Here is a 141,519-nt window from a genome sequence, read left to right on the forward strand (position 1 = left end):
TTATTTGGTTGCCTGTCTAGGACCAAGGTTGTGTCTTTTATTTATCTCTGGACCTACATCACCTAGCATGGTGACTTTTTTATTATTATTATTCATTTATTCAACAGAATTTGAGTAACTGCTAGGTAAGTGCCCCGGAACAGGCTCTGGAGATACATGAGTGAATAAGACATGAACCTTCCCTACTCCCAAGTTTAAATTCTATCAAGGATTGCATATAATTAAAATAAATGTGGTAGGTACAATGACGGAGGTTGTGAGCACTATGGGAGCAAAAGAGAGGGCCCATTTCAAGGAATTCCTACAAGACAGTAAGAAAATGGGAGGGCTCTGGAAAAGCCGCCTAGAATATCTGGAGACTAAATAGAAGTTAACCAGGAAAGGACAAAGGAGTGCTCCAAGAAGAATAGCAGTTTGGAGAATGCAAGAAAGAACGAAGAGGGGAGAGGAGGAAAGAAAAAGAAGGAAAGGGAGGAAGGAGGAGGTAGAAGAAGCAATGAATACCAAAAAAAAGAGAGAGAGAGAGAGAGAGAAAGAGAAGCAATGAAGAGAGGAAGCAGGGGAAACTGCATTATCTTACTTGCCTTGTAATACCTCTTGTTCCAGAAGGTGGCCTTACCAAAGAACTCTGTAACTGCTAAAGGCCACCTGCTACCCCATGTTATTTGGAGGATCTGTTTTTACCTCCAGTCATAGAATTACAGACCATTGCTGAGCTGAAAGGGGTCTCTAATACCTAGTCCTATCCCTCTTATTCTATAAATATGAACACTAAAGTTCACAGAGGTTAGTAGTAACAGTATTTTTCTTTTATTCGTCATCTTGCAAAGCATTTTCATCACTATCCAACTTGAAACAAACAGCCCTGTGGAGAAACATCATTCCTTTTTACAGATCAGGAAACTGAGGTTCAGGTGGAATTTGCAGTAGAACTGGAAGGCAGGTCTCCTGCTGTCTACTCAGAGTCCCTCCTGCCATGCCCCAGCTCTCTACCAGACACAGTTGAAGGAGCAAATCCAGTCGCAGAAGCCTCCTCATCCAAAATGCAAGAGCATTCTGACACCTCATAGGCACGGACCACTGCTAATTACTCACAGCCGTCCCAATTACCAGAACACTTGTGCTGAAAGACTCACTTGCCAATAGCCAGGGGAGAGATGGAATGATAGGGATTTACTTAATCTTGCCTTCATTTGGTGTCCAGTTGTAGATTAGCCTTGATACAAATAAAAACATTGTTAATTTTGGCTATATAAAAATGTAAAAGGTCCATAATAGTAAGCTTCTATAAACCAAGTTAAAAGATAAGCCATAGACTAAGGAAAAAATACCAACTTCGGATCAAAACCACCAAAGAAATAATATCCAAGGAATTCCTATAAATAATAAGAAAAAGACTAATAACCCAATAGAAAAATGGGCAAAGGATATGAACAGGCAACTCACAAAAAAAAACAGTAAAATTATAGTAAACATAATGACCAAAAAAGTATGTGTGAAAAATACTCTTCATAAATCAAGATGCATATTAAAGCAATAAGATAATTTTCCACCCCAATCACAGTTAACTTTTAAAGTCTAAAAATAGGGAGTGTTGATAAAGATGGGACAAGAAATAATTCCACTTTGGGAGTGAATCAGACACTATTTAAAGAAGTTAAAAAATGCTTTACAACTGTCTATGATCTAGCAATGAATTATATATCAAAACTCACACAGACATATGTACAAGGAGTTTCACTGAAATATTGTTTGCCACCAAAACCAAAACAGAGCAAATTTTGGAATGTTATATACTATGTTACCATTTCTATAAATTAAAATAATTATATAATATTGACTAATACACATATGAGAAGTGTAAAAGCATGGAGAGAACATATACAAGATTCATGATAATGGTTACCTCTAGAAACCGAGGAGAATGAAATAGGAGTTAGAAATACAGGAACTTACTTTTGCTAGGCTCTTAATTTTTCTTAAATTTTTTCAAAAATCTGAATTGAATACTTTAAAAATATTTTAGCTCTAATTCATTTCTACAATATGATTATTTTTCAAAACGTTTAAAAAGCCTGACATTTCATATGGAAGTTTCAAATATTTCCCCTTCCACCCCAGACTTAAGTCTGTCAGTTTCCTAATCTGTTAATGGAAGAAAAGGTAGATTTGATCATACCTAAGATCCCTTCCAGCCCTGATACCCTAGTCTCCTTGAAATCTCAAAGGCTTTGAAGAGCACGGAGATGGATGACCTTTCATTCGAGTAAATTCTGGGAAGGAGCTAGAAATACACTGTCAGCTGTTACAAGAGAAAGAAGCCCTGGAACCTTTTTTTAAACTGTGAATGCTACTTCTTTTCACATAGCCTCACCCCAGAGGCATTCCCCAATTAGTGTCCTATCTATTTATATTCTGGGAACCCTACCTAAATTCAGCTTCCACACGAAGTTTGTACAATGGAGGAGTCTGGACATCCTGGTACCGTTTCCCTTACCCTATTTCAAGTCAAAACCTTAACTTGAAACATCATTGTCACTAATTCTTATCGATACACTAGGCTTAGAGGTTTAGTGACCATGTATTGAACCCCAAATTACAACATGTGATCTGACACAGGTCTGATGCTGCAACAGAATATTGTCAATTGCGATTGTCTCAGCAAATCTCCAGTCTTGTGAGAAATTGAAGGAACCAGTTAACAGCTTAGATGAGAGGACTCGGATAGAACCAGGGATTTTATAGAGTCAAGTTTGCTTCCAGTGCTCACAAGCACTCCTAGGAAACCTTGCTAAGGATGCTTTCTTTAACCACAAGATAACTGAGAAAAATATGGGAAAAGGACCAAAAATGGACATTTAACATATTAATTCATAAAACTGGGAATAAAACAAAGGTTAGGAAAAGGAAGAAGAATAGTGTGTGAACAAAACAGAAACAATGCAGCTAAAATAATGGTGAGAAGAGATAAAGGGGAAAATAGAAAAAAGATTCAGAAAATGGACACCATTTTCAACTGAAAGTTTGTAGTTAGCAAAAGAGGAAGAGGGGGCTATAAATGATTTTAAAACAAGATAACTATCAGAACTAATAATAACTCTAAGTACTAATAGAAATTCTTTCAAAATAGTAAAGAAGCAGTGTATAAAATATATACTATCATTTGTAACATATAACAAAGCTGAGAAGATGTGATTTCTAAGATACAGTAAATGAAAAAGAGTAAAATGCTAAAGAGTTCACATAGTATGCTGCATTTTTGTGTTTTTAAAAAAAATAAAGACAGGAAACATAACTTGTGGCATTTTCTCTTTTTGCAAAAATAAATACAGGAAGGCCAACCAGAAAACAATGAAATTGGTCACATACAAGTGGGAATGAGGAAGATAAATGCAAGAGAAAGTGAGGCTTCTTTGAGTAAAGTTTTAACTTTTGGAAGCATGTTAATATTCTACATACACAAAAAATAAAGTTAAATCAACAAAATGGGAAGGAACCTAAAACTGAATACAAACAACAACAAATAAAACCAACTATGTTTGAAATAACTAATAGCACTCACTCTGTCTTCCATGAATGGTGCACCCTTTCTTTGCCACACCCTTCTGCCATGATGTCCTGTCTCACATTGGGCCCAGAGCAATGGAGTTGGCCCACCATGGACTGAACCTCTGAAACCATGAGCCAAAATGAACTTTCATTCCTCTAAAAAAATTAATTAAATAAAAAATAAGTAACATAACATAACATGGCCACACCAAAGGAGCAAGGTGGGGGGATAGCAGGAGTGAATAATCACTTTTCCCCACATTTTTTATTGGTACATTATACTTGTACATAATAATCACTTTTGAACACAATATTTTGACCATAATCCTCGATCATCAGTCTAGTTAGATAGGAGGTAAATGAATGCCAAACAAATCTGAACTTTTTTAGCAGTTTTGTTTTTCACAGTGGCATGAATGTTATAGTTATGAACCTATTTTGTGTTTATTGTAGAAGTGAGTCAATGAGTAAATGTGATTAGGTTTGAGGAAGCCAGGATTCTCACTGTGAAAGAAAGGAGGCACAGTGATGGAATGGAGGTAAGAAGGGAAGATCTGTGGTGCTGAATGGCATTGGAGGTCTAAGCATGAGCTCATAATTTCTACAACAAGCAATCATGTTGGTAGCAAGGAGTGTCACTGGTGCCCCGGGCTTGATTGCTTCCTAATAGAAGTGGCATCATTAAACTAGAGGGAAAGATGGTGTTGGAAAAAAACCCACTGTATGGGAAAAAAAATAATGTGAAGCCACACTTCTTACCACTAATGAAGGTAAATTTCAGGTGGATTAAATAATTGTATATGAATGGTACATTCATAAAGCAAATAAGAGGGGAAAATGAAAAACAAATATCTTGTAACTCAGTGAAGGATTTTTAAACAAGACCTATAAAGCAAAATCCATAAGGAGAAAAGTTGGTGAGATTTGATGACAAGGAAGCCAAGGATTTCTGTTCAAAAAAGCACACACTCCAATAAATGACATGGTGACATGGTGACAGATTAGGATATATTTACAACATAAAAAGCCAATAAGAAATGAATTCCTAGGATATACCAGGGCCCCTGGAAAACATATAAGAAATTTTTAAAAGACTATCCACTTTTGTTAAAGAAAAGAAATATGAACAGTTGATTTACAAAAGAGAAACGCCAAATGATCAGCACATACATGTCGCGCAAGTCAAGGTCTTTCTCTTCCTCCAACACACCAACTTTTCCCAGTCTAACCATTGTGTATGTGCCAGCCACTGCCTTAGTCCTTAATGTCTGTTCCCTAAAACTTCCTATAATTGTCTCCTTGCTATTTAGCTCTCAGTTTAAGTATAATCTCTTCAGAGATCTTTCCATCTTCCCATCTCACCCCACCTAAGTACACCCCCCCCCTTTAAATCTCATAACCATTTATCACTTCGTGACATTTCCTTTACCTGTTAATTAACTCTTCTTTCACCAGAAAGACCCAGAGTGGGAAATTTATCTGTCCTGTTCAACCTCGTATGCCTAGGGCTTGATACATTGTTGATATTTAATAAATATTTTTTGAATTAATGAATACATCAGTGTACAAAAAAGGTAACAATCCCTGTTGCTGAAGTAAGCTTTCCAGACAAGGATATTTAATCATAATCAAATAAGTAATTAATGGAATCTTGCTAAGCAGTGCCAAGCATCAGATGGAAAACAGGACAGGTTGACCATTTAATATACTCCTTCTAAAAATAATGTTTTATGAGTCAAAGGAACATAGTTTCCTTGGATACCTTTGTTTTGACCACAGTATCTACAGTTCATTATTTGAGACAAATGGAATAAACCAATTGAAACTCAACCCTCTGTAGGACTGTGCACATTCTAAACACCACCACTGAGAAGGGCCTCGTGTCATTCCATCAACAGGAGGTGGTACTGGTGCTGAATGTTCCAGCAGGCAGAAATATTCTAACCATGAATCTTGGTGACTCAAGGTTACTGACAGTTGCTTCCACTTTAAATCCTATGGAGTGACAATCACCACACAATAATAGAAAACTATTTTTTGCGAACCAGGTCCCATGTGAGAAAATGCAGTGAGTTTCTTATGATTGGCTCTCAGGAGGAACAAGATATCATGGGTACCACATCTGCCATTTCAGTTAAGGCATAGAGGCCCTGATTTAACAAATTGTTGAATTTATTTCAACAAAGTGTTTACATGCTTGGAAAATCTGTCAGACGGCTTCTCGGCATGCCTTGCAATTTCTAATGATCCATTTACGTAACCTTCACTTGCCCTGTGTAAGGTGAGCCTTGTCCCTGTGGATTTGCAGGGATGTCTGTTTAAGAGGCTTTATTTTGTTTTGCTCTAACTTAGATAAATAGTTTCATTAAGAACAATGTCCTTGTTTTTAGCACATTATCATATTCAGTCCACGAAAAGCATCTCTCTTGCTTTATCTCTTTACTTTCTCCCTTCATTACTGACCCCAAAGTCACTAACAGATACATTTTATGAAATGACATAAAATAAGCATACATCCTCATGAAACTTGTGTTGTATGTATTCTTTTAATGTAATTTCAGTCTGTTTATTACTTTAATATTTCAATACCACTTTTAAGATACATTACAACTTCTATTTCAGGTTCTATTCACTATATTTTAATTATCAATAATTTTCTGCTATTGTTATTGCTATATACAATTTATATTCTATAAATAGAATCTCATTTCTATTTTAGTTTTAAGTTTGCAATTATTGGCATAGGGAGAAATAGTGTCAACTTTTATAAGTTGAACTTGCATCCAGAAATTTTGCAAAATATTTTTATAAGTTCTAAGATATTGCCATGTTGAAGAGATTAGGTCCCCTCCCCATACTCCTTCTACTTCTTATACCTTAGCACTGGCAAGGACCTCCCCTATGATGTTACAAAGTAGTACTGAACAAGGAAATGCGCTGCAGTGAAAGACTATGAAGAATCAAATATTCATCACCAAGGGATCATTTGTATAACTATGATATAGCCTCTTATTTTGCTATGGAATGATCTCCAGGATACACTGTTGAATGAAAAACAAGGTGCAGACCAGTGTATATAGTATTCTCCCTTTTATCTAAGAAATATAGGAGATACAAATAAGAGAGAGAGAGAGAGACTGGTAGAGAGAGAGAGTTTATCTCTTCTACTCACTCAAAGATTATCAAACTGACAGTGTTTCATTTGGATCACTAATTAACTCTCTTGTTGGTTGCCTGTGACCAGGAAGACAGCTAGAGTCCTCTAAAACTTTCAACAATGAAAAAAATAATGAAATTATGGCATTTGCCAGTAAATGGATGGAAATGGAGAATATCATGCCAAGTGAAAAAAGCTAAACTCAGAAACTCAAAGGTCAAATGTTTTCTCCCATATTCAAAAGCCTGAGTAAAACAAAGGGAAGGGGGAGGGAAGGATAGGATAACATAAAGCTAAAGGGAAGATCAGTAATATGGAAGAAGGAGATCATGAGGCAGAGTGGAGGGATGCGTGAGGGGAGGCCATGCAGAATGAATTCTTAGAAAATCATGTTATGTGCACATATAAATATACCACAGAGAACCTCACCTTTATGCATAGGTAGAAAGAACCAATCCAATGTAAATAAAGAAATGAGTGAAAGGAAGTCTAGTAGAGTAGGGGAAGGAGAATGGGAGAGGAGAGGGAGAATGGGAGGAGAAAGGAGGAAGGATAAAGGGAGGGGAGCATAAACTGAAATCGAATTCCATGCATGTCTGAATTTGTCGAGATAAGCCCAACTACTATGTATAACTCTAAAGCTCTAATAACAAATACACAAAATTTGGGATATAAATATACATTTTTAAAAAGCTTTCAACATTGATCTCTCCCAAACCATCTACTCAAGCCCTCCTATTCTGTCCCGGTTTCAGACAGACATCTCCATTTTGTCCAACTAAAGCCAGTACAATCAGCTCCCAGAGCAAGTGTCACCTGGTTTTTCACAGAGCTTATGTGAGCAAAGCTGCTGCTCCTCCCCTTGCTGCTTCCCATAGGATGAACTTTTTGCCCATGACTCATTGCTATAATAGACCCAGAGGTAATGTGACATGACTGAGCTCTGATTCTGAAAATACCCTCACGTCCTAAATCAGGGTGTTTTGACAGCACTATGTGTTAGGAGCCTCTACCCTGAAGTGGTTTGAGAAATCACAGGAGTCCAAGATAAAAAATAAATAAATCATAAAATAAATGTAAAGAATAAACTCAAAATATTCTGATTTCCTCCAAGACAACTGTTTTAAAAGTAGAAATGAGCAAATTCCTTAAAAATGTTTTTTCTTATTTTTATGGGTGGATCTGGGAGGATCCTAAACACAAGTATGATGTATATATTTGATAGCCCAGAGTGGGGGCAGGTATTGTTTTTACTAAGACAATAGACAGGCTAATGGGTTTAACCAAGATTATAAGGTTAGTAGTTAAGCTGAAATTGTAGCCTTGCATCTAGCATTCTCCCCAGTAAATTATACTGCCCAAATACCAGGTTGTGTACATGATATGTGTAGGTGTTGGGATAGGGGTGGAAAGTATCTACGAAACACAAGGTGACTTGATCTGACAGGAGGATAACTGGGATTCTGAAGGTTGAGGTTGACCTGACATCTCTGTGCATCACAGTTGCTATGTGGAGTACATATTCCCCGGATCCAAGTCTCTGGGATTTGGAATCCCAGAAAGAAGCACCACCCCCAGAGTACTTTGGACCAGATAGGGAGCCATTCCTCACCCAACTGTCACAGAGCAGGGTTTCCTGTGCTGCTAGGAACATGATACAAAAATCAGACTCGGTTTTGGGGGTGGGAGGCAATAAAAGTGCCAGTCCATCTGCTAGGTCTGGTATGAGCATCAGGGAGAGCGTGTGAAAGAGACAGCAAGCAGTGTATGCCTTCCGTGGAGTGCGAATTCTCAATTTCACAGATGAATGCTGAAACAGACCCGAATATAGTCTTACAAGTCCTTGGGTCTTGGGAGCTGATGTTGCAGTCCAACCTGGAGACATATGGAGAATCAAAAGTAATACAATCTTAATCAGATAAATGTTCTTTCACCAGATACTAATTATCAGGAAGTCAACAACAGGATTCAGCTGAACAAAGTCCCAGGGTCTTCTTGTTCTTGTGTGAATTCAGGTATTTATTTTCCAAAATTTTTATTTCAACACTGCCATCTAGTGTTCAGTTCCCTAATTCACCAAACGTCAGGATATCTGTTGAAGGGAATGATATTCAATTTTAGGAAGATCAATATTCTCTTTCTTGGGAAAATGTCATGACATATTGTAGGCTACAAAAAAGCAAATTAAAAAATGGTATTTATTTTGTGGGTCTATAGATGGGGACTATTTGTGCAATTTTTTTCATATGTATTGCGTAAAGGTCTAGAAACATTCTCCAAATTATTATTGATGATTATTTCTGGTTGGTGGGATTTGGGAATTTTTAAAATTTCCTTATTCTTTTCTGTTCTTAATTTTTTAATAATGCTAATCAATAATGCATATTATCAAGGAGAAAACTTAATTTTTTAAAAAACCAAATGAGCCTCCAAGGTAAGAATCCATCCAAAAGGGATTATTTTCTAAATGTAATTACATTCAACTGATGTTTATTGAGCAACTATGTATAAGTGTATTCTTTTGATCTTCAAAGAAGTCAGACAATGTCCCTGTACCGTATTAGCTACCATTTAATGAGTGTTTGCTATATTAGACCATATGCTAATCACCATGTTCTAACCCATAAAACAATTCTAAAGATGAAACTACTGAGATGAGAATACCTTGACTCACAGAGGTTAAGTAACTTGCTCAGTCGTAAATGTTATATGACATTCGAATCCAAGTCTTTCTCCTAAACACTAAGCCACTACACAATTCTCAGCATGTCTAAAAATTTCTTGCATATTATTTATAAGCACAGTGGGAAAGGGAATAAAATTCGTTTAGTGCTAAGTGTTAGTCACTATTCCCTAATCATAACAACCGATAAAGTAGATATATCTTAGCATGCAACCACATTACAGGCAAAGTTCTCTGTATAAGTTATTCCTGAAGTCACAGAGATGGGAAACAAAATTATTGAATGTGTTGAGCACAAGTTATGAGCCAAGTCCTGTTCTAGAAACTTCATATGAATTGAACTGCTTAATCTTCCAAATAACTCCATGAGTAGCATGCACAATTATCATTCTCATTTTGCAGAGGAAGAAACAGTTCAGAAAGGTTAAGCAATTTGCTCAAGACATTAGCTAGTAAAAAAAAAAAAAATAGCTGGTATTTGAATACAGGTTTGATTAACTCCAAAGCCCAGACTATTCTCTCTCTAATGCTGCCCTGGACACAAAGAGTACTCAAAAAAACATGAATAAATGGACTAAATGAGACTATGGTTGTCCTCATTTTACAGAAGAGAGTCTGGGACTCAGAGACTTAAATGCAATAACTGTCCATGATCCCTGAGCTAGTCAGTATAATTAGAATCCAGGATGCCTGATTCTCAGGCATTCCCAGACTCCTCTTGACACCCGGACTCAGCTATAGGCAAGAGGTGCAATACATGCAAATGGCTAATATATTCATCTTCTATTCAAACTACCATAAACATGGTAGCCTCAAACAATACAAATTTATTATCTTACAGTTCTGGTGATGAGGAATCTGAAATTGTTCTCACTGGGCTAAAATCAAGCTGTAGGCAGAGCTGTGCTCTTTTGTGGCAGCTCAAGGGGAGAAGCCATTTTCTTGCCTTGCCCAGTTTCTAGAGGCTGCCCATGTTCCTTGTTTCATGACTCCTTCATCTTCAAAGTCAGCAGTAGTCAGTCGAGCCTTTTCACATCACATCTCTGACCTCTTCCATCATACATCTCCTCTATCGCCAACATTTTCTCCTCTCTTACACCTATAAGGGCTCTTGTGGTTGCATCAGGCTCACTTGCTAATCCAGGATGCCTCCCTATCTCAAGATCCTTAGCTTGATCACATCTGCAAAATTTCTTTTACCATGCAAAGCAACATGTTCATAGGTTCCAAGGATTAGGACATGGGCATTTTTACTATTCTGCCTAATAGTTACCATACTGATTTTTTAGGGATTTTTTTTTCTACTTAAGATTGCAATTTTAAAGATTCATACCTACATTAAGTTGTCTTCATTAAATCAACAGTGAGTACTTGGAAGGGAGGTTTCTATTTAGAATGTGAAGTTGTTCTTTCAGAGAGAGGAGATCCAAACTTCTTTATTTTTTGACAGTGGGTTCCTGATCCTCCTGAAATTTTGAGCTTGGAAGGTTATATCCCACGTACTTCTGAACTGTATGCTGTTTACCACCAGACCAGGGTCCACATGGAGTTAGCTATCTCTTTTACAGTTTCCTATGGTTTTCCATCTGGAGAAGTATCAAGGTTAGTCACAGGTGAAGGGGAAAAGATGGAAGCTGAGCATGTCGTATGGAACAAGGAACAATGCAAGATAAGGCAGGTTCAAAGAAAAGGAGTCTATGGGCATTAAAAAGTCATTGAACAACCATGTAACTATTATCCCAGGAAAAACCCAAGAGAGATCCCCCTTGCCTCTTTCCAATGACTTGTATACCACCCACAGCACACCATTCTGATTTCAGATTATTTGCCTGGTTTTGAACTTCACATAAATGGAATCAAACAATATGTATCCTTTTGGTTTTTTGTTCCTTTCGCTCAAAACAATGTTTTTCAGATTCAGTCACATTATCATATGTATCTGTTACACTTTCCTTTTATTGATGAGTACTATTCTGTTTTAGTCAGCATTTTTGCTTCTGTGACTAAAAGATTTGATCAGAACAATTGAACAGGAGGAAAAATTTATTTGGGGGCTCAGGGTTGCAGAGGTCCCAGTCCATAGAAGTCTGACTCTATTCCTCAAGTCTCAAAGTGAGGCAGAACATCATAACAGAAGAGTGTAGCAGAGGGAAGCAGCTCACATGATCAGGAAGCAGGAGGAGAAACTCCACTCGCCAGATACAATCTGTATTCCAAAGGCACATCCTCACCTACCTTCTCCAGTCACACCCTACCCACTTTCAGTTACCACTCAGTTAATCCCATCAGGGGATTAATTCACTGATTGGGTGAAGGCTCTCATAACCCAATCATTTCTCCTCGGGACCTTCTTGCATTGTCTCATACATAAGTTTTTGGGGGGCACTTCACATTTAAATCATAACGTATTCCATTTGTGAATTTGTTTCAGCTTGTTTATCCATTTTTTCTGTTGATGAACATTGGGTTATTTTCAATTTTTTTAACCCTTACAATTAAAGCTACATTAAGCATTCTTATTAATAGAAGACCACTGTACAGATGACCTCCATTATCCGCAAGGACCCAGGAATTGTCCCCCACCTTTAGCACAACAGTACAGTATATATGTAATAGTAGAAGATCTGGTACATATGCCACTTGGATAGTTGTACCTGAAATCTGATACTTATGAGTAAGATTTTTCAAACCAGTCCTTGACTTACCAGGATGTGGAGAAGTGATAGAAATACAGTAGAACATTCTGAGTAGAGGAATGCTGTTACTTGTTACGCATTCAGTAACGGTCATACATGCGACGGGCGATTCATTTATCTTATTGGTAAGACCTGTCATGATAGTGCAATCCTTCCCATATTCAGTGATACTTCTCATTTGTTGTCAGTCTGGAGATCACGAACATGGACTTTGGGCTCCTCCAAGAGGAGACTTCCACTATAAAACTGCTGATACTTTATCCAGAGTCATGTAACCCCCTGACTGGAAAAAAAGTGACCCAGCAACTCTCTCCTATGGACTCTCCAACATGCATTTCCTAGGTTAGAGAAGATATAATATTAAGCAGGTGATTGAAAACTTCCCAGGTTGTGGGGAAGAAATGTCAGGTTGGGGAAAATCATAAAAAACGCTGTATCATTCTACTCATCCAGCATGGGGGTTTGCTGGGCAAGATATGAATTGAAAAAAAAAAAAAAAATGAAGAGTTGAGGCAAGATGGAAGAAGTCCAAGCACTCAACCACAGACTCCAGCAGAGTAGAGAGGAGAAAAATGTTCCAGAAAGGGAAACATTAAAGTAATTATAGAGTAAGAATTCAGGAGAACTTGAAAGATAGGTGTGCTGAGTTTGAGAATATTGTACTCAAAATAGAGAATATGGGAGTTTAAGACACAAAACAGAGCAATTCTGAAGGATAACAAAATTTCAATACAATATGAGAGAAACTACTAGAGAAAATTAAATGGTCTTTGGCATTAAGGAGACAAATTGTGAGGTTCAAATGTGGGTGATCATCTACAAGAGCACAGATCCTCCACAGGATGGAGGATTATTGGGTGGGGGAACTATAAACCATATTGCAAAATCCTTATTAAAGGCTGGAGAGTGAAAAGGAGGCAAAAATGGACCACACCCAGGGGCAGAAAGTATAAAAAGAAATATGAAACATGAAGAGAATACAACAAAATGTACAGTTAATATTTCTTCAAATATATTTTTTTGCTTTGAGAAAAATCACTTATTTTTCCACTGGACAAGAATTGAAAGAATACTGTTGGCAACAAATTATATTGCTATGGCAATAAAGCACAAATAGTTATTAATTCCTATCAGAGAAAAAAAATTCCTGGTGGGTGTTATACTTTTAAAGAAAGCTATTCAGATTCTTCAATCTTGATGGTTTATTCTTAAGTGTAAATCATCCTGATAGTGTAGTGAAATCATTTTCCAGACAACAAATCTGTGGGGAATTTCTCTTTTTTTTTTTTTTTGCAAGAAAGATACCAGACAACCACCCTAGATGCACTGAGAGCATCTTCCCTTTGGAAAGGGAGAGAATAGCTTAGAGTCATTAAAAATAGCCACTACCCCAGAATTTTATGTGGAGTCATTTCAATTTCTTTCTTTCTTTCTTTTTTTCTTTTTTACTTAAAAGCAGGAAAGATTTATTTTGACTCATGGTTCCAGAGGTTTCAGTCTCTAATGACTTAACTCCATTGCTTTGGTCCTGCAGAGAATTAGAGCATCATGGCATGGAAGAGCAGGTCTTTTATATCATTTTTTTTATTGTAAACAAATGGGATACATGTTGTTTCTCTGTTTGTACATGGAGTCAAGGCGTACCATTTGTGTAATCATAAATTTACATAGGGTAATGTTGTTTCATTTCAGTTTCTTGAAGGCATCTTTCCTAAAGAAGTAAATTATTTTCAAGGCATTCAAAAAGTGAAGAGTTGCATCCCTGAGGAGGATTGGTGGTTTGATGTGTGGGGAGAGTGAAAATTATTTTGTGTTTTGAGAATTGAGCTTTTTAAAATGCTTGACAGATAAAGAAGTAGAGCCCTGAACATAAAATAATGTCAGTAGTTCTGTGATGTAGACATTAAATAAGTCCTACTTAAGTATCTGAGTCCAGGTGACACTTAAGAGATAATTATATATAAATTAAAATGCTAAATATTAAGAGCTGCGACATGCTTGGCCAAGCTTCAGCAGACTAGAATTGCTCATTCTCCATCAAAGAACCACATCAAATTTGTGTAGACCCGGATAAGCGCAGGCATTATGCCAGAAAGGAATAGCGTCCTCTGTCAGACTATGGAAGAACTATGTTGAAGTTTGGAGAACCAAAAAGTGTAATCAAATCATATGCTCAGGCTCACTAAGCAAGAGGCAGAGTCAGGATTGCACCCACTTGTACTCACAATCACCATGTGGGGCTGCTTTGTCTCTCAAGACTGGTAGGCCAGAAGAGATCTCTGGTCAACCCAGCAGACGCCAACCTATTTATCGTCTCCCATTCACCCAGGTAGTATTTTGTTTTCGTTTTTTGTTTGTTTGTTTAAGCCTTAGATAAAGAAGTCCATCTCTCTCAGGGTTGAATATAGCAGAACATTAGCTATTCTGGCTGACTTTTCCAATAGCTCCCTGAGTAGCAGATTTGTGTCTGGAAAACAGCCAAAATCTGAAGCTCAGAACTTACTTTCAGATTCCCAGGGACTAAGAACACCCTCTGGCAGGCTTAGGTACTACCAAATTACCTCTCAAATGGTTGCGTTTGGGTACTTCTAATTAAGTACAAGGAGATGTTAATGCTTAAAGCTCACAATTCTGTTAGTTACTCAGACCTCTATGTATCTAAATACTAATGAAATAGGAATGATAATTATGTAATAATAATATATAATAATATAAAATATAATATATAATGATATAAAATAATAATAATAAATTTAAAATAATACCTTGAAATTTAGTCATCATTTTTATTTTCTGCCCATATCATTGATTTTATTCTTCAATAATGATAATGCAAGTAATACTATTTTACCATGGCACTTTATCATGGTGGCTAAAAATGTAGAGCCTGGACTCAGAGGAGGGTCTAAATTTGATATTTGTTTAACTTCTTTAAGCCTTTCTACAGTCTCATGGGATACACATAAATACTCCAAGTTTCTCCCCATCCCAACACATTGCAGAATTGCATTTCTATATCCCTTTAAATTTGGACATGGCCGTATAATTTCCTTTGGCTGGATACATGCTGCTTCTGGGTAGTATTTAAGAGTCAGGAAGGAATTTTCAGGTTCCCTCTGCCTCTCTGTTATGGTGGCCCCATTGGTCTCAGTCCCAGAGTGGGGACAACTTGAGGCAAGCTCACAGTGGAACTGTAGTATGGTCAAAAATTAAATATTTGCTGTTTTAAGGCAATAAGATATTTGGCATTGTGTGTTACAGTAGCATAACCTATTCCTTCCTGATAAATCCTCAGTTTCCTAATTTGTTAAATTGGGATAGAAATATAACATCCTTAAGATGTTATAAAGTTTAAGTCAGATAACACATTTCTAAAATCTTAGAACTCTTCCAGTCACATACTACTTCTAGATCAATAAGAGATATGGAAGAAAAAAGTAGCAAAGAATCCACTTAGATCATCTAGCTTTTTAATAATAGAACAAGGTTCTTTACCCTCAAGCAGTCACCTGGAGAGTCCGTAGAATTTTAATCATTTATTCAGACATGCAGATTCTGGCTTCTAAATGTAGCCATTTTCACCAACATACATATTAACATTGTGATGACCAAATTTCCCTTCTATTTAATATGCTTGTCATTTCTCAATAACATGTTCTAATTATAGGAAATACAGTCTACTGATCTAGACTTAACTTTTTCCAAACCAGAGTAGAATTTCCTCATCAAATATCTTCTAAAATTCTTTGTTCAGCTCCATGTTAAATGATTTTAAGAATACTTCCTGGGAGAGATTAATGCAACTAATGAAATTAATAATTAATAAAGCAATTAATGGGTACCACACCTTTGGGCAAGGTCCTAAATAATAAATCACCCTCTAGTTTCTTACATTGTAGAATTATTACTACTTACCCAAACTGAAAGTAGTGTTTCACAAGTTTAGGATATGATAGAACAGAGGAAAAACATAACTAATCAACAAATGCAAACCACGTGGTGGCTGAGTCTCTGTTATAATTAAGAGTTTGTGTTTCGTGCTGTGTTGAATATTAAAAAGAGTGTTTCTGACCTTTTTCATTGCATTAACATTTTGGTATACCACAAAGTAAGACAAAGTATGTTTTAGTTTGCTCAGGCTATTATAACAAAAATATCAAGGGCTGGGTTGTTTATAAACAACACATTTATTTTTCACACTTCTGGAAGCTGGGTGGCTACTGACTGAGTGTCCAATAAGGCCTGCTGTCCGGTGTATAGATGGTCATCTTTTCACTGAATGCTCAGGTGGCAGAAGTAGAAGGGAGGTGCTCTGGTGCCTCTTTCATAAGGACACTAATCCCACTAATGAGGACTCTTCCCTCATTCCATAATCACCTGTCAAAGGCCCACCTCCAAATACCATTACATCAGGGATTAGGCTATTTTTTTTTTTTTTTTTTTTTTTTTTGGCAGTGCTGGGGATTGAACCCAGAGCCTTGTGCTTGCAAGACAAGCACTCTACCAACTGAGCTATATCCCCAGTCCACAGGGATTAGGCTTTAACATGAATTTTGCAAGGACACAAACATTCACTCTATAGCAAGGCATAATATCTATCCATAAGGATTCTATCATTTCATTAAGAGGATAATATATTCACAAAAACTGTTAAGTAAATTAGTAATGCAACACCTCATATTCAACATTTTCATAGAATCCCAAATTTCCCATACTATATAAATACCCCAAACTAACTTTTTAAAGTCCTCTTTGTGGGGCTGTCCTACTCAGTTGCTCAATAAGCTTATTTTTCAATGAATTGATGGATGATGCTGCTGCCAATCAACAATTTATTTCTAGCCTTATCCCCACTGGAGCAATTGGCATTATGTAAATGTTTGGTTATTTTACCAAAGGAATGACAATAGAAGTTCCATATGGTGAGTGTAGTTCTTAAAAATGTAATACAATAGAACAAAACTGGCAATATTTCCATTTCCAAAAGGTGGAAATAATGAAAGTGGTACATTTATAACCTCACTGAACTTTGAAGTGGGGAGGTAGAAAGCAATAAAGATTGAGTATAAAATGCTTACAAAATGCTGAATATATATCACCAAAGTATGTATCTAAACTGTGAGTTGTAACTAGACCCCTATTCTCATCCTGCACAAAACTCAAATCGAAATGGATCAAAGACTTAGAAATTAGACCAGAAAACTTACAACTGCTAGAAGAAAACACAGGATCAACACCTTGTCATATAGGTATGCTGGCACCAACCTCCTTAACAAACCCCCAAAGCACAAGAAATAAAACCAAGAATTTGATTCTTGGTTCCTGTAACTGGGATGCCATCAAACTAAAAAGCTTCTGCACAACAAAGGAAATAATCAAAAGTATGAAGTGAAAGACTAGAGTGGGAGAAAATCTTGGCCAGCTACTCCTTCGATAGGAGATTAATATCCAGAATATGCAAAGAACTCAAAAAACTTAACACCAAAAATAGATGATCTGATCAATAATGGGCAAAAGAACTAAACAGAAACTTCTCCAAAGAAGAAACACAAATAGCCAACAAATATGTGAAAAATGTTTAACATCTCTAGCAATTAGGGAAATTCAAATCAAAACTACACTCATATTTCATCTCACTCCAGTTAGAATGACAATGATCAAGAATACAAACAACAATAAGTGCTGGTGAGGTTGTGGGGAAAAAGATATACTTGCACATTGTTGGTGGGACTGCAAACTAGTACAACCACTCCCGAAAGCAGTATGGAGATTCCTCAAAAAACAAGGGATGGAACCATTATATAACCCAGCTATCCCACTCCTTGGTATTTTCCCCAAAGATCTAAAATCAGCATACAGCCACCTCAGTGTTTATAGCAGCGCAATTCACAATAACTAAATTATGGAATCAACCCAGATGCCTGTCAACAAATGAGTGGGTTAAGAAAATATGGTGGGGCTGGAGTGGTAGCTCAGTGGAAGAGCACTTGCCTAGCATGTGCGAGGCACTGGGTTCAATTCTCAGCACCTCACATAAATAAGTAAAATAAAGGTCCATTGACAACCAAAAAATTATTTAAAAAAAAAAAAAGAAATTATGGTATAGGGGCCGAGGTTATGGCTCAGTGGTAGAGCACTTGCCTAGCATGTCTGAGGCACTGGGTTACATTCTCAGCACCACATATAAATAAAGGAATAAAATAAAAGCCCATCAATATTTTTTTAAAAAAGAAATTATGATATATATTTACAATGGAGTTCTACTCAGCCATAAAAAGAATGAAATTATGACCTTTGCCAGTAAATGGATTGAAAGAGAGAATATCATACTAAGTAAAATGAATCAAACTCAGAAACTCAAAGGTCAAATGTCTTCTCTCATATGTGGAAGTTAGAGTAAAATAAAAAAAAAAGGGGGGAGGGAAAGATAGGCTAACATAAAGAACCAATGAAATATAAATTAATAGACAAGTGAAAGGAAGTCTAGTATAGCAGATAAAGAAGAATGGGAGAGGGAAAAGGGGGTAATCATGAACTGAAATCAATTTCCATGCTTGTATGATTTTGTTGAGATGAATCCAACCACTATTTATTACTACAAAGCTTTCATTAAAAAAATTAAAAGAAATGTGAGTTGTGGTTGGATATTCTGAATTTCTTGGCTATCTTGGAATGAGTCTCCTTTCCCTTGATAACATGAAAATGTATTGTTTTGACTTGCACATTTGACTTTTATTCATATTTTAAGGAATGCAGTATGATTCTGGTAGAAAAATGAGCCATGTGTATCAACTGAGTGCTACAAGAGAGTAAGCAATACTGACATTCTAAGGAGGGAGACAAGCTTGTGGTCTCTGTCATCTAGGAAGGAAGAGGAGGACTGGAGCTAAAGCTTGCAAAATGAAGTGTACATAAGATATACAAAGATGAATTGAAAGAAGAAATCATGCCTAAGAAGAATTGCCTGTGAAGTATATGAAGACAGAATGCACTAAGCATGTGAGCACAGACAAGGAAGGAAGCTTGTTGATTGAATTTGTGTGAGAAAGCAATAACAGGAGATAAGACTGGAAGGTAAGAATAGAATCACTTAGGTTCAGATTTTATTCTAAGAGTAATCAGGCGCCATTGAAGTTTTCTGGGTCAATTGAGTATGTTTTAGAAAGTTTCCTCTGTCAGAAATACATAGGGTTGAAGAATTATAGGAATGTGTAGAGAAAGAAATTATAGACAAAAACTCAAGATGTTAGAAAATGTGATTATTAATTTCATGTCAATTTGATGGCTAAGAGATGCCCAAGTAGCTGGTAAAACATTTCTGGATGTGTCTATGAAAGTGTTTCTGGAAGAGATTATCTTTTGAATCAGTAGATTAAGTAAGGTAGATTACCCTCACAAATGTGGATAGGCATCATCCAAACTCTTGAAAACCTAATTAGAGAACAAGACAGAGGAAGGTCAAATTCCTCTTCCTGTTTGAGTCATCCATCCTATTTCCAAACATCAGACCCCCAGTTCTCAGGTCTTCAGACGTGGACTGGGACTTATACCATTGATACTCCTGGTTATTAAGTTTTGGAGCTTGAATTATATCACTGGATTTCTTGGCCTCCATAATCACAGGAGTCAATTCCTCTTAATAAGTCTCTTTCCACTCTGCTTCCTAGTTGCTTGTGGTGTCCTTCTGCCATGATATTCTGCCTCGTGTTGGGCTCAGGGCTATAGAGTCAGTCATCTACAGACTGATGTGTCTGAAACCATGAGCATTCCCTCCTCTACATTGTTCTTCTGAGGTCTTTTGGTCACAGTGACAAAAAACTGACTAAAGCCAAAATTGATGCCAAGAAGTGGAGACATTGCTGTGGCTAATCTGACCATGTGATTCAGAAGCCTTTAGAGCCCGTTTGCAGGGGGAGGAATTTGAAAAAGTTTAGAGATGCAAGTTTGAAAACCTTTAGAATGTTGTAAGCAGAGCTTAATGGATGATTCTGGTGGGAATTTGGAAGATCAGAATGCCAATAGAACTGTGGCCAGTAAACGCTGGGCTCGTGACGTTTCAGAGGAGGAGAACTCTATTGGAAATTAGAACAGAAGCCATTCCTGTTATGTTGTGGCAAAGAATTTGTCTACATTTTTCCCATATGCTGGACTTTCTGTGAGGCTGAATGGGCTAATTATTTGGTAGAAGAAATTTCTAGGCATCATAACCTTCAGACAGTGGCATGGATATTGCTGGAGGCTTTTAGCCAAGTTTACTGTAATAATCAGGAACAGAGAGAAGAGCAGAAAGATTTTAAAATCTGGCAGTTCAGCTTGAAGAGTATAAGTAGAACTGTGGCTAAGGAAGGTGTAGTGGTGGTTAAAGAGATTACACCCCCTAAAGGAATGCTAAGTGTTTTATCCAGAAAAAACAAAAAAGATGGCTTGAGGGTATCTCAGGGAGTGGTAAAACTACATACATTTCAGGTTCAATGAGGTTAAAGTAAAATTTCCTTTGAGAAGAGACCATTGGGGTGTTCTGTTTGCAGAGGTGCCTAGGAAGTTGTTATCACCAGGCTCAACTGCCCAGGTACTCAGAGGCTGCTGCAATCATGTTCCCAGGAGGCATGGATGATACCCTTTGATGGTGGCAGAACTTGGCATTAACCACATGGTGCTTGTTCTGCAAGAATGCAGGATGCTGGAGTTAAGGAGTCATGGAGGCTTCCAACAATATTTCAAAGGAAGGCCTGGGAGGTCAGGCAAAGTGTAGTAGAGTCAGAGTCCCTGTGGCCTGCCCTTGACATGGTGATGCATGAAGTGAGAAGGACACCAAAACTGTAGTAGAAAGTCCCACAATTAACAGATACCAGTAATATGGGGCATCTGCTGAGGAAACCTGCAGGAATCAAGCAGAAACAAGCCAAGAGAGAGGCCATGTGGGCTGCAAAGAGCAAGACCACAGGAGGGGAGCTACACAAGCTTTTTAGAGAGAACATCATAATGCCATGTGCCCCCAGATACTGCATGTGGAACTAAAGGACTTGTTTGCCCAGCTGGATCTGTCTTGCTTTGGTTCCATCCCCTCTTCTGTGCTCCTATTCCTTCCTTGTGGAATGGAAATGTTTATTCTGCCATATCTACACATATATTGGATATGTGTAACTTGCTTTTGATTTTTACTTTCACAGCAAGGAGTTTTTCTTTAGTCTCAGATGATATTTTGGATCAGACTTTTGGGCAATGCTGGAACTGTTAAGACTATGGGGACTCCTGGTAATAGACTAAATGTATTTTACATTGTGAAATGGGTATGAGCTTTTGAAGACCAGGAGTAGAATATTATGATTTAAATATGAGGTATCCCCCAAGGGCTCATGTGTGAGACAATGCAAGAATTTTCAGAGATAAAATTTTTGGATTATAAGAGGTAAAATCCAATCAGTGGATTAACCCACTGATATGAATTAACAGGGTTATAACTATTGGCAGGTAGAGTATGGCTGGAGTATTCACTGGGGGTGTGCCTTTGGAGTTTAATATTTTGTCCCTGGTACCAGAGTTCTCTCAGCTACCTGGCTGTCCTGTCATGTCCTGAGCTGCTTTCCTCTACCATGCCTTTCTGCCATGATGTTCTGCCTCACCTTGGGCCCAGAGCTATGGAGTTGGCCATCTATGTACTGAGGCCTCCAAAACCATGAGTTCCGAATAAACTTTCCTTTCTCTATGTTATTCTTCTAGGAACTTTTGGTCACAGCAATGAAAAAACGGACTAAAACAGGAGTCCTCTCTCTCTCTCTCTCTCAGTATTTTGGCCACCTGAAGCCATTTTTTTAGTTTCTATTTTGTGTGATAACTCATAGTATAGACCATTCTAACAGCTATGGGAAATGTACGTATGGAACATGTAAGTGTGCTAGGGTTACCATAGTAAAACACCACAGACAGGATGGTATAAACCACAAAAATTTATTTCTCACATTTATGGAACTTAGAAATCTGTGATAAAAATGTTAGTAGGTTTAGTTTTTCCTAAGGTCTCTCTCCTTGTCTTCCAGACAACCTGTGTCCTCACATGATCTTTCTTCTGTCCATCTGCATCCATGGTATCTCTCTCCTTCTTAGAAGGATAGCAGTCAATTTGGATTAGGGCCCCAACCTTATGATTTCATTTAATTTTAATTACCTCCTTGCAGACTTTATCTCCAAATTTATTCACATTAATGGTAAGGTCTACAAGATATGAATTTTGGGAAGACACAGTTAAGTTCATAAAAGTGTCATAGTAGTCTGATTCACAGGGAGTCATCTCTGAGAAGAACTTTGCTCTTGAAGGTTAAAGTTCCTCAAAGTATTGATTTTTTATTTGTTCTAATTAGTTATACATGACAGCAGAATGCATTTCAACTTATTGTACACATATGAGGCACAACTTTTCATTTCTCTGTACACAATGCAGAGTCACACCATTCATGCAATCATACACGTACATAGTGTAATAATATCTATCTCATTCCACCATCTTTCCCACTCCCTAACCCCTCCTCTGCCCTCACTCCCCTCTGCCCAATCTAAAGTTCCTTCATTCTTCCTTTGCCCAACCCCATTATAGATCAGCATCCACATATCACAGAAAACATTTAGCCTTTCATTTTGGGGGATTGGCTTATTTTGCTTAGCATGATATTATCCAACTCCATCCATTTACCAGCAAATGCCATAATTTCATTCTTCTTTAAGGCTGAGTAATATTCCATTGTGTATATATACCATAATTTCTTTATTCAATCATCCACTGAAGGGCATCTAGGTTGGTTCCACAGTTTAGCTATTGTGAATTGAGCTGCTATAAACATTGAAGTGGCTGCATCACTATAGTATACTGATTTTAAATCCTTTGGGTATAAACCAAGGAGTGGGATAGCTGGGTCAAGTGGTTTTTCCCATTTGGAGATTCCCAGGAATCTCCATACTACTTTCCAGAATGGCTGCACCAATTTGCAGTTCCACCAGCAATGTATGAGTACACCTTTTTCCCCACATCCTTGCCAACACTTACTATTGCTTATATTCTTGATAATTGCCATTCTGACTGGAGTGAGATGAAATCTTAGGTAGTTTTGATTTGCATTTCTCTAATTGCTAGAGATGTTGAACATTTTTTCATTTATTTGTTGATCAATTGTATATCTTCTTCTGTAAAGTGTCTGCTCAGTTCCTTAGCTCATTTATGATTAGGTTTTTTGTTTTTTGTTTTTGTTTTTGGTGTTAAGTTTTTTGAGTTCTTTATATATCCTGGAGATTAGTGCTATATCGGAGGTGTGTGTAGTAAGGATTTTCTCCCATTCTATAGGCTCTCTCTTCATGTTATTGATTGTTTCCTTTGATGAGAAGAAACTTTTTAGTTTGACTCCACCCCATTTATTGATTCTTGATTTTATTTCTTGTGCTTTAGAAGTCTTAATAAGGAAGTCAAATCATAAGCCAACATGATGAAGATTTAGGCCTACTTTTTCTTCTATTAGGCACAGGGTCTCTGGTCTAATTCCTAGATCCTTGATCCTCTTTGAGTTGAGTTTTGAGAAGAAAGAGAGATAGGAGTTTAATTTTGCTGCATATGGATTTCCAGTTTTCCCAGCACCATTTGTTGAAGAGGCTATCCTTTTCTCTAATGTCTGTTTTTGGTAACTTTGTCTAGTATGAGGTAATTGTATTTATGTGGGTTTGTCTCTGTGTCTTCTATTCTGTACCATTGGTCTACATGTCTAAGTGCCAATACCATGTCATTTTTGTTACTATTGCTCTGTAGTATAGTTTAAGGTCTGGTATTGTGATGCCTCCTGCTTCACTCTTCTTGTTAAGAATTGCTTTGGCTATTCTGGGTCTCTTATTTTTCCAAATGAATTTCATAATTGCTTTTTCAAGTTCTAGGAAGAATGTCATTGGGATTTTAATAGGAATCACATTGAATCTGTATAACACTTTTGGTAGTACAACCATTTTGACAACATTAATTCTGCCTATCCAAGAACATGGAAAATCTTTCCATCTTCTAAGATTTTCTTTAATTTCTTTCTTTGGTGTTCTGTAATTTTCATTGTAGAAGTCTTTCACCTCTTGTTAGAGTCAAAGCATTAATTTGATACTTTAATGTGTGCAATCACATATATGCACACAGAAACAAACGCATGCATACACATGCAAAATCTAAAATGTCTGAGAATAGTAAAAGTAAAATCAATAATCAGTAAAATCAGTAATCCATAAAATGGAAATTAGAATAAATTAAAATTTGAGAAATGAGAATGATTAATAAATTTTAAATTTTATTATGAAACAAAACATGCATTATATAAGATTTTGCATATCTGGCATTTATTATTTTCTAAAAGATAAACAATGAAGTATGAGAAATAAATAAAACATTAAAAATATTTATATATATCTCTACCCTATTGGTTCTGTTTCTCTAGAGAATTGTGATTAATACAGAAGGCTATAAGATATGTAGGAACAAAGGTAATGAGAATTTGAGCTAATGAAAGAATGAAAATAACAAGAGAGACAGATGTAAGAGTTATCACCAAAGAACAGCCACCACACGTTGGTTCCTGTTGGGTGTAATGGGTGAGACTAAATCTAATATAGTTTCAAAGGTTTGCATCTGAGCAACACTAGAACAGTGTATCTAATGAAATGTGGAATTCAGAAGTGGACACTCGAAAGTGAGAACAGATGACAGAGGATGTGAAGGGGGTAGAAATCACAACATGCTTCAGTTTGATTTCCTGAACTTGAGGCAACAATGGGATAGTCAGCTAGAGTTTTTCATATTAGGATGTTTAAGAACATTCTAAAGACACATTGCTAGGTCAAATTGTTTTTGATGCCCCCAGTTGCCTCTCTTGAGTTCATCTTCATCCTAGGAGTCCAGAACTCTCACCTTCTTCAGTTTCTTCTGCCTCCCGTGTAACCCACCTTGGGAAATTATTGAAGCACCCTCCCATGCTCTAGCTAGCCTTTTCCCTAAGAGATTGGTATGTGGTCTCTGAACTCCAGGCTGTTAAGAGAGTGCCCTGCTGTCTACAGATAGAGCTCCCGACAGTGTTTCCTGACATAGCCTGGAGTCCTCCTGCTCTGTCCCCACAAGGAGATATGGGCTTCAGCCATGTTACTACATCATAACTTAAGAGTACTCACCAGTCAAATTAGTCTCTACTGAGCCTGCTCTGGCATGTCTCCCACTCTAGTTAGCAGATCAGGCGCCCAAGTCTTGGCCCTTCCACGGCCTATGTAATTCTCCAATTGACAACAGAGAACAAAAAAACTGCTGAACACCAATTGTGTCCAAGTATGGGTACCAAATACACTCAATCCAACAGAGGGACCAGGAAAATGAAGTTCTATAGGAAGTCCTTTGGATGTGTGCCAGAGGCAGGAACAGAGCCCCTGTTGAGCTGCGATCAATCTTACAGATAATAGCAATTCCTAAGAAAGTAGATCTTGGTGGGGTTTATTTTAGTGATGATGTGTGTGCTTGTGTGTGTGTGTGTGTGTGTGTGTCTCCCATCTAAAGATGGATGCACTGAACTAGTGGACTTTTCATGAAGACCAAGGTGGATAAGGTCCTATGGGGGATCATAGGCCAAAGTCATATTATGAATCTGAAAGAATGTAAAATAATCAGGCAAATGTGAAAAGGCACAGAAAAGGTGGGATTTCACAAGGAAATTGTAGCTACCAGCATTACAAGCTCTGTGTCACACCTTGTGTATAGACTCTGGCCTCCTCAGCAAGCAGGCAGTCAGTGGAAATAGCAGACTCAGTGATGAATACATGGAAACATCTAAATGCTTGTTTATGGTCAGTTATTGACAGTGACTGTTCAAAAGGCCTACTTTTTTATATCAGTATCAATTCTGCCCACCCTCCTTCAATCTAAATTTCCTTCTCCAAAAGTATCTACATTTCAGATCTAGGTTGTTAGCAGAAGGCATTATTTAAATCAAGGAATACAGTACCTGGTGAAAATTTGAGCATTGGGAGAAAAAACCTTGGGACATTAAATTCTACAGGTTCATACACAGAAGGGCACTCTGCTGTTTTGAAGAGGCTTTACTCCCCGATACACCTCTTGTATATTGTCAGTTTTCAAAACACCCTTTATATGACTACTGCAGAATTGTGTGTTCAGCATTACCTAATTTCCTCATAAATCTCTTGCCTTTTAATCAGCTAAGTGGCTATCTGCTGAATTTCCCTGATTTATTGATATCTTTTGAGGGCTGAGGATATGTCCAGATACTAAGTGATTCAATGAGGATGAAATGGCACATCACCATAATTATGATAGAAAAGAGAATCGTGACGACGCATACAGAACACCTCTTGGAGAAAAATGTAGACAGTTTTCTTTCAAGGGCAGGCTCCAGAGTTGCAGAGAAAACACTACCAAGCTAGTTTTCCACAAAAATTTTCCCAACAGCTCTTAAGAGAGTAGCATTTGCATTCACTGACTCAGCAGTTCCACAGGAACGATGACTTCTAAAATACATTGAGTGGGAACCAGATTCTGGTTAAACCAAAAGGTTAAAATCTGGATCTTGTTTACCCTTAGCCCCCCAAATCTGTGTGAGCTGCAAAAGATGTTTCAACTCTTTGGAACCACCGATTCTTCAACTGTTAAGCAAGGGCCATCCCTGCTGAGGACACTAGTTATAATAACCTCTTTTTAAAAAATGCACTAGTAGGACAGCATGGTGGTGCTATAAAATGAGACTTATTTACGTCACAATTTCTGAATTGTTACAGTTGTTAAAGCGCCACCTACTGGAAAGGCCGCTGATACATATCAATTGGATGAAAGGGGGCTATAATCAGGTTAGAAATGTTAACTGCCTGTCACCAAAGAAAACCTGATTTCAAAATACACACAGTGAAAATGACATAAGTGAAGTCCTCTCTTCTTACACTGCTACCACAGTTCAGTTTCCCAATTTATCACATCTATACAACACTAGGGAACATTCTAGCAACTCTCTCATTTACAGGGGTCTTTTTAAATCCATGAATATCTATTAAAGGGCTGGGGAGATAGCTCAGTTGGTAGAGTGCTTGCCTTGGAAGCACAAGGCCCTGGGTTCGATCCCCAGCACCGCAAAAAAAAAAAAAAAAAAAAAAAAAAAAAAAGATTATAGAATATCTATTAAAATTGTTGAAAAATCAATATTGTTCAAATAGGCAAAAAAGAGAACTCAGAGAAGATTCTCAGCTTAAGAATATGGTGTTTTAAAAGCTTGCATATGCTCTTGATTTTCAATCAAAGGAAGCAGCACATATTTAGATGATCACTTATCTTCATTAAAATATTTATTTATTTACTTATTTATAGAACTGGGAATGGAACCACCCAGGCATACTTTACCACTGACTGGGTCCCCAGCCCTTTTTTAAATTTTTTTTATTTTGAGACAAGTTCTGGCCAATTTGCCAAGGCTATCCTCAAACCTGAGATACTCCTGGCTCAGCCTCCTCAGTAACAGAAATTACAGACATGCACTACTGTACCCTGTTCAATGAATATTTTATCATAAAAATCTATTAACAGACAGGCATGGTAGTGCAAACCTATAATTCCAGCTACTCGGGACATTAAGTCAAGAGGATTCCAAGTACAAAACCAATCTGGGTAACTTAGCGAGACCCTGTCTCAACAAAAAAAACTTTAAAGGGGGCAGGCTCAGTGTAGAGCATTTGCATAGCATGCATGAACCCCTGGACTCAAACCCCTGTACAAAGAAATGAAAAGAAAAGAAAGAAAAGAAAAGAGAAAGAGGAAGGAAGGAAGAAAGGAAGGAATGAAGGGAGGGAGGGAGGGAGGGAGGAAGAAAAAGAAAAGAGAGAGCAAAAGCAGTTTTAATAGGTTGCAGAGAATGAAAGAATATTTATTCAAAAAAGTAAAAACTCCATTGTGGTCATTCAGATTCCTGCAAATGACCCGTAAGCTCAGTATGAGTTTCCCTCAATCCCACAGTAGCCCCCAAATAGGTATGTCTGCCTCATCTCACAGGAGACATGATTCTAAAAAGTTGGATATAAAGGATATTGAATACATGAAGCCATTTAATGTTCACCAGGGGATTCAGTTAACCTAAGAAAACACACAGGAACTATATTTCCATGAATTCAAAGTCTTTTAATAATATGAACATTTAGCCCCAATTACTGTATTATACTTTTACCAAAAAAAATTTTTTTACAAAGTTTTCTGAAAGTGTCATTTTGGTGGTTGATATTATACTGATGCTACATGTTAACACTTTACATTGAAAAGGAATCATAAAAATCTCATGGCATTACAAACATTTGGTAAGAAGTAGGGTAGTGTCCTCTATCAACTAATGGGGGCTTTCCAGGCTCTCGGGCATACTATTCTCCGAAAAATTATTCATTTCATGTTTTCATTTTGATGATAATCTATTTTCTTTACCAGTTATACAAATAAAGTTTTCTCCTTGCTGTGATAATTCACTGTAAGACTTAGTTTTCTGAGCTGAAACTTAATAAAATGAGATCAGTAGAGAATATTCCTGGGAATCATGAGAATTTTTGTCAAAGGATGGTATCCACATATTTACTCAGGTTTGAGAAATCTTGGCATATGGGGTAAAGCTGAAAATGTAGAAGGGATGTCCACTGTCACAGATTTTAAGATCACAGTTTGCTCTGGGACCTGGAATGAAGGAGCCACTGTGACCAGTGAGGAGCAGGGAGTGATGGAGGAGAACTATTAAAAAAGAGAGAGCACACAATTGAGAGAGGGTTCCTAGGCTAATACATCCAGTTTAATGCTTCCATGTTATTCACTCCTTTATCTCAGAACCTCTCAAATGCTGCCCCATCCATTTTCCCACCAGATGCAATCAGTGGCCAGGCTTCATCTGTGCCCAAAGGTCACAGGCCTGTGGATAATAACTGCCTCAGCAGGACAAAAACCCCAAGTTTCCAACAGAGAAAACCTGTTCCAGAACCGCCATGAACTATCCCTGCTCCTAAGCACCTTGCCCAGCCTGGACAGCCTGCTTTTCAGACCCTGCCCTGAGGCTGGTTCACTCCTGGGTGTTCTCCCATTCTGCTTTCCCACATGTACCTCTAAGATATCAGTGTGAGGCCCACACCTTGTCTCCCTCACACCACAAAGTATTGGTCCTTAACACACAGAAACATAGTCCTGGTCTTGGGTTCTGCTCTATTTTAGTATGTCTACCTTGGATACATTGTTCAGTGTTCCTTTCTAAAATCTAACCACTGAGTGCAATCCAATGCTCTAGAGTGTTCATTCTGAGCTTTGTAATTTCCCCAAGTGTCTCTCAGCAGTCGGTGGGCTCTGCTTTCTCCTGGTTGTGCACAGGTGTGTGCCATCCTCTTCAGCTACAAGACCGCAGAGTTGGTCTCCGGGAGACCACTCTCCTCAAGTTTCAGTCCGAGGTTGTCGATTCCAATGCTGGTGACTGGGGGCACGCTGCTTTCAGCTGGCTCTGCTGTGCGTGTCGGGGTAGAGCAGTACAGGATAAACCCCACCATGATGACAGTAAAGGACAGGATGTAGAGTCCTGAAAACTGGGAAAGAGAAGAACAGACAATGCACTGTGCTCCCTGATGTACACAGCTTTTTTCTACAGTTCTTTGAAGGTTACCTTCTCTTTACCTATTTCTGAAAGTTCTATAAGAAGATGCTAAATGCCCCAAACCCTCCCATGTATAGTGGTGAATGCATGAGCTATCCAAACAGCACCTGGCACATCAGCCAACTGGATCTTTGCATCTTTAAGGGAAATGAAACTTTGCCTTTCTTTGTGATGATCCAGATGCACCCCACCCTGAAATCAATCCAACAAAGTGGAGGAAATAAAAGGTCAGCATGAATACCATGAGAGAGCCCATTTCGGATCCTAAGCACAGTGTGCCATATTGTTAAAAAACAGAAGAACATAGGACCTAAGACAAAAAGTGGATTTACATCTGTCATATCTACTCAATAACTTCTCAATCTGTGTATTATAGTTTGGATCTTCTGTGTCCTTCAAAAAGCTCATGTGTTAGTCAATGCAGGAGTGATCAGAGGTGAAATGATTAGATTATGAGACTATAATTCATCAGTTGATTAATCCATGATGGTATAATCATTTGAATGGACTACTAGGTGGCAACTGTAGGCAGTGGGGCACAGCTAGAGGAGGTAGGTTACTGTGGGTGTGGCTTTGGGCTGTACTTTGTCTCTGGCTCTTTTTGGCTCATGTGTGCACGTATATAGTCCCTCCCTCTTTCTTTCTCTCTCTCTCTCCTTTTCTCTCTCTCTCTCTCTCTCTCTCTCTCTTTCTCTCTCTCTCTCTCCCACCCCCACTCCTGGCTGGAGCCAGCCAACCATGGACTGAATGTCTGAAATACCAAAATAAACCTTTACTCCTGCAAATTGTTCTTGCCAGATATTTTGGTCACAGAAACAAAAAGGTGACTAACACACCTTGCTATTCCAATAAATTTCATTTTGTTATAATAGAACAAATTATCCTGTTTCTGCAGGAAATTATTACATAATAAAATAAATGATGGACTGCATAGATTCAGACTTTTAGTGCTAAGACACCATTTTTCAGAGGAGTTTGAAGCCCAAAGAGGAGAGTGGGGTAAGGACAACCAGGAGAAGGGAGCCTGCAGGAGATATCTGCTACTCCCTCTCCTCCCAGAAGGACAACAGAACAGGAGACCATTCTGACAGTCACACCACAAGAATGAAGAGCGGTTTTGGTGACCTTCCCAAAATGCTCCTTTTTAGGAATGAAACACTACCCAGGGCAAAATGCAGTACAGACAGAAAGCTAATTCATTGGGTATATATTCCAAAAATGATACCTGACATGCCCCAAAAAGGTTAAATAAATTATATTAGGTACCTTATAAACCTACTTTTATATGAATTAAAGATCCATACAAAAGTTCCAGTAATAAATAAATTAATAAAATTAATATAAGTGGTTCCCTCTTATGCATGGTTTCACCTTCCTTAGTGTCTATTATCCAAGGCAAGAAGGATGAGAACAGCACCATAAGACATATTCACAGAACTTTTATTACACTCTATTGTTATAATTGTCATCATGAGTCATCATTAATGTTATTGTGCCTAATGTATAACCTTTATAATAAATAAATACATACACATATATAAAATAGTACATATAGGGTTCAGTGCTCTTCACAGTTTCAGGTACTGCACACATCTCTGCAGTACCTTGGAACACACTGTCCAAAGATAAGGGGAAATTACTGTATTTGCTTTTACTAGCATGATAAATAAAGTACAGAAAGAAAATAACTAAAGACTAATCACGAATGGAAAAGTAAAAATTATGGAAACTGTGTAGCATAAGTAATATGTAATTAAATGCCCTGGGCTTTTTTCTTTTTCTTGATACAAGTAAACTGAGTTCACAAATGGTCCTGCTAACCTGATTTTGAAAAGAAGAATGGGAGTAGGAGGGCATGCTATTTTATTCAGGTCAGTAGATGTATTAAATTAGTTTAGGTTTTATATTATGCCCATCAAAAAAGAATTTAAATAAGGGAATTACAAAGAAAAGCAGTAAGAAAACAGAATGGGCTAGGGAAGGGAAAGAGAAAGATTAGAGAAAGAGATGAAAAAGAAAGCAAGATACATTCCCAAAGGTTAGTTTGTGAAATGAGTATTAAGTAGACTGCTGGTCACAGCCAGCTATGACCTTCTGTGGAACACCACTGGATTTGCCATGCTAATTTCCACAGATGCTTATTACCTCTCAAATATTAATCTTTGTAAAGAACAGAATAGCCACAGTCCTCCCTAAGGCAGGACAGCCTTCACCATATTCAATGATGATATAGAGCCAGTCACAGCTCGAGCTGAGCAGTTGAGATACCTTCCTACCACAGGCTTTAATTCTTATATCTAGCATTTAGCATGGTGCCAACACATAGCTGGTGTCTAACAGATGTTTGTAGGGGGGAAATTGATTCAGAGACTATTAGGGGAAGTTAAAGCTGTTTAGAGTACCGTATTTTTTTTTAAGATGGAATCTCACTATGTTGCCCAAGTTGGTCTTGAACTCTTAGACTCAAGATATCCTCGTGCCTCAGCTCCCCAAGTAGCTGGGACTATCGGCATGCATCTCTGCACGCAGTTCATTAAAATTTTAAAGTATTATAAGAGGCGATCACACTCTCCTGTAAAGCATTCAGGGGTACCTCTGGGGAAAGCTATATAATTTGTTCAAAACATACCCTGTTTGGTTTGGTGGTTTTCAAATGTTCAGAAGAAAAACATTGTGTCACTCTTACGAAGGCCAGTGATGAAATGGAGGCACCTTTATTAGAACAGAGACTCCAAGGGAGTGTGGTAAATCTCCTGAATAGAGGCTATTACCTTTTTTCCTTTTAAAAATTCTAGCCTTTGAGTCTGGATCTATACAGGAAGTTTCTGGTGGCTACTTTATTCAGCAAGTATTTACTCAAGGTCGATTCCGGACGAGCGGAATGCTTAAGGTCTGACACAGACAAGTATAGGACTTTTAAACCTCTTTTTCAACTGTCTTCTTCAAAAGAATTAGAGCCAAAGATATTTGGGGTATACAATTTTTAAAATTGGTGATATACTGGGCTTTCAATTCTTCCTTTAAAAACTATGTCTAAAGTGCTAGCTGTCTTCATTACTCCCTGAATTTTTTCCACATCTACAATTTACTCTGAAAATCACTGCAGACCTGCTCTTTGCTCTGTAAGTCTTGAAATGGCCTTTGGACAAAAACAATAAAATCTGATCTGAGTTGAGTTAGCTACTGGACCTGCTGGGATAAAGGACCATAAAACAAAAGAACTAGAAAGGAATATATAGACTGCAAGCTCCCATTCTAAGAATAATAGTTTAAAGTCATGTGACCCAAAAATGACATAGAAAGTTTTTTCAGGGGGATTGAAGAGTAAATATTTAAGATCTTAATCTTAATTACTTATTAAATGATGCATTTATAAAGATAAAGAGTTTATAATAATGACAAGGGAACTTTCACTTAGAAGTTTTTCTTTAACAGTAGCTCCTTTTTGGAGAATATTTTATTTACCATAGGAAAGTAAAAGTTAAACTACTAAAGCTAAATCAATGTTTGATTTAATTTTTTTTTTTTTTTTTTTTTTTTTTTTTTTGCCTCTCAAGCACAAGGCCCTGGGTTCAATCCCTAGCACCACAAAAAAAAAAAAAAAAAAAAAAAAAAAAAAAAAATTTTTTTTTTTAAACAACACAGGAGAGGTCATCAATTTTACTGCTGCGCCCAAGGGCTTTCTTTGGGTACAGAAGCTACCATGGGCCTGCAATGGCAGTATGGAAACGCCATCATCCCCTAGTGGACGCCATGAGAAATGCAACCACAGCACCACGAAGCAATTCACTGCCTTAAGACTTATGTTGTAGCCCTTCACAATTCTCATAGTGGGTAAAAAATCTGGGCCTGTCAGGACCACTTCTCAGATTCACTTTGACATTTGTTACTTTTCTTATGATGCTTCCAATAAACTGTAGATACTCCTTCTGTTTTACTTCAATAATACCTTGACCAAGCCTGCAAAGATAAAATCTGGTTCCTGTCCTCCATTGCCTTGCAAGGCAAAGGTTTACAGTTCAAAGGCAATAGTGAGCTTCATGTATCAATAATTCAGATAAGCATTGCTAGTCCGTGGCTGGTTCCTGGGAAAGAGCATAAAACAGCATCAAGGATTCCTGATTGGGATACAAAGTTTCCCAGGACAAAGAAATATAGTTTCTATCCCTTACTGAAAATTATCAGGTAACAGCCAACATGGTAACTATCTGCTCCAAGACTATGGGGAAAGAGAGCAAGCAGGCCAACAAACCTCTACTTCAGGAATGCTGAAAAGGAAAAGAAAAAAAAAAAAAAAAAAAAACTTCTAAGAGAGCAGTTCTCAAAGTGTGATCCAAAGAGCTTTGGGGGAACCCTTGAGGGGAAACTGTAAGTTCAAAACTATTTTCACAATGATACTAAGATGACATCTGCTCTTTTTGCTTCCACTGTCTTACCAGTGCACAGTGGAATGTTCCTGAGGCTACATGACATGTAATCACAAAGCTGAATTAAGAAGCAGAAACAACTATTTTCTACTAAGCTGCATGTTAAAAAGATTCTTAAAAATGTAAATTAGAGGGGTTGTGGTTGTAGCTCAGTTGCAAAGCACTTGCCTAGCCCATATGAGATGCTAGGTTCTATCCTCAGCACCATAGAAAAATAAATAAATAAAATAAAGGTATTGGGTCCATCTACAACTTAAAAAAAAAAAAAAGACATTTTAATTTTTTTTAAATGTAAATGTAAATTCATTTCACTTTTTAAAATTTTAGACAATAGAATTTTTCATAAAAATGTTATTTATTCTACTATATATTACAAGTTTATTTTTTCTTAATGTGTTAATGAATGAATATATTTAAATTTCTCAGTTTTAATTTCTAATATGGTAAATAATAGGGAAAAGTAGCTGGAGCCCTCAATTTTTAAGCATTTCAAAGTATCCTGAGATCAAAGAGTATAAGAACTGCTGCCCTAGGAGTTTTCAAATTGGCTGTGAAGTCGAAAAACATTTACTTATTTGGTTCTCTCTGAAGTATGAGACAACATGATGAATTCATAAACTTGAGATTCTCATCTTAATAATGAAATGGGGGAGGGGGTAGGAAGCAGAGTGAAAAGAAAATTGGATTGCTGAAAGAGGAAGAAGATAATAAAGACTTTACCACTAACCAGCTGTTCACTAAGACTAAATCACTTAACTACACATAGTTATTCCCTGGGTCTTTGTTTCCCCATCTCTAAAATAAATAATATAATCAGTAATTCTCAAGAGAAGGTAGTCCAGATTGTGGGGATACCTTTTTTCAAATTACGTATTCATGTTCTTGCTTCACCTGAAGACACAGATAAATTTCCTCCCATCCCACCCCTCTTGATCATTAGTACTTACAGCAGGAAATATAAATGATGGGTGTGGATTATGCTTATGGGTGCCTTGATGCTCTGGAGACAAAAAAAGTCTGAAAAACCACTGGACTGAACTACCTTTAAAGGTCCCATACAGATACAAGATTACTATCAAAGAGAAACCCCCTGCAATTACACACACTTGATAAGGTACCTATCCCTCCTTCCTTTCCATCACGTAGATGTTGCAGACTGTGTATCTGGGCAAGGAAAAAGGCTCTGAGTGCCCAGTCTAGTTTGCAAGGTCAACAGCAGCTCTGGGATTGCTTGGTTATCACCTGGCAATGCGTATTAGCGTTTCCAAAAGTTAGTGTTCTTGGCTAAAGCAAAGACAAAGCATTTAACCCTTTAGAAAAACTCAGAAGGGCAATTCTTATTTGGACTGATTTTCCTATTTGGAAAGAGTAACAAAAGGAGTTAGGTTTGTCCAATGAAATCCTCGTCAAGAGGATGAGGTTTTATTTTTAAATCTAGAATTTAAAAAAACCTGTTTAAAGAAATTTGTTTTACACCAGGTTAAGTATTCTTATTTGAACATGATCTATTTTCTTACCTTATAACCAAACAGAAAAAGTCCAAAGAAAAGGCTGTAGAGATCAGCTGTCAGGATGCCCAAGTTGACAGAAGTGGCACTAGTGACTTTAATCACCAATGGCATGAAACTGTATAGGCAAAACATACAGAGAGCAAATGCCACAAACAGCAGAGCTGTGAAAAAATGAAATATCTAATATTATGGGGAGAAATCACAAGACAAAGTGGCTTAAGCTTGGCTACCACATAAAACTCCCTGATTCTTTAACACATTATCTACAAAACCTATCCTAATGGTCAGTATTGCAAATGAGACTGCAAAGTTCTCTGGAAACTAATAATAAAATAACAAGCTGTCATGTAGATGACAAACCTAAAAAATCTAATAGGGTGTTAAATGATGAAGGCCATAAAATCTTGATTGCAGTGTGACTGAGTCAACAGCTCTTATCACCCTCTGCTATCCTATCCACTCTCCCAGGGCAAAGTGATTCTGTGATAAAGGTCAATAAAAACAGAATCAATGTCATATGTCAAGAAAAATCGCTCATCTTTTGTTCCTTTTATTTGTTTGGTCAGTGGGGTATGGCTGTGTAACTGGATTCAGAATAAAGTATTTTTAGAACATCAAAGACCGATGTGAGATCTTTGTATGTTGTACATCACATTAAATTAAAGGCTCCAAGATAGCACAATGTAACTATCCTCTTTGGGGCAGTGCTAGTCATGTGGATGTTGATCACAATAGCAATGCTTCTACTTTGTATGTACTTCTTTAATCTCATGCCATGCTCAGTACAAATACCTACATTCATATTCCCCCTCTCTCTCTCTCTTTCTCTCTCTCTCTCACAATCTCTGTTATTTAATTGAACTAAGTATTAAGTTATTCAAGCATGGTACACAATCTTCAGTGACATTATGTACTATTTAATTTCTTTCCACCTATCATTAAATAAGGTTCAAATCTTTCCTCATTTTTGTTTTCTTTTGTTTTGTTTTGGCTTTATTTTTGTGCAGACACCTAGCAATGTCAGATGAGAGGAGCAAAAGGAGGTGGTGAATGATTACACAACCTTCAGATGCTTCCAGTTAATGCTTCACAAATTATATCAAGCAGATGGCAACCTTCACACGTTTGAGGACCTAAATACAGAGCTAATTGCAAGCTAGTGTGACGAAGGTCAGTCGTCAGTCTTGTTCAGAATTCCTAGTTTAAGAAGAAAAAAAAGCTATTCTTGCAGTTAAAGATTAAAAATTAACTTTTATAAGGGTTCATCTACCAATTCTCAGAAAAAAAATCAATGTAAACCCCTATCATCAGTGTGATTTTACAAAGATACATAAATATTATTAAAATGAAGTGTTCATTTTTTGGTGTGCCTTTTGTCAGTTAACAGACAGAACACTGATGACAGAATTACTAATTCACATACCAATTTTCCAGTCCCAGTGAATGCTGGCAATATCCTTATATTCCACAATCAATCTAAGATAAAAACAAGAGGTTATAGAGAGAGAGTCACATATTACTCTTTACTACTTCATAAGTAGTTTAGTTGCTATACTTCAGCTAAAAGTAAGGAATTATGTTGACTTTTGAATTTTTCTTAGGAAGTATTATCTTCAATAAAAATGACAGAGAATAAAACCAAAGGAGTTCATAAAGATATGTCAGACTCCCTTACAAGTGGTCTTCAACAGCAGTCAGGTATGGAAGGAAAACATGACATACTGCTTTCCCTTGAACAAGCTTAGAAAGTTAATGTGTTAATATTTTCCGGAAATAATTTAAAAAGAAAAGTTCTTACTGTCAATGCCTCCACAACATTGAAATCAGGAATCCCACACACATAAGAAAATAAGACATAATCTTGATGTTTTAACAATCCTCTAATAGAGCTTTATCAGATTTTTTATTTCAGAAGTGAATTTGGGCTTAAATGAGCAAATGAATATTTGTAATCAGATAGCAATCTATGATATATTTGCTTAGTTTGTTCTTAAGAAAAATCTTAGAAGCTTACAGCTGTATGCCACTGATAATGGTTCCAAATAAGCCCACCATTCCTAAAAATTCCTGTCTGCTCAGTTTCTTCACAATGTATTCTTCACACACATTAGAAACGGCATAGAGGGAAGCTCCAAGCAGAACCAAGAGGTCACCAATCAGCACGTCACTCCCTACAAACAGGCAAGACACAAAAAGGAATAGACTGTCAATAACTGAACCAGGGCTTTGTCTGACTCGTGCCACTTAAGTAAGATTTTATTTAACCCTGGCTTCTTGAAGTTCATACAATTCTCGCTGTAGCAAAGTTTTCATATTTTGACTCCTCAGGAGACTAAGAGACTGGAAGATGGTATTATATGCCATAATGTGAAGCCTCAGAAAATGATTCAATAACTTGACTAATTCATGAAATTTGTTGAAGAGAACATATTAAAAACTACAGGTCAGGAAGTGTGGAAAGCAAAGCACTTTTCTCTCTTAATCCAAGGAGACACTTGAAATTGGGTGCATTCAGACCTTATTTAGATTTTATACTTTCTTGTCTAAATCAGACACAAAGTCTAAATTTCACCAAAGTCATCTACAGTGACTTTGGATGTCACCAGTGAACACCATGTCTCCTTTTTGATAAAAACAGAAAAACAAGTCTCTACAATAGATTTTCCAGTTACTAATCCAAAATGTTCAAACCAAAAGAAGGTGATTGCAAATATGCAAAGAAATGACTCTTATGAGACAAAAACAAAGTATTTACTGTGACGGAGCAGGGAAGGACTGCGGGCCAGTGGGAACAGGAAGATCATTTTGTGGAAATGGTTACAAAACACCAAACAAGTACAGCTGAAAATAAAATGTAAATGATAGTTAACCAGGATGTGTTTACTGCCTTTGACTTGTATCTCTGCAAAACTAAAAGTGAAAACATGAGCAAGACTTTTCTGTGACTGAACTACGAAGAAGTAACACACATGGTCTTACCCGAGTTGTCTTCCCTCCCGGCTAAGATGTCTGCACCGACCATGGTTCCTACACCCAACAGACAGACAAACACAGCAATGAAGTGGATCACTCTGTATCTTGCATGAAGAACAAACCACGAGAGAGCCATCAACACAGGAATCCCAAAGCAATCCAAAAGCTTCGAGGAAAGAAAAATAGGCAGCTTCAAATGTCTCTCATAAGTTAAAAAATGGATAATTAAGTAAAAATAAGAAGCAGTATTTCTTGAGCATTAGTATTGCTAGTCCTGTTATGCTAAGCGTTTTACCTCAACTGATTTTAAAATCCTTACAACAACCCTGTGAGCTTGGAATTATAATCCCATTTTATACATGAGAAAACAACAGCACAGAAAGGAGAAAAGAGTTGGCCAAAATCATATTGTCAAAAGTGGGAGAGCTGGTTGCCAAACCTAAGAATTCTATTCAGGGTTATATGCAATTTACTTCTACATGCCCACTTGTGTTTATCCTTAAATCCAGCAGGCAAACTTTCCTTCCTGCATTTGTCTATTTGCTCAGTCAACAAATACTTAAGAAGCACTTTGCATGTGCAAGACACTGTAAGAGGAGGTAGGAATACAGAGGTGAACAAGATAGATACAAGCCCTGCCCTCAGAAGTTATACAAAATAGACAGGTATGGAATAAAAAAATCACAAAGCCAGATATGTAATTGCAAAAGAGGAAAGTGCTACAAAAAAGTAAAGGTCACATTGATAGAGCAAGCAGAAACCTCTCCCTGATGAGTATCTAATCCCATCACATGAGACAAAGGTTTGTTCATACTCTTGCTTGTTTTCATCATATGCTCCTCCATCACCTGTTGATCCTAGGTCCAGAAAACCCTCATGGACCCCTGATATGGTCGATCTCTTAGTGTCTCAGGGACACTAAGAGTGTCAAAATTATAACAAATCCAAAACTATTTGCAAGATAAAAGAAAAATAGAGATCGTACTTATTTAATTCTTAATTTCACAAAATTATGTGAATTCAAGGATAAAATATATTCAAGGTGATTCTTGATGCATTCAAGTGTGTGTGTGTGTGTGTGTGTGTGCCTTACACTAAAAAAATTCCTGAAACTGCTGGGTTTTGGGTTACCCTGTAATTTTGTGGTTTGGTTGATCTGTTTGGTTTGATTTGGTTGTTTAAGTCTTGTCCATGATTCCCTCTGAATCAGATTCTATTTGTCATAGATGAGGCAAATCTCTAAATCTCCAGCAGCCTATCTGATTCTGTCTGCTTTTCACTATAGTATCATCACTGGAATCCAACACACCAAGTGTAGAAATGGGCACCTTGCCTTGTTATTTATTCCAGCTGCAGTTCTCTAATCTCCTAAGTGCTTTATTGAGCCTGCCTGAATAACAAACCATTAAATGATACAAATGATAATAGCCTGTCCCGGAAGACAACAGCAGAACCCAGCCATCATGGCTTAACAAAATCTAAACTAGAGTTCTTAAACCAAAAAAAACGGGAGAAAAATTTCACTCACAACTATCACAGAAGACTCCCTATCCAAAAACTGTATATTAAAATCAAACTTGGGGTGTGGGGGGTGGGGCGGGTGAATAACAGAATGAGTCAAAAACTATTACCCTAGGTAAATGTATGATTACACAAATGGTATGCCTCTACTTCATGTACAAACAGAGAAACAAGATGTATCCCATTTGTTTGCAATAAAAATAAATTAAAAAAAAATAAAAATAAATAAATAAATAAAATCAAACTTGAATCTGCTCTACCTGTAGTAATTTCGGTGTTTTGTTTAACTGCGTTTTAGACAGTGAACCAATTAAAATCTTTTTATCATTACTAATCAGATATCAAAGTTTCTGAAAAGTGAAATTAGTAATTAAACTATGTATGAGATTATAAGGGTAGATATGACTAGAATATGCCATTTTCTACATAAACTCACTCCTACTTGTGATAAACTTCCTCCTTTATGTAACTCTGGTTATAATTTTGTGTGAAATTCTAGTTTCTTTGTGTGCTTCCTATGGTGTCTCTTATGGCTTGAGTATGAGGTGTCCTCCAAAAACTCATGTATGAGATGATGCAAGAACATTCAGAGGTGAAATGATTAGGTTAAGAGTGTAGCCTGATGGTTAGTCTACTGATATAACTGGTGGTGACTGTAGGCAGGGAGGGTATGGCTGGAAGTTATAGGTCTCTGAAGACATGCCTTTGGGGTATGTATTTTGACCCAGTGGAGCTCCCTCTGCTTCCTGTTGCCACAACCTGAGCTGCTTTCCTCTGCCATGCTCCTCTGTCATGAGTTCTGCCTCACCCTGGGCTCAGAGTTATGCAGTCAGTCATCTATGGACTGAGACCTCCAAAACTGTGAGCCAAAATAAACTTTTTTCCTCTTCTAACTACTCTTGTGAGGGTTTTTGGTCACCGTAACAAAAACACTGACTTAAACAATGTCTGCCTTAACAAATCATTTCCTATCTCGGAATTTTAAACTATACCAGTGAAAAAACTAAGGTTTGCTGAGCACAATGCTTAGCACAATGTTACAGAGAAAAAAAAAGTATTTAATAAAACACATTCTAGGAATAACATTCCATGTATGTTCACATAGAAAAAAATAAATTTTTAATCAATCTTTACCTTTTCCAGTGAAATGAGTTTAATGTCACTTTAATTTTTCCATAGGTCCTAAAATTTGGACATCTCATAAGAACATTTCTGTGTTATGCATAGTGAGAAAGGTGATGTATCAAGAATTATAAATTCATAGAACTGTGAAGTCTAAACATAGTACTAGAGTCAATTTCCCTTTACTCTCCGTATACAAAACATTTTGTTGCTAGTAAGTCAAGTCAGTGTTGATACATCGCATCCTCTAATATTAAGACAACTAAAATCAGTTTTCCTCAACTTTTTCTTTCAACCCTGCAAGAGTAAAACTAATAAAGAAATAGGGATGACAGTTTTACCTTTGGCTACCACCTCTCCCCAAGTTGTTTAATAGACTCCTTCCAGTAGGTTCCTTTGCTTGCAAACCTCCAACTTTTCTGTTGTACAAAGTATATCCACTTTCATGTTTGAGCAACATATAAAACAGAACTCCTGTCAACATCACAGCACCAACTGCCAACTAAATATTTATGCTTATTTTGGTAGGAATTGTTCTAATCTGCTGTAGCATTAGTGGTTTAGGAAATGATTAATGTGTATACATTTTCACTAATTCCAGACATTACTCATTACCACATATGCTCCACTGGAAAACGGATAACATCCACCTGTGTTTAGGTTTTTCTTCAAGTAAACAGATTTCAATAAAATTAGCACATATAAGCACATGTTCTCCTCTTGAAGCCACAGTGATCAGAAGGCTCCCTCTCACCTGGACGCTGGTTAGTGTGGTATATTGGTATGCTCTGACGATCAGGTAATTTGCTTCCACATCTGCCAGTCCTAGCAGAATGTACTTCCACCATTTCCTTTTCAAGATGTCTAAAAGATTATCACTGCCTAGTTGAAAGAACACTGGGTTAGTATATATTACTTGAAAATAATAAAATACACATTCATCTGAAGATCAGAGAGTCCAAGCCAGGGTATATTGTGTATTTTGAAAGTAGTTCAACCTAAGTTTCATTACCCAGAGTCCAAACTCCTGCATCAACTTAGCAAAGTCAATCAGATTTTTTCTAATATGATACTCAAGTTAATGTATCACCATAGACCAAGTACTCAATGAAAGCCCCAGAAAGAAATTGAAAGAAACATGGTTAAATTCCCTTTCCTGTTGTAAAAGAAGTACAAGATCCAGATACAAGCATGGATGTCATTATTTCTGACTAGTCACAGACTATTCTAGGAAATGAAATGTTTTCCTGTGGATTAACTGGGTATTTAACCTCCATTCATGGGATCCTTCAAAGGAAACTGCACGTGGTCTTTATTTTGAAAGAGATGAATTGTCAAGTAAAAGGAAGCCAGTGGTAAGCTTAGGAAAAGGCACAGCCATACTACTAAACAAGCACCTTTTATTTCCCCAAATCTTATTTATTCATATTAACAAAGAGTCAATACTTTGGAGAATCTAGCAACACAGGAGTTGTAGAGTTGGTATACATATGGGAAGGACCTATGAAGAAACAAAACTAGTGAGAATCATAACCAAATAAACATCATTAAAACCCAACTGGCAGGAATACCCTGAAAACAGAATAAGTTCTTCCTCGAGGTAAGATCCATGGAAGGTACCTCACTGATAAGTGGCCTCACTGACACATTTATGAATCACACTGCCTTCCTGAAGTCCAGAGCTTCAGAAAGGAGCAAGGTCCAGGTCTATTAACCATGTACTGGTTTTGCTTCCAACTCCTAAAACTCTTGCCAAATGTGGTGTTCCCCTACCCCTGAACAAGGTTTCCCCTCTCACAACTGGTTTCTATTAAAAAAAAAAAAAAAAAAAAAAAAAAAAAGTCATTAATCCTGACACATAGGAATACCAATGCACTAAGGTTCATTGTTAAAGTGGATTAACAAATGCCACACTGGCAATTTTAAATATGATGAAACCCAGTCAGATGGGTTACCCACTTTCTTCATGCTCCTGAACTGAATCTTACTTAATTGATTTGGCAATACCATGCTCTTCTTTTCTTGTGAGAAGGACTTTAGGGCTGCAAAACAAGCAGCCCCTAATGCAGAGAGGCGGTGGGAGTATGGCTTCTGGGACAGGCTGCCTAGTTGAATTCCTGGCTCCCCCAGTTACTGCCAACATGACCTAAAGCAAGTTATCTAAGCTACAGGCCTCTGCTTCCTCTTTTGTTAAATGAAGATAATAGTAACACTGACTAGAACTATGAGGCTTCCATGAGTTCATACATAACAAACAAGTTAAGCAATCAAAAAATGATGCCTGGGGCTCTGGAGGAGCTCAATGGTCACACCTGCCTAGTGTGACCAAGACCTGGATCTGATTCCCAACACCACCCACCCACCCACCCACACACACACACACACACACACACACAGCCTAATCTTTCCCATTTTTTGTGTAACTAGCTAGAAACAATAATTCAACAATTCTCTGATGGTGCTAAAGTAGCTTGGTCAGCTAGTGATAATGATGCTGAATCCTTGCCAAGTTATCATCTTTGTCACTCTCAAAACAGATTTGATCTACACGCAATCTGTGCTGTATGTGGCATTCTCCCCTTGGCTGGAAATACATATTTTGGAAAGTGAAGTTCTTGATTTTCAAGTGTTTCCAATATTGGCTCTTAATTTTATCAACCAGATAGGAAATGAAGAAAAAATGAAATCCAACATTTACACTTATTTTTTTTTTTTTACAATTTCCACCCTGTTGCAAGTAGTTGGTGCTACATACTCAATTTTAATCAACTTCAGAGAGTTACACATACATTTCTAGTCACTACTTTCGTAGACTTTAAAAGTGTCATGCTTTTCTAATAACTTTTATAACCACAGCTACAGTTTTCTGTTCTTGATTTTGCACTGTTTTATTTTTTAAGAGTCTAAAAGCAGGACATCTTTATGAACATAATTTTGTTGAAAAGGTAATTTCCACATTTGACCTACCGGACTGAAATGCCAGCATCATTGTATAAATTAGGAACAGTAAGCAATAGTTGATAAAGCTCTGAAGCATGGGGGTGTTCACTTTGTACTTTTCTGCCAAATACTGGCTGGTGATGGCTGTCCCACATATACACAAGGACAACATCTGGCCCAGAGCAATGGTTTTCAAAATATTCCTAGAAAATAAAAGAGGAAATCAGAATAACTTGCAAGTAAGTTATATCCATCACACACACACATACACACATACACACACACACACACACACAAAACTTGCAAAACATAAAGGGAAATGATAAATTATTGCAAATGGTTCCTTATTTCCTTATATTGCTTACTACATGTGCACAAAAGTAAAATTGTTGGATTTTTAAGCAACTACATTTTTATTCTTTTTTACATTTCTGACCCCCCCAAGTCTCATGAAGAAATGTTTTGTCATTTAATTGATCATCCATTCAGTGATCACTTGACTTACTTAAGCTACGTCATATGCCATTTGATGTGTGCATGTGTGTGTGTGACTTTAAAAAAAAAAAACTCAGTTTTAACTCTAGTTTTAAATTCTCTCTATTCAGTAAGCATTTGACATTTTGTCATCCTTTCACTCTCTGAATACTTTGTTTCTTCAACTGCCCTTCTAGAAGCAGTGATTATCAATGCTGCCCACACATTTGAATCATGGCGCTTGGTAGTGGACCCTAGCCCAGTTGAATCTTCAGATAAGAGTCCAGCCCTGGTCAACACCACGATGCAGACTCATGAGAGACCCTGAAGCAGAAGGCAGAGCTAAGCAGTGTCCAGATTCCTGATCCACAAAACCTGTGAGATAATAGATATGGGTTGTTTTCAGCCACGAAGTTTATGCTAATTTGTTATGTAGCAATAGATAACCGGCCCTTTTTAGTCACAAAATAAATATTTGTTAAATGAAAGAATGTAAATAAACTACTTTGGCGGCCCAAAGATTTTGTCGGTCCTTATTTTCCCAATGGGTTGGAATAGTTAGAGAAAGATAAGAAATTCTGAGAATACCATGACACAGAAGTTAGGATAGAAAAAGCATTTTAAGAAGGAAGAGATCATCAATAAATACGTAGTGTCAGAAACTGCAGAGAGAGTGACATGATGGCTAAGGAAACTCAGCAGCTGCTGGATCTTTGAAGGAAAACTTTTGTTGGTGGGAATGTCTGAAGTGGGATTTCAGTGGGTTGAGAGAACAGAAGACCTGCAAGTGAATGCACCAAACAGATAGCTGTTTTTAAAAATGATGAAAGGGAGGAGAAAAGGGACAGGTGAAGAGTTCAAAGAAGAGGCAGCAGTGTTGAGGACAGGGTTTTTATTGTCTTGCTCAGTGTTATGGTTTGGATGTGAGGTGTCCCCAAAAAGCTCACATGTGAGACCATGCAGGAAGGTTCAGAGGAGAAATGACTGGGTTGTAAGAGTCTTAACCCAATCAGTGAATTAATCCCGGATGGGATTAATTGAAGTGGTAGGGTGTGGCTGGAGGCTGGGAATTGGGGCATGGCTTTGGGGTATATAGTTTGTATCTGGAGAGTGGAGACTCTCTTCTTCCTGATGATGCGAGCTGCTTCCCTCTGCCACGCTCTTCTGACATGATGTTCAGCCTCACCTGAGCACCAAGGAACGGAGTCAGCCTTCTATGGACTAAGATCTCTGAAACCGTGAGCCCTCAAATAAATATTTCCTCCTCTATAATTGTGCTGGTCAAATCATTTAGTCACAGCAGCAAAAAAGCTGACTGAAATACTCAGGGATCAGAGAAACTTACACATGTTTGGAAGATAAACAGAAGGCAGCAAGGTTGAATGCCTAAAGAACTACAAGGAAGAAAATTAAGAGATGATAAGCACAGACAGTTCTTGGAAGGGTCAGAAACCAGGGCTGAGAACACTAAAACTTTTATCTAAAATATTCTCTATAGAAATACTTCCTTGAACGTATAAAAAAAAAAAAAAAGGTAAAAATGTGAATTCATTATTATATGAACCTCAGAGTTCATCTAGTTCACTGGTTCTCACTGGTTCTCCACCCTGGATGTATTAACAGGAGAGCTGTTTTAAAAAGTACTATTAGTTAGGGAAAGAGCCAGTGGCAGAGAACATGCTTAGCATGCAGAAGGTCCTACATTCAATCTTAAATAGCAAAAAACAAACAAACTAATAGAATAAAATACTGATTCCCAGGACCCAAACCAGACCAATTATTTGACAATCTCTATCGTGGAATCTAGGAATTGCTATGCATTTAGGGAACCAGGTTGAAACCACTGATGCAGTTCAACCTTCTCATGTCATAGCTGCCAAAGGGAAGTTCACAGAGGAGATGAGGTGCCTTAGGGATCCAATCTGATATATGAATTTCTATTAAATTACTGGATGTGTAACTTTTTTTCTTTTTGTAGTACTGGGGCTTGAACCCAGGAGTGACCGACCCAGGAGTGACCTACTACTGACCTAATTCCCAACCTATTTTTTTTTTTTTTTTTTTTTTTTTGAGACAGGATCTTGCTAAGTTGCACAGGCTGGCCTTGAATTTGCCTCAGCCTCCCAAGTAGCTGGCATGATACGGGGCCACCCCCCTGCTCCCAGTTCTAATTATTTTTCTTTTAGGTGCCTCCAGTGTTTCTTCTAGCATCAGAACTTTATACTGTCACCCTTTCTTTTTTAAAAATATTTTCTTTGTTCGTTCATTTCTTTTATTTCATTAAACATGTACTTCTTGTCCAGAGTTGCTAAGGAAAAAGAGAACACAGAATATCTAACAGTTGACAATGTATTCTTTTCTCTGTAATGTTTGTTGCAGTAATTTGCAACTAACCTCAAACAAGGACAAAAAGAAGGAAGATGAAGCTTGCTGGTAAGAGGACCCTAAGTAATCTATAGAGTACCTACCATGTGCCAGGCCATGAAGATGCAAAAATAAACAGGCACCCTCTGCCCTGAGAGGCTGGGTCTACTGAGGATGACCATCAAGAGTTCACCAGAGACAGGCTGCAGTTCAGTGGCAGAGGATTTGCATAGAATATAGAGGACCTGGGTTTGATCCCACACACACAAAAATTCACCAGACAGATTCAGTAAGGAAAGGCATTCACAGCAGAAGTACTAGATATCAAGGCACAGAGCACTAAACCTGTGGCACATTCAGGGATTTCAGGTAGATTGGTGTTGCTACAGCACAGAGTATAAGGAAAAATGGCCACAGGTGAGTGTGGAAAAGCCAGCCCAAAGCAGATCAAGAAGGGCCAAGGATGAAAAATGCTCTAATGTTGGTGTCTTATCCTGCTGGTGGTGAAAATACTGAAATCTCCTAAATAGAAAGGAGGAAAGTGATCAGCAAGACAGGAATGGAGCATTCCTGGGTCCCAAATACGTCAGAGCGCATGGCAACAAAAGTTACCCATTACAGAAACCAATTAAAGAGGCAAGTTGACAGAGACAGAAAAGTCTAGAATAAATCTGAATGCCTAGATCAGAAAACTGGTTAGAAATCAATATATTTCATCAAGATCCCAAAGGCAGGAGGAAAAGGCACATGTAGAAGATAATAACTCCATTTTGGACATACTGGATTTTGTGTAATTACTAGACAGCCAAGAAGAAATGTCCAGTAGGCAGTTGGGAGCTGGGGAAAGAACCGAGTTGGAGATATAAATGTGGGAATCATGAGCAGGAAGGTGGCAAAGTGACGTCTGAGGAGGAGAAGAGGAATCGAGACAGAGAAGAAGGGCTGACCAGGGAGGCAGGAAGACTACCCCGAAGCCAAGAGAAGAGGGTGCAGCAAGCTCTGTAGTTTGGACTGAAGCAACTTACTCTACCCGCTCTTCCTGCTGCCCTCCCACACTCCCCAAATCCAGTCTCCACACTGCGGTGGAAGTCCAGGCTGTGAATGTTAATCTGGAGGGGTCACTCCCTGTGGAAAACCTCTCAGTGGTTCCCCTCTGCCCCTCCGTGAAAGCCCAAGTTTAAGCAGCCAACAAGACAACACGCACTCTGACCGACGCCTGGCTCTCCAGCCTTATCTTGCACTACTCCTTTATGGCTTATTTAATATTTTAATTTTTTAATTTCCTAAGATATTTAAAATATAACAAAGGTATCATGGGAAATTGGTTCCAGGATCAGCCACAGCTATCAAAATCCATAAATATTCAATACTGTATATAAAATGGGGTGGTATTCAAACATAACCAAAGCACATCCTCCTGTATATTTTAAAGCACCTCTAGATTATTATACCTAATACAACCTAAGTACTTTATATGGGACTTAAGGGTATAGCTCAGTGGTAGAGCACTTGCCTAGTATGTGTGAGGTCCGGGGTTCAATTCCTAATACCACCAAAAAGAAAAAAAGTAAAATATGCGTTATAATGTATGTATTGTTTAAGGAATAATGACAAGAAAAGAAATCTGAATGTGTTCAGTACAGACACAATTTTTCCCCCAAATATTTTCACAAAATGTGGTTGGTTGACTCTATAGATATGCAACTGCAGGTATATAGACCAATTATATAATATATAATCAATATGCACCCAGGTAGCTACAGGTGGCTTAAGAAATAAAAATTAGCAATATCAACACACCTCTCACATTCTCCCCAATCTCTGAGCCCTCCTGAGAGGTAACTATTTTACAGAAGTTGATATTTATTACTCTCATGCATTTCTATTACTATGAGTATCCCTAAGCAAATATCATTGCTTTGGTTTATTTTAAATTTTATATAAATGGCATCATACTGTATATGTATACTTCTGCAACTTGCTGTTTTGATCAACATTGTTTGAGAGTATCATCCATCCTTCCTTTTCACTACCACATAGAACCCACTATACAAATAAGTCACACTTTATCTGTTCTCCCATTGACGGATTTTTAGGTTGTTTTCCAATTTGTTGTTGTTGTTGTGAACAATGCCTCTACAAACATTCTAGTATATATCTCCTGATTGACATATCTATTTTTCTAGTTTTTAACAAACCTGTGCAAATGAGTCGCAGATATGCTAAAATATAATCTCCCCAGCACTCAGGACTGCCTGATGGGGACATCTAAGGCAGCTGGAGAGATTCCAGTCAGTTGCTTTTACTTCTGGGAACTGTGACTTCAGAGTGCACTGAAAATATAATGACTTTCTATTGTGTCTTAGAGTTTAAAGCAATCATTTAATCTGGAGTGAAGTGACTGGTTTTAGGGCCTAAGCATCAACTTCACTAGTTTTGCTGTTCAAAGGGTTGCATTATTTCCTGTAGTTTTAGTCTACCCATCTCAAAAGGAAGGAACTGAAGGAACTTCCACCCTTCAAGAGGGAGAAATGATGTTAGAAACTTGCCAAATTCAAAGACATTTTACTAGGCTATTGAAAAAAAAAATTCACCAAGATGAACAAAATGTTAAGGACTTGCTCCTAGAGGGGAAGTACTTTTTCTAGGTATGCTGTAGCCACAGGCTAATGCATATAACCCAGATCCAGAGGTTGCCATCTCTTTCTCTTGTGCTCACTTCTTACTGAAGGGGCATGTTTGCCTTGATCTCAGGTTATAAGTGGGTCTATCCTAGACAAAAGAAATTCACCACTTGGTCCTGTATAGTGCACTCAGAATCTGCAGGAACAAGAGGCCAAAGCTAAAAGAAGAAAAGTTCATTCATTTCAGGTCATTCTTCCCAGGCACATATTCTCCTTGGGAATCATGAAGGAGAGGGTACCTGGCAAAGGAAAGTATTCCAAATTTCTCATTCTCCCAATATTGCATTGTTCAGTGAGTATAATCATAGCACACACTCCCAACACAATTCTCACCACAAACCTGAGAGAAGTATCATTATACTCATGCTACAGATGGACAGAACCATGCTCAGAAAGGTTCCATAACTCACCCAGTTAGCCAAAGGCAGAGAAAATCATTTTTTTAAAACTAATCAGATGGTTCAAATTCCCATAAAAGGAAAAAAAAAATTATGGAAACTTCCTCTCCTCCCTAGAAAGAAAATCTTAGAATTGTAGATGTTTGGTGCTAATACCCACCTCTTTAAGTTTAGGGGAGTGGGACCCACAGGAGAGACTCATTCTGCCTAAGGTCATACAGGGACAAATGCAATGCCCAAATCTCCTGACCATGAACTATCTGCTGTCCCTCCTACAGCACCTGGTCCTGGGATAATAGGTGAAGTCGTCCTCTCTGCATCATTTCTCCTCAATCTCCTTCCTCGTGACCCTCTCCCCATCCTCCTGCACCTCTCCATTATGATTCCATAACAGAGTCTATATCAGAAAACCTCTTCTCCAAAGCATCCTTGGCACCTCACACTGCTGTCAGGAAAGAGGAAGCCTAGCCTGATCCCTCCCTTTCCAGCAGTAAAACTGTTTCCCTATGTATAATGGGGGAGCTGGATTTTCAAACAAGAAGGCACAGAAAATTGAATCTAGTGGCTGATAACCTAATCAGACTCAGACCATTTTTCACAGCCCATAATGGACTTGAAACAATTTTAAATTTGAAATAAGTGAGAATAAGAAGAGTGGAATCACTAAGCCCTATTCACAAATTGACAAAATTTCTCCAGTAAGCTCATATTTGCATTCTAAAATAGTGCAATTAAGCAAACTATCTTCCAACTATAAAGTATACCGTCTTCTAGAAAAAAAGAAGAGTCACAAATTGAGTATGGAGATTTAAAGTTACAGGAATGCACTTCTCTTGGCTCCAAATCATAATGACCTCATCTATAATGGAAGAGCAGAAGAGAGAGAGCAAGATCAAGCGAGCAAGTGAGAGAGAGAATGAGAGGGCATATGAGTGAGTGAGCAAGAGAGAAAGGGAGAATCTGGAGGGGATGAAAATTAAAGAAAAAAGAGGAAAACACTCAGACTTGTAAAGAAAAACGCAACAGCCTCAAAACAATTTTTCTTATAACCTAACATTCATATTTACATTTCACCATGAGGTCCTAATTTGGATGAATTCTGAAGAGAGGGACACTAACTACACTAGAACAAAACCTGTTTCTGTCTGAGGGAAGCTGCCAGAATCAACATGCATCTATCTGACCATGGGATATATCCTGTCATGGTTTTTCAAACGGAACCTTCACTGAAGTGAACTTCAATGGCAGGATATGGTCCAACAGTAAGATATATTTCCCAAGGCGGCATCATGCTGTGGGAGCCAGACCACCAGAAAGCACAGCAAACAAAAGAGCTATGGATCACTGGAGGCAGCAGTGAAAGACATAGGAAATATGTGAGTAAGGCCACTTCCAACCACATTATTGTTTAAATAAGAATCTAAGAATTTACAGAATGAAAAAAAAAAAAAAATGATAAGACTGTGTGGTGCTGGAGACCCAACCCAGAGTCTTCAGATGCCAGGCAAGTGCTCTACCCCTGAGCTACATTCCCAGGCCTTACGGCACTTTATTTTCCCCTTCTTTCTTCCAAAAAACCTAAAATACAGAACCTAATATCCCTTCTACTCCAAAACATATACTCATGTATATGCTTTCCAATGAAACTATGCCTCTTTTATTCACTTACTCATTCAGTAAACTCTTCAGTCATGTATTGAATGTTACTATATGTCACATGCCAAGCCAAGAATTTAGAATTTAACAGACCCACCTATTTTCCAGTCCAGACCCTCTTCTCTTTTCCCCAGCCCAAATCAGGGTCTCACACTGCGGGCCTGACAAAATACCACATCCCTCTATCACAGCACCCAACACACTGCTCATGGCTCTTCTTCCACCAAGACTCTAAGCTCCACAAGGACAGGGATCCCACATCCTCCATGATTAACACAGTGTCTGGCACACAGGGAGGGATTTTTCTCATTGTTGAACAACTCAAGGAGTTTCTGTCTAGATGAGGAGTCAGACCTAACAATACAGCAGGACAATAAAATGGGAAAGTTAAAATAAAAGCAGTGCTTGCAGCCAAGAAGAGAATCATCAAGACCTCCTAGAGAAGGTTCAGAGAGAAGATACTTGATCAGAGACTAGAAAATTGAACAATTTCCAGGAAGATTCAAGAACAGAAGAAAGGCTATAATCTTGATTTCTGCCTAAATCAAACACTAGTTTACATAATATATACATGATACACAATGATGGAGTTCATTCATTTCTTTAGCACTTTTTCATGTGCAACTTCAAGTCAGACAAGAAGTCTTCTACTTAGACATCAAGACCCCAACTCAGACCAACTGAATCAGATTCTCGGGAGGCAGGGTCTAAATAGCACTCTCTTTTCTTTTCTTTCTTTCTTTCTTTTTTTTTTTTTTACAGACTGCATTTTGATTCATTGTATACAAATGGGGTACAACTTTTCATTTCTATGATTGTACATGATTTAGACACACAACATTCATGTAATCAAACATGTACACAGGGTAATGATGTCTGTCTCAGTTCAATATCTTTCCTTCCCCCACCCCCTCCTGCCCCATTTCCCTCTACACCATCCAAAGTTCCTTCATTCTTCTCTTGTCCCACCCCCACCATCCACCCTCGTTATGTATCATCATCCACTTATCATAGAAAACATTTGGCCTTTGGTTTTGGGGGCTTGGCTTATTTCACTTAGCATGATATTCTCCAACTCCATCCATTTGCCAACAAATGCCATAGTTTTATTCTTCTTTATGATTGAGTAGTTAAATAGCAGCCTATTTTTAAAGCCTCCTAGATGAATCTAAGATTCAATCAAAATAGCAAACCATCAAATTATTCTCTCATTTTCATGGAGGGTGGGGGGAGTTCCAAGCTGGACAGAGTGACACACACACTGTCCCAGTGACTCAGGAGTCTGAGGCAGGAGGATCACAAATTCAAGGCCAGCCTCAGCAACTTAGTGAAACTCTGTTTCAAAATAAAAAATAAAAGGTCTGGGGAGGTAACTCAGTGGTAAAGTAGCCCTGGGTTCAACCCTCCCAAAACCAAGAGGGAGTGAATGAGTTCCAAATGACTGATAAAATACATTGTTTGGAAGCAGATCACATATTTCCTTCACATTATAATAAATCTGTGCTGCTAGGTTGCACATGGTCTACTAAAGGTTGTATTTAATTTAAAACTAAAATAATTCTGTGAAGCATAGCTATTTTGGGCAATTTTTTAAATCCATCACATCTGCCACCTGTAAATATCTGGTAGAGAATAATTTCCAAAACATCTACAGAAATTCTATCACATATCTACAAAGAAATATGCATTTAGGCCGAGTTCTCATACTAGGCACATAAATTATCCAGTTGTTTTCTAGAGCATTTTAAATTATATTGGAAACAAGCTCAAAATTAATTTTAAGTAGTTTTTTCTTTACATCGTGAAAAGCAGTCTCAATGACCTGTTTTACTTCCATCTCTATGGGCTGGGGATACAACTCAGTGATAAAGCCCTCCAGCACAAAAGAGTAAATAAATAAAATGAAATAAATTTAAAAAATAAATGAGGTCTAGATTTAAATTTGAAACATGAATGAGAAGAGAAAAAGGTGTAGGCAAGTGAAAACAGTGGTTTACATCAAGACTGGTTCTATAAAAGTCTGACAGTGACTGCTGCTGAGATGTGGCCTTCAAAGGAGTATTCCTTCCGGATATACAAAAAAATCCTAGACTGCAAAACAGAAGACCTAACTCTACCCTTTATCAGAGTTATGAAGTTGAATAAGTTAATTAGTCTTCAAAATTTGGTTTCTTTTTGTTGCTGTTGTTGCTGTTGTTGTTGTTTTACATGGATGTAATACCATCCAACCATCTTAGGCACTCAATGAATTTAATTTCCTTCCTTCCTCTGCCTTGCCCAGTCTTTCAGTAACATCTACACAGAGCTGTCCAGTCCAACTTTCTTTGATGATGAAAATATTTTATATATATACTGGTATGGTTTGAATATGGTCTGAGTGTGTCTCCCAAAGTTTCATGTGCTAGAAGCTTGGTTCCCAATGTGGTGATGTTGAAAGGTAAAGGAACCTTTAAGAGGTGGAGCCTACTGGGAGGTGATTAAGTTTTTAAGAGGAATTAATGCATTTCTCATGGAAGAGCATTCTCCCAGAGAGGGTTGTTATAAATGAGCCTGGAACCTCCCCTCCCCTGAATCTCTCTGGCTTCCTGTGTCACCATGTGGCCACTCCCCTTTCTGACATAGCTAGTTCCCTTTCCCTTTCTCCACCATGTTGTGACATAGGGGAGCCTCATCAGGATGCTAGAACTATGCTGGTTGGACTTTCCAAGCACCAGAATAGTGAGTCAAATAAACCTGTTTTCTTTAAAAGTACACAGTCTCAGGGATTTTGTTATAGCAACACAAAAATATCACTAACGTGGATGAGGAACTGAATTTTTAATATTACTTAACTACAATATAAATTATAACAGTCATACACGACTAGTGCTATCAAATTAAATGAATAGCACTGTACAGAAGTTACTGTGATAATGGGAATGTTCAAGAAGTAGCTATGAGCACTTGAAATGTCTCCAGTGTGAATGAGGAACTACATTTTTCACTTTATTTCATTTTTATTAATTTTTATGTAAAGAACTACAGATGGCAAGAGGCTATAGTACTAGAAAGCACAACTCTGGCCCAGTACCTCTCAATTTTTAATGTGATATGAATCACCTAAAGTTCTTGTTACATTGCAACTTCCCATTCAATGGATTTGGAGACCATCTTGGAATTCTGCATTTCAAACAGGAGCACAGGTGATGCCTATGTTACCAGTCCCTGGACCACACTCTGAGTAGCAAGGCTTTATAGCAAATGCTTCCAATTCTGAGGTCTCTCAACCTCAGATTTCCCAGAACTCTATGAAAGAAGTGACAGCAATCTGTACACTGTTGGGGATCTTTATAAAACTTCAAAAAGCTTAAAACTACTTCTGACCATTGCAAAATGAAACAATCTCCACTTAGAGGGAAGGAGTGATAATTTGGCAACTTTAGCTATTTTATTTCTAGAAACCCATCCCAAAGATATGTCATCAAAAATACAAAAAGGTATGTAACAAAGCTATTAACTGCAACACTGTAATAGCAAGACTAAAGAAGAAACCTAAATGTTCAACAAGGGACTGGAATAGTAAACACACAGCTATAAGATAAAGGGTAAATTTAAAAAGAAAAGAAAAAGACACAAGACAAATATTTCTATACACTGCTATAAAGTGTCTGCCAGGTACACTTAAATAAAAGAAGAAAATCTGGGGTTAAATGGATACAGACTACTAATATTTATCTGATTCATTAATATTTTTGTAGTTATGTATTTATTTACTTATTTTGGCACCAGGGATTGAATTCCAGGGTGCTTAACCACTGACCCATATCATCAGCCCTTTTTATTTCAATAAGAAATAAAAGACTGGTTCTCGATAAGTTACTTAGGGCCTCACTAAGTTGCTGAGGCTGGTCTCAAACTTGTGATCCTCCTGCCTCAGACTTCAGAGTCACTGGGATTAAAGGCATGTGCCACCATGCCTGGTTTATTAATATTTGTAAATGAAAAAATTAAAAAGTGAAAGTTATTCATAGAGCCGGGCATGGTGGCACAGGTGTAATTCCAGTGGCTCGGGAGGCTGAGACAGGAAGATCTGAAGTTCAAAGCCATCTTCAACAACTTAGCAAGGCACAACTCAGTGAGACCATGTCTCTAAATAAAATACAAAAAAGGGCTGAGGATATGGCTTAGTGGTGAGTGCCCCTGAGTTTAATCCCCAGTACAAAAAAAAAAAAAGTTACTCATAGGATAGGAAGGGAACAAAGTAAAAGACAGTTGTCTAAATCTACCTTGTTTTATAGATTTATCTTTGGAGCCATGTAAAGACTGTAAAACAATATAATTATCTGAAATAAACATTTTAAGGTACATCTAACTAGAAACTTAAAGATGAATTTGATGTTTTAAGTTGATGGCAAAACCAAACAGAGGCCAGGCACAATGGCATATGACTGTATTCCCAGCAGATGGGGAGGCTGAGGTAGGAGGATCTTGAGTTCAAAGCCAGTTTCAGCAATTTAGCAAGGCCCTAAGCAACTCAGCAAGACCCTGTCTCTAGATAAAATATTTTAAAAGGGCTGAGGCTATGGCTCAGTGGTTAAGCACCCCTGGGTTCAATCCAGTACCAAAATAAAAAGGTGGGGGGAATTATTTCAAGTGACTTTAAAATATGCTAATTTAACAGTACATTCCTAATAGAATATACACCACAGGATCAAAAAGAGCTGCAAAACATCTTAAACTGTTTGGCAACAGTGTTGCTACTATTATAAGACTATGGGTGAATATTGTAGAATAAAACAAATAAATTATATTAATGTACCAATGTTAAGGAAAAAGGAGATGAAAATTTAAGGTTGAAGAGGTTGGGTTAAAACCCTATAGATGTTTCACAGATTGTTGTTTTGCACATCGATTTAATGTTCGCACTGACAATTTTTCATTGTTTCATTCAAAATATTTCCCTGTATGAGCATTTATGCAATGTATAAAGCCTAGGAATATGGGACTTATCTTTGATTGTCTTGTTTTTTAGTAAAAGAAATATATAGAAACAAAAAAAAACCTATAGTTCTGAACTTTATTTAAAGTTACAATTACTTGAGATATTCTATAATTATTCATGTATTGTTCATATTTCCCACCTCTATCCACTGAAAAACCCTGAAACAAAGACCAACCTAGTGATTTATGAACACCCATTGGACCCAGATTATGGTAACCAAGTACTACTTTCCACAAAAAACAAGTAGGGGGCTGGGGATATAGCTCAGTTGGTAGAGTGCTTGCCTCGCAAGCGCAAGACCCTGGGTTCAATTCCCAGCACTGCAAACAAACAAACAAACAAACAAACAAGTAGGGCTCCTTGAGAAAAGCTGATTTCAGACCTGGGACAGGCAATGTGGCAAAACAAGCCTGAACCATCTTGTAATACCAAAGCACAAGAATACTACCAAGGACATGACAAAAAGATATTCTGAGTATGATAAGAATAACTGCAACGGACTGAAACACCTCAAATATGTGTAAATCCACTCGTTAATAATAGCAATACTTTATAAAAACAACTCACTGGAATTTGGAGAATGCAAAAGAACAAATTCGTTATTTTAAAGGCTAGTAAATAAGCCAGGCCTGGTGGCAAAGGGTGTGGTGGCACAAGCCTGTCATCTCAGCCAGTCGGGAGGCTGAGGCAGAAGGATCACAAGTGCAAGGCCAGCTTCAGCAACTTAGCAAGGCCCTAAGCAACTAACTGAGAAAATAAAAAGGGATGAGGATGTAGTTCAGTGGTAAATTGTCCCGGGTTAAAAGTCTACAGTACCCTAAATAAATAAATACATATATATAAATGTTAGTAAATAAAGGGAAAAATGAAACGTTGATCCTTCCTTTTCCTATACATACCAAAGAGTTGATGCAGGCAAATTTGTCTCTAGAAATATTCTTATGAAATGACAGAAACAGAAAATCACTTTACAAGCCCCAATTTTTAAAAATGGGTCTGATTAATAAATGTCAATATCTGCTAACATAACAAAAACAGAGAAAAGAAAATACTGTTTTCTACTGACAGTACCTAATACCTCTGAAATGTTCTCACCAATAATATAATTACAAGTGTTTTTACCTGGAGTGTATGAGCCAGGCCCATGAAAATAGTCTGGGGAACATAAACTTTATTGGGAAAAAATTACATTCTGATTTTCAATAACATTATTTGAAAATTTAACAACCCTTTCAATTATGAATGTAGATGACTACCATGGTACTACAATACCTAGACTTTGCTGCCTAAAACATTCAGGAATTAGTCAGGCATGACACATGTGTAATTCCAGCAACTCAGTCAAGAAGACTGAGGCAGGAGGATCACAAGCCTGAGGTCAAGTTGGGAAATTCAGCAAAATAAAAAATGAAATGGGCAGGGAATATAGCTCACTGGTATATTATGGATTCGATAAATTCAATCTGGGTTGAATCAGGGGAAAATTTTTCCTATGAAAGAAGTACTATTCCAAAAACATAAATTAAAGGCAGCCCTTTTAGCAAATGATACTGGGAAAACTGGTTGTCCATAGGTAAATGAGTGAAACTAGACTCTTATCTCAGCCCACACAAAAATCAACTCGAAATGGATCAAAGACCTAGGAATTAGACCAGAAACTATACAGAAGGTCAACACTCCATCATATAGGCAAAGGCAAAGAATTACTCAATAAGACCTCCAAGGCTCAGGAAATAATGCCAAGAGTCAATAAACGGGATGGCATCAATTTAAAAAAAAGATTCTCCACAGCAAAGGAACAATTAGGAATGTGAAGAAAGACTCTATAGGATGGGAGAAAATCTTTGCTTGCTACTCTTCTGGCAGAGGATTAATATCTAAAATATATAAAGACCTCAAAAAACTTTACACCAAAAAATCAAATAACCCAATTAATAAATGGGCAAATAAATTAAACAGAGACTTCTCAAAAGAAGAAATAAAAAGGGCCAAAAAGTATGTGAAAAAGTGTCCGAATCATTAGCAATTATTGAAATGCAAATCAAAATTACATGAGATTTTATCTCATACCAGTCAGAATGGCAGTCATCAAGAATACAAACAGTAACAAATGCTGGAGAGGATGTGGAGAAAAAGAAACACTTTTACAATATTGGCAGGATTGCAAATTAGTACGATCCCTATGGAAATCAGTATGGAAGCTCCTGAAAAGAACCAGCATATGAGCCAGCTAGCTATACCACTCCTCACTATTTATCTTAAAGAATCAAAGTCATCATACTACATGTATACTCATGTTTATAGCAGCACAATTCACAATAGCTACACTATGGAACCAACATAGGTGTCCATCAACTGATGAAAGAATAAATAAAGTGTGTACATATACACAATGGAGTTTTGTTCAGTCATAAAGAAAAATGAAATTATGTCATTTGCAGGAAAATGGACAGAACTAGAGACCATTATGTTAAGCAAAATAAGCCAAACTCAAAATGTCAAGGGATGCCTGTTTTCTCTCTTATGCAGCAGCTAGAGAGGAAAAAGGAAAAGAAAGGTGGAGGCAGATCTCATGTAAATCAAAGGGAGACCAGTAGAAAAAAGGGATCAGGGGGTGAAGAGAGGAGACAGAGAGGGGAAGTGCTGGGGAGTGATACTGGCCAGATTACATTGCTATATTATGTGCATGTATGAAAATGTACAACAAATCCCATCATTATGTACAACTATAATGAACCAATAAAACAGTGGGAAAAAAAAAAGAAAGAAAGAAGTATTGTAAATCCACCAAAAAGGCACAGTCAACAAAAACCGTGACATAGAAAACTCTGTATAACAAATAAACTGTTTCTTCAAAAAAAAGCTCAGAGCAAAAAAAGCAAGGGAGGAAGCCTAGAGAGAGAAAAAATATATACATAAAACAAACCATTGCAATGTGTGCAGCTTCCTTGTATCTTGACTTAATAAAAATAAATAAATAAAAAATATGAGCCAGGGGCATGATGGAGCAGGTCTGTAATCCCAGTGACATGGAAGGCTGAGACAGGATTGTGAGCTCAAAGCCAGCCTCAGTTACTTAACAAGACCAAGACTATGTCTCCAACAAGTGGGGGGTAGGGCGGGGAGTCAGTGCTGGATGAAATCCCCAGAACCATAAAAATAAAATAAAAAGACAATTGTAATTTGAATATGAACTAGTTATTTGATATTAAGGAATTATTGTTAATTTCTAGATGAGATAGCAAGATTATGATTATGTCTTTAAGTCCTTATCTTTAAGAGATGAATACTGAAATACTTATGCATAATATTATCTGGTGCCTAGATTTACTTTAAGATCATCAAGGAAGGAGGAAGTAGAGAGGTATAAATGGCACAAGATGAGTCACTGACATTTATTGAAACTGTACGATGAGTACATCACAGGGAATAGCCTCTGCTTTTATATCAACATTCCCACAATAAAAAAATTTTAAAAGAAACATTGCACTGATAAGGTTTTTCAGACACACCAAAGCATCACATGTATTTGCTTTCAGCTATAATTATACCAACCAAGTGTGGTAACGCTCATTTTCTTTTGCTAATGAGAAGTTCTAGTTTCTGATTAGTTAAAAGACAGAGAAAAAAATGAATTCATTATTACTGAACAAATGCAATTATAGGAGCAAAGTGTTAAAATTAAAAACAGGATTCCTGACCAAAAAAAAAATGAGTGAAAGGGGTTCATGATGGACTGCTGATCCAATATAAAGTATCTCACACAATTATCCTTACCATGTGTGTTTGGCCCCCCAAGTAAGGTTGTAGGCTCCTGATGTCATATTCATCTCTGTTCATCCTGTACGTAAATTAGTATGGGCTAGTGAATTGCTACAAAGGTTAAGAAAAGGCCAACAGAGAAAGCTGGCCTTTCTGAAGGCCCATTAGTCCATCCGCAGCAAATGGATTATAAATAGAAATTATAATGGATTATAAGAAGAAATAGTTCTACGGTGTAATTTAGAAATGTGCCAACCCATATGTGACCATGAGAAAGCATTCAACTTAAAAATGTAGGGGTTGTGGTATAGCTCAGTGGTGGAGAGCTTGCTTAGCATGGGTCAGGCCCTGGGTTCAATCCCCAGCACCACAAAAGTAAATTAAAAATAAAGTATAAAATAAGTCATGGTGCATAGTGAAATAGGACAGAGTGATAGTGATCTGCTCTGCTGGGTAATATGAATTCCACAAAGAAGGGAACTTGACAAGTCGTGAAGTCCTGTTCCACTACCAAGACTTCAGATATCAAGAGTAGAAGGAAAAGTTCCATGGAGTGAGGAGGCCATGTCATTTATTTTGTCCTTGTTCTAGATTTATCAAGCAACTTCAGATCTCATATTTTGTGTGTGTGTGTATGTGTGTGTGTGTATCAGATCTTATATCTTGTATGCTGGCTTTTCTGTTGGAAGGGTCTTATTATGACCAGCTTCAAATTTAGCAGGGCTGATTCTCATTATTAATTAGTACATTCATTTTCAAGTATAAATGTAAGTTTGAATAGCACAAGCACTTTCTCTAGTACCTGGTCACCCTCAAATGAATTGACTGACGTTCCAAACATACAGAACTAGAAAAATTCCAGCAAGTAATAGGAATCCTGAGGTTCGGATGTCAGCCTTATCCACAACTCTAGAAGCATATTCATGAAGTCTTGCCAGAACCATAGTCCAGCATTTTATGAAGCAACAAAACAATATTTTCCAAAAACTACCCCATTAATTATGCCAGTTACATTTTCTTTTCTTTTTTTTTTATTGTAAACAAATGGGATACATGTTGTTTCTCTGTTTGTTCATGGCGTAAAGGCATACCATTTGTGTAATCACAAATTTACATACGGTAATGTTGTTTGATTCGTTGTTATTTTTCCCCTTCCCCCACCCCTCCCACCCACATTTTCTTATACTTATGATTATTATACAGAATAATGTAGTAAGACATCCCTGATTTTAGCAAATTTTTTTCTCTACTAATCTTCACAAAATATCATACTGTACCTCTTAGACTAGAGGAGGGGAAAACAGTGAACCAATTGTGCAGCATTGTTCTTAACACAACAGAAGTGCAGAAAAGATCAAGCCTAGTGTGGGTCTAGATCCAGCAAGGAACCCACTGAATTACATCCAGTCGCTTTAGTTGTAATTCAGGATATTCTCAATGAAAACAATCTTCAACCTCTGGCTTTCCCAACTCTGTTAGTCCCTGGAACTGTTTCATTCTGCCCTAAATGTGCAGGAACAAGAGAAGGCTTAGAGCCAAAGGATACTAGTAGAAGGGGTAGGAAATCAACGACTTGGATAAACTGGTGAATAGATCAAATTACCCGACAATACGGTAAAGAACCACAGAATCTGGGTGGGATTATGGGACATTTTGGGGTTACAGTCTTCATTATCCACTTTATGTGTACCAAATTTTCTGATAAGGAAAAATTTCATTTTTAAATTTTTGTTAGTTTTTAGAAGAACCAGCAAAGTAAAGACACCAGGAAAAAACAGTAATTATAACATCAGAAGACTTCTCCTTGCTCCTCACTTTGAATTCTCGTGCTAACTTGGATTCATAGCTTACTTTCCTCTTGTTTCCCACCCACCTCCTCCTACCCTGAGATCCTCTGTTTGCAATTCAAGGTTTCTAAACTGCTGACTTAAAACTCCCTGGATTTGCCAGTGGGGCATACATCACCATCAGGAATTATTTATGTATCACATTCATGCTAATGGACCCCATCAGAATACTTTGTTTTTTTAGAGTGCCTCAGAATACTTAGTTTTTTTATAGTGCCTCATAGTCTACAAAAATTTTTCTATAGCCTAACTTATTTGATTTTTGATCCATCCACCAATACTGCAGGGTTATAGACAAGGAAACTGAAGCTAAGAGAAGCTGAATGGTTCACCTAACTGACGCTCTTTGAAAGTGTCAGTTACAAAATACAAATCCACTGGCATTAAGTAGAGAGCTTTTGCCACATATCTCATACATGACTCTATCAAAATAACTTCAAATTAGAGGATCTATTTTTTTTTTCTTCTAACCAAATACTTGATAAAAACAAATGAAATGCTAGTCAGTAGACAGAAAGATAAGGGGGAGAGAACAGAACAAAGGAGACTCTAGTCTATAAGAGTGGCAGAATAGATCCAAGATGGCGGACTAAAGGGAGGCTGCGTTCCTTGTCGCTCCATAAATCGGGTTTCAAGCAGAGGATATCTGTTTCTTGGTAAGGCAGTTTTTGCAGCTTATTGATCCCCTGCTGTTTACCCCATTTGTCTACTGTGATCACCTGCAGTCTGCCAGCATATCAACTACTTCTTGAGTGCAGATTGATCACTGTCTGGCACCTACCATCCGCCATTTGCCTGCCACTTGCCTGTCCATCACCTGCCTTTCACCTACCCATCACCCACCACCCAAGGTTCACCTCCCGATCATCTGACAGCAGTCAGCAGACTGACCACAGACCACCAGTGGAGCACCAGCTGCCTGCTGTTGCCTGGAAGTTCACCATCACAGTACATGCAGGATTGGTTACATGTGGCTGCTGCCATTTTGAGACAACAGCCAGGATTTATAGGACCCCTGACAGGACTGACTGATACATATAGGGTAATACTGTCTGTTTCATTCTACTGTAGTTCCATCCCCACCCCCTCCACCCCTTTTTCCTCTACACCATCCAAAGTTCCTTCATTCTTCTCTTCCCCCCATCACCTACCCTTGTTATATATTGTCATGCACTTATCAGAGAAAACATTTGGCCTTTGGTTTTTTGGGATTGGCTTATTTCACTTAGTATGATATTTTCCAAATTCATCCATTTACCAGCAAATGCCATAATTTTATTCTTCTTTATGACTGAGTAATATTCCATTATATATATATACCACAGTTTCTTTATCCATTCATCAATCGAAGGGCATCTAGGTTGGTTCCACAGTCTGGCTATTGTGAATTGAGCTGCTATGAACATTGATGTGGCTGCATCACTGTAGTATGCTGATTTTAAGTCCTTTGGGTATAAACCGAGGAGTGGGATTGCTGGGTCAAATGGTGGGTTCATTCTAAGCTTTCTGAGAAACCTCCATACTGCTTTCCATAGTGGCTGCACCAATTTGCAACTCCACCACCAATGTACAACTGTGCCTTTTTTCCCACATCTACACCAACACTTATTATTGCTTGTGTTCTTGATAATAGCCATTCTAATTGGAGTTAGATGAAATCTTAGGGGGTTTTAATTTGCATTTCTCTAATTACTAGGGATGATGAGCACTTTTTCATGTATTTGTTGATCACCTGCATATCTTCTTCTGTGAAGTGCCTGCCCATTTCCTTAGCCCATTTATTGATTGGGTTCTTTATATTTTTGGTGTAAAGTTTTTTATAAACTTTGGAGATGAGTGCTCTGTCTGAAGTGTGTGGAAAAGATTTTCTCCCACTCTATAGGCTCTCTTTTCACATTATTAATTGTTTCCTATGCTGAGAAAAAAACTTTTTAGTTTGAATCTATCCCATTTATTGATTCTTGCTTTTATTTCTTGTGCTATGGGGGTCTTGTTAAGGAAGTCTGGTCCTAAGCCAACATGATGGAGATTCGGGCCTACTTTTTCTTCTATTTGATGAAGGGTCTCAGGTCTAATTCCTAGATCCTTGATGCATTTTGAGTTGAGTTTTGTGCAGGGTGAGAGATAGGGGTTTAATTTCATTTTACTGCATATGAATTTCCAGTTTTCCCAGCACCATTTGCTGAACAGGCTATCTTTTCACCATTGTATGTTTTTGGTACCTTTGTCTAGTATGACTATACTTATGTGGGTATGTCTCCATATCTTCTATCCTGTACCATTGATCTACCTGTCTATTTTGGTGCCAATACCATGCTGTTTTTGTTACTATTGCTCTATAGTAGAGTTTAGGGTCTGGTATAGTGATACCTACTGCATCACTCTTCCTGCCCAGGATTGCTTTGGCTAGTCTGGGTCTTTTGTTCTTCCAGATGAATTTCATAATTGCTTTTTCAGTTTCTATGAGAAATGTCATAAGGATTTTAATTGGAATCGTGTTAAATCTGTGTAGCACCTTTGGTTGTAAGGCCATTTTGATAATATTAATTCTGCCTATCCAAGAACATGGGAGATCTTTCCATCTTCTAAGGTCTTCCTCAATTTCTTTCTTCAATGTTTTGTAGTTTTCATTTTAGATATTTTTCACCTCTTTGGTTAGATTGATTCCCAAGTATTTTTTTTTTTTTTTTTTGAGGCTATTGCGAATGGAGTTGTTTTCCTCATTTCCCTTTCAGATGTTTCATCGCTTATGTATAAAAATGCTTTAGATTTATGTGTGTTGATTTTATATCCTGCTGTTTTGCTGAATTCATTTATGAGGTCTAGAAGTTTTCTGAAGGAGTTTTTTGGATCCTCTAAATAGAGAATCATGTCATCATCAAATAGTGACAGCTTGAGTTCCACTTTTCCTATTTGTATCCCTTTAATTTCTTTAGTCTAATTGCTCTGGCTAATATTTCAAGTATGATGTTGAATAGAAAGAGGTGAAAGAAGGCATCCCTGTCTTGTTCCCATTTTTAAAGGGAATGCTTTCAGTTTTTTTCCATTAAGAATGATGTTGCCCAATTGAAATAACCATATGATTCTTATCCTTATTAAGTCTATTGACATGATGGATTACATTTATTTATTTACGGATGTTGGACCAAACTTGCATTCCCAGGATGAACCCCACTTGATCGTGGTGCACTATCTTCTTAATATGTTTTTGGATATGGTTTGCCAGTATTTTGTTAAGGACTTTGCATCTATATTCATCAAGGATATTGGTCTAAAATTTTCTTTCCTTGGTGTGTCTTTGCCTGGTTTGGGTATGAGGATGATATTAGCTTCATAGAATGAGTTTGGTAGGGTTCCCTCCTTTTCTATTTCCTGGAATACTTTGAGAAATATTGGAATGAGTCCTTTGAAGGTCTTTTAGAGCTTGGCTGAGAATCCATCTGGGCCTGGGCTTTTCTTGGTTGGTAGGTTTTTGATGGCTTCTTCTGTTTCATTGCTTGATATTCATCTGTTTAAATTGTGTATGTCCTCCTGTGTATGGGAGGATCATATGTCTGTAGAAATTTGTCGATGTCTTTGGTATTTTCTATTTTGTTGGAATATAGATTTTCAAAGTAGCTTCTCATAATGTTATGTATTTCAGTGGTGTCTGCCATGTTATTTCCTTTTTCATCATGAATGCTAATAATTTTTCTCTCTCCTCTTTGTTAGTATGGATAAGGGTTTGTCTATTTTGTTTACTTTCTCAAAGAACAACTTTTTGTTTTGTCAATATTTTGAATTGCTTCTTTTGTTTCAATTTCATTGATTTCAGCTCTGATTTTAATTATTTCCTGTCTTCTACTTTTGGTGTTGTTCTGTTCTTCTTTTTCTAGGGCTTTGAGCTGTAATGTTAGGTCATTTATTTGTTGGCTTTTTATTCATTTCTTGAATGCGCTCCATGCAATGAATTTTCCTCTTAGTGTCCCAGAGATTTTGATATGTTGTATCGTTGTTCTCATTTACCTCTAAGAATTTTTTTTATCTCCTCCTGATGTTTTCTGTTATCCATGCTTCATTCAATAGCATATTTATTTAGTCTCCAGGTGTTGGAGTAATTTCTGTTTTTTATTTTGTCATTGATTTCTAATTTCATTCCATTATGATCTGATAGAACACAAGGCAGTATCTCTATTTTTTTGTATTTACTAAGGACTGCTTTGTGGCATAAGATATGATCTATTTTCGAGAAGTTTCCATGTGCTGCTAAGAAAGTGAATTCGCTCATTGATGGATGGAATATTCTATATGTCTGTTAAGTCTAAGTAATTGATTGTGTTATTGAGTTCTATGGTTTCTTTTTTTAGTTTTTGTTTGGAAGATCTATCCTGTGGTGACAGCAGTGTGTTAAAGTCACCCAGAATTATTGTGTTGTGGTCTATTTGATTCCTGGAATTGAGAAGGATTTGTTTGATGTACATGGATGCACCATTGTTTGGGGCATAAATATTTACAATCGTTATGTTTTCCTGATATGGTTCCCTTAAGCAGTATGAAATGTCCTTCTTTATCCCTTCTGACTAATTTTGGCTTGAAGTCCACTTTATCTGAAATAAGGATGGAAACCCCTGCTTTTTACTGAGTCTGTGTGCATGGTAGGTTTTTTCCCATCCTTTCACCTTTAGTCTGTGGATGTCTTTTTCTATGAGATGAGTCTCTTGCAGGCAGCATGTTGTTGGATCTTTCTTTTTAATCCATTCTGCCAGTCTATGTCTTTTGATTGATGAGTTTAGGCCATTAACGTTCAGGGTTATTATTGAGATATGATTTGTATTCCCAGTCATTTGGGCTTATTTTTGGTTTTTAACTTGAGTTGGTTTCTCCTTTGAATGGATTTTCCCTTTGTTAACCTACATTTTTGTTTTTCATTTCCTCCTCATGGAATATTTTGTTGAGAATATTCTGTAGCATAGGCTTTCTATTTGTAAATTCTTTTAACTTTTGTTTATCATGGAAGGATTTTATTTCATCTTCAAATCTGAAGGTTAGTTTTGCTGGGTATAGGATTCTTGGTTGGCAACCATGTTTTTTCAGAGCTTGAAATATGTTGTTCCAGGTCCTTCTAGCTTTTAGAGTCTGGGCTGAGAAATCTGCTGATATCCATATAGGTTTCCCCCTATATGTAATCTGATGCTTTTCTCTAGCAGCCTTCAAAATCCTGTCTTTATTTTGTATGTTAGGCATTTTCATTATAATGTGCCTTGGTGTGGATCTGTTGTGATTTTGTGCATTTGGTGCTCTGTAAGCCTCTTGTATCTGATTCTCCATTTCATTCTTCAGTTTTGGGAAATTTTCTGATATTATTCCATTGAATAGATTGTCCATTCCTTTGGTTTGTATCTCTGTGCCTTCCTCAATCCTGGTAATTCTTAAATTTGGTCTTTTCATGATGTCCCATAGTTCTTGGAGATTCTGTTCATGATTTCTTACCATCTTCTCTGTTTGGGCAACTTTATTTTCAAGATTAAATATTTTGTCTTCATTATCTGAGGTTCTGTCTTCCAAGTGGTATAAGTCTGGTGGTGATGCTTTCCATTGAGTTTTTTATTTGGTTTATTGTTTCCTTCATTTCAAGGATTTCCATTTGTTTTTGTTTGTTTGTTTGTTTGAGAATATCTCTTTGTTGAAATGATCTTTTGTTTCCTGCAGTTGCTCTTTCAACTGCTTGTTGGTATGATCATTCATTGCCTGCATTTGTTCTCTTATTTCATCCTTTGCTACATGAATCATTTTAATCATGTATAATCTGAAGTCCTTTTCTGGCATTTCTTTTATCATATTGTCACTGGATTCTATTAATATAGAACCTAGATTTGTTTGGGTCATTTTCTTCCCTTATTTTTTCATGTTGTTCATGTATCTTCCCCTCTAGCAGTGCAGATCTGGGGTACTGCAGTTTCCCACCCCCGCCCCCATAGGCTTATAGTGACTCTATAGGTGTCCAAAATCTTTTCTTAAGGGGAGATCAAGATTAGCAGTTCCCAGTTCAGACAGTATGCAACCCAAAACCAAATAGCCCCTATGAGGACATTAACAATATTGTCATAATAAACAGAATGAGTTCAATTATTATCTTCAGTACAACAAATAGATTTACCATAAGGTCTGCAGTTTCTAATGGAGGACGAAGAAGATGCGGAGGGGTGTAGGATGTAGCTGTTAATGGGATAAGAAAAGAATATATCGAAGTTATAGATCATAGAGTCAGAGTGAAATCAAAAGAAGTTAGTTGTTAGCATGGGAAAAGGGAGAAAGAGACCTGAGGGAACAGGTGAACAAAAGGAAAAGAGAGCAAGGAAAGTAAAGAAATAAAAACTTAAAATTTTTCAATAAGGAGAAAAAAGAAAATCTACACTATAACAGTCATATAGTATTCAAACCTCCCAATCTTCAGTAGCCTGATGTATGAGAGGTACCTGACAGTGAGCTTCCAGTCTCCAGCAGGCATATCAGAATGCGATTTGCCCCACCTAATGATGGGAGATACAGCTTCCAAGACTATCCAAGATGGCCGCTCTGGCTTCCAAATGTGTTGGCAAATGGGGAGCTGCAGCTCAGGGTGTGGGTGTGGTCAGTTGGAGGTCCTGGAGGTGGGGTGTGGTTGGGTCCAGCAGTGGTCCTGGAGGTGGGGTGTTGTCAGTCTGGTTGTGGGATCCTGGAGGCAGGGTGCAATCTGTCAGTCTGGGGGGTCCTGGTGGTAGGGCACATTCAGTTGGTCTGGGGATCCTGGTGGCAGGGAGTCACTCGATGTGAGAGTCCCAGAGGCGGGGAGTGATTGGTCAGGCTGAGGGATCCTGGACACGAGGCTCAGTCAGTCCAGCCAGGGGTCCTACAAGTCCTGGCTGTTGTCTCGAAATGGCAGCAGCCACGTGTAACCAATCCTGCATGTACTGTGATGGTGAACTTCCAGGCAACAGCAGGCAGTTGGTGCTCCACTGGTGGTCTGTGGTCAGTCTGCTGACTGCTGTCAGATGATCGGGAGGTGAACCTTGGGTGGTGGGTGATGGGTAGGTGAAAGGCAGGCGATGGACAGGCAAGTGGCAGGCAAATGACAGATGGTGAGCAATCTGCACTCAAAAAGTAGTCAATATGCTGGCAGACTACAGGTGATCACAGTAGACAAATGGGGTAAACTGCAGGGGATCGATAAGCTGCAAAAAACTGCCTCACCAAGAAACAGATATCCTCTGCTCGAAACCTGAGTTATGGAGCAGCAAGGAACACAGCTTCCCTCTAGTCTGCCATCTTGGATCTCCAAAATAAAATATTTTAAAAGGAATGGAGATGCAGCTGGTAGGTAGAGCACTTGCCTAGCAAGTGTGAGGTCCTGGATTTCATCTGCAGTACAAAAAGCAGAAGGAGAAGGAAAAAAAGAAAGATGAAGGAGAAGGGAGTAGAGGAAGACAAGTTATTCAGGTCAAGAGAAGAGCTATGGGAACTGTCATTCCAGCAGTGGGAACAGCATTCCCTAGAGTGACTGGAACATGGAGATGCAGCTCATCCAGAGGAAACAGCAGTTACCTAATCTTTTCCAAACCTGACTACAACTTGAACAGAGTCAGTAGCAATTATTCTTGGTTGACAATTTCAAACACTGAGCATGTGTGAAAGGTTAGGGTTTAAAAAAAAAGTTTCCTTGACATTTTATGAATTGCTATATTTTTACCAAAGCCCGGTGGTCTTCTTTCTTTGTACTTTAAAGCTATTTATTTATTGGAACCATTTTAAGTTTCATCACTAACTGTTAGAGGGAGAATATTGGCCTTCCAAAAACACCCAAGTCCTCTCCCCAAATCTATAAACAGAATAACTTAGAGGGAAAAGGGTCCTTTGCACATGTGATTAGGTGAGGAGGCTTAAGATGGGGAGGTCATCCTGGATTATCCAAAGTAGGGCCAATCTAACCACATGACCCTTATAAGGGAGAACCTTTTCCAGCTATAGTCAGAGGGTCACAGAGATGCTGGTTTTAAAGATCTAAACGGGTCATGAGCCAAGGAATGCAGGCAGCATCTAGCAGCTAGAAAATGTAAACTAATTGATTCTCCCCTAGTCTCTCTAAAAAAGAATGCAGCCCACTATCATTTTGATTTTGGCCTAGTGAGATCTGTATTGGCTTTCTGACCTATATAACTATAAAATAATAAATTCATGGGGGCTTTTTGATGTGTGTGTGTGGTGCCAGGGATTGAACCTAGGGTCTAACACTGAGTCATATCCCCAGCCTCTTTTTTAATTTTATTCTGAGACAGGGTCTCACGAAGTTGCTAAGGTTGACCTCAAACTTGAGGTCCTCCTGCCTCAACCTCCTGAGTAGCTGGGATTACAGGTGCGTATCACCACCCCCAGGAAATTTGTGTCATTTTAAGTCAATAAATTTGTAGTCATTTGTTATGAAAGCAATAGAAAACTAGCGGGCTAAGTCAAAAATGTGTGAGATACTTTAAAACAGTACTTGAATCATTATGTTAGACCTAGTCACATTCATCTCAATGAATTTCCTCACTAATAAGATAATCCCATCAAATAAAAAGTCCCTTAAATAACCACAGGCAAAGTTGATCAGGAGTCACCCTGGATTAAAACGTTTTCATCATTTGCCAGAAGGAAACTAAAACCATACCATCAAGTCAGAAACTACCAAACTACTTTGATGCAGACCAACAAAAATAAAAGTATAAATACAGTGATTCCTTCATATACAGTATGGCCTGCATAACTCTTAGATAGTCAAGAACAGGGGAAACCTGTTAAAGCTCTCCCATCTCCTGTACAGGAAGAGGGGGAAATGCCAGTCACTGTGCTGTCCTCTTACACATCTGAACTTACTGAGTTTTCACACAGCACTGTAAAGTAGGTAGTGCTTTGCCAAAGTTCAAGTTTCTTAACCAAGTTCATATGGCAAATAAATAACAACATCGGGTTCAAATCTAAATATGAGTCTCCAGCCTGTGTTCTTTCCATTCTGCCATGCTAAGAAAATGAATAACTGAAAACAAAGACAATGAAGTGCACAGCACCAGGATGATGACCTCTAAATTTTTATGGCATTTTGGTTATAACCCTTTTTTCCCATTTTCTACAACTGCCTATGAAGTTTTACATATTGCATTTGCTTTACTAGATAATAAATGAAGAAACTGTGTCAGGGATATTTTTGACCCCTTCTCCAAATATACATGTAGCCACACATAATATCTAGTAAGAATAGGACGATGATAGTGATAATAATAATAATCACTTCATAATCATTGTGCACTATATGCCACCATATGCCAAGCACTATGCTAACAATTCCACAGTCCTAATGCATTTAAACCAACAATCCTATGATGTAGGTACTATTATTGATGCTATCTATAGATAAAGAAGTCAAGACACAGAGATGTTAAACAACTTACCCAATATCGCACAACAGGCAAACAATAAAATTTGGAAAATAACCCAAGTGTGACTTTAGAGCTCATAACCACTGCTATATTGCAAGAACACTACTTGCATCCATTAGGGATTCAAAAAATCTTTCTTCTTATTCCAACAAAACTTAGGTAACTTGATAAAATCAATTATGTGCTGGGTATCATACTAAGTGCTTACTCACAAAAACTCACCTGGCATGGTAATGCATGCATGTAATCCCAGATGAAGAGACTGAGGCAGGAGGATCACAAATTCAAGGTGAGCCTCTGAGTTTAGGGAGACACTGTCTCATTAAAAATAAATAAATAAAAAGTTCTGGGGAATGTGGCTCAGTGGTAGAATATCCCTGTCTTCAATTCCAAGTATCAAAAGAAAAAGAAACTCACAAACACTCTTATGAGATACAGATGATTAGAACAGTTACACTGTTGAGAAAGTGAGGTTTGGCTGTTCAAAGGAGTAACTTGACCAAGGTCAGAGAATTACTAAGTCTATATTTTTCCTAGTCCACACACTGCCTCTCTTATAATAATAATAATAAAATATATAATATTGAGGATTATCATACTACATAGGGAGATCAATTGATATAAACTATCCACCCTAACAATGGGCATTGATTAGTACAACCCATTTGATGATGCGTTCTACAGTTATTTTTATAATGGGTGTTCTGATAAAAATAAGAGAGAAGGCTGGGCAGGTGGCGCACCCCTATAATCCCAGCAATTCAGGAGGCTGAGGCAGGAGGATCACAAATTTGAGGTCAGCCTCAGCAATTTACAAGACCCTGTCTCAAAATAAAAAATAAAAAGGGCTAAGGATGTAACTCAGTGGTACAGCAACCCTGGGGTCAATCCTCAGTACTGCAAAATTAATGAAGGGAAGAAGGTGTAAAATCTATTTATGATAGTCTTTTTCCCCCTTCTATTTTTGATTGGCTGAATAAGAACGTGTGAAACACATTTTCAAATCACCTATTCTTTTTGGGTACATGTCAGACTAACTTGAGTCTGATTTGGGGATGGGGTAACTAGTGCGGGGAGCCCTGTGCTATGGGCAGAGTGTGGAGGATTTTGCCTCTGCTTCCAGAATTTTCCCTCTCCCCAGACTCCTCTGTGTAAATTCCAAGAGAAGCACCCAGCTGGACACACAGGAGCTCCAGCAGGGGCTGGAAAGGTGGGTGCAGGGATCGGGGAGGGCAGGATTAGGAAGCGTGGGATTGGTACTGAGTCATAAATGCACTGCTGTTTCAAGTCTGGATTACGAGAGTTTATGTCCGTGGGACAGACACACCCCGCTCTCTCCCCCTACCCACCCCAATCTGGCACAAGAACTGAAAACAGATTAACCCTGCTCTCAACGGCAGCCAAGAAGCCACATCCCATAAAATTCTTAATACTGCCTGTCCACTGAGGCCGAATAAGAAGTTTTGAAGGACTGTTTGACTGTTATAACATCTAAACTTACTTCCTCAGGGATTATCCAACCAAACATGGTTTTCAAAACTCGACTTTTCCATTGATTTTTTTTGTTTAGTGTGACTTAAACTACAAAATGTAATCTTGGAATAAAGACAAAACAACTGGCCTGCCCCTGGGAGAATGAAGGCAACTGTGAACGTGAAGAACAAATAGAGACAGACACAGAACTCTGGTGTGGTTTGGGCTCCTGGCTCCAGCTGCTTCCCTGGCCTCCCTGTGGTTTGGCAGTGTGGCTCTTCCTGATTCTGTAAAGTGATAAATCCTGTTTTTTCCTAGGCCAGTGATGAGCTGGATTTCTCTAAGAACTGACCTAATCCATTCATCAAACACCAACCAGGCACCTGAAGAAAACAGGAGTCTAAACCTGAGCTACAAGCTCCTGGGGACCCGGCCCAGTGAGAGGAACGGAGGCGGAGGGGAGATTTCCTGTGAGTCATCCCATCTGACCCAGCCTTTCAAGGCCCCACAGGCCTCAGACCAGAAGCTCTGTCGCACTCCTCCCCCTCTTCAGCCTCCACTGCTGCTGGTTTCATCCAGTCAATGCTCACTACTCTCAAACTTCCCAGTGAACTTCCACTCTCCAAAAGAAGCAAAAGAGCCCAGGTGAGAAACCTACTGCAAGCCCTCAGGAGGTGTCTTTAAGACTCACATAAATGCAAAGTGCAAAGAGGAATCTGTTTAATATAAATAAAATGTGCCAAAGGCATGTCCTGTTTGCAAGAGCAAAAAACCTGGGAACTCCTAAATGCCTAGAAACAGAATGGTTGAAAATGATGTGCTCACAGGAAAGAATACTGTTTAGAGAAAAAGCAAGTGTTCTGCAGCACCATGCAACAAGACGGATTAATCTCAGCAATTGACTTAGAAGAGAGATCTCAAGATTTTATACAGCTAGAATCCTTTTTATGAAGTTAAAAGTTGTGACTGAAACATACCTTGTAGAAATACATAGACATACACAATTATATGAAAATAAGAGCTAAAGAAGATTCCAGATGATGCTCATCCATGGTTGAAGAGTAAAGGGATGAAAGAGAGATTACCACTAGGTGCATATGAATTTAGTTTTCCAAAACTGAAAATCCTTGTTGTAGATATATGGAAACTTCTTCCATTAAAAATATCAGTTGAGTCACTCATGGGTCAACAATGGGAGTGTGTCATGAGCCAGGAATTGTGATTAATCCACTTCCATGTAACTGGAGTCTAAAAAAATTAGTCAAATTATGCTCCAGGAAGATACTTTTTTTTTATTTATACTGTGATGTACTTACTCCCTGGCACCAGTGGAGATACAAATAATCCAGAGCAAGCCCAGGAGAAGATTGCCTAAGACGTGTTTTGTTTTTTGTTTTTTTTGGTTGCTGTCCATCTCTCAAGAAACATGTAGCACAGTGTTGAATACAGAATCTGGAACCAGACTGCGTGATGGGAAACCAGATTGCCTTCCTCACTACTGTGAAACCGATCCTGTTAGGGAAAATTACCTAACCTCTCTGTGCCTCAGCTTCCACATGTGTCATATAGGGCTGGCAATTATAGTATTAAAATGCTGACTGCAGAAAGCTAGTGGAAGGATTACACGAGTTAATTCTCCCATCCTCAAAGTCCTGAATAGTGCTCTAAGTGCACAAAATACAACTTAATAAAGTTTGCTATTTATTATTATTTTTATCTCTTACTTGATACCACTGCGAAAAGTTTCAAAAATGCTGTTCTAAGTATATCCTAAGCTCTTCTAGAGCAGAAATGTTTTAATAATTCTCTGGGAAGATGTGCTACACCCAGCATGAAGATAGTCTCAAATTCTCAGGATGGACTTGGACTGAGGAAACTGAATCAATTTGTTTCTTCATACTCTGGTCTTTTAGGAAGTTTTGGAATGGATTTTTCATGTACTTTTTCCATAGAATCTGTCTCTGTATCATTAACATAACACAGGTTTTGTGGCATACCACTTGTCCTGATGACTTTCAATTAACACAGACTCCTCCTGTAACCATCCAAAATAAACATCCCCAAATCTGCAGATTAAAAACATCTATAATTTATTAACATGAAAACCACGCAAGTCTTTATTCAGAGCCTATTCACACTTTCACAGCAAGTAGTTCTAAGGAACTGAGTTATCTGGTTCCTATAGTGTTAATGGGTTAGAAATCATAAGTTAGAAAGAACACAGGCTTCCACAGATATGCTTGGTAGCACACACACATCATATGTTGACAAACTGGGAGAAAAAGTTGGAAAAAATAAGATAAGTAATTCACTTAAATGCCTCTGAGCATATTATTGTCATTCAAAAGAATCAAGTTCATGATGATCCTGAATCAAGAAGAAAAGGTGGCATCATGTTCAATGTGCATTTTTTAAGAAAAAGAGTATTCTCATATCTTTTAAACATGCCATGAAGAATTTTAAATTATGTTTTATTCTTTTCTTGGCAAAATCTCTAGGATTCATTGCAAATGGACCCACTAATTAAATGGGTTGGCCTACCCCAGAGAGTTGTTCAGTACAGACCAATTAAGGGTTGGAGAATGGCTGCCAAAAAAAAGTAAGAAGAAATGATTTAGCAGAAGTGAGAAAACCATTACATAAATGGTGCCGTTCAACAGGATTAAAAAATAATCTCAGAAGAGTAAGTTTGAAGTTATTTGGGAAATAAGCCTGTGTGAAATGATAATTTCTTCCTGATGATCCTTAGTAAATAATAACATAAGAATATTTTTATAGTCTTTTGATAAACTTACCCAAACTAAATACAAAAGGAGTTTCCTGTAGGGCAGTTCACATCTTCCACATATGTGGTTACCTTGGAAACATCTCTGAAATTTCCTCCCCAGAAATAGCCTAATTTTACTTCAGTTCTAACTTTTACATCTTACTTACCAAATCTAGCTGAAAATAGATTTTTACGTTCCTAGAAATCAATTCTACCTCCAAAATGGAAAGAATTGCTACCATTTCAGTTCTGTGCCAAAAACAAAATATTGCAGGAACTTCCAAGACGAACCGCAGCCTCTAACTTAAGGTACACTCTCGGGTTGGTGAGAATTACATTTCACCCTGCCACATGGTAAGTGCAATGATGAGTTAAGAACAGGACCCGACGGGGAGAAGAGGGGCACCCGAACAAGAGGTTTGTGAGGAGAAATTGAAAGGAGTCAGCAAAGACAACTCCCCACCTTGGTGCTGTCTACAGACTTTAAGCAGCCATGAGAAGAGGTCAAACAGCAAAAGCAGCCCAGGAGGGAACCACAGGGGCAAAGGCACAGCCATGGCATGCACGCAGGAATCACAGCTGCAACCATCAAGTGAGTCGCACACTCTGGGACATGAGCCTGTGGGGGCAATGGGCTGGTGGTGGGGCCCTTGTAGTTCATACCGAGAAGCTGAAGCTCTCACAAAAGGACGAATACGGTGAGACTCCACTGACGTGAGGCTTCTAGAGAAGTCAGAATCACAGAGATAGAAAGTAGAACAGGGGTTGCCAGGGGCTGAGCTGGGAGGGGACACAGAGTTGTTTGACCGCTACGGAGTTTATGTTTGGAAGGATGACCAAATTCTGGAAATACACATTGGTGATGGTTGCACAACACTGTGAAAGTACTTATACTCCTGAATTATACACATAAATGCAGTTACAATGGTAAATTTTATGTTACATTCATTTTATCACAATTAAAAAAAAAAAACTGTGAACGGACTTGGAGCTGCACACCTGTAATCCCAGCAACTCAGGAAGCTGAGATAGGTGAATCACAAGTTCAAGGCCAGTCAGCTGCAGCAACTTAGCAAGATCCTAAGCAGCTCAGTGAGACCATGTCTTAAAATAAAAAAGGATAAAAGGTTGGGGATGTAACTCGATGATAAAGCACCTCTGGGTTCAATTCCCAAGACAAAAAATAATAATAATAATAATAATAGGTAAAGGAGAAAGAGGGAAGAGGAGGAGAGAGGCCAGCAGTTGCAGCTGCAGTAGACACTTGAACTCTATCTAGTAACCAGTGGCTTTCAGACTCATTTTAGCTGCAGAAATCTTTCTTCAGACAACACAGCTGTGGACTGAATATTTGTGTCTCCCCAGAATCCATGTTGAAACCTAATCCCCAGTGTAATGGTAGGTGCAGGTGAGGGTCAGGGAGGTGATTAGGTAATGAGGGTGGAGTCTTTATGATTAAGATTAGTGCTCTCATAAAAGAGAAACCAGACTGGCTCTCTGACCCCTTGGGCTGTGAGGACACAGCAAGAAAATAGCCCTCTATGAAGCAGGAAGTGGGCCTCCACCAGACACCACATCTGCCAGAGCCTTGATCTTGGACACCCCAAGATCAGAACTAAGAAAAATAAACTTCTGTTGTTTAAAAGCTACCCAGTCTGTAGTCTTGCTACAGGCCAAATGGACAGCACAAAAGCCTAACTATAAAACCAGCAATAGCAACAGATCTGGTGGAAGCTCCAGAGGCCCTCCCAGAAGCTCACAAACTCCTAATTTTCCATTTGTCCCCCATGGTGAACCCTAACGAACCTCAAGAACTCCACCACAATCAGTTTGCAAACCACTGGTGTAGGTGATATGAGGAATCTCAAAAAGTTTCAGCTTGAATATGACACAGTGAAATGCTAGAAACAGTAAAACCAGTCTGTGTTTAGATTCAAATGAAATTCCCTCAGCTCTGCCTCTCAGCAGCCATTTGTCCTAGGCAAATTACTTACGGATTCTGTCAGGTGGAACTAAAAACCTATTCTATAGGAGTGTCATGGGACTGATGAAATGTAAGTAGGATAGCTGATACCTGGTGAATTCTCATGTACTGACAGCTGTTGGTGCCCTTTCTTCTTAGTTGGTATCACTCTGGTTCCTGGGTAGTGAGGTGATTGAGGAGGAAGGCAGGTCATGTGAATGGAAGCTGCTACAAGAGTCCAAGTGAGAGATTAAGATAAAGGCTTGCCAGCTTTTCCAGCCTCAGCCTCAGCCTCAGACCCTGAAACCTCCTCGGGGTTGATGCCCAAGAAGAATCGGATTACCATTTATGAACTCCTTTTTAAAGAGGGAACAATGGTAGCCAAGAAGGATGTCCACATGTCCAAGCACCCAGTGCTAGAAGGTTAGAATATGCCCAACCTAAACATCATGAAGTCCATGCAGTCTCTCAAGTCTCCAGGCTATGTGAAGGAACGGTTTGCCTGGAGACATTTCTACTGGTACCTTACCAACGAGGGCATCCGGTATCTCCACGATTATCTCCACTGAGGCTGTGCCTGCCACCTACACCATAGCGGACCAGAAACTGGCAGGCCTTGGCCCAAATGTCTGGAGGGCAAGCAACCTGCAAGACTCACAAGAGGGGAAGCTGACAGAGATACCTACAGACAGAGTGCTGTGCCCCCTGGTGCTGGAGCTGGGGCTGGGTCAGCAACCAAATTCCAGTTTAGAGGCAGATTTGGTTGAGGACACGGCCAGCCTCCTCAGTGAAGTGGGAGGGCATTATTTTGTTTTGAATAAACTTGTAGCCAGGGGGGGAAAGAAAAAGATAAAGGCTTATATTGAAGTTGTGAAGGTAATAATTGAAACAGGAGAAGGAATCCAGGAATATTCTGGAAGTGTTATCAAAATGGGGAATAGGTACTAGCAGCCATCTCTTCTTCCTTCACCTCAATGTGAAAAAAAAGGAGTGAAGAAAAACAGGAAGAATTCAGAGGTTGTGCAGAACTGGTCTGGAGGAGGAAGAGGACTTATCGCCTAAGGCAGAGTGACCAGAGGCCTAGTGGAGGGCCTGCTAGAGGAACACTTTTAAAATCCACTCTTACATTGCGTGGGGAGAGACACTGCCTGCTCCTTTCACATCTCCCTGCAGCGTTGAGAAATTAACAGAACAGGTCAGGCTGTCCAGGCAGCAATCATTCCTCCACCCACCTGCTCCAAGATCCTTGGGTTAATGGGCTACCACCAAGAGAAGCTGCCTCCTTATTCCAAGCAGATGATAAAACAGTCTAATGGAAGCGTACTGAACAATAGCAATCAACAGTGGTTCTGTTATCCAAGATTTCTCCATCAAGGGGTATATTCCTTCCCCTCTACCTAAAATTACCTGTAGGAACTCACCCAGGCCTAGCAAAATTAGCTCTCCTTCAGCAACATTGGTGACACATATGGAAAATAACATAGAAAGGTGGTTCTCAAACAGGGTGATTTTGTCCGCCAGGAGACATTTGGCAATATCCAGAGACATTTTTGGTTGTCATAAGTAAGGTAAGAGTAAGGAGAGGAGTGAGTGCTATATTGGCATCAATTGGGTAGAGGCAAGGATGCTGCGATGTCCTACAATGTACAGGACAGTCACCCCAAAAATATATACATGCATGTGTGTGTGTGTGTGTGTGTGTGTGTGTGTGTGTGTACTGGGAGTCGAATGTTGAACCCAGGAACACTCTACCACTAAACTACATCCACAGCCCTTTTCTAAGACATGGTCTTGCTAGGATGCTGAGGCTGGCCTTGAACTTGCAATTCTCCTGCATCCTATTGCTGTGATTATAGGCATGTACCACCACACCTGACCAATAAACATTCTTTCCCCCTTTTTGGAAGGAAGGAAGGAAGGAAGGAAGGAAGGAAGGAAGGGAGGGAGGGAGGGAGGGAGGAAGGAAGGAGGAAGGAAGGAAGGAAGGGAAAGAAAAGGAAAGAAAGAATGAAAGAAAGAAAAGAAAAAAGATCGATTTACAGGACAGAATATAAACTGTCTGATGGTATACAATTAAATAATAAGCATCTTCCGGTACTTCTAGGCACCCACAGACTTTTGTTACAGCATTGGTCATTTGAGTTGATAGTGATGAATGATGAAAGTAAAAATTAAGAGCAGAGTCTTTTCGGGACTATTGGTACTCATTATCACGAATGCCCAGCACAATAGTAAGTGCTCAATAAACTTACTGAATGAGTAATCTGAAATTCTTAATCATAGAGAAAAGTTGTCTCTGGGAGGCAGATAGTTAAGAGTTGGATTTACCTAGAATATATGCTTCTCATAATGAATGAGTTTTAGGCCCCCAACTTTGGCATGTATTTAGTGCCTCGTTGCCAAAAGGACTATTCTTACCTCTTTTTGGTAAAAGGAGCAGAAAAGGGTTGTGCAATTACAAACTAATCCCTCTGCATCCTGTCCACATAACGATAACACATCATCTCCATCCCCCAACCGCTCTCCATCCCCCACAGTTCCCTCACCACAGATGGGTATTCACTAAACTAAACTAAAACCTGGGGGGAAATTTAGTAATAGAGTTTAACACTTGAGAATAGAGTACTGGATATTTGGCGACCTGCACTTTGTCGTTGTTGTTGCTAGATTGGACAAGGAGAAATCGCCATCTAGAATTCAAGTGCCTAGATGCTTGGCATAGGTAGGACTAAAAACCTCAATGAACAAAGATCCCAGCCGACCAAAAAAGAAGCTCCAGGCCATGACTCTCAAAATAAAGATCAATAAAGGGAAGAATTTGGGGAAAGTGACTAAATGAAAAAGAAGCCTCAAGAACCTTTGTCAGCCCTCAGCCACTCACTCTTTCATTTATTCTTTCATTCATTTGTGTGCTAAGGATTGTAAGAGATATAAAAATGAAAACAACATGATTCCTGCTGTTAAAGAACTCTATCCACTGGAAGTGTAAAAAGCCTCCAGAGAAAAGAAAGTAAAAAGTAAAAAAAAAAAAAAAAGAAAGAAAGAAAGAAAGAAATAAAAGAAAAGAAAGAAGTACATTTGGAGATAAGAAATCTCAGATTTAAGAAAGCAACTAGATGGGTGCAGAGGTACATGCCTGTAATCCCAGCTATTCAGGAAGCTAAGACAGGAGGATCATCAGTTTGAGGTTGGTTTGGGCAAATTAGCAAGGCCTGCCTCAAAATAAAATTAAAAGGGCTGTAAGTGTATTTCAGTGGTAAAACACTGGCCTAGCATGTGCAAAGCCCCGGATTCAATCCCCAGGACCACAATAAATAAATATATAAATAGGCTACCAGAGTTTCCTAAGCGTAAAACACACCAGAACTCTGAAAATATGAGAATATTAGGAGAATTGCTAATGTAATCATTGCTACTTATCATATCTTGCTAAACTGAAATCTGCTATATCATTTGCCCCAGTCTCAGGGCCACAGGCATCTCCTGGAGCAATCACCTCTATGTTCCCATAACCCAGGAATGCAGAGAACTAATGGTGACAGCAACCCATGCAGGCACTGAAATGACCAGACTCTGTGTGTCCACTCCTGTGTAGCCACGTGTAGTCAACCCAATTAATCTTCACACAGTCCTACAAGGTAAGTACTGTCCTGAGGTATTTTTTTGGGGGGAGGGGTGGTCTTAGTTTTTTGGTTTGTTTGGTTTTGGGGTTTGATTTTTTTGTTGTTGTTTTTGTTTGGTTTTAGTTTTGGGTTTTGTTTTGGTTTGGTTTGGTGTTTTTTGTTTGTTTGTTTTTGTTTGGTTTTTTACTTCTTTTTATTTTTGGTGTTAGGAATTGAATCCAAGGACTTATACATGCTAAGCATTCACTTTACTACTCCCAGCTACACTCCCAGCCTCTGTAGTTACTATGATTATAGTAAATACAAAAAAAAAAAAAAAAAAAAAAAACCTGGAGCACAGAGAAGTTAAGACTTGCCCAAGTCTACCCAGTCAGGATTTGAATACAGAATCTGTGCCCTTGGTCATACCATTACGTTACTTCAAAGCTGAACACCTTAAGCTACATTACCAGGATATACACAATCTTTAGGAGACAAGGTGATTTTTTGACCAAATTTCCCCTTTAAACATGTGCATCTATTTGAAACTATACTTATTTATATGACAAAAATGCATGCACCTCTATTGATCTAGTTTTGAAAATAATATGGCTTTTCAGAATAAAGCTTTCAGGATCTCTAAAGGGAAAAGAAAAAATCAAATGTCCATTTTAGGAGGTGCCTGGCCAGGAGAGGTTAAGGTGCGGTTTGGACCAGAACTTACCGGCATCACCCCTTACAGGTCATCTAATGGCTCTGGCCAAATTGTTTAGTTTTCTTTGTTTCTCCATCTGCAAAGTGGGTATAACAATAGTACCATCTCCTGGTGGGGAGGATTAGATGATACTAATCTATAAAAATTGCTATGCACAATACCTGGCACAGAATGAATACTCAATAAATGGCTTTCATAATTTAGGTCCCGGGTTATCTGTATATCCAGAATGCAAGTCCTCCAGTAACCACAGAAATGCTTTCCCCAGAATCGCTGCCAACTCCTTAAGAACATTTCTCCCTACTTCCCACAGAGCGGGAGTGACACCAGAAACAGGCTTCCCTGGACTCCAGCCCCGGAGGTGGCCATGTCACCAGGCCCAGGCCCAAGGAGGCAGGTTCTGCTCTCCCACCCGGCAGCTGTACTAAACCTAACCTGGATTTCTTACTTGGGTGAACTCAGTGGAGATCACCCGGCCCGGTCTGACAGGATCGGAGGCAGAAGGAATGCGGGCGCTGTGCCAGGAAGTGGAACTCATCCACCTGCCAAGCCCGAGGATGGGTACCCCTTCTTTACAGCATCCGCCGGAAGGCCACCGGGGACCCGACCTAACAATGCCAATAGGGTGAATGTCCCCCAGATCTTCTGAAATACAGTGCCACAACCTAAGGGAGGGCCAAGGGAGGGGTAAGAAGCAACTAATGAAGCCAGGTGAAAGCGCAACATCCTTGGTGCTCGTGCTGAGCGCCCAGAACCAAAGTCCATGCCGCCGCCACCTTTGCCTCCTAGCTCCGCAGACACGTGCGAGCCGGTCGCCAGCCGGTCTGGCCCGCGCTCCCCTCCGGCTCCCGCCGCCGGGACCGGCCGCCGCGCGCTTCTTCCACTCACCAGGTGAAGAGTTTGCCTTTTATCCTGCGTAGCAGGCTGCCGAACGTGCCCGCCTCTTCTAGCACGCTGGGCAGCGGGGTGCCGGGACTCGCCGGCGAGTCTGCCTCCATGGGGACCCCTGAGCGCGCCCTGCGCCCGGAACCCCACGAAGTGCCCGGGCCTGGAAGACAGGAGGCGGCGCCTGTGCAGCCGGCGGGGACTCGGCTCGGGCCCTGCGCTTGCTCTCCCTCCTTAGCTCGCTTGCTCGCTTGCTCGCTTCCCTCTCGCTCCTCAGTCGGGCTCCTTCTGCGACAAATCATTAACTGTCAAGCCCCAAGGGCCAGACAATACATTTGCAGATTGCAACCTGGCACCACAAGGGTAGGAGGAGGAGAAAGGGCAATCTTTTTTTTCACCTTGGCAGTCGAACCTCAGTGTTTTGTGACACCTAATGTGCATTTCAGGTTTTTATGGTTCCTTGTTTAAAATTAGCAAACGGGGTGATCCGAGGTTATTGTGACTGGTTTCACGGTGTCCTAACTGAAAAAGAGAGGTAGCAACTACCTGAACTTTGCTAACTGGCGGGACCCACTGACCTCTTCCTTTAACTGCGGGGCTGCCTCCCTCTGACTTATCGAAGATAGACCCCTGTGAAAGAACTAAAGAGACCTTCTAGGGGCGTGTGTTTGTGTTTCCTTGCAAAGCAAGGGTAAGAGCCTTAAAAGAACCTGGAAACGTGCCTCTGTGGCGTGGAGCTCGGCACGACTCTCTCCTTCCGGGTATGCTGGGTTTTCTGTACAACATTCAGAGCTGTCTTGGGGTGCCGGGGAGGGAAACGCGGCCCGGCCCTGGCGCTCAGCCAGGATGCAGCGTCTTGGGCCACACCTTCCGATGCTTCCGCGGACCCAGAGGGACTAAGAGGGACTAAGGACTGAGGTGGGAAAGTTCCCGACTCTCGCAGACAGAAGGAAGTCAGTGGGTCTGCTTGAGTCCTTGCTTCCGGGAAGGAGAAGACAAAAGAAAAGGTGTTGGTACCGTTTCCCACTCCCCACACCCACCCCACCACCTCCTTCCTTGGGGGAGGTGGAGGACAAGAAAAAACTGCACAGTTAAGAAGTGCAAATGAGTGGGCAGTTTTCTGTAAAGAGATTCTAAGAAAAATAAATAGATTTTGAAAGATGAAAAGAATAGATTTTTCAGGAATTCCAAGTTTATCAACTACAGGAACCCTGAAGTTCATTTTTTGTTTGATTTTTGGTTTGTTTACTTGATTTGAAAAAATAAAGAACTGGGGATTGAACCCAGAGGAGATTTACCACTGAGCACATCCCCAGTCCTTTTATGCTTAATATTGAGAGGCTTTCACTAAGTTGTTGAGGGTCCCGCTTGCTGAGGTGGGTCTTGAACTTTTGATCCTCCTACCTCAGCCGCCGGATGCGCAGGGATTACCGAGCCCAGCTGAAAATCCCAAAGTTTAAATGAAATGATTTATTTGAAAAACTGTTGAAGTGAACCTGGTATAGTGGAGCACTCCTGTAATCCCAGCAACTCAGGAGCTTGAAGCAAGAGGATGACAAGTTGGAAGCCGGCCTGGGCACCTTAGTGAGGCCCTGTCTAAAAAAAAAAAATAGAAAGAGCTGAAGATGTAGTTAATTGATAGGGCACTTGTACATGTTCCAGGCCCCTGGATTTCCTCCTGTGTGTGTGTGTCTGTGTGTGTAAAAATTGCTGAAGTGAAATGGAGGGAAAAGCCTTGAAAATTAAGTCATCCATAAAGGACTGGCTGAATAGTATCAAGCAACCACATCATGAAGCATTAGGAGGGCATTAGAACTATATTTAATAGGATCTCATTTTTCAAAGGGTCCAGCGCCTTAAACCCTGCATACTGACAATGTTGAATTTTACTCAAGCCCTGCGCTCCTGGAAAATAGTTATGATTTAAAAATCTCCCACACTTTTGTGTTCCCGTAAACAACACAGTACAAAGAAACACCTCCATATGATTTTTTTTAAATGAAGAGAGTTTTTAAAAATGCTTTTATTTATTTTTTTAATGTGGTACTATGGATCAAACCCAGTGCCTCACACATGCTAGGCAAGTGCTCTACCACTGAGCTACAACCCCAGCCCTGTCCTCCATGTAATTTTGATAAGACCCACAAATGTTCCCTAGGAACAAGGTGATACACAGATCTTCCAAATTTCTTTTTTTTAAAAAAGAGATATACATAATATTGGGGTTCCTTTGACATAATTATACAAGCATGGAATATAATTTACTCCAGTTCAGACCCCGTCCTTCCCTTTCCCTCACCTCTTCCCTCCCTCTGTTCCCTTTCCTCTACTATTTTTTATCTCACAAATGATTGGCTGAACTGCTTGTCCCCACTGACCAACCAAAACAAAATTCTTGGTAAGGTTTTTCTCCTTTCCTGGCCTCTGTACTTTCACCTACCCTCTGTACCTCTGTACCTAACCTCTGTACCTACCCTAAGGCTGAGCAAACATGTAAACTCTCCTTAGGGCCCCTCCTAAGAATAAGCTGGTCTCAGGGTAAAACATTCTGTCACCTACTATCAATCAAGCCACCCTTTCATTTTACTTCCCCCCAGTCAGGGAATAGCCCCCCTCTTTCTACTGCAATAAACTCCACCCCTCCCCGGGCAATAATTCTTTCAAGTAAAGTCTTTCTTTATTAAGTCATCTTTTTTATTTGACTATATATTTATATGGTTATTGAGCAAAGAGAAAAATATAGGACGTGTGAAAGTAAACAACCAAGTAACCTTAAGAGAAGGTGTGGGAAAACATGAGGGTACAGTTCAGGAGTAACAGGTTCAATCCCCAGTACTCCAAAGAAAGAGGGAGAGAGAGAGAGAGAGAGAGAGAGAGAGAGAGAGAGAGAGAGAAATTTTTAAAAAGAAAAACTTTAAGAGGGAAAAAAAAGAGAGAGAAAAGATAAGTGGAGATGAAAAAAAGTAAACCTGTTGTATATGTTAGCACATAACTATAATCCCAGATACTCAGGAGGCTGAGGTAGGAGAATCTCAAGTTCAAGGCCAGCCTGAGCAATTTAACAACACCCTGTCTCAAAATAGAATTTAAAAGGCTTGTGGATGTAGCTCAATGATAGAATACCACTGTCTTCAATCCCCAGTGGAGAAGGAGGAGGAGGAGGAGGAGGAAGAGGAGGAAACAACCCACAACAATGACAGAGAAAGGAGAGAATCTCTGTAATCTAAGGAACTCAGGAGATGGAAGATTTGCAAATTTAAGGCTAGTCTCAGCAACTTAATGAAAGCCTCAACAACTTAGCAAGAACCTGCCTCAAGATAAAAAATAAAAAGGTCTGGTTTGTAGCTCAGTGGCACAACGCCCCCTGGGTTTGAACCCCAGTACCAAAATACAAAAACAAAAAATTCATGGTAATTTGTTACAGTAGCCATAGGAAACAAACACAAATACATATACACTAATTTATGAAGGTGGTAAATATATTATCAAGTAAAAAAAAAAAAAAAAAGTTGCAGAGTATCAGTGTAATGTGTTTCTGTCTTTTAAAAAGCCACCAATTAAATAACTATCTATGTACATACCTACACATCTATATAAATATATTTATATGCACTTGTGCTTACATGAACAAGAAAAGTAGGGTGTGGAAGAATACATATTAAGCAACTGATAAGGGTTAAATCATGGGACTGATCATAATTGAAGTTGGATAAAGGAGATGTGATAGTGGTCTACTTTATGCTTTGAATATAGCCCTTGCTGTTCTGCCACTGCAAATTATTTTTTTTTAAATGATTTTAAGAGCTGGGGTTGTGGCCCAGTGGCAGAGCACTTGCCTAGCCTGTGTGAGACCTTGGTTCAATTCCCAGAACCACATATAAATAAATAAATAAAAATAAAATTCCATCAACAACTAAAAAGATTTAAAAAAAAAAAAAATCCTGTGTTCTCCATGATGAGCAGAATCACAGCATCTGGGATAGGAGGCTCCTGTGCTTTAAAAAAAAAAAATGCTTTTAAAAAGGAAAATTTCTTTCTCTTCCTTTCTCCCTGCTCCCCCCCAATCTCTCCCCCTCCCTAATCTCAGGGGAAATAGGATTATCTTTCTTCCCCATCCTAGGCAGATTTATCTGTCCTACTATAGGAACAAAGTAATTCAGACTTTGGTGATGGCACCAGAAGACCTCAGAAATGACTGTCTCCCAAATTAACAAGTGAATTACAACTCTAGACAGACAACATGTGGAACATAGCCTTTGAATCACCTCCTTAAAAGCCCCCTACTCTCCTTGATGGGCAGAATCACAGCCTAATGGGACAGGAGTCCCCTGTTTCTCCTTTGTAAGCAAAGCAATAAAATGTCTTTTTCCTTTTTCTCAAAACCATGTTCTTGCTATTGGATTGATATAAGGGAAAAGGGCAGAGCTTTTGGTAACAGATGATCTCATATTTTTTTTTCTCCCCACCCCCCCATACTGGAAATTGAGTTCGGGGGTGCTTTACCACTGAATTATATTCCCAGCAGCCGCTTTTTCTTTCTTTCCTTTTTTTTTTTTTTCAATTTGAGACCTGGTTTCACTAAATTGCTGAGGCTGGCCTTGAACTTGCAATCCTCTTGCCTCAGCTCACCAGCATCCCTGGGCATATGCATATGCTACTTTTTTTTTTTTTTTTTTTTTTTTTTTTTTTGGTGGTGCTGCGGATTGAACCCAGAGTCTTGTGCTTGTGAGGCAAGCACTCTACCAACTGAGCTATATCCCCAGCCCAACATATCCTACTTTTATGAATTTTTTTTTTGCTTTTAAAATCGTTTCTATTTTTTACTTAGAATGGACCCACCATTTGACCCAGCTATCCCACTCCTCAGTTTATATCCAAAGGACTTAAAATCAGCATTCTGCAGTGATGCAACCACATCAATGTTCATAGCAGCACAATAGCTAGATTGTGGAACCAACCTAGATACCCATCAATGGATGAATGGATAAAGAAATGGTGGTATATATATACGCAATGGAATATTACTTAGCCATAAAGAAGAATAAAATTATGGCATTTGCTGGTGAAGGGATGAAGTTGGAAAATATCATGCTAAGTGAAATAGGCCAAGCCCAAAAAACCAAAGGCCAAATGTTTTCTCTGATAAGTGGATGATGATACATAACGAGGGGGTGTGGCAGGGAGAGGAGAAAAGAATGGAGGAACTTTGGATGGTGTAGAGGAAAATGGGGTGGGAAGGGGTGGGGGAACGAAAGATAGTAGACTGAGACAGACAGTATTACCCTATGTACATGTATGCTTACATGAATGGTGTGAATCTACATTGTGTACAACCATAGAAATGAAAAGTTGTACCCCATTTATGTACAATGAATCAAAATGAATTCTGCAAAAATACAAATTTAAATTAAAAAATAAAGTAGTTTCTATTTTTTAAAAGTTAATATGTGGGCTTTTGTGATTTAAAAAATATTCAGTTAGCTGGGTGCAGTGATGCACGCCTGCAGTTTCTGCAACCTGGGAGGCTAAGGCAGGAGGATCACATGTTCCAGGCCAGCCTCAGCAACTTAGCAAGACCCTAAGCAACTTAGCAAAACCCTGTCTCAAAATAAAAAATAAGAAAAAATGGAAAATATCTGGGGGTGTAATTCAGTGGTAAAGTACCCCTAGGTTCAATCCCCTGTACCCACCCCCACAAAAAATCAATTAGGGGAATTTTTAAATAGATCACATTAATCTTAATTTAAAACATATTAGGCTCAATATATCACTTCCAGAGAAAGATGGGGCCAGGAAATATTTAACCACTAATACAGATTCTAAAGTGACAAAGTTATATGTATTTTCTAAACACAAAGTCCTCCTCCAAGAGTAGCAAATAGTAGTACTTTCTAGCATTGCTCTAAAATGAGCTCATTCCCTTATTGAGGAGTATTGATCAGTCTACATTATTTTGGTATCAGGATTAAAATACATTGAGTCGATCTGTTGGCAACATTCCACAAGTTTTTGTCAAAGGAAATGTACTGGAAACAAAATTTAGGTGTTGGGGATTTTGTACATAATAACCTTACTTCTTACAAGTCAAAATAATAATAACAACAATAACAACTACCACTCACTGAGCACCCACCATGTACCAAATACTTATATTATTTATTGTATATGTCAAACCACCCCAAATCTTTGTGGCTTCAAACACAATCATTTTATTATCTCTTGTGGTTTCTGTGGGTCAGGAACTCAGGAAGGCATGGGCCAGGCAGTTCTGGCTTGAGGCCTCTTGTGCAGATGAAGGTAGTTCAAGTTAGAAGGCAGGGGTGGAATATGAGAATAGGGTTGGAAAATCTAGCACCTGACCAACACCTCTCTGTAGCCACCTAGTTTCAGGGACTCCCCATAGAGACTAATTTGGATTTCCTCACAGCCTGGTGCTTCAAGGTATTTGGTCAACTTACTTGGCAGCTGGTCCCTCCCCACAGACAAGTGTCCTAAGAGAAATGAGGCAAAGCATACTGTCAATGTCCTCCTATCAAAGACTACCAGAAAGTCTCTTCTTACTAAATAGGATTTGTGGGGGTTTTTACTTGACAATATATGTAGATGGTTATGTGAGTATGGAGAAAAGCATAGGATACAGGTCAATATAAGTAACCTTAAAAGAGGGTGGAGATGCAGAAGGCAAAAAAAAAAAAAAAAAAACCCTGCACCTAAAAACAAAAAATAACTCCAGCAAACATGACATAGTCCCTTTATGGGATGTATGCTTTTGCATAAATATATAAATATATAAGATTGAAATATCCCCTGTACCCACCCCCACAAAAAATCAATTAGGGGAATTTTTAAATAGATCACATATATATTTATTAAATAAATATATATATATATATATATATTATACACACACATAGTTTTAGACAAGTTGAATCTATTACTCCACGGTAAGACAGAATATACACCATAAAGGAACTATGGATGTTTTAGAGGATGTCAGAAAGAACCTAGTACAGTCAGCCCACTGTGCCTATCAGTTTCACATCCTTGTATTCAACCAACCACAGATCACAAATACTTTTTTCAGAGGGGGTACTGGAGATTGAACTCAGGGATGGTATATCACTCAGCTATATCCCCAGGGTTTTTTTGAGACAGGGTCTCACTAAGTTGCTATGGCTGTCCTAGAATTTGCCATCCTCCTCAACCTCCCAAGTCTCTGGGATTATAGACCTGCATCACTGTGCCCAGTTTACAAATACTTTTTCTGAAAATTGTGTTTGGATTGAAGAGTTACAGACTTTTTCTTTCTTTCTTTCTTTCTTTCTTTTTTTTGTACTGGGGATTGGACCCAGGGGATTTAACACTGACCTAAATCCCCAGCCCTTTTTTTTTTTTACTTTTTTATTATAGACAGGGTCTCACTAGGTTGCTTAGTGTCTCAGTTCCTGGGCTGGCCTTGAACTTGTGATCCTCCTGCCTCAGCCTCCAAAGTCACTAGTATTAAATTACAGGCATGTGCCACCCCGCCCAGCCAGATTTTTTTCCTTGTCATCATTCCCTAAACAATGCAGTACAACAAATATTGCATATGGCATTGTATTAAATATCATAAGCCATATAGAGATGATTTAATGTATACTGGAGGAAACCAGACATAGTGGTACATGCTTGTGGTCCCAGTTGCTCAGGAGGCTGAGGCTGAAGCATGACTTGAGCCCACAAGTTTAACAGTAGCCTGGGCAACACAATGAGATGCCATTTCAAAATAAATTAAATTAATAGCTATAAATAAGGCATACAGGGAGACATATATAAGTCCTATGCAAATAGTTTCCAATTTGATTTATTTGCTTGTTTTTGTAGAACTGGGGATTGAACCCAGGGCACTCTACCACTGAGCTACATCCCCAGATATATATGTTTTTTTTTTTTTTTTTTGAGATGGGGTCTCACTAAGTTGCTCAGGCTGATCTCAAACTTGCAATCCTCCTGCCTCAGTCTTCTAAGTTACTGTAATTACAGGCACGCAATACCATACCCAGCTATTATTCCATTTTATTTATTTGTTTGTTTGTCTTTCTGGCACTGGGGATTGAACTCATGGGTACCTTACCACTGAGCTATGTCCCTGGCCCTTTTTGTTTTTTATTTTGACACAGGGTCTCACTAGGTTACTGATGCTGGATCTTTGGATCCTCCTGCCTCTGCTTCCTAAATTGCTGGGATTACAGGCTCATATCACCATGCCCAGCTATCATTCCATTATATATAATGGAGCACCCTTGTATTATGCTATCTGTGGCAGGGGGAGTGGAATCCTGAATCCAATTCCCTGTGATATGAACTGTATAAGATGGGAAGAGCAAGACGGCAGCCAATTAAGATCCTCTGGCAATTGTCCCCAGAGACATACAAAGTTGAACAGCTATTTATACACCAAACTACCTTTACAACCCCAGGAAAATCAGGTAAGAGACCATAGTGCCTGCTTTTAGTATAAGGAAATAAAAACATGCATTGAATAAGGCAGGAAAGAGTTCCCTACATCACCTCTGTCCCAACTGTAAGCATCCAGTGTGGAGAGAGAGGCATCTTGCTTGGGGAAGGAGGAGAGAATGGGGTCTAAGCCTTGGACTTGAAACCCAGTACCAGATTCACCACAGCGAAACCCAGTGCTGGATAAAGCCCCGTGGCATACTGCAGAATGAGCTGCTGGAACTCTGTGAAGCAGTCAGCCAACGGTCTCAACATGGTTCCTTTCATCTCAGGCAGTAGACAAGGAGCAAGACTCCATCCACTGGAGAGCAAGCAGGAAAACTAGCACAGGGCTTTGTCCTGGAGCCCAGTGCCAGGCTTACCAAGGTGAGACCCATAACCTGGTAGAAACTGAAAGCCCTGTACACTGGCCAGAGCTTACAGAAGGTTCCTCTAGATGGGCTTTGGCATCAGGCAGAGACATGTGCACCAGTGGGACAGACTCAAGTTTTGGTCTGCATCATTTCTAGCCTTGAAGTGGCTTAAAGCACATCCACCCTCCTCCTGAAATTGTATAGGACACTGTGACTGTGAGACATAAGGGACCTTAGTGACAGTCTTAGTGGTCAAGGTACTGTCTCTACCACCTGTTCCCCAACTTTGAGCAGCACAGCTATCTCTAGATCAGTACTTACAGATGGGTCCCTAGAACTGCCCAGGTAATAGGCAGAGATCTGTGCAACATTGAGACATATCCCTGCTTCAGCCTGCATCTCTGCAAGCTGTGATGTGGGCTTTGATGTACCCTGAAACCATTCATGTCCTTGCAAGTGTGAGACTCAAGCATGACCAGGCTTAGCATCTGCCAAGGGACTGCCTTCACCAGCACTCTCCCAGCATTGGGCAGCATAATAAGGTGCAAGACCCCATTTGCCAAGGGTGGGACAGGGTAGCAAGCATAAGACTTTATCCTGGAACTTAGTACTAGGTTGGTGAAAACCAACCAGAATCTCCCAGTGGTCCCCATCCCCAGGTCTGCCTGTGGATGGAACCGCTGGAATAGCTCCAATGCCTGTGGGAAGACACATGACCTCAGTCTATCAGACTTCTGTTGCAGCTAGCATCTCGTGTGGCTGGTTGCAGCAGTCTTGGGTCAGGAATCTATCCCAACAATAGATAGCTAAGAGCAGTGCGAGGCTTGGTCTTACTCCCAGTGTTGTGCTGATCTTGGCAGGCTGGGAGCTCAGGGTGTAACACAGCTTGGGGGTATTGGTGGCTACAAGTGTCACCTAGGAACCTAGAGCTGGTCCTTCCATGGTAATTCTGCCCAGAGCCAGGCAGAATTCCACAGTGACTGACCATAGGTTGGTAATTATAGACAAGGCATATGGACCTACTCAACCCTACCCAAGCCAGGGAAAGGCTTGTGAGAACAGACTTCTTATTCTAGTACTTACCTAGTTCTTTCTGAACAACACACCAACAGTGTTTTTGGGACAAACCTAAGTTTGGATTGCCCTCTAGTATTGAAAGTGTGAATAAAAAATCAATAGCAGACACCTGGCAAATTGACCTGGGCACCAACCATGGCTGAAACAGTGGAAATGACTACAGGCTCAGAGAAAATAAGTAGACTTTCTTATTTCTAGAAAGATCGATACAAACAAAGAAAACTTAGGAAGACCTAACTCTTTAATGCCCAGACAACATATCACCAACAAGCATTGAGAGGTTTCAGGAAACCAAGACTTCACCTAATAAGGTATCAGAAACTGAACAAGTCAAAATTAATATGGGAAAACTCTCTGAGAATTTAAAAGAACTATTTTAGGGCAGCTCAATGAGATTAAGGAAAATGCAGAGAAATATTTCAATACTCTAACACACAAACTTAATGAACAGATGTAAGCAATTTAAAAAATCAAACAGAAATTTTGAGACTGAAAAATACACTTGGAAAAATTAAAACATGAAAACATCAATAGCAGAATAGATCAAACAGAGGAAACAAGCATCTTAAAGACAAGTTATTTGAAAACAGCTTAGGAGAGGAAAAAAAGAAAAAGAATGAAGAGGAATGAAGAAAGCTTATGGGAACTTTAACCAAATATTCAGATTATTGTAGTTTAAGAAAGACTTGAGGATGCAAAAGAAATAGAAAGTTATTTTTAAACATAATGATAATAGCCAAGCATGATGGTACATGCCTGAAATCCCAGCAACTCAGATGTCTAAGTTATTTAAGGCCCGCCATGGCAAGTTAGTGAGATGCTGTCTCAAAATAAAATTACAAAAGGGGTTGGGATGTGGCTCAGTGGTAAAGCACCCCTGGGTTCAATTCCCAGTAATAATAATAACAACAAAAATAATAATAGCAGGAAACTTCCCAAACCTAGAGAAAGATACAAATATTCAGGTACTAGAAGGTCAAACATCACCAGTAAAATTTTACTCAACCAAGTGTACCAAAAGACATTTTATAAGCCTGGCAAAGTGGCACATGCCTGTAATCCCAGTGACTTTGGAGGCTGAGGTAGGATAGCAGGATCAAGGCCAGCCTTGTCACCGTAACAAGATCTTGTATCAAAATAAAAAAGAGGGATAGGGATGCAGTTCAGTGCTAGACTGTCCCTGGGTTCAATCCCCAGTAACTAACACACACACACACAAACACACACACACAGAGTCAAGTTTTCAAAGGTGAAAGGTGAAAGAAGATTCTCAAGACTGCAACAGAAAAGGAATGAATACTAGGACATAGAAGTGTCCCAATTTACCTGACTGCAGACTTCTCAACAGAAACCTCATAGATCAAGAGAAAGTGGCATGAGATTTTCACAGTACTGCGGGGAAAAACAACCAAGAATTCTATCCCCAGCAAAGCTATCCTTTAGAAGTGAAGATGAGATAAAAAATAAAATTTCAAAACAAAAGCTAAGAGAATATATATCTACTAGATCTGATCTATAAGAAATGCTAAAGGAAGTTTTTCAAACTGAAAGAGGCATTAATAAGTAGGAAGAAAACATGGAAAGGTATAAAACTCACTAGTAAGAGAAAGTACATGAAAAAATTCAGAATTCTCTAATACCACAAGCATAGTGCATAAACCATTCATATTTAGTTTGAAGACTAAAAAACAAAACAATTAAAAATAACAATAGGCATAGTGGTACACACACATAATTTCAACTACTGAGGAGGCTAAGGCAGGAGGATCACAAGTTCAAAGTCAACCCGGGCAATTGAGCAAGATCCTGTCTCAAAAAAAAAATGAAAAGATCTGGGGATATAATTCAGCGATAAAGCACCCCTGTGTGCAATCCCCAGTATAATAAATAAATAAATAATAACAACTGTAATCCCAGCTACTCAGTAAACTAAAGAAGGAAGGTTGCAAGTTTAAGGCCTGGGCAACTTAGTAAGACCTTGTCTCCAAATAAACATATGAAAAATGTTGGGGACATAGTTTAATGGCAGAACACTTGCCTCGCATGCATGAGGCTCTGGGTTCAAGTCACAGCACTGCAATAAAAATTAAATAGTAGTAACTATATTAGCAGAGTGTGGTGGCATGAGTCTATAGTCCCAGCTACTTGGCACACTAAAGCAGAAGGATCACTGGAAACCAAGAGTTCTGGACCAGCCTGGGCAATATAGTGAGATAAGTGTCTCAAAAGGGGGGAAGTTTATTGCTCAGTGGTAGAGTGCATGATTAGCATGTGCAAGGCTCTGGATTCAACCTCAGTACCAGCACCAGCAAAAAAAAAAAGGGGGGGGGGTGGATAATAACTGTATGCATGTGTTAAGAACTAAGCAATATATAGAAAGATGTAAATGGGATAACCACAATACAAAATGTTAAGAGGAATGTAATGCAATTGGAGAGTTTTCTTATGTGTACTTCTTTGCTTATTATTTTATTTGGTTGGTTGTTGCTGTTCTTATCTTTAACATCACATTAAGTTCAGTCATTTCAAAATACATTTTTATAATCATAATATGTTTTTGTAAGCCTCATGGTAACTACAAAGCAAAAATCTACAACAGGCAAACTGTTGTCCATCACTGTGACAAAATATCTGAGAAAATCAATTTAAGGAAACATTATTTTGGCTCAAGTTTCAGAGGTTTCAGTTCATGGTCACTTGGCTCCATTGTTTGTGAGATTGTGATGAGATAGAACATCATGACAGGAAACACATGATGGAGCAAAGCTGATCATCTCATGATAGGTAGGAGGCAGTGAGATAGGAAGGGATGAAGATAAAATACATCCTTCAAGGACATACCCCCAATGACCTACTTCCTCCAATTATGCCTCACCTCCTAACCTTTCCACCACTTCCCAAAAGCCCATTAAGTTATTTATTCATAAATGAATTAACACATCTATGAGGTCAAAGCCCTCATGATCCAATCACCTCCCCCAGGCTCCACCTCTGCAGATGACTGCTTTGGGGACAGATCTACAACACACAAGATTTGGGGACATTTAGGGTCCAAAACATAACACAAACCAAAACTAATAAGCTAGGAATCAAAACACACTACTAGAGTAACTCAACCACCAAGAAAGACTGTAAGGGGAAGGAAGGAAGGAAGGAAGGAAGGAAGGAAGGAAGGAAGGAAGGAAGGAAGGAAGGAAGGAAGGAAGGAAGGAAGGAAGGAAGGAAGGAAGGACAGTAATACTAGAAAGTAAGTTACATAATGGATGTAGTAAGACATTACCTATCAGTAATTACCTTGAATGTAAATGGATTAAATACTCCAATTAAAAACATAGGGTGACTGAGTAATTAAAAAATAAGACCAAACTGTATTGCTTACAAGAAACTTCACCTCTAAGGATACGGAGACTTAAACTGAAGGGATGGAATAAGATATTCCATGCACATGGAATCCAGAGAAAGCAGGAGTAGCAATGCTTATGTAAAATGAACTTTAAATCAAAAATGTAAGAAGAGTCAAGGAAGGCCATTACATAATGATGAATGTGTTTATTCAGCAAGAGGAAATAACAATTTTAAATTTATATGTAGTCTGGCATGGTGCAAGCCTGTAACCACAGTTATTGAGGAGGCTGAGACAAAACGATCAAAAGTTTAAGGCCAGCTGGGGCAATTTAGCAAGACCTGCTCTCAGATTACAATCTAAAAAGGGATAGGGATATAGCATAGCAGTAGAACTTGCCTAGCATGCTTAGGACCCTGAGTTCAATCCCCAGTACCATAAAATAAACATATATATTTATTTTACTATATACTGTATATTAATTTTGTCATGTGTGTGTGTGTGTGTGTGTGTGTGTGTGTGTGTGTGTATCCATCCAATGGAGCACCCAATTATATAAAGCAAATATCAATAGGGACTTTAATACCCCACTTTCAGCAATGGGAAGATCATTCAGACGGAAAATCAATAAAGAAATAGCAGCATTAAATTGTACTCTGGGCCAAATGGACCTAATAGACATCTACAGAACAGTTCCTCCAACAGATGTTGAGTGCATATTTTTCTCAGGAGTACATGGAACATTCTCTAGGACAGGCCATATGATAGACCACAAAACAAGTCTCAACAAATATTTTAAAGATTGAAGTCATGTCAAGCATCATTTCTAACCACATTGCAATGAAACTAGAATTCAATAACAAGAAAAGTTTTGGAAAGTATACAAATCCATGGAAATTAAACAATTTATTTTTGAACAATCAATGAACCAAAGATGAAATCAAAAACAAATTTTAAAAAGTTCTTGAAACAAGTGAAAATGGCAATACAACATACCAAAACCTATGTGATACAGCAAAAGCAGTACTAAAAGAGAATTTTATAGGAATCAATGCCTACATGAAAAAAGTAGGAAGAGGTAGGTGGGCATGCCTGTGATTCCAGCTACTTGAAAGGCTGAGGCAGGAACATTGCATGTTTGAGGCTACCTTGGACAATTTAGCAAGACCCTTTCTTAATAATTAAAATAAAACAAAAATTTTAAAAAAATAGAAAGATTTCAAATCAATAATCTATCTCCACATTTCAAGGAACTAGAAAAATAATAACAAGTCAAACCCAAACTAAGCAGGAGAAATAAAATAATAAAGAGCAGACCAGAAATAAATTAAATGGAGGAAAAAATCAATGAAACAAAGATCCATTTCATCCAAATTCACTAAAATTCAAGCAAACAGTTAAAGAACTAATACCAATACCATTTAAGTTGTTCCAAAAAATATGGGGAAAAAAAAGAAGTTCTTCCAAACTCATTCTACAAGACCAACATTACCCTGATACCTAAACCAGATAGGACGCACATGAAAAAGAGAAAAAAGAAAAGAAAAATGCAGACCAATACACTCAAGGTTCATATATGTAAAAGAATCCTCAACAAAATGCCAGAAAACCAAATTCAACAACACATTAAAAAGGTTATTTACCATGATCAAGTGGAATTCACCTCAGAGATGCAAGGATAGTTTGATAAATGCAAATCAATAAATATGATACAATTCATCAACATAATGAAGGACAAAAATCATATGAGCATCTCAACAGATGTGGAAATGCATTTAATAAAATTCATGATAAATTCTTCATGAATTTAAAAAAAAAGTACTGAATAAATAAGTATTAGAAGTTTTATACCTCAACATAATAAAAACCATTTATAATAAATCAACAGCTAAGGTTATACTGAAAGAAGAAGAGCTAAAAAGCTTTCTCTCTAATATCAAATAGACAACTTTTCCATTTTTATTCAACCTAGTTCTGGAAATCCTAGCCCAAACAATCAAGTAAGAGAAAGAAATAAACAGCATTCGAATTAGAAAGAACAAATCAAATTGCCACTTTTCACAGATGACATGATCTTATATGTGGATCTCCCTCCAAAAATATACCAAAAACCTGTTCAAATAAATGAATAATAAATGAATTCAACAAAGTTGCAGGATACAAAAATCAACATACAAAAATCAGTAGCATTGATATGTGCCAATAGCAAATTATCTGAAATAGAAGTTAAGAAGGCAAGAATAGGGTATGGATTTGGGATAGAGTGCTTGCCCAGCAGGTACAAGACTCTGAGTTTGTTCCCCAGCAACACACACACACACACACACACACACACACACGAATTTTAAGCCAAGTGTGGTGGTGCATGCCTGTAATTCCAGAGACTCAGGAGGCTGAGGCAGAAGATGATTACAAGTTCAAGACAAGCTTGTGCATTTTTTGAGACCCTATCTCGAAATTTAAAAAAAAAAAATTAAACCTGATGATGTAGCTCAGTTGTAGAGCACTTGCCTAATACATGCAAGGCCCTGAATTTAATCTCTCATACCCAAAAAGAAGGAAAGAAAAGCAGAAGGAGGGAGGAAAGAGGGAAGGAAGGAGGTAAGATGGAAAGAAAGAAATCAAGAAAACAGCTAGGCATGATTGTACATGCCTAATAATCCCAGCTACTTAAACTGAGACAGGAAGATTGCATGTTCAAGTTTGCAGACCCTGTTCAGCTTAAGGAGACCCTGTCTCAAAATTTTAAAAAGTTTATTTTAAGGGCTAGAGATGTGGCTTAGTAGTAGAGCCCTTGCCTAACATGTGCAAGGTCATGAGTTCAATCTTCAGTATACTGCGAAAGAAAGAAAGAAAGTGTGGGGGAGGGAGAAAACATTCCATTTACAATAGCTACAAAACTATATATATGAATAAATTTAACCAAGGTGGATGATCTAGGATTCTCTCTCTCTCTCTCTCTCTCTCTGACTCTCATTCTCTCTCCAGAGTCTCACTAAATTTGCTATGCTGGTTTCGAACTTGTGATCCTCCTGCCTCAGTCTCCTGAGCTGCTGGGATTACAGGTGTGCACCACCATGCCCAGCCAGAGATGGAAGATGTCCACAATGAAAATTATTAAACGTTGATAAAAGAAATTGAAGATGGACAATAAAGTAGAAAGACATTCCATGTTCATGAATTAGTAGAATTAATATTGTTAAAATACCCCTTCTACACAAAGAGATTTACAGATTCAATGCAATCTCTGTCAAAATACCAATGACATTCTTCAATGAACTAGAAAAAATCTTAAAATTTGTATGGAACCAAAAACAACAACTGAATAGCAAAAATCATCTTGAGCAAAAAGAACAAAACAAGAGGAATTACATTACCGGATTTCAAAATATACCACAAAGTTCTAGTAAACATAATAGCATGGTATTGTCATAAAAACAGATACAGAATGTCAAGTTCAAAGCCAACCTCAGCAAAAGCAAGATGCTAAGCAACTCAGTGAGATCCTGTCTCTAAATAAAATACAAAAAAAAAGGGCTGGGGAAGTGGCTCAGTGGTTGAGTGCCCCTGAGTTCAATCCCTAGTTCCCCGCCACCCACCTCCAAAAAAAAAAAAAAAATAGACACAGAGACCAATGGAACAGAGTAGAGAGTCTGGAAGTAAAATTATAAAGCTACAATCAACTAATTTCAACAAAGATGCTAATAACATGCTTTGGAGGGAGGCTGGTCTTTTTAACAAATGGTACTAAGAAAATTGGATATCCACATGCAGAAGAGCAAAACTAGACCACTCTCACTAGTTTAAAAAAAAGCAACTCAAAATATATTAAAGACTTAATGTAAGACCTGAAATATGAAACCAGTGTATGAAAACATAGGTGAAACTTTTTAGGACCCTGTAATGGGCAAGAATTTTTTGGAAAAGACTCCAAAAGCATAGGAAATAAAAGTTAAAATGGATAAATGGGATTATATCAAACTAAAAAGCTTCTGCACAAAAAAAGGAAACAATCAAGAGTATACAGCCAACCTACAGAATAGGAGAAAATATTTACAAACTATACATCTGCCAATCCAGAATATATAAGGATGTCTAAAAACTCAATAGTAAAATAATGAATAGCCCTATTTAAAAATGGGCAGTGTACCTAAATAAACATTTCTCAAAAGAACACATACAGATGGACAACAGGGATGAAAAATGCTAAGCATCACTAATTGTCAGTGAAATGCAAATCAAAACCACACACCAGTAAAGAATTCTTACTATCAAAAAGACCAAAGATGGCTGGGGAGATAGCTCAGTCGGTAGAGTGCTTGCCTTGCAAGCACAAGGCCCTGGGTTTGATCCCCAGCACCGCAAAAAAAATAAAAGACTAAAGAGGGGCTGGATCATGGCTCAATGGTAGAGTGCTTGCCTAACATGTGTGAGGCACTGGGTTCAATTCTCGGTGCCACATATAAATAAGGAAAACTTGGTCAACAACTACTAAAATTGTTTTTTGAAAAAGACTAAAAATAATAAATGTTGGTGAGGAGAAAAGATAACCTCTGCACACTATTAGTGGGAACGTAAATTAGTACAGCCATTACTGAAAGCAGGACAAAGCTTCCTTTAAAAATTAAAAATGAAACTAACATATTATCCAGCAATCCCACTGCTTGGTATATATCCAGAGGAAATGAAATCAGTATGTCAAAGAGATATTTGTACTCCAATGTTCCTTGCAGCACTTTCCACAGTATCCAAGAGAAAAACAACTTAAATGTCCATCAACTAATGAAAAGATAAAGGACTGGAGATGTAGCTTAGTGGTAGAGCTCCTACCTAGCAAGTCCAAGGTCCTGAATTCAATCTCCAGCCTCACACAAGAAAAGAAAAAAGAAAGGAAAAGGACACATGGTACATACACACAATGGAATTCTATTCAGACATTTTTTTTTTAAAGGATGAAATCCTGTCATGTGTGACCACGTGGGTGGAACTGGAGATCATTATGTTAACTGAAATAAGCCAGGTACAGAAAAACAAGTACCACCTGATCTCACTCATGTGGAATCTAAAAAAGTTGATCCATAAACTGGACATGGTGGTGCATGCCTGTAATCCCAGTTACTTGGGTGGCTGAGGCAAGAAGATTGCAAATTCAAGGCCAGATGTTGCAAATCTGCGATTCTGTCTCAAAATAAAGTTAAAAAGGGCAGGTGATGTAACACAGTAGCAGAACACTTTCATGGCGTGCTGGATTCAATCTCCAATAACGTGCACACTCGCGCGCCACTCGCGCACGCTCACACACACACACACACACACACAATTGATCCATAAAAGTTGAGAGTTGAGAGTTGTATAGCCATTACTATAAGCCAGGGAGAGTAGTGGCAGGGAGGAATGGGTGAGGCTGGGGAAATGTTGATCAATGGATATGAATTTGCAGTTAGATAGGAGTAAGAGAGATTTATTTTATTATTTTATTTTTTATTTTTATTTTATTTTATTTATATATATTTATTTATTTTGCAGTGCTGGGGATTGAAACAGCAGGGGCTTGCACATGCCAGGCAAGCACTCTACCCTGAGCTACATCCCCAGCCCTTTTAAAAATTTATTTCAAGACAGGATTTTGCTAAATTGCCCAAACTTGCTCAAACTTGCAATTCTCCTGTCTCAGTCTCCAGAGTAGCTGGGATTTCAAGTGTTGGCCACGATGCCAAGCTAAGGGGTAAGAAGTTCTGGTGTGCTATTGCACAACAGGGAGAATATGGATAACAATAATGTACTGTACAATTTTTTTAAATGGAGGAAAGTATTTTGAAAGTTTTCACCATAAATGATAAATACTTGAGGAGAAAAACATGTTTAACCTGATTTAAACATCACACAATGTATAAGTATATCAAAACATTATATGGTATACCATTAATGTTTTTATGTATCAGTTAAAATAAAAAAATAAAGTAAAAATTTGTGACTTTTTTTCTGCAACCAATGTTTTGGGTATTTTTATAAATGGTTAATGTGAACTTTCTAAATGTAATCCGTATTTAAAATTCATATTAAAGGCCCATTTTAAAGGCTTTGTTTTAAAAGATCTTGTCGTGGCATCCTACTTATAAATACATTTACTGCCACTACACTTAAAGCTCACAAAGACAAACGGCGGTCTTATTCCGACTTAGCCTCCTTATTTTCTCTTTCAGAGGTATTCTGAGAATCCTGGTCAGTGCCAACCTGTCTTCAGCTGGAATGGGCAAAAGTACACAGAGTACCAAACAAATGAAAATGTCAGAATTATTTGTCATTAAGCAGAGTGAATCAATAACACTCTGTGCTTATCTGTACTTAGACGGCAACTTTGTTTGAAGACTTCACATTTTACCATTATCTCACCATAGGACAAGCTGCAAATCAATCAACCGGATATTTTTTTAATGCAAATTATGTGCAGACTGCAGTTCTAGATGTAATCTGTGATGTTCAAGATATGAAAGATGTGTGTGTGTGTGTGTGTGTGTTACTGAGGATTGAACCAAGGGGCATGATACCACTAGGCTACATTCCCATCCACTTTTCTAAATTTTGAGACAAGGTCTCATTAAAGTGTAGAGGCTGGACTTGATCTTGTGGTCCCACTGCCTCAGTCGCTGAAATTACAGTGAACCACACCCACTTATGAAAGATACTTTTACCCATTTTTCCTTGTCCCCCAAAAGACAATTTTAGAACATGTACTATGTTAAGGGTCCCATGTTAGGTGGCAGAAAGAATGTAAGAATAAATCAAACTTTGTTCTTGCCCTCAAATGATGTACAGTTTAAATAGGAAAAGAAACGATTTGTATACAACACTAAATGATCTTACTATCGTTTTTCTTTTTTCCAGGTTCTGGGAACCTTGAGATGCTCTGCCACTGAGCTATATCCCAAGCTCTTTTTTTTTTTTTTATTTTGAGAAGAAGGTCTCATGAAGTCACTGGGATTACAGGGGCACGCCACCATACCCAGATAATGATCTCACTATCTATTTGAGGAGAAACTCCAAGAAAGGCACTTTTTCCTGGTTATTCCTTAGAGTCTACCAACCCCTACTTCACCCCTTCTTTTTTGTCCACAGTCATGAAAAACTTCTCTTCACCTCTTTTCCAGATGCCATTGCCCTAATCACTTTTCCTGAGGCCAGTCAACCTCTGAAATAAGTACTGAAGAGATAATGAAGAGGAAATGGACATAGTTTACACAAAAAGTCACCAAAAACTAAAGGGGAAAAGTCATCTGAAGAAGTTTTTAAATTTTGTAATTAACTATACCTGTCCATTGTTGTGTAAGTCAATAGTCTTTAAATACCAACAATAGACTGATGACTCACAAATTGACATAACTGCTTCTTTTCTTTTGCGGGGGGGGGGGGGGGGTGTGTATCAAGGATTGAACTCAGGGGCACTCAACCACTGAGCCACATCCTCAACCCTCTTTTGTATTTTATTTAGAGACAGGGTCTCACTCAGTTGCTTAGCGCCTCACTGTTACTGAGTCTAGCTTTGAACTTGGAATCCTCCTGCCTCAGCCTCCAGAGCCGCTGGGATTACAGGTGTGTGCCACTGTGCCCAGTTTTTCTTTTGTTTTAAGATTGTGAATGGCTTTCTTTCTTTATTTCTTTTATCATGGTGGAATTTGTTGTTACACATTAGTACATGCATACAATATAACATTATGGTTTGGCCAATATCCCTCCCCAGACTTTTTCACCCTGTCGTCCCTTTCCTCATTTCTACTGATCTCCCTTTGCTTTTCATGTGATCACCCCTCCCCCACTTTTTCTTCCTTTTTCCTTTCCAGCTTCCATATATAAGAGAAAACATATGATCCTTCATTTTTGGAGTTTGGCTTATTTTGATTACACCCATCCATTTTCCTGCAAATGACATAATTTCATTTTTTTCTTTATGACTGAATAAATCTCCATTGTGTATATATACCACATTTTCCTTATCTATTTGTCTGTTTATGGACAGATTGGTTCCCTACTTTGGTTATTTTGAATCATGTTACTATAAACATAGGTATGCATGTATCACTATAGTATGCTGGCTTTAATTCTTTTGGATAAACCAAGGGGTCATATGGTGACACCTTTTCAGGAGCTTCATAGCTGTTGTACTAATTTATAATGCCACCAACAATGTAAAAGTGTTCCTTTTTCTCCACAACCTCTTCAGTATTTATATTCTTGATGACTGTCATTCTGACTGGTATGAGATAAAATCTCAGTGTAGTTTTGATTTGCATTTCCTTAATTGCTTATGATGTTGAACATTTTTTCATATATTTTTGACTCTATTTCTTTTGAGAAGTCTCTGTTTGATTCATTTGCCCATTTATTAATTGGGTTTTTTACTTTTTTTGGTGTTGGGTTTTTTGAGTTCTTTATATATTCTAGATATTAATCCTCTGTCAAAACACATCCTCTGTGTTCCAGAATTCCTATATAGGCCACCATGCTGGTGCATTATCGACAGGGAGAGAGCATGAATGAAAAACTTCTGGGATACTAAAAATTATTTGTATCTTGTATACTTTTATATGCACTTTATAGTATATCCAATTTTTCAAAAGTAAACAAAAAGGAAAATTTTTAAAATATCATACATAAAATTTAGAGCTAATATCTTTTTAAAAAATATTTTTTAGATGTTGATAGACCTTTATTTTATTCATTTATTCATATGTGGTGCTGAGGCTCGAACCCCATGCCTCACACATGCTAGGCAAGCACTCTACCACTGAGCCACAACCCCAGCCCCTACAGCTAATATCTTTTAGTACCCTCATTTGACTTTACTTTAAATCTTTTGCTCTATGTGCGGTCCATTATATTATTTTTTTCTACTTTCATAAATGGTTGTTTAAACATGTCCGTACTAAAAAGTTTTTTAAAAGACATAAAACTAAAAAGAACAAATAAAAAATAAAAATAAAAAAGATATAAAGTCACAAAAGAATGTGGGAAATTTAATTTTAAGCTTTCCAGCCTTTGCAACTGAGGAAGATATACTAGGACAAAATTGGATGGACATCAAGTACTAAGACATCACATCACCACACAAATAAAACACAGAGGCAATAAGTAAGTTAGAAAGTCCCTGTCCTACAGTGGATTCCATCTCTCCAGTAACTGGGATATTTGTATCTGTGAAATACAGTGTCTCCCTTAGATAGTGCTGAAGGTCACAACTTATGATTATTTTATCAGTTTCAGGATTACATCTTAGTCCCAGAGATTATTAGCAATAAATCTTAGAGTGGGTACTCTTGCAGCTGATATTCACTGCAAGAATTTATTCATTTATTAATGCATTCACTTCTTTTCAGATTTGCTCTCAAGGCCAACAAACTCTGGGAATGCCTTACTATCACCCTCTTTATGAATCTCTCTCTCACAGAGGAATAACTAAATAGCCTAGTTGAAAATGTTGAAGGCAAAAAATTGAGGGGAAAATGCTTAACGAAACATGTCTCATTACCTAGAGTTGTTGCATGTGAAATCTATGTTGGAGATTATTGCATTATTATTCAAATACTTCAGTGTTTTGAAAAATGTTCCAAACAGTTAAAAGAGAAGAGTTTTGGACTTTGGGGATGTAATGTAACATCGTCTAAAAGTGCTATTGTTAAAAAGCAAGTAGGTAAGCACTTGAGAAATTTGGACATATCTCATGGAGTGCACATAAAGATATTTTAAGCTCAAGAATGAGCTAAAAGTCTTACTGAACTGCTGACAATTTTGAAAATTATTGAAAAACTATAGTAGCACACAGAACTGAGACGGCAAATACAATGCCATCCTGCATCCATTACATAAAGCACTGTCCCTTAATGTTTTTTACAATTATCCTCACAAACTCAGGCAACTTGTCAGCAAAAATTAAATGGCAGAGTTATAGCAATATTATTACTGAGATACTGCCTACTTTTACAAAACACTCTTCAAGAGATTTACTAATGCACTACAGTGTATTGTTATAAATAATTAAAATTAAATAAATTCAGAATAGCTAAATAATTTAAACACTTGTCAAAATAAATCAGCTAAAAATATACTAAGGTTTAATGTATTTTATTTTCATTCTTTGATTTACTTGTTTTCTCATTAAATCAGATATAATAAAAAACTGTTAAAACTTCAATTCATATATGCGAACTAACACCATCCTTACTGCAAAACATATTAGAAAACAAACTTTAATACATTGACAAAGGGGACTTAAAAACTGGTCATGCAACTTGAGTAGGTTTTCCACAAGTTACAAGAGCCCCAAATCAAATGGTAGTCCTGTATTCTCCCAAGTACAGAAATATTTTCACAGAACATATATTCAAACTTTTAAAAAATATATAACAGTCCCAGGGCTTGAGAACCTGTGTATTTTTTCTCTTGCTCTTTTTAATTGGTACTGGGGATTGAACCCACGGCCAGTGAATGCTAAGCACGAGTTCTACCACTGAACTGTGCCCCAACTGTTTTATGTATTATTAGGTGTTTCAATATGTATTCTAGGCATCAAGAAATTAGAAATTTATTAGCGAAGTAAGGCATATACTTTACAAATTAACGGACAAAGTTATTAAATTTCAAGTGCTGCAAATGATACTCAAAACTAGATTAGATGGCTCTGGGTTAAATCAGAGAAAGCTTCCTGTGTGGGGGGGTCCCTTTCTCTGAGCTTTAAATGCTGCTTAGGACCTGGATATGTGATGAGTAGGAGAGAATTAGGAAGTCAGGTAAAAAGTGGAGTATATTATATAACATAGAAGAATAAGCAAAACAGAAGTAAGGTAGGATTTTCAAGATGGCAGAATAGAGGAGGTCACTTTCCTGGTTGCTCCAAGGAGTGAAACCAAGAAAGCAGACAGGCAGCTTCTCAGCAAGGTGGGTGAACAAAAAAGGAGCGGGGGGGACTTTATTGGAATTTAAAGTGGACATTCAAAGCAGAGAGAGCACTCAGGAGGTTGGATATAATAAAATAAGGAAGAAATCCCCAGTGGCAAAGCCACTGCCATGGCTGGCCAGAAGCACCAGCCAGAGTGGTCCCTCCATGAGCAGAGTGGAGGGAAAAGGGAATTAAAGGAACCCGCATTTTTGGGAGACCTGAGGCATGTCTGGCACAGATCATTTAGAGATCAAGGACATTGCCCAGCAAACCTGAAAGATGTGCTGCACAATATCCATGTGTGGGCAAGGAAACCACCATCTCTCCAGGTGGCCTGCAGACGACAAAGGAAGGAACCGTTTTACAACTGCTGCACAGTGGCCAGAAGCTGAGGGGGACAATTCCTGGCAAACCCAAGTTTGACCCAAAATACAGGTCCAGTAAACACACACTGCACAACATAGAGTGTGCTTAAATGACCAGCAGAAAATCAAACGTGGAGAGAGGTTTACACAGGGGACAACTAGTCGTGGAAACACACTTGGCTCTACCCCTTCCCCTCCAATTTGACTGCTTGCAGGATCAGCTGGGAGAGATGCATCTGGCCAGGAACTTGGAAGGACAGAGACAGGAGAGATTGGAAACTGAACCCAAGACCAGGAAACATGGGATCTGAAGGTGACATAGGGGACTAAGAATTGGGTCCTCCACCACATGAGTGGAACCCAGGGGAGATCTTTGGGGTACAGTTTTCCAGCCTGGACCAGCAAGTACTAGGTGCTGGAGGTGTGCTGATTTAAAATCTCTAGACCAGTTGGCATTCAGCAAAGAGCCTGGAGTCCACCTAAACCTAAACCCTGCCTCCAGGAATTCCATCTACAGGATTACCTCTCTCACTCCAGCTATCCAGAGGGTGGCTCCTCGTTGTTCAGACGACCCTACCTACAGCTGCTAAGAGAAACAGAATCTTTCAAACTCCAATGGAAAGAATTCTTTAACTTTTCATCAAGATTTTTTAAAATTATTTTTCTCTGTTTAATTGTGACCTTAATGGTACATGGACATTTATACATATTCATATTAATTTTTTTCTCATTTCTAGCATTTTTGAAGCCAGTTATTTTTCATGGATTAGTTTTTTGTGAAGTAGGATGTTTGATTAGTATATTTTAGTTTTGTTTTGTATTCTTTTCTTTTTCTTTTTAATTTTTTTATTTTTACACATATATATTTTCCCCTACCTATTTCCCTTGATTCTCTCCTTTCTTCTGCTAACAGCCAATCTCTATTATTCTCTCTTTCACTCTTCCTTTAATTCACTTCTTCTCTCCTCCCTCCTAATCATCACATCCTATATCACTTCTGTTCTCTCTCTGTCCACCATTTGAAATTATAAACCCTTTTGCAAACTGCTTTTTTTATTGTAGGCAATAACTGAGTATATAATTTTTGTTTATTGCAATAATTAACATTGTAGATGTCATAGTAGTAACTATTTGGTTTAATGCTGTATACTGTTTGCATTGGTGGTTGTTATTATTTGTTTCTCCCTAAACCGTGAGGTACTAGAAACCTTCAGTGATACTATTAAGTCCACCGTAGAAACTCTACTGCCAGAGATCCATGCTGTTAGATGAGTAGACACACAAATGACATGAAAAAGCAAGGGAACAAGTCACCCCAAACAAACCAAGATACTCCAATAACAGAATCCATCCACACCACAGTGGAGGAAATGTCAGAGAAGGAGTTTAGAATGTACATGTTCAACTGATCTGTGAAGTAAAAGATGGTATAAGAAATGAAATCAGAAAGAAAATATAGGAAGCTAAAGATCAATAAAGAGGCAGAGATTCTGGGGAAAAAAGCAAGCAGAAATCCTTGAAATGGAGGAAAGAATAAATCAAATTAAAAATAGCATCACCAACAGACTAGAACACTTGGTAGACAGACCTTCAGGCAATGAAGAAAAAATATGTAACCTTGAAAATAGAGTTAACCACAGAGAAAAGATGTTAAGAAATCATGAACAAAACTTCCAAGAACTATGGGATATTATGAAAAGACAAAATTTAAGATTTATCAGGATAGATGAAGGCATGGAGATACACACTAAAGAAATGCACAATCTTTTCAATGAAATAATATCAGAACATTTCCCAAACCTAAAGAATGAAATGGAAAATCAAATACGAGAGGCTTACAGAACCCCAAAATATATAAAATTGCAACAGACCCACACCGACACACATTATACTGAAAATGGCTAACATACAGAATAAGGATAGAATTTTAAAGGCTGTGAGAAAAAAATATCAGATTATGTAGGGGAAAACCAATTCAGATCTCAGTCGATTTCTCAGTCCAGACCCTCAAAGCTAGGAGGTTCTGGAATAATATATACCAAGCTTTGAAAGAAGTGGATGCCAAACAAGAATCCTATATCCAGCAAAATTAAGCTTCAGATTTGAAGAAGAAATAAAAACCTTCCATGATAAAAGTTAAAAGAATTTGCAACTAGAAAACCTGCACTACAGAACATTCTCAACAAAATATCCCATGAAGATGAAATGAAAAAAGAAAAATGGAAACCAGTGAAGGGGGAACTACACTAAAGGAAAGGTCACTCAAAGGAGAAACTAAGCCAAGTTAAAACCAAAAGTAAACCAAAATGACTGAGAATACAAATCATATCTCAATAATAACCCTGAATGTTAATGGCATAAACTCATCCATCAAAGACCATAGACTGGCAGATTGAATTAAAAAACAAAACCCAACAATATGTTATTTCTAGGAGACTCACTTCATACGTAAAGACATCCACTGACTGAAGATAAAAGGATGGGAAAAAACATATCACTCACATGGATCACATTAACTAGCAAGGATTTCTATCCTCATATCAGATAAAGTGAACATTAAGCCACAGTTAATCAGAAGGGACAAAGACGACCATTTTGTGCTACTTAAGGGAATTATACGTCAACAAAACATATCACAAATATTTATGTCCCAAACAATGGAGTTATCTATGAACATCAAAGAAACCCCTCTAGATTTCAAGAATCAAATAGACCACAATACAATAATAGTGGGTAATTTTAACAAGCCTGTGTCATCACTGGACAGTTCCACCAAATAAAAACTAAATAAAGAAAGTATAGAAGTAAAAAATATAGTGGATAAATTGGACTTAACAGACATATATAGAATATTTCATCCATCAATGACTGAATATACTTTCTTCTAAGGAGTACATGGATCTTTGTCTAATAAAGACTGTATTATGTAATCTATCATATATGTTGGCATATAATTGTAATATTACTTTAATATATTTTTAGTATCTGCAGAGCTATTTTGATAATTCTCTTTCCATTGAAATTAATTTTTGTGTTCTTGCTTTGTTCTTGATTAGACTTGTTGGATTTTTATCAAATTTTAGCTATATTATTTCTTCTCTATTTCATATATTTCTGCTTATTCTTATTTTTTCCTTCCTACTATATAATATGAAAGTAACTTGATTATACTCTAGCTTCTTTCTTTATTAACTTTTTATAGTTTGTTCTATTTAGTTATACATGACAGCAGAATGCATTTGATTCATTGTACACAAATGGAATACAACTTTTCATTTCTTGGGTTGTACACAATGTAGAGTCACACCATCCGTGTAATCATACATGTACACAGGATGATATTTGTCTCATTCCACCATATTTCCTACCCCCTGCCCCCACCCCTTCCCTCATTTCCCTCTATACAATACAAAGTTCCTCCATTCTTCCCTTATCACCCGCCGCTTCCCCGTTATGTATCAGCTTCTACTTATCAGAGAAAACATTTGGCCTTTAGTTTTGGGGATTGGCTTATTTCACTTAGCATGATATTCTCCAACTCCATTCACTTACCTGCAAATGCAATTTTATTCTTCTTTTGTCTGCCTATGTCTTTTGATTGATGAGTTTAAGTCATTAATATTTAGGGTTATTATTGAGATATAATTTTTATTCCTGCTCATTTTGACTCATTTTTCATTTTTAACTTGATTTGGTTTCTTCTTTGATTGACTTTTCCTTTAGTGTAGTTCCTCCCTTTGTTGACTTACATTGTTGTTTTTCATTTCCTCCTCATGGAATATTTTGTTGAGAATGTTCTGTAGTGCAGGTTTCCTATTTGTCAATTCCTTTTTTTTTTTTAATTATAAACAAATGGGGTACAACTTGTTTCTCTGTTTGTACATGAAGTAGAGGCATACCATTTGTGTAATCATACATTTACATAGGGTAATGGTGTTTGATTCATTCTGTTATTTTTTCATTCCCCCCCCACCCCTCCCACCCCTAATTCTTTTAACTTTTGTTTATCATGGAAGTTTTTTATTTCATCATCAAATCTGAAAGTTAGTTTTGCTGGGTATAAGATTCTTGGTTTGGGTCCATGTTGTTTCAGAGCTTGAAATATGTCGTTTCAGGCCCTCCTTGCTTTTAGGGTCTGGGCTGAGTGATTTGCTAATATCTGTATTGGTTTCCCTCTATGTGTAATCTGTTACTTTTCTCTCATGGCCTTTAAAATTCTATTTATTTTGTATGTTGGGTATTTTCATTATAATGTGCCTTTGTGTGGATCTGTTGTAATTTTGTACATTTGGTGTCCCATAAGCCTCTTGTATTTGGTTTTCCACTTCATTCTTCAGGTTTGGGAAATTTTCCAATATTATTTCATTGAATGAATTGTTCATGTCTTTGGTTTGTATCTCTGTGTCTTCCTCAAGCCCAATAATTCTTAAATTTGGTCTTTTCATGTTATCCCTTGATTCCTGGAGGTTCTGTTCATGATTTCTTACAATCTTCTCTGTGTGGTCAACTTTATTTTCAAGATTAAATATTTTGTCTTCATTGTCTGAGGTTCTGTCTTCCAAGTGATCTTAGCCTGTTGGTTATGCTTTCTATTGAGTTTTTAATTTGGTTTATTGTTTCCTTCATTTCAAGAATTTCTGGTTTTTTTTTTTTTCAGAATCTCTCTCTTTACTGAAATATTCTTTTGCTTTCTGCATTTGCTCTTTTAACTGTTTGTTGAAGTAATCATTCATCACCTGCCTTTGCTCTCTTATATTATCCTTTACTTCATGGATCATTTTAATTATGTACATTCTGAACTCCTTTTCTGACACTTCTTCAGAAATGTCTATTCTATTAATATAGCATATGGTTTGTTTGGGGCACTTTCTTTCCCTTGTTTTTGCATGTTTGTATATCTTCCCCTCTAGCAGTGTAGATCTGAGGTGTTACAGTTTCCCCCCTATAGGTTTATAGTGTCCCTGTAGGTTTCCAATACCTCACCTTTAAGGGGGAGATCAACACTAACAGCACCCAAAACGAACAATATGCAGCCTTAAACCAAATAGCCCCTATTAAGACATTAACAGTATTGTCATAATAAACAGAGATGATACATAAACAATAGGTTTGTAATAAGGTCTATAATTTCTAATGGTGGACAAAGAGGATGGGTGAGGGGTGTAGGATGTAATGTTAATGAGGTAAGAAGTGAGAATGTACTACATCAGGAAGAGTGAAATCAGAATCAGAAGAATTTGGTTGTTAGCAGGAGAAAAGGGAGAAAGAGACTTCAAGGAAATAAATAAATAAGAGGAAAATAGAGCAATAAAAATTAAATCTACAACAAAACTGTAATATACTATTCAAACCTCCCAGTCTTCAGTAGCGTGATGCATGAAAGTCCTTGATTTCAAAGATAATAGGGATGTGAGAGCAGGAAATGAAAAAAGAAAAAGGGAAAAAATGGAGAAAAGAAAAGAAAAAAAGAGTCTTGAAGAAAACTTGAACAAATTTTTCTGTTGGAGTTCAATATCTTCTCTGCCTCCCATCTCTTCTGGTAGGTGGGGTTGTCTGGAGTTTCCTGGTATCTCACCCTCAGGATGACGACAGTTACTAAGGCAGGAGGATTAGACTTGGAGACAGGACTCCTGGAGGCTGGGTATAGCAATTGCCAGTCCCTCTGAAAGACTACACCTCAGGACTCTCCTTTGGGGTTCACTCATGTGACACAGGAGCCTAGTCTTAACCCCTTCCCTCACTTGTGGACCCCACAATTCCTGGTCTACAATTTAGTCTCCAAATTGTATCTCTCCTGTCCCTGCCCTTTCTGACTTCCCAATTAGGAACCTCTCTCTCTCCCCAAAGGTTCTAAAGGCAGAGCACCAGGACCTGTGCTTGAAAGCTGTTCTGTATTGGGCAAATCAGAACCAGCATTGAAAGCTGTGAGTCAACCACGTAGCTGCAGGCACTGGGCCAGTTGGTGGCTATGGGATGATTGGGAGACTGTGGATTGAGGAGTCAGAGTGCCCTGTTGATTACCAAACTGGCAGTTCCAGGTGCTCAGTTGAGTTGTGGACCAGACTGATGTTGGGTCCCAACAAGTACTCCTGAGTTGTCTCTGGGATCCTGTTGGGTGCCAGGCTGGTTGACTGGATAAGCTGGGATCAAGATGCCTTCACACGTTTTTCCCACCTACCAACCCCTTGCAAGGCTCTCCCCTGCCTCTGCAGCAAGATGGTGGCTGTTAGCACACTTAGCAAGGATACCTCAGATGTAACCAAGCCTACAGGGCCTTTGGTGATGATATTTCAGGTCCTGGCTGTTATCCCTGGATGTAAGCAGCCACATTCCAAGTTGGTGACAGTAGCAGTGGCTAACCTGTAGTTATCTTGATAATGAGCTTCTAGTCTCTGGCAGGTGTCCCCAGATGGAACCTGCCTATATAAAGATAGCAGCAGCAGTGGCAGAGAAAATCCAAGATGGCAGCAGAGGCATCCCAAGGTGTCGGTAGATGGGGAGCCACAGCGAGATGTGACCACGCGGGGGGGTGTGGTCCACTCGGAGTGTCTGGCACTGGCTCTAGCTTCTTTCTGATACAAGAAATTTAAGTTATTAATGCTCATCCCAAAGATCCTGATATTTTAAGCTTTCATTATCACTCAGTTTAAAGCACTTTTCATTTACTTTACTTGTGCTTTCTTCCTTGACCTCTGAGATATTTATAAGAGTGCCATTTAATTTTGAAATAGTTGACATGTGGGAGTGGGGTTCTATATATCTTAAGGTGATTGGTTTCTAATGTAATAAATCATATAGGAAACACTCTGCATGATTTCAAATTTTAAAAAGTAATTGGAAATTCTTTTTATATTTATTATATTGGTTACATACATGTCAAAACTGATCAGATTGCATAATTCAAATATGTACATTTTATTGTACTTCAATTTTACCTCAATAAAGCTATGGGGCAAAAAAAAAAAAGTAAGTAAATCAGTCTGGGCAAATGTCAGGGTCTTAAGACCCCTTGCTCTTCTCGACCAGCGACAAGGGAAGGGAGCACTCCCCAACAAGGCCAGACTGGGATAGGTAGGGTCAACTGACCGCTGGTACCCAGGCCTCCGGGCAGAGGACAATCAGACGTGTCAGGGAGACCAGTCACAGCAGGAACTCGTTTATCGAGGAAGTCGCACAGCTTTTATGTAGGGTGGAGGCTAGGCGGGAACCAATCAGCTTAAAGGTCAGCGGGGGGTGGGGGGGTCACACAGGCGAGAGTCCCATAGGATTATATGGCAAGCACAGCTGATCACCTTCATGGAACTGTTGTTAACCAATCCCTGACGGTGGTCCAATTTATCATCATTAACTACTGAAACTGCCTTGAGGCCTTGATCTTGCTCACTTGCCAGGGAGTAAGGAGTCAGCCTGAGTTAGTTAGCATGTCATTAGTCCCAAAAGGCAAAGAAAGGGTTTCAGTGATAGAAAGCTGAAGAAGGTAAGGATAAAAAAATTTTAAAAAAAGATTGGCTAGTACTGAATTGTGAAATATTTTAGATTATAAATCGAGAAATTTCTGTTCAATTCTATAGACAATGGACAGTAGTTGAGAGACTTTTTCGAGCTATAGAATACTAAGAAGTTTGTCCACACAGAATAAATTAGAAGTAAAGGATTTTGAATGTAGGGAGAGTCTTTAAATTTTTACAAACAGTAACAGGGTCCACTTGAGTCATTGTGATAGAAGTACAAAAGAAGGAAACAAAGCAAAGGAAGTTTCTATAGAATCTATAGAACTTCTTGATTTTAAAAGGAAGAGATGAAAGATAACACAAAAGCTATGTTTGTTTTGTTTATTATGGTAAGAACACTTAATATGAGATCTATCCTAGCATATTTTTTCTTAGTACTGGAGATTGAACCCAAGGGTACTCTACCACTAAGCTACAATCCTATCCCTTTATTTATTTGTTTATTTGTTTGTTTTTATTTTGAGACAGGGTCTCACTAAGTTGTCCAGGTTGGACTCAAACTTGTAATCCTTCTGCCTCAGCCTCCCCCATTGCTCAGATTACAGGTGTATGCCATTATGCTTAGCTACCTTAGCATATTTTTAAGTGTACAATGCTTTATGTTGTTGACTATAGGTACAAGGTAATGCAGTGGGTCTCTAGGGTTTATTCATCTCACTTATTTGAAATTCTACGTATGTTAATTAGTATCTTCCTACTTCTCTCTCCCCCTAATCCCCGGAAACCACCATTCCTCTTTTTGGTTTTAGGAATTGTATTGTTTTATTTATTGTGTTTCAAGGATTTGAATAGACATTTTTACAAAGATGACATACAAATGTCCAACATATGAAAATACACTCAAAGTCACCAACCATCAAGGAAAGGCAAGTCAAAATCACAATGAGATGTCACCCCATACCTATCATGATGGCTGTTATCAAAAAAGATAGCAAAGGTCATGGGGCTGAGGTTATGGCTTGGTGGTAGAGTACTTGACTAGCATGTATGAGGCACTGGGTTCAATTCTCAGCACTACAAATAAATAAGTGAATAAAAAAGATCTATCAACATCTAATATAATATATTATATATATTATAAAGTTTTATATATATATGTGTGTATATATATATATATATGTGTGTGTGTGTGTGTGTGTGTGTGTGTGTGTGTGTGTATATAAAGCAAAGGTTGATGAGGATGTGGAGAAATCAGAATCCTTCCACACAGTTGAGGGGAATGCAAAATGGTGCAGCCACTGTGAAAAACAACACAGAGATTCCTCAAAAATTGAAGAAAAGAAAAAAAAAAAAAAAAAAACTCTTACATAGTCCCGTAGTCCAACAATCCCATTTCTGGTTATTTATCCAAAAGAATTGGAATCTGAATCTCAAAGAGATATTAACAATCCTATATGCATTGCAGCACTATTCATAATATGTGGAAACAAGCTAAATATCCATTGACAAAGAAAATGTAGTATATCCTAATATAAAGCTGCTCCCCCGCCCTTTACGGCTGCAATCATTTCCCCTGCCTCCCAACTTACAACCTAGCTTGTCAGTCTGTGAACATCCTAGCTAGCTATTGGTTCATCAGTCAGCTTGCAAGTATCCTTCTCAGTTATTGGTCCCCTGTTAGCCCGCAGAATTTGACTGCTTAAGAATAGCTCCCCTGCCATTTTCACGCTCTCCTCCTCACTTTCCTGCTCTCTCTCTCCTCCTTGCTTTCATGCTTTCTTCTCCATTTCACTCTCTCTCTTGTGTGCGCTCTCTCTCTCTCTCTCTCTCTCTCTCTCACTCTTTTCCTCTCATTTTCTCTCTCACCCTGCAGGGAGACGCTCTGCCTCTTTGCTTAATAAACTCTCTTGCTTGAGTTCCCGCGTCTGGAGTGGTTTCTGGGTTCTTACATTTCCAACCTGATTTTGTTTGGTTTTGTGTTTGTTTTTTTGTGGTACTGGGGATTGAACCCAAGGACACTTTACCACTGAACTACATCCCCAGGTTCTCACTAAGTTGCCCAGGCCAGCCTGAAACATTTTAAATGTTGAGACAGGGTCTCCCTAAATTGTCCAGGTTGTCTTCAAACTGGTAAGCCTCCTTCCTCAGCCTCCCAAATAACTGGGATTACATGTATGCAACACCACTCCTGACCAACCTGAAGGTTTTGAGTAACTGAAAGAATGTACAATTGACAAAGAGAAATCAAGAGTCAGTTTGTGAAGAAGAAAATGAGTTTGATTTTTTAACCACGTTGTATTTTAAAGAGCACGTAAGCTTTCAAGGAATCAGATCTGGGCCTGGAAAGACAACACTGAAGAGAAAATTTGGGGATTATACACATAAAAGGGTGGTTAAAACAATGAAACTACTAAATTCTCTGAAGATAAGAATGCAAATTGAGAAAGATTAAAAAATCTAAATTACCAAATTATTGAATTATCAAATTATTAAGTTATAATTTATAAATTATGTTAATTATAATTTAAAAATTAAATTATAAAATGGAAATATGTAACATGAATGATGACGATGACTATTTTTTTTTTTTTTGTGGTGCTGGGGATTGAATCCAGAGCCTTGTGCTCAAGAGGCAAGCACTCTACCAACTGAGCTGTATCCCCAGCCCCAACAATGACTATTGTTTTAGAAGTTTGTCCCTCAAGTTTATTCAAGAAGATATAAGATATTGAAAATTTACTAAAGAATAAAAAAAGGGAAGAGTAACACCAAATTTTTAGTAATTAGACCAACAGAAACTATGATATATTATGAGACAAAGATAGATAAATGTTGCAATGTTTTTAAGTTAATGAATAGTGCTCATTTAGGTGAGATAAGGGTTAATAAAGTATACATATATAAATACTTAAGTTAATAATGAATATAAAATTTTTAGAAAGAATAAAATAAAATTATCCATAGTAAGTAAATCACCTGTGCTATCTCCCTAAGTCAATCAGCCAATTGTGTTTTTTTCAGTAAATTGACTAAACTAATTGAATTAGCATATCAGATTGTCTCTAGAATTATGTGATCACATGGACAAAACCAAACATTCAAATAGAGCATATAGTAAAATTCTAATAATTTACTTAGCATGTTACAGATAATCCTCAAACCAACTCAGTCTCTGGGTCTCTGAATTGAGTGGGTTTATCCAATTTCTACATTATGTCAAGCAATAATTATGTTTATAAATATTTGCCTTATATAAGCATAAAACTGTTGTTGGGAATATTTTTATGGAACCACCAAATTATTGGAAGAATTTAAAGACAGCAAATATCCTTATTTAATAAGTATTAAAACCAGGAGGCTAAATGATAAAATAGCATAGATTTGGGAGTCAGGCAAACTCAGGCTAAGAACATTAAAATAATTACATGAATGATATATTCACTTTAAGCACTTAATTAATTGATGCTGAATAATTTTTCAATGTAGTTCTGACCTCAGATGCTATTTGATAGCAGAGCAAACCAGGCATATAAATCTCTAATTAAAATAAAGTAAAATAATGCAAAATAAAAATATTTATTTTTATTATTATTATTAAATACTTACCACATGTGAAATATTGTCTCTATTTCATAGAACAAGAAACTGAAGCATAGAGAGGTCACATAAATTGTCTAATGTCACATAGTTAATAAGGATACATTCAAACCCAGATTTGCTGACTGCAGAATCTGGGCTCTTAAACACAGATGTATACAATCTTCAGTTAGAGTTGATTAAAAGGTGCAATGGAAGTAGTAAGGAAGCACCTCTTGATGCAGAGAGGCAAGAGACAGCACAGAGAGGGTGAAAGGGAATCACAAATGAGTTTGCTTCCATATCATGTACAACCACAAGAATGGAAAGTTATACTTCATGTATATATAATATGTCAAAACATATTCTACTGTCATGTTTAATTAAAAAGAAAAAAATCAAAAATTAAAAAAGAAAAAGAAAGTATGAGTTTGCTGACAAAGTAGCAAAGGCAGAGCCTTTAAAAAAAGTAGGAATTTGAGTGCTGGTATGTAGCCTCGTGGTATATCACTTCTCTAACATATGCAAGGCCCTGGGTTTGATCCCCAGCACCACCAAAAAAGTAGGAATTTGGTAGACAGTCAAGGAGATAGAAAGGACATTACAGTAAAAAATAAAAATTAAAAAAAAAAGAGGAAATTGGGGCTGGGAATATAACTCAGTAACTCAATGACAGAGTGCTTAGCATGCACTAGGCCCTGGCTTCAATCTCCAGCACACACAAAAAAATTCAAAAACAGATATGACTGGTTCACAAAGAGCACAGAGAGATGTAGTGAAAGATGAAGTCATGAAGTCAGAAAGTTCATCCAGGACATGCCACGGAGAACTCCATACCTCCTGAAAAGTCTCAGCACCAGGAATAATGGGAATGTCACAATCATTCTATCACTAATGAGTGTGATATGCAGGATGGGACAGAACCACTAGTTAGGAGACAATTGTAATAATCCAGACAAAGGATAATAAAAACCCAAACTAAGGGTAGATTGGAGGGATAGAGTTTGAACACACTTAGGAAGTAGAATCTACAAGGTTCAGCACTGATTAAATGTCATGGGTAGAAGGGTAGAGAAGTCTAAGTAAGTCCCTGCCTTTTGACAAAGGCAATTGCATGGAAGATGATTTGTTCCATTTAAAGACTCTAAGAAGATGAGTAGGTCTAAAATGAAAAATCCTGAATTTTTTTTTTTTTTTGACTTTTTGTGTTTGGGATGGCTCTAAGACATCCAGATGGAGATGCACAGCAAAGTGGTATAAAAAAGAAAATCCTACTCAGAAGTGATTTCTTAATATCTACTAATATCGAATGAATATTCCTTTGTTCACAAAACATTCTTTTACATATGGAGAAACAAAGACATAGATTGAATAGCTACACCAGTGTCCATAATCATATACCTAGTAATCAACAGATGATGCCTGTGAATGCCATTCTGACTCCCAAATTTGGACTCTGTCCACTAGATTGTACTGCCTCCATGTGTATCCATGTTGCAACAGCAGAATGAAAATCAAATCATCTATTGCATTGTTTTAGGCAGCATTATACATATTCAAACACTTGGTAGCCAAAGTAATCCAATGTATTCTTAGTTTATATAACCTTTAAGGAACATTTTTGGGAGCTCCATCATAGTCTGGTATTTCTCACAATAATACTCTTGTATGACATTAGAAAGTGTTCAATAATCTGACAGGACTATATTCCGAGCTTCATTAAGTTACCAAGAAGAAATGGACCAAAATACATAGAAGGGTTAAAAATAAAATGTAATTACTTGTTCTATTACCTTCCCATTATTTTTAGTCAAAAGTGTCAAAATCTTAATTTCTATCTAGTGTTAATAAAAGTAAAAGCATTTTTAAGCCTTATAGTCTGAAAATTTAGAGGAAAACACCAAGACCATGAAAAATGATTTTTTAACCTTTGGGGGAGTAGACTCACACAAGTTCTACAAACAATTGTTAGTACTTACCCATGCAAACAGAAGGAATGCTCCCTTTCTTGAAAAACAAACACCACAAAACTCCGAAGGGGAAAAAGGATTCTGAGGAGGGAAGAGCAGGGAGAAATAAGGAAAATACTCTGATCCGAGGCTTACTTTTTTTTTTGAGGGGGGTACTGGGGATTCAACCTAGGGGCGCTTGACCACTAAACCACATCTCCAACCCTTTTTATTTTTTATTTCTCACTAAGTTGCTGAGGCTGGCCTGGAACTTGCAATCCCCATGCCTCAACCTCCTGAGTTGCTGGAATTACAGGCAAATTCCACCACTCCTAGATGATCTGAGGCTTTATTAGTCAGATTCTCTTCTCTTCTGAGACTTGAAAAGGAGGAAAATTTTGTACAGGTTGTAAGTGAAGTACCTGGAATTCTAACCCGGGTACCAAATCTACCTCTGCCTTTAAATGTCATGCTCTTAATTACTGTTTTCTGCTTTCAATAAAGAAGATTAGGCATGATCTTCCAAAACTATAAGTCAAAATGTGTGCATGCCCTTCATCAACCGTCACCTAGAGAAATCATCTTCCCCAAAAGCTTAATCCTAAGGCGATTCATTCTTTCAATCATTTAACAATTAAGTACCAAGAGCTAAATTCATGGCAGGCACTCTCCAAGTACTACATATATACAACATGGAAGAGATGTTGGGGAAAGGAGACAACACATAGGAAGAATATTAAATCATCTTGAGTGTTAATGATAGGAGGGAAAGAGTGGGAAACCAGAAATTGGTAATAGTCTTGCCAAGTGCAGTGGCACATGCCTGAAATCCCAGCAGCTCCGGAGGCTGAGGCTGGAGGATCGCCAGTTCAAAGCCAACCTCAGCAACTTAGTGAGGCCCTAAGGAAGTTAGTGAGAACTTGCCTCAAAATCAAATATAAAAAGGACTGGGGATGTGGCTCAGTGGTTAAGCACCACTGGGTTAAGCACCAAAAAAAAAAAAAAAAAAAAAGTCCTGAATTTTAAATCAGAATTTAGATTTAGCTTGACTTTTGCCACACACTACTTTGGGACAAAGTGTGTGTGTGCGCAGGTATGTATGTATGTGTGTGTGTATATATATATATATATATAAATATATATATATATATATCAGCAATAGCATGCTGTAAAAAGAAAATAATCAAAAACTCTTAGAAATTGAAGTATGAGAGCAAAAGTAAAGATTCAACAGAAGGACTGAAAGAGAAACACTAAGAGGAAGTTAGAATAATTTAGTGAGTTAACCCCCTGCCTCTGTCATATCTCCTTTCTTTATATACTTTTCAATTTGGTAGACCACATTTTCCAGATTTCCCAAAAAGAGTGTATAACAAGTAATTCTTTTAAGAACTTTCATGTCTGTCTTACCCTCATACTTAAATGTTTTCCCCAGATAAGTTATGAGAGTTTTAAATAATTTTGGAGACATTCTCTTATTATCTCCTAGATTCCAGTGTTGAGAAGTTCAATGTCATTCTCATTTCTATTATATTTGTGTATGACCTACTTGCCTTTTTCCTCTAGGGAAGTTTTTAGGACATTTTCTCTACTTTTGTTTTTATAAGATTTTTATAATGATGTGCTTTTTTTTGTTTATGGGCCCTTTCGTTCTCACTTTTCAAGGATTTTGTTTGTTTGTTTGTTTGTGAGAATTTCCTTTTTTATATTTTTTTTCTTCTCTCCCAAATGTTTAAAAATTGGAGGTAATATCTTTTGGACATATCATCTAATTTCCTCATTGTTTATCCCATATTTCCTATCTTTTTGCATTTTTATTTTATTCTTTTATAAATTCCCTCAACTTTATCTTTCAGGGTTTTGCCAAGTTGCTTAGAGCCGTGCTAAGTTGCTAAGGCTGGCTTTGAACTCGAGATCGTTCCAAGTCGCTGGGATTATAGGCATGTACTAACGGGCCAGCTAGAGGCTAGAAATCTCAAAACAATATTTTCCCAATGCTTTTGAAATGAAGACTTCACTTTGTTATTCAGATGCATGCACACAGGACTTGAATCCAGAACTGGGTTAAGTGAAGAATGAAAATATGGCATGCATACATGACATCTGGATTTTGCTGGTGTGGATTTGAAGTCAACAGCTGAAGTGGCAGCTTCTTGATTCCTGTATCAAAGTGTATTTCTGGAGATAAGAGTTGTAATGGAATTTCATGATTTCCCCAGCATCCTGATGAGGGCACATGTAACAGCAACCTAGTAGTTTTGAGAGTCATCCCGAGAGGCCCCTATTCCTTCTCTGGTCCTTTCAGCAGCTATTTTTAGCACTGAATCCCTATATTAAATACTTTTCTGCTCTAAATATCTGGAGTGGTTTCTATTGTCTATTCCAAAAGTCGTTGTAGACAGCAGACTTTCAAGGACAGGAACCTGGGATTATGTGGTCTGGATTAATTTGAAAGGAGTGGAGATTCATCACAATTACAAGATGGGATGCTTTAAACCATGATACTCAGTAGTAAAGTTACTTTCAATATCACATATGTGAACTGAAATAAAGTGTGTCTCTCTTTTCTTTTTTTCAGTACTAGGAATTGAACACAGGCCTTGTGAATGCTAGGCAAGCCCTCTACCACTGAGCTCCCTCTCTTCTGTTTTAGCTCATTCTGTTTGTGGTATTATAGATTGAACCACCAAGTTACATCCCCAGATTTTTTTTTTTTTTTTTTTTTTTTTTTTTGAGACTGGTCTCAAACTTGCAATCTCCTCTTTCAGTCTCCCAAATTGCTAGGATTACAGGCATGCCCAGCATGAAGTATCTTTTGTAGGCATGTTTTTGGTGAACTAAGTATTTGAAGCTATGGAATAGCATAATGTACTAAAGGAATACAAGGGCTATGGGATGAGATTACTGTTTCTAACAAAACTGGACTAAAAAAAAAAAAAAAAAAAAAAAAAGAATCCAAGAGTTTCTAGTTACTTTTTCCTCCACAGTCCCTTTGAATCCAACCTGTGGTACTAATTTTCTCCCATTCCTGGATAAAAACTCAGACTGGTGCTCAGATATTTCAGTCCTTCCTTAGGTAATAAAAAGTCTGCTTATTCACTTCAGGTTACACAATGCACATTCAATTCAAAAATAAATATCAGAGTAACAAAGAAAAGAAAAGTTCATCCCTAACTGGCAGTATCATGATCCTGTGGCGTCTATATTCTCTGGACTCACAGATTTTAAACCTGATCTTTATTTCATGGGCACTTTAGTAGATTTTGTGGCAGGTTTCATAAATAATGCACTACTAGGAAGCTTTCACATGCAAGTTCCTTGCCATGGGTGCATGCATCTGTGCTCTGGCTGGTTGTTTGGTTCCTTCTGCTGTCACAGGCATCCAGTGGTATATACCTGCAGGATGTCCTCTTGGATGGAATTCAAGACAGTTCCACGCTGACTTTCCCGACTTTCGTTTGTGTCATATAAAATGCTTAGTCATCCTTTTCCCTAATGAACAAGAAAGGCAGGTTAATACCAACATATCAACAATCTCTATGCTTCTCCTTCACTAGAACATGTAGCCAGCCAGGTCCTCACTATTTGGATTTATCAGGTGAAATTAAATATACCCCAGACTGCAGGGAATACCTACTGATCTTGGTAAGTGTTGAGGTTCTTTACCTGGACTTGCACAGAGAGGAAGAAGAAATTCACAGAACACTACCAGCCCTCTCCAAAACCCTTTCCTCATCACCAGAAACCCATGGCTTTTTATATTCTCTATAGAGGTAGGAGTTTATGAATTGAAAGACCAGACCAACATGTCCCCTTTGACATTTCTGTATCTTGGATCGAGAGAACTTGACTGTAATATATCCTCTGTTGAAAAGGGATTCAGTTGAAACTGCCATTATATGTTGGTACACTCTGGCACAAATAAAAATAAAAATTATGGACTTTCAGACTACATCATCTTTGCAGTCTCTTGCAACTCTACAAACTGTTGTGGAGGTAGTTGAAAAGAAGGGTAAAATGCTGTGGTGGTTGTATAGAGAGGTGCAGAGAGAAGAGGCATGGGTGTGACATGATGTGGTCAAGGATGGGCATAGAGGATCCAAGGATGGGCTGCTGGCCTTGCTAAATTCCCTATTGACTTTCCTGAATGGCTTGGTGGATGAGGAGGAGCTAGCTGAAAGGATGACCACTTAAGTTCAAAGAACTACAGACCAGACACCATCACTTGACGAGATCTGAAGAAGGTAGTTTGGAAAAACAAAGAACATTTTTTTTTCTTCTTCATTTTGGAATCTTTAAGATGTTAGTGGAATATGATTCAATATATTTAACTTAAAGAAGGACTATTATAATGACTGATAATATAACAGGTCTCTGTTTAAAAAAAAATAAATGGGCACTCTTTTGCACTAATTCCATGAATTAATTAGTAAAAAGTGAATGCCACACTCAGGTTGCCCATTCCTAAAGTTACTAGATAGAAAACATAGTAAAAGAAAAATCATTTCTTTTTAAGCCAACAACTTTTATGATGCAGCAAATGGTCAGAGTTGTATGAAAAAAAATCCACTTTTGTACACTTCACTGCATCTACACCTGGGATCAGGGCTCTTCCAAATCAGACACTGCAGCTGCTCCTCCTTTGCATCAGTGTCCTGGTCACACTTGGCACTGTCCACAGGGCAACAGAAGCAGCAGTTCATCTTGCAGGAGGTGCATTTACACTCTACACTTGCAGGAGCTGACACAGGTACAGGAGCCACCAATGGCACAGGAGCAGCTGAGGTCCTTTGGGAGCCCTGGGGAGGCTGGAGATGCAAGCTGAACTGGTGACAGTGTCCTAAAGCTAAATTATTTCTTGAGCTCTAGAATTTAGCTCTAATAGGGTGAAAAGGTTTGAAACACTCCATGATAGGCCTCCAATCAGAAATAACTGGCATCTGGGCTTAGAATTTCTTTTATCTCCCCCAATAATATTGGTTTTTGAGCATCTTTGTAAAGCAATTTTTTTCTGAATGATTTAGGTTTGGGACTAGAGTAAAATTTGCATCTATTTTCACAGTTCAGAAATTCCCACAAAATTGCTTTCTTTAATGATCTTGAAATTCACTGCAGTGATTTATACCTTAACCTTTGAGGCATTTAATTTCCAGTGATGGGAAAAGTGAGGTAAGGAAAAACTAAGAGTTTCAATCATCAAGTTAGTCATCCTCAGCAAAACTGTCAATTTAATAAGTAAAAATTGCATCTCATTGATTTAAATTTGCATCTCGGAGGTTACTAGTGAGGTTGAACATTTTTTTCAGTGCTTAACAACCATTTGTATTTCTTCATTTGTTCACCAATAGAAATGATCTTTTGATAAATGAGATAGCAATTTATAGTGGAATACAGAAAAATTGTGTTCTTACCCCTCTTTTTTTAAATTTGCACCTCAATGACATGACACTGCTCTTGGATGAATCCCTAGCCATAAAACAAAAAAAAAACAAGAAACCAGTCTTCATGTTAAACATGAATCACTATTAATGTTTTTGCTATCGTCGAACAATTCTCTATTTTCAAATAAGAAAAGCATCTAAAAGGCCAACAGTTCTGAAAATAAATTCTTTTTTCTTTTCTTTTCTTTCTTTCTTTCTTTCTTTCTTTTTTTTTTTTTTTTGTTTGTTTGTTTCTTTGTTTGTACCAGGGATTGAACTGAGGGGCACTCAACCACCGAGCCACATCCCCATTTTTTGCATTTTATTTAGAGACAAGGTCTCTCTGAGTTGTTCAGGGCCTCACTAATTTCCTGAGGCTGTCTTTGAACTGGAGACCCTCCTGTTTCAGCCCCATAAGCTGCTGGAATTACAGGCATGCACCACTGCGCCCAGCTGAAAATAAATTCTTATATTTGAAAGACTGAAATTTAACTTGCTTATCAATTATAAACTTACACAAGTATACAGGCATTTCACTTCGGGTGAGACAGGGTTTTGGTTTCCCAGGTTAAGTTACTAAAATTACATTCTGCTATATATAATTTTGAGTCTGGAAGACCCTTTCATCTGCATGCTGTAGTGAATCCCAAACTATATCCAGAGGGGACGCTAGGCCCTGACCACATAGTATAATAATATGAGAACAAAAAGAAAAAAGTTGAAGGTGAAAGAAAATCCAGTGGTGCTCAAAATATGCCTTTCATGCCATCCTAATCAATTTAAATTTTGTCCTTTAAGCAATGTGTGTGGGAATATAGAAGAAGGATTTGGAGTATTTTGAGCTAAGAGTAATATGCTTGGGCTATTTTATGCTAGAAAGATTCTTTTTTTTATTGTAAACAAATGGGATACATGTTGTTTCTCTGTTTGTACATGGAGTAAAGGCATACCATTTGTGTAATCATAAATTTGCATAGAGTAATGTTGTTTGATTCATTCTGTTATTTTTTCCCTTCCCCCCACCCCTCCCACCATCTTTTCCCTCTTCCCTCTATACAGTCCTTCCTTCCTCCATTATTGCCCCTCTCCCTAACCCTAACTCTAACCCTAAAACTAACCCCTCCCACTCCCCATTATGTGTCATCATCCACTTATCAGCGAGATCATTCTTCCTTTGGTTTTTTGAGATTGGCTTATCTCACTTAGCATGATATTCTCCAATTTCATCCGTTTGCCTACAAATGCCATAATATCATTCTTTAGGGCTGAGTAATATTCCATTGTATATATATGCCACAGTTTCTTTATCCATTCAATTGAAGGACATCTAGGTTGGTTCCACAATTTGGCTATGGTGAATTGAGCAACTATGGACATTGATGTGGCTGTATCTCTGTAGTATGCTGATTTTAAGTCCTTTGGATATAAGCCAAGGAGTGGGAGAGCTGGGTCAAATGGTGGTTCCATTCCAAGTTTTCTAAGGAATCTCCACACTGCTTCCCAGAGTGGCTGCACTAATTTGCAGCTCCACCAGAAATGTATGAGTGTTCCTTTTTCCCCACATCCTCGCCAACACCTATTGTTGCTTGTATTCTTGATAATCGCCATTCTAATTGGGGTGAGATGGAATCTTAGGGTGGCTTTGATTTGCATTTCTCTTATTACTAGAGATGTTGAACATTTTTCCATATGTTTGTTGATTGCTTGTAGATCTTCTTCTGTGAAGTATCTGTTCATTTCCTTAGACCATTTGTCGATTGGGTTATTTGTAGTCTTGGTGTTGAGTTTTTTGAGTTCTTTATAGATTCTGGAGATTAGTGCTCTATCTGAAGTATGATCGGCAAAGATTTTCTCCCACTCTGTAGGCTCTTTCTTCACATTGCTGATAGTTTCCTTTGCTGAGAGAAAGCTTTTTAGTTTGAATCTATCCCAGTTATTGATTCTTGCTTTTATTTCTTGTGCTATGGGAGTCCTGTTGAGGAAGTCTGGTCCTAAGCCGACACATTGAAGATTTGGACCTACTTTTTCTTCTATATTCTGCAGGGTCTCTGGTCTGATTCCAAGGTCCTTAATCCATTTTGAGTTTAGTTTCGTGCACGGTGAGAGATATGGGTTTAGTTTCATTCTGTTGCATATGGATTTCCAACTTTCCCAGCACCATTTGTTGAAGATGCTATCTTTTCTCCATTGCATATTTTTGGCCCCCTTGTCTAGTATGAGAAAATTGTATTTATTTGGATTTGTGTCTGTGTCCTCTATTCTGTACCATTGATCTACCTGTCTATTTTGGTACCAATACCATGCCGTTTTTGTTACCATTGCTTTGTAGTAGAGTTGAAGTTCTGGTATTGCAATACCCCCAGCTTCATTTTTTCTGCGAAGGATTGCTTTAGCTATTCTGGGCTTCTTATTCTTCCAGATGAATTTCATGATTGCTTGTTCTATTTCTGTAAGGTATGTCATTGGGATTTTAATTGGAATTGCATTGAATCTGTATAGCACTTTTGCTAGTAAGGCCATTTTGACAATATTAATGCTGTCTATCCAAGAATATGGGAGATCTTTCCATCTTCTAAGGTGTTCTTTAATTTCTTTCTTTAGTGTTCTGTAGTTCTCATTGTAGAGGTCTTTCACCTCTTTTGTGAGATTGATTTCCAAGTATTTTATTATTTTTGAAGCTATTGTGAATGGGGTAGTTTTCCTAACTTCTCTTTCTGAAGATTCATCACTTATATATAAAAATGCATTAGATTTATGAGCATTGATGTTATATCCTGCTACTTTACTGAACTCACTTATGAGTTCTAAAAGTTTTCTGGTGGAATTTCCTGGTTCCTCTAAATATATAATCATATCATCAGCAAATAGGGATAGTTTAAGTTCTTCTTTTCCTATTCGTATCCCTTTAATTTCTTTGGTCTGTCTAATTGCTCTGGCTAGAATTTCAAGGACGATATTGAATAGAAGTGGTGAAAGAGGGCATCCCTACCTTGTTCCAGTTTTTAGGAGGAATGTTTTCAGTTTTTCACCATTTAGAATGACATTAGCCATGGGCTTAGCATAGATGGCCTTTACAATGTTAAGGAATGTTCCCACTATCCCAATTTTTTCTAGTGTTTTGAGCATGAAGGGGTGCTGTATTTTATCAAATGCTTTTTCTGCATCTATTGAAATAATCATGTGATTCTTGACTTTAAGTCTATTGATATGGTGAATGACATTTATTGATTTCCTGATGTTGAACCAACCTTGCATCCCTGGGATGAAACCCACTTGATCATGGTGCACTATCTTTTTAATATGTTTTTGTATGCGATTTGCTAAAATTTTGTTGAGAATTTTTGCGTTGATGGTCATTAAGGATATTGGCCTGAAATTTTCTTTCCTCGATGTGTCTCTGTCTGGTTTAGGTATCAGGGTGATATTGGTTTCATAGAATGAGTTTGGGAGGGTTTCCTCCTCTTCTGTTTCATGGAATACTTTGAAAAGTATTGGAATGAGCTCTTCTTTAAAGGTTTTGTAGAACTTGGCTGAGAACCCATCTGGTCCTGGACTTTTCTTTGTTGGTAGGCTTTTGATGACTTCTTCTATTTCATTACTTGAAATTGATCTATTTAAATTGTGTATGTCCTCCTCGTTCAGTTTAGGCAATTCATATGTCTCTAGAAACTTGTTGATATCTTCGAAATTTTCTATTTTGTTGGAGTACAGATTTTTAAAATAGCTTCTAGTTATGTTTTGTATTTCAGTCGTGTCTGTTGTGATATTTCCTTGTTCATTCCAAATTTTAGTGATTTGGGTTTTCTCTCGTCTTCTCTTTGTTAGTGTGGCCAAGGGTTTATCAATTTTGTTTATTTTTTCAAAGAACCAACTATTTATCTTGTCAATTTTTTGTATTGTTTCTTTTGTTTCAATTTCATTGATTTCAGCTCTGAGTTTCACTATTTCCTGTCTTCTACTACTTTTGGTGTTGGTCTGTTCTTCTTTTTCTAGGGCTTTGAGCTATAGTGTTAGGTCGTTTATTTGTTGAGTTTTACTTCTTTTATTGAATGCGCGCCATGAAATAAATCTTCCTCTAAGTACTGCTTTCATAGTGTCCCAGAGATTTTGATATGATGTTTCTTTGTTCTCATTTACCTCTAAGAATTTTTTAATTTCCTTCCTAATATCTTCTGTTATCCATTCCTCATATAATAGCATATTGTTTAATCTCCAGGTGTTGGAGTAATTTCTGTTTTTTACTCTTTCATTTATTTCTAATTTTAATCCATTATGGTTTGATAGAATACAAGGAAGTGTCTCTATCTTCTTGTATTTGCTAACATTAGCTTTGTGGCATAATATATGGTCTATTTTAGAGAAGGATCCATGTGCTGCTGAGAAGAAAGTGTATTCACTCTTTGTTGGATGGTATATTCTATAAATGTCTGTTAAGTCTAAATTATTGTGTTATTGAGATCTATGGTTTCTTTGTTCAATTTTTGTTTGGAAGATCTGTCCAGTGGTGAAAGAGGTGTGTTAAAATCACGTAGTATTATTGTATTATGGTCTATTTGGTTTCTGAGATTGAGAAGGATTTGTTTGACGTACGTGGATGTGCCACTGTTTGGGGCATATTTATGATTGTTATGTCTTGCTGATTTATGCTTCCCTTAAGCATTATGAAATGTCCTTCTTTATCCCTTCTGACTAACTTTGGCTTGAAGTCCACATTATCTGAAATGAGGATGGATACCCCAGCTTTTTTGCTGAGTCCATGTGCATGGTATGTTTTTCCCCATCCTTTCACCTTTAGTCTATGGGTATCTCTTTCTATGAGGTGAGTCTCTTGTAGGCAACATATTGTTGGATCTTTCTTTTTAATCCAATCTGCCAGTCTATGTCTTTTGATTGATGAATTCAGGCCATTAATATTCAGGGTTATTATTGAGATATGATTTGTATTCCTGGTCATTTGACTCATTTTATTTATTTATTTATTTATTTATTTATTTATTTATTTATTTTTGACATGACTTGGTTCCTCCTTTATTTGGCAGTTCCTTTAGGATAGCTCCTCCCTTTGCTGATTTGCTTCTTTGTTTTTCATCTCTTCCTCATGGAATATTTTGCTGAGAATGTTCTGTAATGCTGGCTTTCTTTTTGTAAACTCTTTTAGCTTTTGTTTATCTTGGAAGGATTTTATTTCATCATCAAATCTGAAGGTAAGTTTTGCTGGGTATAAGATTCTTGGTTGGCATCCATTTTCTTTCAGACCTTGAAAAATGTTGTTCCAGGCCCTTCTAGCTTTTAGGGTCTGGATTGAAAAATCTGCTGATATCTGTATTGGTTTCCCCCTGAATGTAATTTGGTTCTTTTCTCTCACAGCCTTTAAAATTCTGTCTTTATTTTGTATGTTAGGTATTTTCATTATAATGTGCCTTCGTGTGGGTCTGTTGTAATTTTGTATATTTGGAGTCCTATAAGCCTCTTGAACTTGATTTTCCATTTCATTCTTCAGATTTGGGAAATTTTCTGGTATTATTTCATTGAGTAGATTGTTCATTCCTTTGGTTTGTTTCTTACACTTTCCTCAATCCCAATATTTCTTAAATTTGGCCTTTTCATGATATCCCATAGTTCTTGGAGATTCTGTTCATGATTTCTTACCATCTTCTCTGTTTGTTCAACTTTGTTCTCAAGGTCAAACATTCTGTCTTCAATATCTGAGGTTCTGTCTTCCAGGTCGTCTATCCTATTGGTTATGCTTTCTATGGAGTTCTTAATTTGGTTTATTGTTTCCTTCATTTCAAGGATTTCTGTTTGTTTTTTTTTCAATATCTCTAACTCTTTATTGAAATGATCTTTTGCTTCCTGAATTTGCTCTTTTAACTGTCGATTAGTGTGATCATTCAATGCCTGCATTTGCTCTTTCATCTCATCGTTTGCTTCCCTTATCATGTTAATTATGTACATTCTGAACTCCCTTTCTGTCATTTCTTCTGCCATGCTGTCATTGGATTTTATTGATGTAACATCTAGATTTGTTTGAGGCATTTTCTTCCCTTGTTTTCTCATATTGTTCAGGTATCAGTGGACCACTGACATGTTGCAGATTTCCTCTATTGACTTATAATGTCCCTGAAGATTGCTAGTATATCCCCTCTTATCCTTCAGTAGCCTGAAGTCTTGGAGGAAGTTGATAATGCAGTGCTCCACAAGGAAGCTGCCTCTCTAGGGGTGGTGTCCTTCAGGTGGGGTATATTCCCTGATAGTGGGCAGAGTTGCCTCCACTTGTTGACCAATTGTCAACCAAAGGGGAACTAGGCTGCAGGCTGAGGCAAGGCCTGTTTGGGCCTGTGTCTCTGGTTTTACCATCCTTGTGGGAAAACCTCACCCGGCAGGGAAGACTCACCCGGTGGGGATGTCTCGCTGGTCAGTTCCCCTCCAAGAGGTTCCCCTCAATCCACAACTACCACCTGGGCTGGGCAGTCTTCCTCTGCAACGTTCCCAGGGGCCCGGACCTACCTACTGGGCCTGGAAGCTTCGCCCTTCACAGAAGAGTCTCCTTAGGCTTCCCCTCCTCAGAGAAGCTGCCCGCAGTCCTGGAACCTTCGCTCCACCCCTCAGCTTGTCTCTGTGCAGCTCTTCCACTGAGAAGTCGCCTAGGTCCTGGGACCCATCTCTGCACCTAATGGCCTGGCTATGGGCCCCTCCTCTGAGCAGCCACCTGGAACCCCATACAGACACTCCGAGCCCCAGCGACCTGCCGCACGCCTCTTCCTCCAGGCAGCCACCCGGTGTTCTGTGTGGTCGCTCCAAGTCCAAGCAACTCGCTGTGCAACTCCTCCTCCTCTGGACAGCCCCCCCCCCGTTGTTCAGGAGCGGTTGCTCTGAGTCCAAACAGCTTGCCGTGCAGCTCCTCCTCTGGGCAGCCGCCGGAGCCCTTGCGGGTTGCTCTGAGACCAAGTGTTGTGCTGAGCGGCCTCCTCTACAAAGCTCCCAGTTGTCCGTGTTCACTGCTCCAGCATGGGGAGGGGTGTCTTGCTGCCTGGGTTGGGCAGTCTTCCTCTGCAAAGTTCCCAGGGGCCCAGACCTACCTCCTGGGCCTGGGAGCCTTGCCCTTCGCAGACGAGTCTCCTTAGGCTGCCCCTCCTCAGAGAAGCTGCCTGCAGTCCTGGAACCTTTGCTCCGCCCCTCAGCTTGTCTCTGTGCAGCTCTTCCACCAAGAAGCCACCTAGGTCCTGGGACCCTGCTCTGAACCTAATCGCCTGGCTATGCGGCCCCTCCTCTGGGCATCCGCCAGAGCCCCGGTGGGTTGCTCCGAAACCAAGCGTTGTGCTGAGCGGCCTCCTCTACAAAGCTCCCAGTTGTCCATGTTCACTGCTCCAGTGGGGGGAGGGGTGTCTCATTGGGCAACTCTACTTCACAAAGTTCCCTGCGTTCCGGGACTACCGCCCCATCTTGGATGCCTCCCCAATGGGAGAGACTCACCCGGTGGCTTTGAGTTGGTCCCAAGTCTCTCAATATCTCCTCTTTTGAATCCTGAGTCCTGGAGCAACATGAAATGCAGCCACCCTCTAGTCCTCCATCTTGAAAAACCTAGAAAGATTCTTCAAGTGATATGATGGATGGGTTTTGGAGGTGAACAAGTCTAGAGGAACTGAGACTATAACAACTCCAGGAAGAAACAATGAAGGTCAAAATCAGGGCAACAATGTTGGAAAGTCAGAGAGAAGGTAAGTTTGAAAGATACATACAAGTAGAATTGACCAGAATACAGTCAACCTAAATGAATTCTGAAGTAATAGAGGCAGACAGGCATAATTACAAGATTACAAACAGCTGATATTAGAAATGGCATTCCAGAAATGACATGAAAAATGCAGCAACCCATGCTCTTCACTAACACAATGGCTACAGAGTCTTAATTTTATTTGTTTGTTTGTTTGTTTGTTTTTGGTACTGAAGATTGAACCCAGGGCACTTTACCACTGAGCTACATCCCTCGGTATTTTTAATTTTTTAATTTTGATACAGGGTCTCACGAAATTGCTTAGGGTCTTGCTAAGTTGCTGAAACTGTGCTACAATCACCAGATAATCTTAAATTTAAAGTGCAGAGGAGTATCTCACCAAGATACCCTTCACTGCAAATATAATACAATAATATAAGAGCTACACAGGATAGAAAACTATTACTGTATTTTAAAGTATAAATTGGTTTCTGACTCACTATATGCTTTGTGATTCACTTCTGATCATTTTTCCTATTCAGAGAATGATTATGATATGATCCCCTATATCGAGAGAGAGAGAGAGAGAGAGAGAGAGAGAGAGAGAGAGAGAGAAAGTAGAAAGAAAGAAAGAAAGAAAGAAAGAAAGAAAGAAAGAAAGAAAGAAAGAAAGAAAGAAAGAAAGAGAAAGTGATTATGGTAATTTTTCAGAGTATTGAGAAGTGCATGAACATATATTTCAACCTGACATCTAATTTTGTGAAATCATTTCAGTTCATCCTATTCATAAATTCTGGTAAAACTCTGTCTCAAACACTCCAAGTAGATAGATTAGACTAACTAATCAGTTCAAACTAGAACTTCGGTTCCAGCTTAAGCAATCTCTGTGGGGACCAGGATATTAAAAATAGTGAGGGTGAAGGATATGGAAATGACAACCCCCAAAACAGTGTGACCTGGGAAGAGGGAGGGAGAAAAAAGGCAAAACATTGATAACATTGGTCTTTTCCCAATACATCCTTTCCCAGTGACTTGACAATCCCTGAGAAGGAAGCAAACATCACTCAGTGACAAGACAATCCCTGAGAAAAGGGCAAGCATTGATCCTCTCCCAATATATCCTTTCTTAGTGACAGTACAATGGACCCTGGAGGAAGAGTTAAGCACAGGACACTGAACTCTGGACCCTATATCCTGGCCCTGTAAAAACATTGCCCAATAAAAACAAATTTCTAATTTTTGCAACCTTTTTTCCCAAATGCCCATGTCCTGTTAAAGTCTTCAATGACTAAGTCACCTCCCAGTGTGTAACCTATATAAACCCAGACCCCTCCTGTAATTGGGGGCCATTTTCTACCCAGAAAGTGAGCCCCTCTGATACCTGACTCCACTGCTGAATAAAAGGCACTGCTGATTCATGAAGTTTGCTCCCATCCCAGTTATTTCTGCTTTCATTATGGTACCAAAATCGTTTGGATTATTTTTGCTTACAGAAGGTATTAATCACTTCATGCAAACCCCTCCATAGTCTCTCTCATGATTCCCAGGTACAGTCATGAGGAAAATATCCAATTCTTTTTTTTTTAATATACATAAGTTTTAGTTGTAGAAGGACGCAATACCTTTATTTAATTTATTTATTTATTTTATGTGGTGCTGAAGATTGAACCCAGTGCTTCACACATGCTAGGCAAGTGCTCTACAACTGAGCTACAACCCCAGCCCAAATATCCAGTTCTGACATCAAATTTACTATCAAAATTAATCTTTGGTAGGAAAAGGTTATGAAACATTGTGTTCATAAATGTGAAACTGCAACTGACAACATCCTGTCTTTTTCTACAAACAAATTTCTTTTTCTTTAATTCTTATCCAGAGTCTTCTATCTTCATGTCAGAAATAAAATATCATCTTTTTTCGGTGGGTACTGGGTATTGAACTCAGGGGCACTCTATCGCTAAACATTTCCAGCCCTTTTTGTTTCTTATTCTGAGGCAAGATCTCACTCATTGCTGAGGATCTCACTAAATAACTGAGACTGGCCTCAAACTTGTGATCCTCCTTGCCTCGACCTCCCAATTGCAGGGATTATAGGCATGCACCATCGCATGATGGCTCTTTTTAGTTAAAGACAAGGTATCCTGATTTTGACTTCTAGAAGAAAACTTTTGGAAACTTTAAATTTATACAACAAATACTTATTTGGTGTCTACTATATTCCAGATACTGTGAGAGGTACTTGGGTACGGTTGTAAATAAAGCAGACAAAAACAAAAAACTTACACTCATGGAGCTCACATTATCTTGGGGAAGACAGACAATAAACAGAATCAATAAGTAAAACATATGTTACCTGGTGATAGATGCTAAGAAGGAAAATAAAGCAGAGAAAGCATGGGGGTGTAATTTAACATAGAGTAGGAAGGGAAGGTATTAGGATCTAGATATGAGGTATCCTCCCTGTGTCAAGGCAGGAATGTTCAGAGAGGAAATTATTGGATCTTCATAGCCGTAACCTGATCAGTCCATCCTACTTTGAATGGGCTGACAGGGTAGTTACTGTAGGTAGGTGGGGTGTGGTTGCAAGAGATGGATCACTGCGGGTTGCTCTGGAAGAGTACATCTTCTCTGCAGTCCCTTCCCCTCCTTCTCTGCTTCCTGGCTGCCAGGAAATGGGGGGGAGAAATGTTTCTCTTCTATGCCCTTCTGCCACAGTGTTCTGCTTCATCTTGGTCCCAGAGCAGTGGAGTCAGCCCACCATAAACTGAACCTCTGAAACCATGACCCAAAATGAACTTTTCCTCTGCTAAGTTGTTCTTGTCAGGTATTTTGGTCACAGTGACTGAAAAGCTGAGCACAGAAATCTTCATGGATTTTGGAGTGAAAACTGAATGAGGCAAGGGGGAAAAAATACAGATAAAGATGAAGGGAAAGAACTGTGCCAGAGGGACTAGCAAATGCAAAGGCTCTCGGAGAGCAGCCTCCTGGTATGTTGGAGGATCATCAAGGAAGCCAGTGTGGTTGTTATGGAGACGGTAAGGGGAAAGTAGAAGATGAGACCCAAGAGGTAAAAGAAGACATTAGAGGTTCTTGAGTAAAGAATGTGATCTGACTTACATGTTCACAGGCTCATTCTGGCTGCTAGGTTGAAAATAGCAGTAGTAATAGAGGACAAAGTCTAACTAGAGACTATTATTTTAAAAAGAGACTAGAGATAATGGTAACTTAGATCATATGGCTGAGGTGGAGGTGGTGAGAGAAATGGATAGAATATGGATATGCTTTGACTACATAGTCTACAGAGTATTTTGATGGAATACTTAGGGGAGGAAATAAGAAAGAACAGTTAAGGCTGAGATTATCGGCCTGAGCAACTAGAAAAATAATGTTTCTATTTGCTAAGGTGATGAAGACTAAGAGAAGAGCAGATCCTTTCAGATATTTTTCTCATTTGCACGTCACAGCACCTACAATGAGCATATAAAGCACTTCTTGGTATTCAACTTAACAATCATAAACCGCACATAGGGGATTTCTGAGCATTTAAGTGAATCTCAGAACCAGAAAATGCATGAGAGATCATCTAGCTCACTGGCTTTTGAAATATTTTACTTTTGTCCGAAAGAAATTTTACCTCTCCACCAAGCACACACATGCATGTATACACGAGTTATCACTGAAACATGTTTCATGGAACAAGAATCTTTATTATGTATGGTGTACTTTGATGTTTTGTTTCAAGTCAAATTCTGTTTTAAGTTTGAAAAACACTATTGTAGCTGAACCTTTTCTGTGTCCAAATGAAGAAACAAACCAAGACAGCAAGTGATTTTTCAAAGTCCCCCAGATTTCACAGCAATGCTGAAACTAGAGCTCAGGCCTCTTGACACCTGGTTCTGGGCTTCCCACAACAAAAATAATCCAGAACCTCCTTTCTAGAACTTCCCATATTTTTACTTTCTTTTAAAAGTATTTATATTAGAACAGAATTTTGTGACAAAAAGCTTAATAGCTTTCTAAAACGTGCCCTGTCTACTAGTTTTATTTTCAAAACTGAAACTTTCAAACACAAACATAACATTTGAAATTAAAATATTATATTATTTATACTTAGCATACATAATCCAAATATACTTACAATTAAAATCATTCATGGATTATTCAAAGGCAAATTTCAATAATCATAAAATTAATCAAATTTTAGTTCATCATGAAGCTCATGAGATTGTACACTACACATACACTGAAGTTCAAATTAACACAGAATTATGGACAATATATTCATTTCAACTCAATGAACATTGATAGTGCATCTACTGTCCTAACTGTGTTGTGTTGGCAAAATAACAGGGAATGAATGCATTCTTCTGGCTTTTAAGAACTTACAATCTATCAGGAAAGATAGTCCAACTAATACCATAATTCAATATGAGATTTATTATAGATGATTAAGAGGTAGCATCGATGTACAGAATACTCTTTGCTTAACTGCTGAAGGAACACAGAAGAGGGAAAAATCAATTCTCCTGGAAGCTATAGATGATTCAGAAAGACTAAAAAGGGAGGTAGTATTTGTTCTAGGCTTTGAAAGATGAATAGAAATTTCTAACCAGATAAAGAGTGAAAGGGTTGTAAGGATAGGATGGAAAACATGAAAAAGAAAGAAAAAATATAGCATAAGTGGTATGTCACATAGAGGAATCACCGGATTATATGGGGGATACCAAATGATTGGTTGTACATAACGTAATCAAGTATTTAGACTCTTTCCTAGGTGTCATCAAAGGTGTTTAATAAAGCATTTCTGGAAGCAGCATAGAAACTAAATGAGAGGCTCTAATGGGTTGAATTGTGTCCCCAAGAAAAGACTTACATGTTTAAGTCCTAACGCCTAATCCCTCAGAATATGATCTTAGTTGGAAACAGTCTTTACAGATGTAGTAAAAACGAGGTCAGTTGGGTGAGTCCTAATTCAGTATGTTTGGTGTCCTTATAGAAAGGGTAAATGGACACACAGACATGCACAGAAAAGAGACTATGAAGGCAACGCCATTGGAAGTCAAGGATAGGAGTGATACATGTACAAGCCAAGGAATTCCCAGATGACCAGAAAACCACCAGAAGTTAGGTAAGAGGTATGTAACAGATTCTCCCCTATGGAAGCAACCCTATTGACACATTCTGACCTCCAGAACCATAAGACAGTAAGTTTCTGGTGGGGCATGGAGAAGCATGCCTGTAATCCCAACAATCTGGGAAACTGAGGCAGGAGGATCACAAGCTCAAGATCAGTCTAAGCAACTTAGAGAGACCCTCAAAATTAAAAGAGAGAGAGAGAGAGAGATATGGAGGATATAGTTCAAGAGTAAATGCTCCTGGGTTCAACTTTCAGTATTTCCTGCCCCCGGGGGTGGGGGGGGAACAATAAATTTCTGTTATTTTAGGCAACTTTGTGCCTTTGTTTCATACTTCATTAGAGTAACCTTAAGAAATTAATACAAAGTCTATTGAGTGGTACAGTCTAAAGTGAACAGAGATTGAATATACTCAGTGACAGTGGGATGTGTTAGTCAGCTTTTTGTGGCTGTGACCAAAATACCTGAGAAGAAAAACCTAGAAGAGGAAAAATTTATTTTGGCTCATAGTTTCGGAGGTTCAATCCATGATTAGCTGACTCCAATGTTCTGGGCCAGGGTGGAGCAGAACATCATGGCAAAAGGGCGTGGTAGAGGAGCATTGCACCCCTCATGGCAGCCAGGAAGCAGAGAGGGAGGGAAAGCAACTGCAGGGAAGATGAACTCCTCCAGGGCATGCCCCTGCCACACCGCACCTGCCCACAGCTGCCCACAGTTACTTTCCTCCCAGGAAGTTCATTCAAACTAGGATGCCTTGATTACATCCTACAATCCTACAAGCCTTATAATCCAATCATTTCACCTCTGAATATTCCTGCATTAACATAGGAGATTTTTTTGCTAGGCATGGTAGCAGCCACCTGTAATCCCAGCTACACAGGAGACTGAGGCAAGAGGATCACCTGAGCTCAGGAATTCAAGGCAAGCCTGGATAATGTCATGAGACGCCCCCATCTCCAGAAGGAAGAAAAATAAAAAGAAGAGGGGAATGAAGAAAGGAAGGAAGGAAGGAGACTTACTGATGAACTGAATATGCCAAAGGAAAGGGAGGAGTCCAAGATGGAAGAAGCTTTTATTCTATCTTAATCAACTATCAGGGGTGTCTAAACTACCTTGGTGTCTTTGTTACATTTCTCCAAGGCCAGGGATCTTATAAATATTCCCTTACCACTTCCCCCTGGATAGTGTTAACTAATCAAACTGTGCTTCTGACCTATTATTCCAAACTTTCTTTGGGCTGGAGTCCCCATTTTCCATTATGTTGGCTTATAATACCTTTACAATATTCTGTTCTTTATATCCAGTCCCTTTAAGAGACTTCGGTGGACCTGCTCGCTTTCTTTTCCATTTTAGTTTTGCCCTGAAAGCTATCTATGAGATTATCCTTAGCTCTGCATTCTGTCACCTTTAGACCAATTCTGTCTCTCCACTATACACAGCACAACTCCCCAGCTTCCAGCTCAGATTTAATACTACAAGTCCTCACTTGTCTACAGAGCTAAAATAGATACTTAAGCCATTAACTGTCCTGTAAAATACAGGAAAAGAAAACATGCAGATAAAGTTGAGTTCACTTTTGAATATTGAACAGAATATCTGGGTGTTTTATTTTGTTTTGTTTCACAAAGGGAAGACATTGACCCCACTTTCCTCAAGACTACAACTACTTCATATATCCCATCAAAGCAGATGGTCTAGTACATGTTCCTATCCAAATGGCCATATCTTTTGGCATTGTGTATTCAGTTTTCTATTGCTATAACAAATACCTGAAATAATCAATTTATAAAGAGGAAAGTTTTACTCCAGTTCACAGTTTTAGAGGTTTCAGCCCTTGATTGGTTGGCCCTGTTGTTTGAGCCTGGGACAGCACATCATGGCAGAAGCATGTCGCAGAACAAAGTCACTCATTCCATAGCCAGGAAGTGAAAGGGAGAGAGGAGGGAGCCTGGGTCCCACAGTCCCCTTTGAAAACACATTCCTACTAGGCCCCACCTCTTAAAGGTTCCATCACCATTGGTCATCAGTGCCAAGTTGTCGACCAAGCCTTTAGCACATGATCTTTGGGAAACATTTAAGGTCCAGCCTACAGACATATAAGGTGCAACTCCTTTTCCAAACTGAACCAACAAAACTGTCTCTACAGAGGAACAGAAATTAAATGCTGTATGTGTCTAAATATTTAACATGAAAAATGCAGCAGTTATTGTCTTTCACATAGACTGTGCAGCAGAGAAAGCTGGTTTGCAGGGAGCCAAAAATTAAGCAGATGTTAGAAGAAAGTAAAGATGAGAGAGATTGAGAGACATGCTACCTGGATTCTGTAGTTTTCTCTTTTGGGTTCTAATACATTTCTGATGCCAGCAGCATTCCTGTTTGTGAACTCTATAAAAATATGTCTACATCCTTAGGACAAGTGTTCTTATCTTTTTATATTACCCTCACTGGAGTTTATTTCAAAGAATC

The 141,519-nt window shown here is 38.3% G+C and overlaps 1 protein-coding gene, 1 long non-coding RNA gene, 1 other non-coding gene and 1 pseudogene across 3 annotated transcripts; 3 read left to right on the forward strand and 1 right to left on the reverse strand.

Annotated features, from left to right (window-relative positions):
* The first annotated feature begins 27,150 nt into the window (after window positions 1-27,150).
* Window positions 27,151-27,224, forward strand: Trnap-ugg (transfer RNA proline (anticodon UGG)). Its single transcript has one exon. It is a non-coding gene; the product is annotated as a tRNA-Pro (tRNA).
* Window positions 27,225-28,248: 1,024 nt separating this feature from the next.
* On the reverse strand, window positions 28,249-83,539 carry Slc35f2 (solute carrier family 35 member F2). Its single transcript, XM_047517203.1, has 8 exons — window positions 83,248-83,539; window positions 44,273-44,448; window positions 42,060-42,187; window positions 38,669-38,828; window positions 37,704-37,860; window positions 37,113-37,165; window positions 35,696-35,850; window positions 28,249-29,683 (listed from the first exon to the last, which is right to left on the reverse strand). Exons 1-8 carry the CDS (start codon window positions 83,355-83,357, stop codon window positions 29,495-29,497), a joined length of 1,128 nt encoding a protein of 375 aa, XP_047373159.1. The 5' UTR covers window positions 83,358-83,539; the 3' UTR covers window positions 28,249-29,494.
* On the forward strand, window positions 36,710-45,119 carry LOC124958774 (uncharacterized). Its single transcript, XR_007103946.1, has 3 exons — window positions 36,710-36,859; window positions 41,363-41,418; window positions 44,917-45,119. It is a non-coding gene; the product is annotated as an uncharacterized LOC124958774 (long non-coding RNA).
* LOC124958773 (40S ribosomal protein S10-like) lies at window positions 78,363-78,833 on the forward strand (annotated as a pseudogene).
* Window positions 83,540-141,519: the final 57,980 nt, after the last annotated feature.

Source organism: Sciurus carolinensis, chromosome 11 (genome assembly GCF_902686445.1).
Source record: "Sciurus carolinensis chromosome 11, mSciCar1.2, whole genome shotgun sequence".
NCBI lineage: Eukaryota > Metazoa > Chordata > Mammalia > Rodentia > Sciuridae > Sciurus > Sciurus carolinensis.

Excerpts from the sequence above, each read along its gene's own strand:
- Slc35f2 (XM_047517203.1), bottom strand. The coding sequence starts at position 83,357 with ATGGAGGCAGACTCGCCGGCGAGTCCCGGCACCCCGCTGCCCAGCGTG. Across the intron at positions 44,449-83,247 it reads AAAGGCAAACTCTTCACCTG|GAATATTTTGAAAACCATTG; the intron begins GTGAGTGGAAGA and ends TTTATTTTCTAG. Across the intron at positions 38,829-42,059 it reads CCACACTAACCAGCGTCCAG|CTTTTGGATTGCTTTGGGAT; the intron begins GTGAGAGGGAGC and ends CTTTCCTCGAAG.